This window comes from Theobroma cacao, chromosome 2 (assembly GCF_053813885.1).
Source record: "Theobroma cacao isolate CCN51 chromosome 2, ASM5381388v1, whole genome shotgun sequence".
NCBI lineage: Eukaryota > Viridiplantae > Streptophyta > Magnoliopsida > Malvales > Malvaceae > Theobroma > Theobroma cacao.
In genome coordinates, this window is record NC_142640.1 from 46,110,705 (window position 1) to 46,254,498 (window position 143,794).

Genomic DNA, 143,794 nt, shown 5'->3' on the forward strand with positions numbered 1-143,794 from the left:
GATAATTTAAAGATAATATTCATATTTTTGACCAATCTAAATTTAATTATTGGTCATCTAATTTATCTCTAATAATTATGCCAATTTAGAGATAAAAATCAAATTTGATTATTTAATTTATCTCTAAATAAATTAAGATAATTTAAAGATAATACTTAACTTCGGTCAATCAAAATTCAATGACTCAAATTTCGAGCAATCAAAAGACTTTCAATGAGTTGTAGACACTAAAAAAATAAATAAAATAAATAAAATATATAAAATATATATATATAAAAAAAAAGAGGAGTACTGGCAGGGCTTGAACACCCCTGCCAGTACCCGTACTACCACCACTACAGTACTAGATGCGAAAAACTCGCATCTGGCAAGGTAGTGGAGCGTGCTCCCTCTAGAGGCCAAGAATCGGGTATAAAAGGGAGGGGGCACTGTAGTAATGAGGCCACAACCAGCAATGAAAAAACCAACAACCTATAAAAATTCATAAGCTTCCTAGCAGTTGAGAAACCACAACCAAAAAATTCCTAAGTTCTTTAGCAGCCAGAAGAACCCACAGAAAAATCAAAAAAAAATATATACCAAACAATACCCAAAAATACAAAAAAAATGTGTGTAGTGAGAATGGGTTGTGCCGCCGGTGTTGGGTTATTTGCCACTAGTGGGTAATTAGGGGTTTTGAGATCCATAGGATAGGAAGGTTTTTAAGGGTAACTATCGGTGGAAGGAAGGCTGAAAGCTGGGTCTTAGGTAACTGCTGGCGCAAGGGAAAGAAAGGTTACCGGTTAAGGGAGAGAGTGAGGATTTGGGGTTTTTGGGACCTGATTCATTGCCGCGGTGACAATAAGAAGGGAAACAGAGCTCGATCCTGGCAACAAAGAAAGAGTAAATCTAGGCGCCGGCCGGTGAAGGGTTTTTGAGAGAGAGAAGCTGACGCCGATGGTGGGGTTCTTTTTAGAGTTAGGTTTGTGCTACCGGTGGGCCAATTAGGAGCCAGCAAAATGCATGGAAGATAGGAGAGAGAGTGGCCGACGGCTTGGGTAGAGAGAAGAGAGAGAGTATGGGTTTTAGAGAGAGAAATAAGAAGGAAGAAATGAAGAAAGAAGGGAGAGATGAGAGTTTAAATACCTAGGGTTAGAAGCGTTAAACGACGTCATTTTGGGCACATCAAGGGCTGCTGATCAAGGCACCGAAACGGTGCAATTTGGAAGAGATCTGTTGGCTCTAGAATATCATATTGGACTGAAGCAGGCTGGGTAGTTGGGACAGTTTGGCCCCCAAAGGTATATTCCTTATCATTTTCTTTTGTTGTGATTTGGGTTAGTCCATCTGGTTGATCCTTAGGATTATTGATTAATAATTATGTAGGATTAGGATCATATTATGTTAGTATAATATTTTTTTAAAAAAAATTTATATATTATTTTTAGGATTAAAAAGATGATAAAAATAGAGGATTATAAATATATATAAATATTAATAAAAAATATAAGCAAGGAAAATTAAATGTAAGATAATATTTATTAAAAGAATTTTAGCTAAGGTAAGTGAAGTATATATATATAAATATAAAAAAAAATGAATTGCAAATTGGGATGTGTTTCTAGAGAAATGTAGATGGAGATAAATAATGAATATAAAAATGAATGAAACAAATAAATGATAGACTAAACAACATATATAGATTAAATTAAAAAATTAAAAAATATTAGATTAATTATTAAAATAATTACAATAAAATAGTTATGAGAATCAATCTTAGAAAATTTAACTCTTAAAAAAATACCATGATATTACTTACAAATATAATATACCAATGATGGGATGGTTGGTCAGGACGCGAGAAGTCGTAATCCCGAGCTAATTTTTTCTAGGTTCGGAATTCGAATTAAGGCTCCACCAGTACGATGGGAGGACCTCGATTTCGAAATCTCGAAATTTTTTACAAAAATAAAAATTAACAACACAAAATCATCGAAAAATAATAAATAAACAAATAATAGATAAAAAATAATAAATAAAATAAAACAATAATGATAATAATTCAGATATGTAAAAAGGTAATATCCATGACATTAAATAAATAGAAAAAATAAAAAATAAATAATAATAATAATAATAATAAATATAAAATACAAAAATGATAAGAAAGAGTAAAATTTAAAATTTTTATTCACTAAAACAACATGGAATCCTAAACAACTTATCTAATTATAAAAAAAATATAAAAATATAAGAGAAATTTAGAATAAAAAATGTAAAGTATGAAAAAATAATAATTAGAAATATAAAAAGAAAATATGATAATAAAGAATAAAATAAAATAAAAATAATAATTAAACAATAAAAATAACAATAAAATAGATAATTGCATTAGCCTAGCATATATATGTTGCATCATGCTTATCATTGCATATAAATATTTTTGTTTTCGAGTTTAAGCCTCGATAATGGGATCTTCCGAGGATCTTGCGAAGGTGGGTATTCCTCGAAAAGTTTCTTAAGTGAAAAAATATCCTCGGGTCCCACTAGTATGATGGGAGGGCTCGAGAAATATCTTTAATAAAAGGCTTTGACTCGAATTAGGTTCATATGCAAGAAAATATTATTTTAAAAGAAAATGTATGATGATTTCGATGATGGGAATTATTCGTTGAATTTACGAAGGCGAGTTTGTCGGATAATTTCCTAGGTGAGAGAACACTCCGGATCCCAACAGTATGATGGGCGGATTTGGGAAAATGTCAACGATAAGAAGTTATTCGTCCGACATTTTTATCTCACGCCATGCATCTCATCTTTCCTCACATTTGCATACCATTTTAGGTTAAATATGAGATAAAATAAGAGAACAACGACTAAGGAAATGTAGTGAATTTAAAAATCAAAGCCTAATAGGATAATCTAAAATATGGTACCGTTCATGGAACGGGCATCCTGGGGATGCTAATCCTTCCCTGGGCGTAATCGTACTTCCGAACTTAGATCTAGAAAAACGTATACCAGTTTAAGGTTCTTTTTGGTGGGCTTAAAATTAATTTAAGGCTTCATCGATTAGAATCGAGTCAATAGGTGGCCAATCGCACCTAGTAAAAAAAGATTGGTGGCGACTCCTAACTCTTAGTTTTTAGTGAGTTTTCACATCACGTCTGGCGGTCGGGTTCCCGGACCTGCACGTTACGACATGAGTCATCATAATTTATCTCTAAATATATTAAAATAATTTAGAGATAATTCAAAAAAACTACATTCTCATCAAAGTCTCCCATCTAGCATTATAAATAAAGGGCTCATCCAAGCCATTTTCATTCATTTGGAAGCATTCGAAGATTGGGAGGCATTCGAAGATTAAGAGCATTCAAGAGATCAAGATGAGTAGAAGATTTTTGAAGTGAAGATCAAGCGGCAATGAAGTTCGTGATCAAGATCAAGCAGTAGCGAAGATCGTGATTAAGCGGCAGCGAAGTTTGTGATCAAGATATCAAGCGAAGTTGTACAAAATAATTTATACACATAAATTTCTAGTCGAAATTTCTTGACTTGAAAATTATGAGACAAATATAAATATTTGACGATGTGAGTTATAATCTCTGAAAAATTCTCTAATTAATTTCTTCACTTCGTCTTTAAGAGTCACGAACTCAGACTTAGTCTTGATCACGAACTTCGCTTCAAGGATCTTAACGACTTAATCTTGATCACGAACACTTGATATCTTGCTCACAAACTTCGTTTGATCTTCACTTCAAGGGTCTTAACGACTTAATCTTGATCACAAACACTTAATATCTTCACTTCAAGAATCTTCACGACTTAATCTTGATCATGAACTTCGCTTGATATCTTGATCATGAACTTCACTGTCGCTTGACCTTGATAACGAACTTCGTTGCCACTTGATCTTAATCACAAACTTCGTTGTCGCTTGATCACGAACTTCGTTTTTGCTTGAACACGAACTTTGCTGCTGCTTGATCTTGATCACAAACTTTGTTGCCACTTGATTTTCACTTTAGAAATCTTCTACTCTTCTCGATCTTTGAAATGCTCTCTATCTTCCAATGTCTCCCAATCTCAGAATGCTTCCAAATTAATGAAAATGGCTTGGAGGAGGCCCTTATTTATAATGCTAGATGAGAAGCTTTGATTAGAATGTAATCTCTTTAAATTATCTCTAAATTATTTTAATATATTTAGAGATAAATTATGATGGCTCATTGAAAATTTTTTGATTGGTCAGACTTTAAATCCTTCAATTTTGATTGGCCGAAGTTAGGTATTATCTTTAAATTATCTTAATTTATTTAGAGATAAATTAAATAATCAAATTTGATTTTTATCTTTAAATTAGCATAATTATTAAAGATAAATTAGATGACTAATAATTAAATTTTGATTGGTCAAAAATATAAATATTATCTCTAAATTATCTTGATTTATTTAGAGACAAATTATATGACCAATAATTAAATTTTGATTTGTCCAATTTAAATATTATCTTCAATTATCTCAAGGGATAAATATATGACACATGTGAATTGGTTCAACTACGTGTCTTTGAAATAATCTAACCAATAAATTAATTATATGGTTATGACATCATCAAGTTTACGTGGTGGCACATTATTGGCTCATAATTTTTCTCATTCTACATTAACATAAAACTGAATTGCAGACAAAGACATATAACGCAAATTTTCTTATAGTTTCTCTTACTTTCTCACTAGCCAAACAAACTTTAACTCCAAACCTCTCTAAGTTATTTTGTCTCCATCCTTCTTTCTCCCTTTCAAACAACCATTTTAGTGTAGGTAAGAGAAACCTTCCTTAAAGATAAGCCATAGCATACCTTCCTTCTCTTGTCATACTCAAAATTGGATGAGTTGAAATTTCAAACTCCAAATACGATGGCTACATTGTCCTGACCGTTGATTTCATGCTTAACGTATTCTTTGTAAAAGCACCTCCAACTCCTACCAACCCTTATCCCCATCCCCACCCCGTTTCCCTTATCCCTTATAATTCTCTCATTAGTTGAGAACGTTTGTGTTAGGAATGGTGATGAGTTAAAAGGATATGATAGAAAAAGAGCGATGACCTAATCGGAAAGGGGAGGTGAAGAGAGAAGGATAAAAAGAAAGAAAGTCCAAAATTACACTTTAAATATCATAAAATTTCAAAAATAGGTATCAACTATAGAGAAAATTGTGTAGCTTAGAATCATTATAGTTTAGATTAAAACATCATTGGTAAGAATGTTTCTAAGAATTAAATGAAAATTTCACAAAATTAAATATAATGTTTGGATAATTCTTCATTTATTACTCAAATTATAACCAAATATTTGATTTAGTATTTAAAAAATATATAATGTTGTAAAAAGTTTCTATTCAAAAAGTTTTAATAAATTTTTTTATTACGTTTAATTAAATTCATGTACTTTTATTTTGGATTAAATAGATTCTTATGACTAATAATTGACTAAATGTTATTAGTTAAAACACTACTTGTCATTTTAATACCTATGTGGTGTTTATGTGAATGGTAAAAATAACACATGATCATGTTATCATATAACATCAACATATCACGTCACCATACATTATGACATTCCAGTATTCACAACAACATTATAGTAACGTTTAGTATGAAGGAAGTAGGAGTATATTCCTGCAATGTACTCAATTAAAATTACATTACAGTAGTTTGTTATTACAATGCAATCACATTAATTGTAGTCGAAAATCAATACAATCAGATTGTATTGTACTATATAATGTTATTAAAGTTTTTTAACCCTTCAACTTTTAATAAAATTACTCACAATTTTTTTAAAACTCTACTCATTATCACTCTGGCTTACTTTACTCCTTGCTGCTTCTTCTTCATCAAGCTAAGGTCCTTGTTTCTTCTCCGTCTAGTTGAGAAGTCCAAAATTGTGGGTTGAAATCTCCCATTCTTCTCTTCCTTTCTCTTTTTTATATTCTTTCTTGCATGCTTCAAATTATTTTTTTTAATTTAAGTTTCTTTTATATTTATCATTGTTATTTTACTAGTGTAACAATTTGACCTTTGATTGACAAGAGGCATTGGGTTTTTTTCTAAATGGAGAATAATAACCAAGAAAGGGTAGAACAAACCTGTTGGCTTGATTTTGTTCTGAATTGATTTTGCTTGAATAATTTTTTGTATGTTTTACGGGATGGCTGCTTTGTTTGTAAAGGAGTAGGTTTTCTTCTTTATTTTGGACAGGGGTTGCCATTGTAAAGTGAAGATGGGATTTGTTTGGATGCAAGCTGTTTTTGTGTTGCCTGCTTTTGTACACGGGAATGAAGTTTCAAAGGAAAACCTCATTGCTGTACAAGTTTATATTAATGATATTAATGCCTATTCCTATAAAGCTTAAAAATTTTAAAAATTAAGCTAAATAGAGTAAAAAATAAAAAGTTAATTTGTTTTTATTTTTATATATATATTTTGAGAGATATCTTTTTGTTACTTTTAATAGTAATTTTTTTTAGATTACGATTGTCAATAACATTTATATTATTTTTAAAAGAAAAAAGTTAAATTAAAATATATAATAAAAAATAAAAATAATATATATAATATTAAAAATATATTTAAAGGATGATATTATATAAAAATTAATAATAAAAATATAAATATATTAAACTTTCATTTTAATATATAAAAATAATTTTGAAAATTGATATTACATTTTCAATAAAATATTTATAAACCAAACGTTGTAATGTCATTTTTTTTTTACATTTTAATTATTATTTTACTTATATGTCAAACACTATGATGTCATATTTTTTTACAATTACATTGCATTATAAGATACCAAATGTCACTTATATAATATAAAATAACAAGTAACATTTTGAATAACGATAATCAATAAACTATCAATCATAATTACTTATTCGACTTAAAATTAAAATATAAAATCTTGATGAAATATAATAAAAAAATAAAAATTTATTTGAATTATCATAAATAATTCAAAATTTTTTTAGATATTATATTTTTATAAAAAAGAACTGGCAATGAAATGCTTGACCTTTCACATAATTTATTAGATTGCACATTTTGTTAAACTTTGTTAATCAAAAACTATGTATTCTAGACCTCCAATGACAACAAACCAATTGTCCTATAAATGCCAAGTCATTCGACACGTGTCTAAAAAATTTCATGTCAATTTAACGCTGCAAATAGTATCACATTTTTGTTAAACAACATTTTAAGTAAAAAAAGGTTTACCAATTATTGTGAGAGACTGATGATTTATTGATCAAATTCGTAACGGGCTAAAGCACTTGAAAACTCAAAAGTTGAAGAACCGCTCTTCCAGAAGTGGCTTAATTTGCCCGCCACTGCCAAAAACCCTTGAATAAACCCTATTGTTTACACTCACGCTTTTACGCTCCCTTTCTTCTTCCTGGGCTTTGCTTCCATTTCACTAACCGCTCTGCTCTCTCTTTCCCTCTCTGGTTTCAATTCAAAATACCTCTTCACCAGAACTCAAAATCAAATCTACGCTTTCATTCAATTTCACGCCCCTAAACAAAAACCCTGGGGCTCTTCTTTTCGAATTAAATCCCATTCTCTCTCCCCCACTTTCTGATTCTAGGGTTTGTCGATGTCGTGGGAGGAGGAGATTGTGATGCGCGATGTCACCAATGCGGGGCTCGTCGTCAGCGACCGCATTGGCCGTGAAGTGGCGGCGCAGTTGGACCTCGAGGAAGCTCTAGAAGCCTCTAGATACGCTAGCCATCCCTACTCTACTCACCCCAGAGAGGTACTCTTTTAGCCAATTCCGTAAAAAAAGAAGCCTTTACAATTTTTTTTTTTGCTTATTCAATTAGACATTGATGAAGAATTGGGATCTTTTAGTTTCATTTACTTGGTTGGAAGATTTGTTTTTCTGTCCAATATGAAATTGAAATTCTTTTTTGTTTTTTTCTTTCCTTTTATGTTGAAATTTGTAAAGGTTCAAATGTTGGTTAGTCTTATTTCTTCTATGTAGGTACTAAGCATTCATTGGGACTCTAGAATGTTTCTTTCTCATTTGATAATTTGGCTTTGTAAAATAAGAATGCTATCTTTAAGTTTCATTAGTAGATGTTGTTTTGCCAATACCATGTTCGGCATTCAGGTAGCAGCTTAGATGCTTATTGCTAATTTACATTTCAGTTCATTTCTAGTGAATGTCCCTTCTCTATCTCTTTTATTAGTTATAATCCAACATTTTGGATGGCACAGTTGGCCGGTCTAAATAGGTTGCATGGTTTAAGATGAGTTACCCTCCTTATAAATGAATCATGGTGTCATATTCCACTGCAGTGGCCTCCTTTGATTGAAGTGGTGGATACTTGGGAGCTGCCTCCTGTACTCATTGAAAGATATAATGCAGCTGGTGGAGAAGGAACTGCATTATGTGGAATATTTCCAGAGATACGCAGGGCATGGGCATCTGTGGATAATTCTTTGTTTCTTTGGCGTTTTGACAAATGGTGAGATTTTTGTTCTTTGCTTTAATGTAGTGATTTTGTAATTTATTAGACCACCCATTTCATTTTTGTGAGTTTTAGTTGGCTGCTTGTTGAATATCTAAAAAATCTTAAACTATTTTGGTGTAATAGGTATGAATCTTTGAGTAAGAGAAATAACTTGGTTGAAGGCAGCATTAAAGTTTACATAATTTAGAAATTGGAAATAATTTTGGTAATTATTGAGCATCTAAAGTATCAAGAGGTTTGCTATAAAAAAAAAAAAAACAAAAAGAAAAGAAAAGAAGGTGGCAAATTTGTCAAAATATGAGAAATCGGACAATTGACTTACCCGGCCAGTCTTTCATTTGCGTTGATGGTCGTGAATTTTATTTTAAAAAAATTCTGCTTTTTTGATTCAGGATTATAGGGTTTAATACTATAATTCAAATGTAGCATTTGTGAATTAGAATTAGGATTCGCAATTCAATCTAAAAAAGCACCCACAAAGAATTCAATCTGAAAATAGGTTGGGATAATAACGAGGATGTCTGGTTGTGGGCAGTAGGGTAATTAGGAGCTAGAATTTTGAGGACAGCAATTAAATAGTATTTCTGAGGATCGTGGGTTAAAATTGAAACGAAGGTGAATTAGAGATTTAGAATTGTTCTTTGAGGGGTTTGAAGAACAGAACAATGGCTGTCTGTTCATGTTATTACTATTGGAAAAAGAGAATTCAATTCAACAAGTAGGCTAAGGGATCACAATAAGGATTTGCATTTGTGCATAAGGTTACCTGTTCAATCACACCTAGGAAAGAAGAAATGCATATCCTTAGAAATAGCTTAAATCTTCTTACCATTTTAAGTAGGAGTCCAAACTTTAGGGTGTATTGAATTTGGAAGATTCTGGACTCAACCTAATCAAGCTTGGTTCACAAGGAATTTTAGAGTTGGACTGGAATTCTTGAAGAACCAATCCAAAGCTTTGGGTTCTTGGGTCTGAATTTCTGAAGAATTGACAGACCTAAAATTGGTTTTGAGCAAGTTAACTCAATGAACATTCTGAGAGCATTTACTTGTTTTTAACCTTTTATTTTTTCTCATTTCCTCTATCTTAAGCAAATGGTACCAATCAAAAGCAAACCCAAATCTCATTGAACAAAACAACAAATAAAAAAAAAACAAAAAGAAATGACCCAGGAACTGGGTTCTGTTTTAGATTCAGATCTTTTCTGTAAGAGCCAAGAAAATTTTCTTTCATAATTTCACACAGTTCACTTGCTATAGATCTGCACCTGTGGCTTTTTTGGACCCAACAATTGTTGGCTTTGGGCACAATTAATAGCAAAATGTCATTGGTGCTTATTCAATTTGAAAGATAAAGCACCTAAGAAGTTATTTAGAGAGTTGCTTTTACCCATATTTTTGTTCTTCATTGTTCATGTTTTTTTCACATTCAAATACATGCGTTATGCATTGTATCTATTTTTAGTAGCTGCCTTGCCATGTAGATGGGGTGTTAATTAGAGTCCATGCCCTGTCTGGAAAGCCTGATATATTTAAATGTTTTAGTCCACAACTCTCATGAGTGTCTCCTTGGCAACTGTTGGTTCTTGCATTATTTTATCGAGCTAAGAAACTGGTTTCCCTGTTCTCTTTTCCTAGGTGGCACATGTTTGTGTGATGCTGGGAACAGGATAGGTGAACAATGGTTTGATTTCACCCCTCATTGACCTGTTCATAATGTTCTAATGTAACTGTGCAAGAAGATATGTATGTATGCCAAGATTATTGAAAGCCACAATGTAGCCAAAAATTTTAGTTAAGCTTTATTATAAAAGAGGTTGATATGCTACCAAGATAAGAGGACGTCTATCACAAACAGGGAAATAACCTCTACCAAATGTAATGTTTTCTCGTAGAATCTTGCTTTGTTAAAATGTCTCCAATTTAAATTAGAAGGTAAACTACGTGTCGTTTAAGTCAAATCATACCCCTTTTTGGATGAAATATTGAGGCCCTTGCTAGGTGTCTCAGTTTGATATATTTGGCGTTTGGTATACCTTGTGCTCTTTTTTTGTTTAATGGATTAGCTACATCACGATGGATAGCCTCCACTTTTTCTGAAGCCCCCTAAATCCCAGGAGCCATTTTTTGTTTGAAATTTAGGACCTGCATACTTCACCCCTCAAGTGATGCTTCTTGAGCAACCAGACTAAAGGCACTGTTTGCACTTCACGATTTTTAGTAAAAAGTGCTTGTCTTCTTATATCTTGTCTAGACTTTTATATGATATTTATTTGTTTACCCTTCTTGACATCTTTTCTTTTGATTAGGGATGGCCAATGTCCTGAATACAATGCAGAGGAACAAGCAATATGTGCTGTTGGACTCGCTAAATCTAGACCTGGCATTTTTGTTGAAGCTATACAGTATCTTTTAATATTAGCAACTCCTGTTGAGGTAACAATTTGGCTTTTTATATGCCTCTGGAAGATGTTATATTCTGAATATCCAATTTAGGTTTTCAGACTTAGTATTGGTAGAGTATCATATCAAGTTATTACCAGCCAAGAGACATCCTTGTAACTGCTGGCAGTCTGTTTTGCCCTAGCCACTGAAAGGAAAAAGAGTGAGTTAGTAGTTTAAAACATCAAGATCTTACACATGTACTAATTACAATTAATTTTTTTGGCTGGATATTATATGCATCTTGTTTAAGAAGGATTTTAAGCTTCAACCTCATTCTTGGATTAGCTATTGCTAAAGCTTCTCATTCCTTTTACTTTTTTTTTTTTTTGGGCGGGGGGGGGGGGGGGGGGGTGGTTATTTTGGTGCATGAAGATTAGTTTGGTTTGATAGATATTTGGACATTTGCTTGATTCTACGAGGTGTGGTTGTGAATGTGAGTTTCTGGTTGTGTGGCATTGAACTTGTATGATTGGCTCTTTTCCAACCTTAACTCACTCAATTGACTGATAATGCCTGAATCACTATTTTAATGGAAAGGTGCATATCTACAAGATAGTCTGAAAACAATATAGTGATGTCTCTTGCCAGTATTAAATTTGGAAATAATAAAATGAATATTATGAATGTTTTATAATTTGTATAGAACATGTATTATGAATCATAGTCATGATGAAAGCCAATTAAAAGAAAAAATATAAAACTACAAAATAATGAATTAATCATCATTACAGAGATTTTTATATTTAGTAAGGAAACTACTATCTTATATGATATTTTAGTTCATAAATCCTGATATCCATTAGACCTTTTTGTTCTGATTTTTGGTTGGGAAGTGTAGAAAAATAAATAACAAATGTATGTGGTGTTTGTACTTATAATTCTGCTCCTATAAGTTCTATTACAGTTAGTTCAGTTGATTAAAATGATAAATTTTGATGCCTCAAATGAAGAATGCCCTGTAACCACGCACTGAGGCTAATACTTGTGAAACATGGTTAAATTCATTATCTTTTACGCTGAATTAACATACAACATGTGAAGCTAGAACAGATATTGTCAGTAATTGTAAAGGTTAGTTAATTTTTTTTTTCTTTGGGTGGGTGGGTTGGGAAGGTGGGTGTTGAAGCTGTTAATTTTTTTCTGAACATTCTTGTGGACATGGATTTTTCCCTTTTTCAGTTTTTATAAATTTCATTGCACTTTTAACATCATTATTGATTTTTTTTTTAAAGTTTCTAACTTTCTATTGAGTTGCATTTTTCTTCCTAATTTATCCTTGTCTGTAGGTAAATGAAATGATATCTTTCTTACCAGCTTTTGCTTGTTATCAGTTGATTCTTGTAGGAGTGTGCTGTTCTGGAGGGGGTGATGGTACAGATCCTTATGCAGAAGTTTCACTGCAGCCTTTGCCAGAGTATACAGTACCTTCTGATGGAGTTACTATGACATGTATAAATTGTACTGATAAGGGTCGTATTTTCATGGCTGGCCGAGATGGCCACATCTATGAACTGCATTATACGACTGGTTCAGGATGGCATAAACGTTGTCGTAAAGTTTGCCTCACTGCAGGTGTAGGCAGTGTGATTTCGAGGTGCATTCTGTTATTCAATCCTTCTGGTTTGTCTGGCAATTTCACTTTTTTATCTCACGTATATGTTAGGAAGTTGTATTTTTACATGATTTATCCCCTTCTGAATTTAAAAGTTCTATACAATCTCACTCATGAGGACCTTGAATTTTTATGGTTTTTCTTTCATTAACTTGTGTGTAATGATTTTAGTTTTTAGTTTGGTAAGTTTTCAACAATTGCTTATAAAATGGAGATCTTTGTTGGTTTTCAGGTGGGTCATACCAAATGTGTTCAAGTTTGGAGTTGTAGATTCCATTGTTGAAATGGTTGTTGATAATGAAAGACAGATTTTATATGCAAGAACTGAAGAGATGAAAATTCAAGTTTTTGTTATGGGGCCAAATGGAGATGGTCCATTGAAGAAAGTGGCTGAAGAAAGGAATCTGTTAAATCAGAAAGATGGACATTATGGAGGTAGACAAACAGCGGCACCAAGAGCCTCAAATCGATCAGCAAAACCATCCATCGTTTCAATTTCCCCATTATCCACACTAGAATCGAAGTGGCTGCACCTTGTTGCTATTTTATCAGATGGTAGGAGGATGTACCTTTCCACCTCCTCATCTAGTGGAAGTAATGGTACTGTTGGAGGTTTGGGTGGATTTAACAATCATCACCACAGGCCAAGCTGTTTAAAAGTTGTAACAACTAGGCCTTCGCCTCCTTTAGGGGTTAGCGGTGGACTTACCTTTGGGGCAATGTCTTTGGCTGGTAGGACCCAGACTGAGGATCTCTCACTGAAGGTAGAAACATCATACTATTCTGCTGGAACTCTTGTCCTTTCTGATGCGTCACCACCAACCATGTCTTCTCTTCTCATTGTGAGCAGGGAGTCAAGCTCACAGTCATCTCAGTCAGGTGGCTTGGGAGCAAGTGCTAGGAGTTCCCGTGCATTACGAGAATCTGTTTCTTCCTTGCCCGTTGAAGGACGGATGCTCTTTGTAGCTGATGTTCTTCCTTTACCAGATGCAGCTGCCACTGTGTTATCACTGTATTCTGAGCTTGAATTTTGCGGATTTGAAAGCTCAGCAGAGTCCTGTGAAAAGGCATCAGGAAAGCTGTGGGCTAGAGGTGACCTTTCAACTCAGCATATACTGCCAAGGAGGAGAATAGTTGTTTTCAGCACCATGGGCATGATGGAAGTGGTTTTCAATCGGCCTGTTGATATTTTGAGAAGATTGTTGGAGTCGAACTCTCCAAGATCAATATTGGAGGACTTATTTAATCGTTTTGGTGCTGGTGAAGCAGCTGCAATGTGTTTGATGCTAGCTGCAAGGATAGTTCATTGTGAAAACCCTATAAGCAATGTTGTTGCAGAGAAGGCAGCTGAAGCTTTTGAGGACCCAAGAATTGTTGGAGTGCCACAACTCGAGGGCAGTAGTGGATTATCAAACACTAGAACAGCAGCTGGGGGTTTTAGCATGGGGCAGGTTGTTCAGGAGGCTGAACCTGTTTTCTCTGGTGCACATGAAGGGCTCTGCCTTTGCTCTTCAAGGTTGCTATTTCCTGTTTGGGAGCTCCCTGTTATGGTTGCAAAAGGTGGTCAAGATGCTGCATCAGAAAATGGGGTGATTGCATGCAGACTTTCTGTTGGAGCTATGCAAGTCCTTGAGAACAAGATTCGTGCATTGGAGAAGTTCTTAAGGTCTAGAAGGAACCAAAGAAGGGGGCTCTATGGATGTGTAGCTGGTTTAGGTGACTTGACTGGTTCTATTTTGTATGGAACTGGTTCAGAATTAGGTGCGGGTGATAGGAGCATGGTAAGAAATTTATTTGGTGCTTACTCCCGGAGTGTGGAGTCTAATGGAGGTGGAGCATCGAATAAAAGACAGAGACTGCCATATAGTCCAGCTGAGTTGGCTGCAATGGAGGTGGGGTGGATTTTCTTGATGCATTCATTTATCATGTACTTGTCCTGATTTCTATTTCTTATAAGAGTGTTGTGCTACAGGTGAGGGCAATGGAATGTATCAGACAGTTGCTTCTTAGGTCTGCTGAAGCTCTGTTTTTACTACAGCTTGTTTCTCAGCATCATGTAACACGCTTGGTTCAGGGGTTTGATGCTAATCTCCGCCAGGCATTGCTTCAATTGACTTTTCACCAACTTGTTTGTTCTGAGGAGGGTGACCGCCTTGCTACAAGACTTATTTCTGCTCTGATGGAGGTAATTGAGTCTTATATATGGTATCATAGGAGAAGTTCCAGTTAATGAGCTCTAATCTCAAGTCTCAAGATCTTCTCTTCTCCTCCTAAATATATGTTAGAGTTGCTGAATTATTTCATTGATAAATGTTGTGCATTGCTCCAGTATTATACTGGCCCTGATGGCAGGGGAACAGTTGATGATATTAGTGGGAAATTACGTGAGGGATGTCCAAGCTATTTCAAGGAGTCTGACTATAAGTTCTTCTTGGCGGTGGAATGTCTTGAAAGAGCTGCTGTAACTCCTGATCCTGATGTAAAGGAAAATCTTGCCAGGGAGGCCTTCAATTTCCTAAGTAAAGTTCCAGAATCTGCTGATTTAAGAACCGTTTGCAAACGGTTCGAAGACTTGAGGTGAGTTTATCATTCAACTAAGAGGCTAGAATAGGCTCTTTTAATGAGATAATACTTAAATTAGATTGTTGCTCTTTAACTTGAGATTTCATCACAGATTTTACGAGGCTGTGGTTCGCTTATCTCTACAAAAGGCTCAGGCACTTGACCCTGCAGGTGATGCCTTCAATGAGCAAATTGATCCAGCAATCAGAGAATATGCAATTGCACAGCGTGAACAGTGCTATGAGATAATTACTAGTGCTTTACGTTCTCTAAAAGATGGGGGCTCACAGAGGGAATTTGGGTCTCCTGCTAGGCCTGTTGCTGTGCGATCTACCCTTGATCAGGCTTCACGGAGAAAATACATATGTCAGATTGTTCAGCTTGGTGTTCAATCACCTGACAGATTATTTCATGAGTATTTGTATAGAGCTATGATTGACTTAGGTCTTGAAAATGAGTTGTTGGAGTATGGAGGTCCAGACTTGGTGCCTTTTCTGCAGACTGCTGGTCGTGAACCTGTGCAAGAGGTATTGTTTTTTATTTCCTGTGATCTTTTGGGTCTTGTTTCAAGCAGTAAAGTTGGGTCATCCTGTATTCTCAAAGTTTTGACTATCTTAACTTGTTATGACCACTCTGTTTTGTTTCTTCAGAGCTTAGACAATGTATTTCTGTAATAATTTTTGCGTTTAGTTTTGTCCTCATTTTTTTATTATCTGCCTTGTAGGTTCAAGCTCTCTCTGCATTGACATCTGCAACCCCTTCAATGGGTCAACCAGGAGCACCTATTCATTCTGATCAAGCCAAATATTTTGATCTTTTGGCTCGATATTATGTCTTAAAGCGGCAGCATGTACTTGCAGCGCATGTGTTATTGAGGTTGGCTGAAAGACGCTCAACTGATGGGAGCAATGCTCCTACTCTGGAACAGAGGTTGACAGCTTCTTTCATTTTATAATTTTTATCCATGAACTCTGTGCCTTTATAGATAGACGTGCTCTGGGTTGTCAATCAGTAAATTCTTCTCTATAAGCATATATGCTAATCTAATTTCTCGTTGGCATGTTGAAATCTCAAATCAGTGTTCTTTGCTTTTTAATCTATTTTACATTTAATAACAAGATTAAGAGGAAGAGCTGCTGTCCTTCGGCTTTCTGGAGTTCATCACACTGGCATGAAAAGCATACAACATGCTAGTTGTGGTTTTGGACAGTAGTTCTAAAATTTGGTGCTGAATGAATCTTAAGTTGTTTCTATTAGCTGGTTTCTGTATACTTCTACTCTATCAATGATGTAACCCACTCAAGGTTGGGTTTTGCTAATAAGAAAAAAAAAAGGAATAAAAAGATCTCTTCCCTTTCACAATTATTTGTCTAATTATTATTTTGATTCTGTCAATGCCAGGCGTCAATACCTAAGCAATGCTGTTCTCCAGGCCAAGAGTGCAAGTAATAATGATGGTCTGGTAGGTTCTAGCCGGGGTGCTTTTGACAGTGGATTGCTAGATTTACTTGAAGGGAAACTTACTGTTCTCCAGTTTCAAATAAAAATAAAAGAGGAACTGGAGGCAATTGCTTCCAGGTTAGAAGCTACACCTGTTACATCCGAATCTGTTCAAAATGGATCTGTCCCTGATAGCAGGTATAATGGGGATGCCCATTTAGCAAATGCTGCAAGGGAGAAGGCCAAGGAGTTATCATTAGATTTGAAGAGCATTACTCAGTTGTATAATGAATATGCAGTTCCTTTTGAGCTTTGGGAGGTATAGATTCTGGTTTTTCATTCTCTTTCCCTCTGTTTTTATGTTCTTAGTCGAAATTTTGTATATAAGGGAAAGGTAAAAAAATTAATTACACATGTATTTATTCGTATGTACGCACAACAGAAAATCTGCTTGGATGTTTGAAAGCTGGGAAAAATACTTTGGATGTCCACAGCAGAGCATTGGGTAGCAAAATGAGGGGGAGGGAGAAATTATATCTTATGTAAATTTGTTTCACTTGTATTAGCAGATAGCTGAAACTTTCTTAAACTAACAATTGCATTTCCAAATTTTTTTAGCATTATTTTAGGAATCATTTTACATTATGGCTTTTTTAGGGTAATAAGTTTTTTTTCTCAGATAAAGCTTCCAGGAACTGAGTTGAACTTCCCAATGTCTTAGCATCATTTCCTTTTATCTAGTTACACGATAACAATTTATTTGTATGTTTTTTATTGCTATTCTTCTTGTTGTTAATGAGATTCTTTGCTTTTTCATTTCTGCTTTTAGATATGTCTGGAAATGTTGTACTTTGCAAACTATTCTGGTGATGCTGATAGTAGCATTATACGAGAAACCTGGGCTAGACTAATTGATCAAGCTCTTTTGAGGGGTGGAGTTGCTGAAGCTTGCGCTGTTCTGAAGAGGGTTGGTTCTAGAGTATATCCTGGAGATGGAACTGTTTTACCTCTGGACACTCTATGCCTTCATCTAGAGAAGGCTGCATTGGTATATCTTTATCTTTAGCTAGTTTCATTTAAATAATTATGTAAACTTATTTGATTCTCTTGTTCAAAAAAAAAAAAAAAAAAGAGAAAAAGAACTTATTTGATTCTCCTTACAGTAGCTTCCTTGAATGCCAATTTGGTTCCTGTTTTATTGATTACTCTTTTTTCCCTTGCATCTTCTTCCATTTGGTAGGAGAGGGTGGAATCTGGACTTGAAACTGTTGGAGATGAAGATGTGGCAAGGGCTCTTCTTGCTGCTTGCAAGGGTGCAGCTGAACCTGTATTGAACACTTATGATCAATTATTATCAAATGGGGCTATTTTGCCATCACCAAACCTCAGATTACGCCTTCTTCGATCAGTGCTAGTGATACTTCGTGAGTGGGCAATGTCTGTCTATGCACAGAGAATGGGCACAAGTTCTACTGGTGCTTCTTTAATTTTAGGTGGAACATTCTCACTGGAGCAGACAACAGTTTTAAATCAAGGGATTAGAGACAAGATCACGAGTGCAGCAAATAGGTGAGTTTCTTCATTTTCTGCTTATTCAACATGAGCTATAAAGCATTAAATGTAATCTTTTAGTGTTGGATTGTCTCAAATTACTTTCTATTAAATCATAAATTAAATAGTTAAGCTAGCTTCTTAATGTTTTCACCAATTCTGCCTAAATTGATGGCCCAGGTTTCATGCCTTAATATGAAATAAAATTGGTTTCCCATCTTCTACTATAACTCATCTACCCTGGACATTCATTTCCTTCCTCATGAGAATATTAGATAATTGGAGCAGTCAAATAGCCCCTCGTATTTTCATCTTTTCTCAATTTTCATGGTGCCAATTCTGCCAGGAATGTTCTGGTCTCAGGCTTTAGTCATTAATAATCTTCTACTATTGCATTTAATACAAAAATTATCACCATAGTGATTTAAATCAAATTAGAAGAAAAAGTCTGGCGATAGAGACATAAATGGCTCTTGAATATACATAAAGGTCAATGTGGCCTTTGAATTGAAAATTTGTTAAAGGTTTCTCTGTTGATCTTTAAATAAAAGATCGAATGTGATAGGGATTACATGAGTATTCAGATTTAGGTTCACTTAAATATAATTGGGGATAGAAATCCCTACCGTGTAAGCAATATTTTCATGTAACTTCCTATTGCCAAGAAAAGGCAGTATGGTATTTATGTTATTATTATTTTTGTAAATGTGTGGCTGGTCATTTTCATTACTATGTTTAGATATATGTTTTATTAGAATGGTGGTCAACATCAGCATTTGTTTGTGTTGGATGTTGCCCTATATTCATTTGAGAGAATCTTAATTACCTAGCTTTCATGAAAACTGGTAATGTCTTTTCTGCTTAGTCAATATGCTACTGGCACTGTTGATACTGAGAGAAAGTAGGGAATAAAGGAAATTGAAATTGCATGGTAGGGAAATGATTCGAGTTTCCGTATCTGGTCTTTTGTTATAATATGGATGTCTACTGCTTTTTCATCTCTTCTACTGTTGAATTGGTGTGTTGTGGCTGCAAAGGATTTACCATCTTCAGTTTAGAGATTGAAATGTTCTCTTTGATTTTGATTTGGGGTTGCAGGTTCATGACCGAGGTGCGGAGGTTGGCCCTCCCACAGAGTCGGACTGAGGCTGTTTATAGAGGATTTCGGGAACTTGAGGAGTCTTTGATAAGTCCATTTTCTTTTGATCGATTTTGATTTGATAATTTGTTCAAAACATGTTGTTGTATGATAAGCATATAAACAAAATATATTTTGACTCAAATTTGCTAAAGAAGATGGAAAGTGAATTGTGTTTCAGTATGCGACCAAAATAATTGACACCCCATTCCTTGTTTCTCTATCATTCCACTCCCATCTCCTTTCCTTTGTCTCTTTCCATCAAATGCAAGTTAAGGGCCCAAGACTAGTGTAATTGCTGTGGTAAGAAGTTTGGATATTTTCCGAGGATACTACAAGTTGAGGAGGAAAAGCCATATCGAAGCAGGATTGCTTTGCCACCGCAACTGCTTTAAGTGCAGTGATGATGCTCTGTTTCTAGAGTGTGTTTGGTGTTATGTTGGTAGGAATGAATCGAACAAGAATCCAAAGGATAATAAGATGGAAAAATTGATTCAAGGAGAAACTCGACTTCCAGCAAATTTGTTATAAGTTGAGAGAGCTATTCTATTCCCGTGTCTTCTGAGTAGAGAACTAACTTCAACATACATTTTCCTCTTCATTTCTTCCACGCCATGTACCTCCAAATGCAGGCAGAGTTATGAATCTCTGTTTGCCTAGAAAGCAAAGAGAAGAAGAAAACTTGTTTAGCTAAACTAGAAAATATGTAATACAGAAACAAATATGCACAAGTATGAAGGAATTTCAAGAAAACATTAAAACCAATGCGGCTCACGTTTCATTTCGTTTTCAATTAACAATTCACCGAGTCAATAAATTTTGATAAAATTATCCAACTTTTTCAAAAATTTGATAACAAAAAATAGAAAATTCCACCATAATCTACTAATTAAGTACCATTGATGTGACTTTATTCATACCCAAAAATGAAAACGATTGTCTAAAAAAAAAGAAAAGTGAAAATAAGTTAGAATATCACCTATTTTCTTAAACAAATTCATCGTTTTTAAGAAAAATGATATCTTACATGTGAGCAAGTGAACAACTCCAAATTCTCAGCTAACAAAGGATTAAAGTTTTCCTCGACCCCATGAACAATCACACTACCGTCATTGTAGATATTCCAATGGGTGAGTGATTCTAACGTTGTTAATGGTAGGGATTTCATTGTGGTAGTTTGCCATAAGAGTGCCCCAGTGGGGATAAAAGGATGGCAGACTTAAGCAGTCTGAGAAATCTCCACTATCGATTTTCACAGCTGCAATTTGATATCGATAATGTATTCGATTCCATTCCTTGAATGAGATAGCCTCATTTGGCGGAACAAATATGGTGATTTTGCTACCGTTGTATAAAGTAATCGTGTTGTTATTCTTTTTATAAGTACCATCTTCTTGGGTTTCAAAATCTGAATCTGCATAAGGTACTAGTGAAGGAAGATTTCTGGCAAGAATCAATGCCATGAGTTTGAAACCTGTAAGCCATAGAGCTTTTGTGATTTTAGCAACTCGTATAACTACTTTATGACTATCTGGTCTTGGTTTGAAATTGGAGTAAAGCTGGTCCCAGCTCAAACCATCGCTCTCAGTCGAGACATACTGCGAGGGGTTAGTTTCATTAGGTGAAGTTTGACGACGACGATGAATAAGAAGGAAGATAATGGCAAAGAGGAAACACTGGAAGATGATAGAATAAAGGAAACGCTTGGAAGCCATGACACAATACTATATATACAGGGGCTAATGTAAGTTTCAAGTCTCAAAAGAAGGTAAATTCTTATTTAAGTGGACTTCTTACTTAGATAAATTATAGTTTTTTTCTGTTGCTTGTATTTTCTTCTTAATTAATCAAAAGGTGTAATCATTCCCAATAAAAATTGGATTATTAATTCTCATGAATTTGACATAAATATCTAAAACACAAATGTCAATTATATATTATTTTTTTATAAAAAAAATTTTATGATTCAAATTTAAGAACTTTATCCAAATCCTGTCTCGATCTAATTATCATTCTAACTAAATTCAAACCGATGGAAATTGTAGTTTAAGTTGTTAGTTTATTGATGTCCCTTTTTTCTCTTAATTAATTACATTATTTGTTTTTAACATATATTTTGTGAAATTGAAATTAATCATCTATTAGAATTTTTAAGTATTTGACTCAATGTTGGATGTATATATGCCTCTCTTTATTTAAAAGTGTCATATTTAAATCCCTCTATTTCATAATTAAAAAAATAAAAATTATTCATAAAAATTTAATATATTACGTAAAAAATGTAAAAGTTGAATTACAATCTAATGCTAGATCCCTTTACTTCTGATGTGATAACAACAAACTATTTTTATCTTCAATTTATATTACGACCTGTTGGATGAGCATAGGTTTATCACTTGATTAATTAAGTAGCATTGGAAGACTTTCAGAAGTCACAATTGAAAAACTGGTGAACTCCATGAACAATTATGTGACCATCATCGTAAATGTTCTTCCAGTGTGTTATGTTAACATTGTTGATGGATCCATAACCATTAACAAGGACATTGCAATACGAATGGCATGTGAGCAACTCGGAGCCTAGTTGGAGGGCTCCCGAATCGAAAGCTTCTTTATCAACCTTGGCAGTCACAAACTGGTACTCCAACACCTTCCAATGTTCATCATCGGAGAAAGATTCGTCCGCCGGAGCAAATATGGTGATTGTGTTGTTGTTGTATACGATCACACTGGGTCTGGCATGACAAAGGCGACAGCCAAAAGGATACCTATCACCGAATGGAACCAACGGTGCGGAGATGGTTTTGGAGAGTGAGAGACATGATTCTGAAGCCAGCATCCCACACAGCTTCGATAATCCCATCAACTTCTACAATGGCTCTGGTATCTGATGGCTTGAACGTCAAGATGTGCTCTTTTCTTGGTCGAAATGGAAGTTGACATGATTAAAATGTAGGCAGAGTATGAACAAGGACAATAGCAACAAGCAAGGCTCGGGTGTATTTGGATGCCATGATCAGGATTCAGATATAGGATTAATAGTAGAACAAATCCCACCTCAGCTGGAGGCTAATAGTGGGAATTAATGCATTAGGATTATTGTTGGATTTAATTAATGAGGGAAGGTGTATAATTTGATACCAACTCAGTAACTAGGAAGGATGCAGCTGGCTTCAAATTAAATTATTAAATTTTTAGAGATAATGCATGGAGTCTTTTAAGGACTGTGACCTTATAAATATGTATGATCAGAATATTTTGTTAGTTAACTCAATGATAGGAAATAATTTTTCTATGCAGTTAATATATAAAAGTCAGATTATAATGCTAATTTTGATTAACAGGTAATATGAAATCAATTTTCATTATAAATTAGATTTGAATGATTTATTGATAAATGAATAGTTCATAGAACATCAATATTTGAATAATTTTATTTTAAAACTTTATTTATTAAATAATGAATTTATATTTATCAGACATCAAATGATTCCACCTCACCGAAAAATAAATTTAAGCATTTAAAAGATTTAAAAATAAATATTTTATTTATAAAAGTGAATAAAATTTTTTTTTCTCTCTCTAACTCCCTCTCACCCAATCTCCTTTTCTTCTACCCTGTTTTTCTTCCATTAACAGCAAAAAAAAAAAAAAAAAATTCCAAAACACAATTCTTAATTTTGATTCTTGAAAATAATATTTATTTCACTCTTTTATCTTAATTTACCCACTTGTTTTATAATATTTATGGCTGAGCTAGTTTTAAATTCAACTAGAATATGACCTGTGCGTGACATATAAGCCTCTTTGCACCTCTCTTGCCCTCTTGACATTTTTTGGTCTCTTATAAAATATAGAAAAAGTAGAACTATCAGAGAAGCTGTGAATATCTCTCTATCTCTCTTTCTTCAAAACTGAGCTTCTGTTGTTGTTATTGTTGTGTTTTACAAAAATTTTACCCGAAAGAGAAAAACTAATGACATGCTTGATTTACTGAAAAGAATAAAATAGGAATAGAATAGTCATTCCAAGAAAATAGAATAGAAGAAAAATAGTTATTATGTAGATTGGTTCATGAGAATGAAATAGGATAGAAATTACTATTATTATTTATTTTATTATTTGGTTAATAGGAATAATTTCAGCTCTAAGTTCAGCTCTATTTGTTTTTACTCTTATTTTTTTTATGTTAAAAAAATCCAAGAAAGAACAAAGTCTAACTCTTTTGCGGGTAATTTCAAAATCTACTATTGTACTCTGATAGAATTGTTAAGAAACAATTTTTATTTTTATAATTTTACTCTCACGTTTAGACAATTTAAGATTTTTTTAAAAAACTTCTAAAACTTTTGAAATCCGCTCCTTGAAGCCTTACACGCCCCTTTGGGGCTTCCTTTTAATAATGTCGTAGATAATAACAATTGATAACTAACTTTCATGGACTCCCACCCATGCAAAGAGACCTGGCAGGCAATCTTTATTTATATTTGCAAATTAAGGAGGAATATCCTTCACCCACTCCGATTGGTTTTCGGGTTAGCCTGCTTTCCCCATGGGGTTGACCTCATTTACATGTCAAATTTCTGGCCACCAAAGAAAGTGTATGCCTAGGTTTTAGCCAACCAAAGTATATTTTTCTTTATACAGAAATACTGGAATTCATTGTACAACTTACTATCTACAATCTACAAATTTGCCTCTACAAAATATGCTTACAACCTAAAATATAAGTCATATATATGTCGACCCACAAGCATATCTATATATCAATATCTCTTTCCATCACCCATATATTTCTGTCTCCTTTAAAATAATGGGCCTTATCACTTTTGGGGGAGTGCTCATGGAGTAGTTTTCAGTTGAAACAAGCAAAGTTTGGACTTCCACTAAAGAATCAGTTCTCCAACTAAGCCAAGTTTGCATTTCTAATCCTCAAGGTATGGCACTTTTACACCTACATAACTCTTCATTTGTCTTCTAAACATGAAACAAACTGTAAATAAGTGTATATTCATACAAAGCAATTCCCATGTGCAGTGCGGAAATAGGGAAATTCACTGGCAAAAATTCAATGTCAACATTCCTCAGCCGAAAAAAAAAGTACACTGTGTATGATTCACAAGTGAGGTTGATGCAGAAACAAATATACAAATAAGCATTGATATTCAATTCTACCGATAATGAAGCAAGTACGACTGATAAACATTTGAAGCACGAAAATTATTTCCATATTCTTGAAGAGTGTGTCGAAGAACTCACACAGGGCTGAGAGGAATCAAGTCAACTCCAAAAGGCCAGTTAAATGAAAAATGTAGCTAAAAATATAAAGGACTATCGCTCTTCATGATCTGGTTTCTTCTGTACATATGCAGATAGTGTTGACAACTGAATCCAGCATTTGAGGCCCGCTCTGCTTTCTTTCATACCTGTTCATTTCCCTTCAAAATATTGTACTTGCAGAGAGGGCATGTGGCATTCATCTTAAGCCATTTCACAATGCAAGCTGAATGAAAATGATGGTTGCAAGGAAGAGCATGGAGGTCCGCACCATCTTCATATGAACTTAGGCATATACAGCATTCCTACAGAAAAGGAGAATAATGGCAAAGCAATTAGGCAAAAAAGTTGCATTCTTCTTAATATAGTAGGCAGTAAAATGCCAATAAACTGTGTCATATAGAGACCATCACTAGTCTTCATTTTTTTTTTCTCTTTGACAAAAGGAAAAAGAGATGAAGAATGTTGACTGCACTCTTTTATAAAGAGATCATCACTCATCCTTTTGGCTTCCCAGGAGAGGTGGGAACAAGGCCAGAATTAAGAACGCAGATAAAAGGGAAGGCTATATTCCTTAGCAAACAATGATGCATCTCCAGGCATCTGAGATGGGCATAACACACACACAAACATGGGCTGCATGCTAAAATTTGTCATCTATCAGTGGCTGCATATTATGCAACTCTTGCTAAAGCAGTAGGAAACACTGCCTGGAGTTATTGCAAATCAAAAATCTGATTTACACATCCAAGACAGCACAAAAAGTAGTTGCAGAATGTCTAAACAAACCAGGCTTGCTAATTTTGATATTTGCAGGTTTCAATTTGGTTTTCACCCCAATGTTTTCAAGCAAAAAATGGAGAAGTTCTTAATTTAATTGCATTAATAATGATAAGAGAAGTACAACCTGAAAACAGAAATTAATGGCATATTACCAAAAAGCTTTGCTTTACTAATTGTAAACTCAAACTCAAACCAGATATCAGACAAGTCCTCAACATCCAGCTCCTCAGATTGTTTATGTCCACTTGTTCCCAAAGCTCTTAATTATATCAGAGAAATTTATCTAAAGTTAGCCGCTTCATCTATTTCAAGATGACCACACAATTTGTGCCATTCTGGTCTCATCTAAACCAGAAAAATGTCACTTTTTGGGGTGATTCACTGATACCTAAAGCAAATAAAGCCATTAATAATATCTGAAATCTTATTGTGATGAAAGATTTAAAAATCACCCAATGATTATATGTATCGGCAATTCCAGGCTTCTGATTATGCATAGCCAATTACCAGATCACCAAACATTTATTCTCTGAAAATATACTTGCCTTAAACTCTCATAACTGTTTCTAAGTGTTCTCTATGCCTCCTCTACCTCCCTTCATAATCCCTTTTCTTTACCCTCAACAAACTTCAAACAAAGACTGCTTAATCTTCTTCTGTAACAAGAACATGAAAAACCTTAACACAATTTCTTTTCAACTATTTGTTGACACGCTATGCAGCTAGTCATATCTAACAAGAAAAGCTTTTAAGTGATCTCCACACTCCAGACATAAGGAATACATCTTTAATTATCCCTTTTATTAAGCTTTGTTAAACAACATAGAGAAATTATTTAGTCCAAACATGTTACAAATACCAAATCATTTCTTTGGAACCTTTAGCAAAAATAAATAACTATATACTTTCTTTGAAGCAAAAGAATGGGAAAAAAAAAGTTGCAACATTCTAAAGATTAAATGCTCCTTATACTGAAACTTTAAACACTCAATTCCAATTTCCTATATATGCTTATAAATTGTTGGAACATAGGAAACAAACAGAAAATACAGCATTCCGCCAAACCCTCCCCCACCCCCCCCCCCCCCCCTCCCCCAACAAAACAAAAGCATGCGAGATAGAAGGGAGTGGGGCAACAATAATGTGATGGATTAGCATCATTGTGAAAAACCATTTTAAACTCAATGATAAAGTTGTAACTTACTGCATCCTCAGGTAAGAGTATGCGCTCATTTGCCAAGTATCCACTGCTTGTTTCTACTGGGACCATTTTCCCAGCCCCCACACTAGCCTTCCCACCATTGTTTATAATCTGAAACCTATATTTTGGAAGGATACTAAGATCTGCTTCTGATGCACCTTCCTAATGAATAGCACAAGAAATGAAATTGTAAGCTATTACCAATTTGTTTGAGATTTTCATTCAGTATAACCAATAAGTTTTCTTTCACACCTGTCCTGCAACAGCATAAAGAATTGCAATGATGCATGGCAAGCAGCAGCAGAGAGCAATCCCAATCAAACATGCCAAAACAACACAAAAGATTGCAAAGAACACATCAAATGCCAGAAAAACCACAGCCAACCTGCAGATATCACAAATAAGAGATCCTGAAGCCTTTGCATACACCATAGTATAACACATGCCACAAACAATAGAAGACAAGAAGGGTCTAGACATACTTTTAGGAAACTATTTTTGAAAATATGATATAATTAACAGGTAAAAACCCTCTGCTTCTTTTTCTTTCATTTTTTCCTGCTTAACCTAATACATTAACTTTAATAATGGCACAAGTTGAAAAACAGGGAAAGATATTCTAAATGTGGCAGCTAGATTGTGATCACATTTCAAGGAGACAGAATATCATAGATGAATCATTTTATTATGAGGTTGGCCAAAAAAAAGTCATTTAGTATGAGGTGATAACTGCTTTGCAATTCTTCAATAACTTGGCAACTGAAGGTAGAAACTCTTGTAGACATTTCTTGTCTCCATGAGGATGGAAGTCCAAATATTTTATAAACAAATATGTTACACCTAAACTGGCAAATAAGTTGCTTGTTAAATAACAGGTTGGTTAGAGGCATACCAGTATAAACGTGGAGCATTTTGCAGAAGGTAATCACCACCGGAAACTACCCAATAGAAGCCAACTATCCACCAGAGAAATGATGCCATAGTATTCACTGATTCACAACGTTTAGTTACACTGCCCATTCATCACCAAAACTGTATGAGAATAATAATTTAATCATCCTAAAATCACAGCTTTTGAAACAGCAAAGAATTTGCAACTTCAGATGGAAAATACAAGTAAAAAATCCACTCAAATGAAAGCATGCATAGTTTAGAGCTTGATCAATTGGTAAGTGGTAATCAAAATAAATAACTATCTGGCCAATAGATAAGTTGGTATGACGAGTTTAGAGACATCAACTTAGTTCATAAAATTACAAAACAAAAAAACAGAGAGGGAAAATAATAAAAATACATAGAAAAAGGAACATTTTAGTGATTTACATTCCTACAATTCAGGACTTGGGTCTCACATCTTTTTACACTAACTTAGTTATTTATTCAAATTAAATTTCTTTTTAACTTATTTATCCTCTCTCCTGAATAATTGTATGTTTGGTTATTTCCACACTTCTTCTCTTTTATGTCTTCAAATAACATGTTATATTTAAAACTATAAACTTTTTTATTCTCTCATTATGAAAATTTATTAAAAGATAAAAGAGATATTTATTTTTTCACCCATGTCGTGGGTGTGCATAGAACTAGTATAGCTGACACAAATCTGCTCCAGAAAGAATCTCCCATATTGTACACTGTTCTAAAATGCAAGAAATGCTTATGAAGCTCAAACATTTCCAACAATACCATCTTCGAGGCTTCATCTGAATATCTCCCATCCACATAGCAGATGCAGTAAAAGATACACATGCTATGCTTGTGAACTTCAATCATTATATACCCAAGCTACCCCTGTCGAATTCTTGTCTGACCTCTTAGACCACTTATCTCCAGCACAGAACCAGTACACCATCTATATCCATGCTTCAGGGTCAAACATTACTTGAGGTATGTTCAAATGGAATTTCTCCATAATTTAACCAATTAGACTCTAAACATGGTAATTATCAGCATTAAGAAAATACAAATTAAGAGCTTTCCAAAAGCAGTTTTGTTGGATATAAAGACAGATATTCAGTTTCTCTTTTTCAGAGAAGAATAAATTTCGACAGCAAATTTGAAAGCCAAACAGAAAGCATTCTCTAGATGGATGGACGGGAAATCAGAAAGCGATGCTTTACAATAACATTGCAGAATCAGGATAGGAGGAAACAAATATCCATCTTCTCTTTTTCATAGGAGAATATATTTCTTCCACAAATTCAAAGTTCAATAAGAAAGTAAGTTTGTGACATGACTATAACTCAAGAGACATTTTGCAGAACAGTCAGGTCAAAGGTTGCATTGAAGCAAGGACCTGCACTAAATGAGACACAAAGCCAAAAAGAAAAAGCACCCACCCGGCTGAAGTAAGACATTAATTGCTGAAGAATTTAATGAAGAAATATTAAAAAAACAAACTTATATTTATAAAACCTAATAAAAACTTTAAAATATATAATTTTGTTAATAAAACTAAAAAAAGGTGATCCATTGCATTGCCTAATGTATTTCACAAATCAACTTAAGTAAAAGGCATGCCCAATCTAAGTTTCCTTCACTTAAATCTCCAACAAGATGCTACAAACTAACAACATTAGCCTTTTCTTAATTTTGTAAAAGAAATATAATCATCCTTTTTTTTAAAAAAAAAAAAAAGGGGCACTTAACTCAAGTGTGGCTCTTGCTTTCAAGGCGCTTGCCTACACATGTTCCTCACTATGACCACATTGTTTTAGTTAGTGAGATGGCCACTTGATGCTTAAAAGGAAAAGAATGGGGCAGGTAATCCATTGTCTTGCTAATAAAGTATTTTTGCAAAGGCTGCTTTCGTCAGGGCAGCTTTATCTAAATACGTTTTTGACACACCATCCTGGCCAGAGAAAAGGTTACCTCAAATTAACCATCTTTTGAGATTGAAGACAAAAGGGCACTCTTTCACGCCATCTTATTCATTATGATGATTGGTGATCACTTCCAGTAACTTAGCAGTTCACCACATTTGGTTAAAATGAAGAGCTCTATCTTGAGCAGAGGGAGTTATACATATTAGGTCATTGACTTCCATCAATGTTGTAAATACTTACCACAAACCATCAATAAGTGCCATAACTGGCATATGATAACACCAAAACAAAACCTTCCAATTCCTTGGGAATACACCAGAGACTCAATCCTTCAAAAACCCAGACAGCCAAAATCACATTCAAACCCTTATGTAATTCCATTTCAAAAACCAATAAAATCCCAAATTGAACTAAAACCCTCATCCAGTTCAGCACAAAAACAAGCAATACTTCCGTCCAAATTCTTATTTAAAAAACATAAAACCTCATGCTACTATACAAATTCAGTTCCAAAAGAGGAAAAAAGAAGGCTAAAGCCACATCCAAATTCATCTTAAAAAATAATAATTAATCACTCAAAAATCTCAAATTGAACAAACAAAAAAAAAGAAAAACAAAAAGCCACATCAAATTTCAAGTCAACCCATACGAAAAAAACTGACCTTGATTGATTTGAACCGAAAGCACTCCTTTCAATTCCATCTTGTTCATCTTCACTATCATTAGCATCCCCAGAAGTAGCATCTCCTCTCTCCTCATCCCTAGCAGATGTTCTTCTAACGTTCCTTCTCCTATACTCCAACCACACCAAAACTACATGCACCAAGCACTGCAAAGCATACCCACAGATCCACAGTCTAATAGGAGTATTAGTCCTCTCATCCACCGTACAGATCAACATCGCCACTGACACCGCCACGAACGCCGTATTCCACAGCATGTCCAGCGCCACCACCGGCTTCGAGTACCCCCAGTCCGCCCGTCGCTCCTCTAACTCACGTGCCGCGGTCTCCCTCACCAGCATGGAAGCGCCACGCCGCCCCGTGGCCCGCCCCAACAGAAGCGCCAGCGTGGCAGGGCGAGCAGCCGAGGCATCGGGCTGGCGGGGGCGGAGGAGCGGCGCGTGGGAATCAGACGCCACCGTAGTAGTCTCGGACAAAGATGTGGAAGACATGTGGGAATTTGATTCCGGGTTTAAATTTCTAATTTTCTGTGGGGTTTAGATTTTAGAATGAGCAAATGGGCATAATTGAACTTTTATTAGCCCCCAAAACCAAAAGTCTATTCCTTTGTTTAAAAAAGAAAGAAAGAAAGGAGACGAAAGGGAGGTGAGAGAAAGGTTGTTGAAGGGAAAGTCATAGCAATTATAGAAAGGAAAGTGAAACAAGGGAATGTTTGGATCCAATTGTTGTTGTTGGTTTGGTTTAAGAGCAGAGCTGACTGTTAGATGGCAAAGGGCTTCTGTTTCTGTTGTGTTAGAAACAAAAGGATATACCTGTTGTTTTTGCTCCCCCTTCACTTATTTTTGCCCTTTCGCGCTTTCTTTTTCCTTTTGCCCTTTTACCGGGTCGGCACCCCATCGCAACGGCGCGACCTATCTATGCCGTTCCCCATCTGCCACGTCTTGTTGTCTTTTTTCCTTTGTTCCTTTTTTTTTAAATTTGACAAAAAAAATATTGAAGCTAATTATTTTCATTCGATTCATTAATTAATGGTAAAGATCATTCGATTTGATTTTCTAAAATACTCTCAATCTATTTCTATGATATAATATTTTTAAATTTTTAAATAAATTACTAATTATTTATGATATTCTATCAAACTTTTATATTTTATTTTAAATGAAATAAATCTTGATTGATCAATTATTATTAATCAAAACATCACTTATTATTTTATATTCATATGATATTGATATAAAAAATAAAAAATATTACATGAGTATTTTAATCATACCATATCAATACATCATATTATTATCCATTATAACACGTCAGTATGTTGTGTTAGTATCATATGACTTAAAATTATAAGTGACATTATGAAAAAAGATCATTAATCATAAAATTTTCTTTTATTTTGTATTCATCAAAAAATAAATTTTGAAAATTTCATTTTTATTAAGATGATTATATTTACATAACATTTTTTTAATATATTAAAATTTATCATATTTAATAATATAAAAATTTGTTACTACTAAAAAACTAAACCAACTAATTAAAGCTATTGGAAGAATTAAGAGTATGAAACACCCATACCTACAGTTAGCTTCTTTGCATTTAATTGGCTTCCACTTGATACTTGAGGAAATTTACTTTTGGCTATTTCTTCTTTTAAAAGTCTTCCTTTATTTTATGACTAAATCTTATGATAACTCTTTAATAATGTCAATCATCAGTTCATCACTGCCCTCACTTCATCTTTTGCTAAGTAATTCACGTTTTCTTGAACCTCATCTTACTCTTATTGCTCTTAATCATTCAAATTTATTATTAATAAACTTATTATTATCTCCACCATTTAATACTGTCCTTTTCAAATTAATATTTCTGGATCTATGAATAATTACACCATAATGTTAAAATGCATGAAAAAATGGTTAAATGCTCATTTTAAAATTTAATAATCTTCAAATTGTTTATTTTAGAATTTAATTTATTAATTTTTTGAATTATATTTTGAGGAAATTAGTTCTTAAAATTTGAAACAAATTATTTTAACCCTTACAAATTTAAAAAATAACTCGATAGTTTATTCTCTTAACATTATAAGGAAATTGTCCTCGCACGTGAAAGCTGACATGTAAATTAATTATTTCTTAAAAATATGTTTATTTATGTGTTTTATTATTATTATATTTAATTTTTCCAAACACAATAATCGATCTTTTAACAAAGATAATAAATAATTAGGTATTGACGCGTCCAGAGCATGGCATTCATAAGACATGACATGTGGTGTTTGACTTTCATTCACTCGAAGAATAACACACGTGTCCTTGGCCCATCGCTTTTCCAGTGGCTGGATTGGAGGTGAACTTTTCATTACGTTTTTTTTTTTTAAAAAAAAAGAAGGTTGTGAAACTCTTCATTAAAAATATTGAGTTAAAATTTAAAATTAATAAAGCTTAATATAAAGATCAAGAATATATAAAACTTAATTAATTCATACATAAAATTCAATGAAAGAATATTGAAGAATAAAAACTTAGTTATAAATTTTAATAAAAATGATTGTTTAAATAAAATATAAAAACTTACTCAAATAGTACACCTGATTTACATTGGAAAAAGAAAATGAAGCTGCAACGTCAAGTTAACATACAAGAATAAATGATTGGAAAACGAAGGTTTCCTGTGTTTTGGTTTTTCCTCACCAAGATTCAAGAGCCTTCATTTGTCTGTAATCTGTACAAGTTTTCAGTTTCTCCTCACCTTTTGTAGTACTCACACCACTTGAACAAGAAATTCATCATAAAGAGAAATGAAAATAAAAAGGAAAAACCAAAATAATAAATGCACCCAAAATATGTTAACAAAGATTAATGATGACGTAACAGGAAAAACCAATTTTGAGCTATAAAAAGACAACAAGCTCATCTCTCAAAAGCCTAAAAAAAACACAAGCGGCGGTTGACCCAATCAAAATATAAGCATACCCCCATGTGGTATTTCCATCTGGAAATTTCCTCCAACAGTTTACCCGTATCGGACAACTAATTTACCTATGCTTTCTGGTATGTTTGAGCAGCGTATATAGGAAGAATGTTGCTAGCGGAAATTGAAGCAGACAAGTCCAAGCAACGAAGCAAAGACTCATCAAGAATTTTAGTCAGCCCTGAAACTGAACACTTCCTAACCTTTTTCTTCTACTAACAGAAACCATCCTCAATTAACTTCAGTCAAAACTTCCCCATCCCTTGGACATCCCTAATCTCATACTTGAAGGCAAAGCATCAACACTATGCAAAACAAAGTGTTAGACCTCTAACATTGTTTTGAACTAGTCATACTAATAGGTAAACCTTTGACCATTCAACTAGAGAAATTCTGAAGAGGTACAACATATGCTGCTCATATGATTCCAGATAGTCGGCGTACAAAATCAGCATGTAGTGAATGGCCACCCTGTATCATGTTCAAAATTGCAAAGTCAATTGAATGGTTTAAAGCTACTGACAAAAAGGAAAATTTTAGCGCTGATGATATCAAAACCATCACGTCCAAGGTACATCATATTATACTAACTACCAGCAAAGTAATGAGGCTAACACACTAGCACCAGTGTAAACTCGGGATGATTATAAACTATCACTTTAAAACAGAAATGTTGTACCATGAATAAATGAAGATTCCACTGACTACCAAACATTTTGAGTAGGATTTATTTTTGGTCAAAAACTTACAAGATATTAGATGGAAAGAAATATGCACAAGGTCTTAGAAATCAATCACAAGCAACAAAGCAAAAGAGTATCAGAAAGTATGCAATTCGCTGAATCTATCTCTACATAAATCTACAGTTAGTTCAGACTTCAAGCTACATGTTTCCAGTTGTGAAAAGAGAATGCCAAAATCAATTCATGACTACTATCTCATTGCCCCGCTAGCAGTCTACAGCTATACAGAAGAAAACATATCCCAATCTCTGTTCAGCTGCTTGTTATGAAAAATAGAGGAAAATTTTCAAGGATAAAAGCACCATCCACACTGCCTCAGCTCATCAGATGTCAAAGGAGAGAAGAGAGGTCCGCAGGTAGCATGCATACCTGGAGGCCAAAATTATTGCTGCCAATATTTCACAGAAAAATTACCACCGCCAGTCTTCCTCCCTAAACCCAAACTAAGTGCTTCACATGTATACTAGATCATGGTCAATCTTCATTCAACTAGAATGGAAGGAAGACAAAAAGCCTACTATGATCAACCATGGAAGTAATTTTCATGATCCACCAAATCAACACTCGATTGCCACAGTGACACAGATTCTTTGATGTACTAATCAAGTGATGTAAAAGATTAGGAAGTAAAGGAACACACTTCACCAATGTGATAATGCATGGTGGAAACTTGAAATGAGAGGGGGTGCAGGTGGAGAGGGTGGCAACATGAACCTTGCTTTTGCATGTAAACAGAGAGATGAGGGCCAATAGAGGATGTAGACTTATACAACTGGAATGGACTAACTAGGATAATGGTATAATGAAATCAAGCATTATTGGAATTATGACTTGGGAGTTCTGAAGTTCAGGAACACATACCTCCACCATGTCTTTTGTTTCTTTAATAAACACATACACCGTTGTTGGAATGGAAAGAGAATCAAAATGTCAGGTCAGTTTTCATTATTTTCTTAGTATAATTAAAAGGAAGAGACTTTAAAACAGTTCTGGGTCTCATTTCCACTTTCCTGTGAAGCTAAAAATTCAGCTCATAGAGCACGAAACAGAAATACAGAATGAATTATATACAACACCATGATCATGAGAGGTCAATGCTGTCCTTGCTGTATAACTAGGTACAATGAACCTAAAGAGCAAACGAATGGAAAAGAATCAAAATCGTTGCTAAGAACTTATAGCCTACACTGACTCATTAGTAAAAACTAGACCATATGTTAAATTCCAAATGATATAAACAAAAAAAATGAAATTGGCCAAAGAATTTTCTGCTCAAGGAAACACACAACAATAAATTTGGTGCACCAGATCCCAACATCAAAACCATGGCATAAAACTCAAGTCCATATCCACAGATCTCAGATTTAACTTGCACATGGCATTAATCATCTTTAACCACTTTTTACATGAAAAAAAATTATCAGTAATAAACAGATCACATATGCCAAGATGATAAAATAAAGTGAGAAGAAACACATACCTTGAAAGCCACTATGTGTGCCACGGGAAATCCTTGACTACCAGGCGATGCAAAAAGGGAAAGGTCACCTATAAGATCCAAGACCTTATGGCGACAAGGTTCATCATGGAAACGAAGAGGTGGGTTCAACCATCCTTTACTGGCACTGCAGAAGAAAAAGAGTTCTAAGTATTTCATGCACGCAGAAAGAAAATCAACTAATTCTTGGTTTCTAATATTCCACAGCATGCAAGTCATGTCAAGAAGACAAGAATGTTTTTGATGTTTGAACAATTTTACATGATTTTTTTATGTTCAAATATGAACCTCATAAGTTATCTAACACAGCTCAATGTTTGTCAAGCAACCATTTGTTACTCATCTAAAACAGAATCAAGGTTTGCTTCAGCATGGATCAATGATTCATGAACAGAAAACAAAAACCCAATACCATCTGTGTTGCTTGTCCTACATCAGATTGTACTCAACCTAGAACCAGGTAACAGCAATGTTGTGTTCCATCTTGTTTATTTATGTATTAATAACATAACTACTTAGTAACTCACGAAACTATTTGCTCAACTTCACCAATGTTTCACAATTACAAGTTGTAACTTTTACAAAACAGAAAGCTCAATATAAAAGTTTCCCAACTTGCAGAATTATTTGTTTTAATATAGATTGTACTATGAGGTTCAGCAGAAAAAGTTACAACATAACCCACATTTATCATAGATTGCTCAGGAAGCAAAGATGCTTGCTATAAATGGAGTATAAAATTAGTTTTGCCATGTGGGGTTGTGTGTGCGCGTAAATGACACCACATACAGGGATCACATGATCAGCTAATCTGACTTAAACTTAGCATTAGCATCTTACCTACACACGATTGCATTGTCTAGTGAGCCCCCTTTAATGAGTCCTGCATTGCACATTTGCTCCACCTGAAAGGATTTCACATAGATTTACCTTTAGCAACATAGAACAACAATGAACTACTTAAATTTTTTGTGACAAGACATGCGAGAGAAAGAAATATAGCTAGCTGAGAAATAAACTTCCCTGACGTGATACAGCAAAGTGTAACCAAATAGAAATATAGATAATTTTCTTTCAGTTCGGTCAGAAAAGCAGCACGACATTGATGTGACACTCCCTCCATCCCCCCAAAAAATTTGTCCCCTTTGCATGCTTTTAGTTATCCAAAAATTGATGTCAGTTTCTCTGTTTCTCAAAGTCAAAACCCACTATCTAGCTTTCCCATGATCTCCTAAACCAGTACTACAACAATCTTTTTTAATTTTTCCACATATCTCCAACTTCAATGCATATACTCTCAGGACAATTTTGGATAAAAATTCTCATTTCAGAGAGCTAATGCTGCTACCCAGATTAATTTTTATAAGACATAGCAGCAAGTTATTGATGTTATAATTTACCCTCTGCTCTTTGAAATATGCATAATATTTATAAAGTCACGGTTGATAACATTCTTTATATGTATAAGCTCTTCCTCTCTTTTCTCCTTTTCTTTTCCCAAGAAAAACAGTAATCCAAGGTGCTGACAAAAGGATATTAAACTAGACAGGAATAAGGTGTGAATCAAGTCCTCCTAGGCAAAATCAAGTTGAGCAGAGCAACATAGCAATCTTAGTTCATTACTTAAAAATGTTTTCACACAGAATGTACTGGCACTAATATTAATCTTGGAGATATAAAAGTTCATAAAGGCTCTGATTCTCATGGGCTAATGAAAAGTAGCATGTGGAGATAGGAAAATGCATGGGAAACAAGCATCAAGTGCAGCAATATAACATCATTCTGCTATTCGCTTTAGCTTATCTGATGGGGGACATAGTTGTTCAAGAAGATAAAACAAAGAGAGAGATGGTAATGACTTCTGACATGTTGCCACAGTAACATTCCAGAAGAATTGCATATTTTTTTTACTTTTTCAGCACGATGTCTTCATGGTGTTTCAATTGAAAAGAATCTGAAAAGAAAAATTCATGGTTGAAGATGCCACCGATTCTATGGACAACTGAAAAGGATAAAATAATACTTCATACATAGAAAAGTCCAATTGAAGTTTATATATTGCTATATTTTTCTAATGAATCTACTTAGCAACAACAAAGAGATTGTCAATTTTTATCCCTGGATGTGTGAAAGAAATTTGTCATTGATAAAAGAAAATTTCACTAAGTAGCTTCAAATCACTCCTTAACATACATCAGCTACGATGTACATGAACTAGCACCTTTCAAATTTAGTGCAAGAAGAGACTAAATTTATTTTTCTATTGTAATGGCAAGGTTGATAAGCATTCATGTCTCCAAAGATTATATAACCATAACAAAAAAGCAGGAAATGAAAAAAAGGATCCAGATTGGAAAAAGTTGAATTAACCTCCTCATAGATACAAAAAGTTCTTGAAGAAGCTATATGCTTTTTGTAAAAGTCACCAAAAGCAGTTGAAGAAAACCATTGGCATCCAATTGCAGGCACCTGCAAACATTTTTAAAAAGGTATTGAGCATAATCCAATAACATATGATAAGTAAATCGTATTTTTCCACATAAATCAAAAGCATTCCAGATAAATTGTGTGTCAGAATCAATGACCAACAATCTTCTTAATCTTTGGTTGTAAACATCAAGCTGCCAAACTCTAAAAATAAGCAATAGACAACTAAAATGGAGATGTAAACACAAACAGAGTGTCAAGGTAAAACAATTGAATTGAGCTAACCTATCTAGGGCAGTAAATGAAACAGTGTGCTCGTTGAACAGCTCATTAACAAGCTCCATTAGGCCTCACTTGTGTTTATTTTTTAAGCTCGATGGATGACTTTTGAATGAGATTTATAGGCTCATTTACTTTAAGCTCAATCAATAAACAAGCCAAGTTCGAAAAAAGGCAGGTGCGACTGGCTAAGACTGGTGAACAAACTCAGTGTAAAAATGTCTAAAGCATGCTTTTAAGTTTTTATTATGCTTTAAAAACTTAGATCCACAGTACTATATTATTATGCATACTATATTTCACATTCTTGTACATGTTAACCATAAGATATTCAAATATTTGATACTATAAGGCATGTAACTTTGAAAGAGATCCGTAAGCCATTCAAATGAGAGGAAATAGAGGGGTCAAATTATGTGCAAAGCTCCTTCCACTATCAAGGATATTACTCTCCTGAATACTACAATCCCACATCATGGGGAAAGCTGAGGGAAGGTCATGTGCCTATAAATGGCCCCCCACCCTTCTTCTTTGTTCTGAGGGGGGGTGCCAGCACTTTGAAAATCCCCATTAACAGTGTTTGGTTTGTTCAGTGATGAATATTAGTATATCTTTTCACCATCTAGTTGGACTCTAGTCCCACATCTGAGCCAAGATATATATGCTTGAAAGCAATACTAATTTCTTTTAACAGTAGCAAGCAATTACTAGTACAGTTATTTAAATTGTCTTCACATTTGTGCTTGATTCATTCTAAGGACATTTAAGATAGCAACTTATTGAACTTGAAATACTCCCTATGATAGAAATTTTATATCAATCCAATACCACAGAAGATCTACTCATTTCAATAAACAGAAGGAGCAAGCACAAAAGTAGTGATGCACATATCTTAGACAGTAAGGAGAAAATAAAGTGGGAAAAGGACAAAATAAAGATCACTACATGGGACAGAATAAAAGATGGTACAGTTTCAGTTTTCCACAAAAGAGAGAAACAAGATAAAAACAAGAAAATTCCCATTTTGAATTCAAAGTGAAGAACAATCAAAACTGAGAACAGCAGATCTTACCTTTGGAAAGTCAATTCCATAACTTATGCGAACCTTTGGAGAAGGGAATGCAACCATAAAAGAATCATTCCTTGAAACATGCAATGGTTCATTCAAATATGGTGCCAGTTTCTCAGCATTGTTGCCACACCGATCCAAGGCCTCCTTTCTGCCAACTTTATCTATTGCCTCTACCCATGCACTTGCTGACCCATCAAAAATAGGAACCTGTGTTAATGTTAGTTGACATTCCCATGTCACCTCCTATATAATTGTATTAGAAAAGACTCATGAGTATCATTATAGTGTTTGTACATTTTACCACCACATTATATGTTCCACTAAACAGTTCTCTATACAAATTCATTCAACATGTTCCTAAGGCCGGGATGCATAATTGCAGAAAAGACTTAGTATTTACAATATGGCCTTCATAGATTCTGTTTAGTTGTTGCTTCAGGCTATTTGCTAGTCGAGAACTTTTACAAAGAAAAAGAACCATTAACTAAAATGCAAAATCGATTTTGATATATTTGTTCCGTATAAAAGTAAAATCATGCATTTTATTATCTAAAAAACTGGCAATTTTTTCAATATAAGCAAAGTGGACTTTTTATTTTTTAAAAAGAAAAAGGAAAGAACTAATTAAAGTAACAATCAAATGAGAAATGAATCATATAAGCTTCAAATTTATTGCACACGTTTAAGCATATTAAGTCAAGTTAGATAACCAAACAAAACTTATGGTACCAACCTCGACCTCAGGATCCTCAGAACCGAAACTTTGAATCTGAATTCTACAATTATCAATGCCTCTAGCTTCCAAGGCCGAAAGCAAATGCTCGACGGTCCGAATCTTGTATCCGTCTTTGCAAAGTGTGGTGCACAGCGGCGATTCTTGGGCAAAATCAATGCATGCAGGAATTAATTTCGATTGAAACTTAAAGTACCTTCCTTCGCCGGCGAATCCCGGCCATATCTTTACCATCGAAACCTTCCCCGAGTGAAGTGTTTTTCCCATCAGCTCTATGCATCCCGCCAGGGTTTGTTGAAGCGTACCGGTCTGTGATCAGAGTAGAATTTACAAAAAGAAAGATTATATGAGGGTTGTTTCGAGAGAGAGAGAGAGAATACCGATTTCCATGAGATGAGATTGGAGGACTTGAGGGAGTTAAAGGCGGCGGAGAGACTGTTACTTCCCATTCCCGCGGCGGAAAAGGTTCGAGGTTTCTTACAACTAACAAAGCAGACCATTTTTTGGGTTTTGTTTACGTCGCAGTTTGAGCAAGCAAACGTCGTGTTTGTTTTCTAATTAGAATGCTTGTAAGAAATTAAAAATAATTTTAAAAAATGATGTTTTAAAAATGTTCTAAATTATTAGAAAAATTTTAATAAATTTTTATTTTAAACTAAATATATCTTTTTAATTAATTATTAATTAATTGTCATACTAATTAAAATATTATTTATAATTTTATATCAAAATATCACTATTTATTTTCTATTCACATGATAATAGTATGTTACATGATCATATTATCATACCACATCAAAATATTATATCATCGTCTCTATAACATATCTACATGTCAAATAAGCTCACATGATATAAAATAAAAAATAATATTTTGAATAAAAAACATCAAATAATCGGTTAGTTATAAAATTTTATTTATTTTAAAATAAAAGTTTAAATATTTGATTAAATATAATAAAATAATTAAAATTATTTGAATTTTTTTAATTGTTCAGAAATTTTTTTAAGTATTAGGTCGAAAAAAAATAATTCTTATAATTTCTTAAAAAAAACCTACAATTAACCTATTATTATCCAAGCCACAGGTTAAATTTCAAATTATTTATTCATATTATTAAATCTGTAACAGAATAAATTAATTCTATGAGATATGGAAATAATGGTAAATCCCAAATAAATTTAATCAGAGGATTTTTTTTTTTCTTTCATTTTGCTCTCATTTATGAAATGGTTGGATTTTATTTTAATTTCTATCTGGTACATTAATTGGATTTTATGTTTATGCAAAAAATAGCAAAATACCACCATTTTTCTTCTTATTTTCTTGCTAGCAAACAATAAAAAAAAATAGCTTTTCCTTTTTACACATATCTTTCCTCTCCTATCAAATTACCTATAACTATCAACCTTAACAAAACAAAATAAAAATGTTCAGCCATGGCATAAATGAAGAGAATGTAAGTAATAGAATTAGAAAAATACAAATCCCACAGAACCAACCATCTGAGAAGCAAAGTGGGATTTGAATACAGAAAAGGCAGCAAGTGTTAAGAGTAAGGAAAATCATTGAAGAGTAATTAAAGAAATAGTTTTTTGTATTTCTAAACAACATTGCACTGAGAATTTTCTAAATGAAGCAAGATCTTATATGGAGTGCTGAGGACATTCATAGCACAATGCCAGAAGACTCAAATAATATACAGGTAAGCTAGTTAATGTCAAAGAGGAGCAGAAAATATTGCTTATCGCTTCTGTGCTTTCCTACGTCTAGACTGTGCCTTCTGCCATTTCTTTTTGGGAACCAGCTTGCTTTTTGGTTTCAACTTTAATTCAGGTGAGAACTTATAGTTCGGATCCCTCATGTGTGCTTGAATATCCTTAAAAAACTGCATATCCAATTTCTTAGGTCCCCCTTGTCGAAGCTCCTCATACTCCGGTCCAGAAACAATATTTTCAAAAGCTCCAATTAAAATGTCTATATCACTCATGACTTCCCAAACATTAGTATAACGTCCATCTGGCCCTTTCTTCAGTTTCTTCAAGGCGTTTTCGACTGCAAGTTTCCTTGCTTTTTTTCCTGGGGATAACTCCTCAGGTTCCTTTTCAGATTTCAAAAGTTCCGAGATGGTCCGGTATTTAGGTTTTTCCTCAAACTCAAAAAGTTTATCTATATACTTATCACTAGTTTCATTAGGGTAAGCTTCTGTAGGAATATCATCATCATCATCACATTCACTACCAGTCCACAAAGTCTTTTCCTCATCGCTTCCCGACCATACGCTTCTCAACTCATCGCTGTCATCAGCATCAATTAGCTCTGAATGCTCCTTTGCCTGCTGTCTCACTTTCCGTATCTCTCTCTCCAGACGACTTGGACCATTTTTAGAATCAGTTTCATCATTTTCAGGATCACTTTCATCTTCACTACCAGTCCATAAGGTCTCATCTTCATCCATTTCTTTCTGCCAGGCCTTCCTGAAATCTTTATCACCTGGCGTCTTGCTCCCAAAGAGATCATAATGTTTACGCCCTCCACGAGCATATGATCGCAACACTAGCAAACATTCAACAATACATGCCAAGGTTAAGATACTACATCAGTTAAACCAATGCCCCAAACATGAATTGCAATGTGATTAAACTAATTAATCCACTCTGAAGCTTTATACTTGCTAGTTTACCAAGACCAAATACTAGCATATTCCTAACCCACAAGTGAGGATTGCCAATGCCGAATGTAGCATTAAGGGTCATGATTCTTCAAAAGAAATATCCCAAAAAAAAAAAGGAAAAAAAAGTGAAAAACATGTAATTCGAAACTACCATATTTCAATCTCACAAGAAAAACCCACTATGAACAATACTCAATTAGCTTCTTTTTGTCAGTACTTTCCACAAATACATTGACCACATTGCACCTGCCTCGAGTCACAAGCTAAACAAGTAACTAATGGCTTCTTCGCAGACATTCAAGAGATAAAATTCATCAAATCGGTATCAGAAAAGGACAGTTTACGCGTATATAAAAATATTACTAGTTTAAGTTGATAAGAGAGAAATCTGAAAATGAGAACTGGAATCTTACCTTGAAATTTTGGGTAAAACCCACCGATTATATGACTTGTTGGACCGCTTAGCAATGAATTAAAAGCAGATTCTGACCTGCAAACAGAAACGGTTTTTTTCTTCTTCTTTTTTATCATATTTTCAAGAGAAAATTAAATATGGAAAGAGTTAGAAGTTTTGACCTTGAAAATGATGGTGGCAGCGAACAAAGCTTTGGATTTGTGAAGGAAAAGAGGCGGGAACAGAGCCTACGGGCCATCGTTTGCGCAGAGGCGGCAAAGCTAAACCAAAATATAAAACAAAACAAGCTAATGAACCGGGGTTTTTTTAATCAATAAAGCATGGGCGGCCAATCCCTTATTATTATTATTATTATTATTATTGGCTAATTTTTCCATCTAAAAATTAAATTGAATAATAATTACATGTATTTTTCACTTATAGATTCTAACACCTTTTCTTATATAAGGAACTTTAAGATTTTATTTTAGTGGCTCAATGGCCCAAAAATTAAATTAAAAATTAGAAATAATTAATATATAATATTACTATTGATTGCCCGATTGATGCAATTTAAAGATTGAGATAAAAAATCGACCTAAAATACTATATAAATCGAGCAATAACTAATAATCAAAAAATCAAACCGTATAAATAGAATATAAATTGATTTAATTAGTTCGAGTTAAAAAAGCAAGACAGATCATTTAAGATGGAATACAAGGGCTCTTTAGACTAAAAATGGAAAAACATGTTTAGTCAAATAACCTTCCATGATCAAAATTTTGAACTCCATAAAACTCTGTTCACACCCTTATACATACTACATCCCTTAGGTATACAAGTTAGAACTGAAAAGGAATTTCCAAGCTGAAAGATTGGACTCCTTAAGTACTGGCAACTATATGTGCACCTGTAGACGACCTTCAAGTGGTAAAGTATAATTATTCATGATTGAAATGATTTTCCATGCAAGCATTTCATCTGCCACTGACCAAGAGCAACAACAGAACACTACTTCAGAATCATTCTGAACACTATCAGATATTCTATGAGGGCAATTGTCCTTCAAACAAATGGACAAACAGAATGATTCTACTTGAAGCTGCTCCCCCAAATCTTGGATGTTCCCATCAGAGAGTTCATTGGATAGCTTTGTTGACAATAGACTGATCAAAGTGCATTTGTCAAGACCACAGAGCAAATCATCAGCAGATGGGAGGTCCTCGCTTCTGGTCTTCTCTAACCTTTCAGTACGCATTGGGAAACAATAAGCAAACTGAACCTCATGCTTGTTTTCTCCCAACATGTGCAGAAGCTCATCCTGGTGTATAACCTTTGCCTTTTTGCCTTTTTCCACTACTAAGATACCTTCAGCAACTCTTTCATCACTTACCTGTAGTCCTGGAATGGCCTTTGAGTCATTTGAACCCGAATAAGATTTATCCACAGAACTACTTTTTGAGAACTTGAAGTTTGGATTCAAGCAACTTTTGATGAATGCATCTAAAGCATCTGCTTTCACATAGTGGGTTGTAGGAATGGTCACTGTGTCATTGTTTGCAGGACAATAACACTGGATTCCAAGTTCTGACTGAATTCTTTCTTTAAGAGTAGCCATTTTAGGCTTCTCACCATGTACAAGTATAGCATGCTTAGGTGAGAGAAATTTGACAAGATCCATAATTCCTTTGGCATCTGTATGAGGACTGAAAGATAGCTGATGAATCTGCAATACAAATATATGTTCAAGGAAATTATAAAGCAGAATTTATTTGATTCAAATGCATAGTAGTTTGTCATTTAATATAAGCCAAACTTTAATGTCAGTTAAACCAATATGTTATCCGCCAATAAACAATCAGATACAACCATCATAAACTTGATGCAAAGGACATCATTAAACTTTGTACCCCCAAAATTAAATTATTAAAATTACTAATCAGTGCCACCACTTGGTCTTATTGAATAAGAGAAAACTAAGTAGTCATCAAACCATTTGTAAATTTACGAACTCAAAGACTAGTCATTTTTGAATTACTGTTAATCAATTTGTAATATTGCCATACAACATGACATTCAAGAAAATAGAAAGTTCCCTTAAAACCAGAGTTTGTCAGAACGGTTTTGTATGATAATAAGGCATCAAATTAGTAGCTGGTTCCTTGACAGAGGCCAAAATAACTTTTATACTAGTATTTTATCTGTATACTTATTATTCACTTAATTTAGTTCATAAGAAAAGTTCCACAAAAGTTTTAAGCTCAGCTGCCTAGGAAAAGACTCCTTTTGCTATTTGTTCATTTACTGCTCTTATTTATTGGTGAATATATACTACAACAGTTGCAAAAGGAAAAAATGGAAGGCATCGCAAAAGAAAAGTTCAAATACATACAAATGATATCTTTTTAATTAATGGAGGGGCTGAATCATATAATGCTAAGTCAATTATATTTCAAAAACAGAAGCATTTTCAGAATCAGAAGTTGAATGCAAATCCCTAAAATCAAATAAGCTGGAAAAAGAAAAGAAGAAACAAAGAGTAAGAAAGAAAATGGAATAATTTTAAGTTTTTGGAGATGAATATCAACCTGGCACCGCACATCAACTTGGGTGTCCTTGTCCAAATCAATTTTGGTGGGTTTACCTGACATTAACTTATGTCCTATTGTTCCAGCCACACAATACCTACAAAAGTAGAAAAATGAGAGTAATTAAAATTCAAGCAATAACATAATTTTAATGTGCATAACGCTTCAGGTTAAACGGAGCAGTATAAGCACTCAAAATGGGGGTAGACCAATATGAACTACCAAAAAGGCAAGTATTCTTGAATTATTATTCCTGTTAAAGGAATTACAGTGGTCAAGTATGATATTCACACTATTTATGCTTGACAAGAAGGATGAAAGGAATTCTTATTCGAGTAACATGTAATAACATACAGATGAGTGCAATCAAAATTATAAAAAAGCCACAATCGCCACAATCCTAGGCTTTTAATCTGCAGTAAATCATGCGTGTCCACAAGTACTATGAATTCCAGCAAAACAATGAATGAAACATAATGCAATTAACAAAGTCATTGGTTGTTTTTTATTTTAAAAATTTTGCAAGATTACTAGGTACAGTGCCATGCATCAAAAAGTAGCTAAAAAACCAGCGATTCTAAGAGAGTTGCTGTGACATATACAAAAGATAATTTTTTCTTAAGCTTCAACTCATAGATGTATGAGTAATGGCAGCGACTAAAGATATACATGCTTGATAAATGTAACAAGATTCATACCCAGGCAATGTGATGAGATTTATTTCAGAAGGCGCCCATTGCATGAAAACCTCAAGTGAAAACCCACCACTAATCATGCCAGGTGTTGCAAAGAGAACACAAGGCCCAGGAGCATTTATCAAAGAACGGTCAAAATTTTGAACTGCAACATATAAGCACAGATGACCAGCATAAAATTATTATAGAAGAGATATTTTTCCCCTAAATGTTAACCCTCATATATTCATGTAATTTGCTATGCTGCCTCATTCTTCAGTGAGAAAAAATAAACTTAAGACAATTACAAGATGAAAAATGTGTTACCAAAGAATCAGCTTAAGCAACTTTTGCTTTCCTTGATTTCATGCTATTCTTCAATACCAACTAAGAGACATTTAACATCCCCAACTTCTCTGATTTTGCCTCTTCAATTCCAGAAGTTTAAAAGGAAAACAAACTAATCACTTTAATTAAGATTTTTGTTATCCCAAAAACTAACATCATCAATGACCTCTTTCTTTTGTTTTCTCCTACTTGACAATGAAATGAGAGAAGCAAAGAATCGGTTTCAAAAAAATTCAATTTACTTTGCATACAATAGTTACGACAGAAACTAAACAAAATAGGATGAAATGTCTTCAATAATATTCCAAATATTACAGATCAATTACTAATGCAGGATAAAAAGAAGCTACTTGAAGGATTAAACTATAAAAGATTATTTTCCATTACTTTGTTATATTTTATGATCTTTGTAATTACATTCGTACATACATATATACATATGATATTTTTTGATTATTTAAGCACTAGGACTTTAAAAGGTACATTAGGCATTTTGTCTTTGTTTTTATATTAGGGTTTAGGCTGTAACCTAAGTACTTTATTCAATTTTTGATAGATTTTGGATTATGATTTGTTGAAATTTTGGGATATTGAGTCGTGAGATTTCACTTGCTCTTGGTTCCCTCTGGTTTTTCTACCTGTTTCTTTCATTTCTCTTTCTCCCCTAATTTCCTCTATATCTGCCTACGGTACTTCTATTTCTTCACTTTTTCCTCAGATCCATGTTTCGTCCCTAAATGCCCCCCTGTTCAATCAATTAGACAAAAACTGCCATAAAAAAATAATAATAATAATAATAAAAAAGAACTTAGAAAGGGCTAAAAATGGAAATAAATTACTGCTGGCACTCATTAATCATTATTTCTGCAAGCTTAGTACCATTTTTAAAATCAAATGCATTATGTGTGGCATATGTCTCCTTAATCTTCTGGCTGGTCCAGTTAATAAGCATTTTATAATACATATTGGCTTGAATGGTCAAACCTGAAACAAGATAAATCCAACTCATCAGCAGAAGTCAATATCTACCAATTAACTTAAAATAATGCTAGAAATGAACACATTGAGAACTTCAGTGAAATCAGCACATTTCCACCATTGAGAATACAGGACCAAAATTCTGCAAAAACATGTTAAAGATGTCTGTAGTTGAAAAATGATTCCTACATGCAAGCATTCCAGACATTTTTAAGCAAACAAAATAAGTTGACATAATATTCCCTGCCATGCACTAACACACACCCAGTCACCCTATCCCGTCTGTTTAACCGGCAATGATCATAACAGCCTGAACTATGCACACACAATCAACAAGCTTAGAAAATTCCTCTGTAGTCAAACTTTTACCCTCCAAAAACTTCTTAAAACAAACCATTAGACAGGGTGACTATTCAATGTTCAAAGTGTGATCTGTGCAATTGTTTGATGAGGAGAGAAATAAAACATAAGGAAATTACATGAACAACTTGAAGTGAGAACAAAATTTAAGAGATGTAATCTTCTAAAGTCAACTGAAAAGGTAATTTATAAACTGTCAGTAGATTAAAAGAGTTGAAACAAGAACACAGAGAGACCACCGTTTGAGCAAAAAGAAAAGAAAGTAGAAAATATGCTTTTTATGATATTGGGTTTCCTTCTTAACTAGAAGAGAAATCAATAACAAGGTATCTCTAAGCAATTAATAAAGGTCAGTTTAAACAAGGAAAAGGAAGTTGCACTGTGGAGATACCCATCATATGTTTATAAAATTGGCTGACGACAGATACCAGCCGAGGAAAAAATAATATGCAAATAAGTCTTAAATTTGTCATTTGATTTTGATGTCTTGCCATCCTCAAGTAACCTCATCTAGGGTTAGTCAGGTTCTTCACAAAAGAAAAGAAGGAAATAAGATGGATATCACCAAATTCAGCCCTTGAAAGGACAAGAATGGAGAAACTTATTTCTCAGATGTAATGAAGAAAAATGCAGAGAGCAAAATGGCAAAATAGCTTGTTCACAAAAATATTTGCCAATATGTTTACAAATACTTGTAAGCGTTTGTGTTCAATCTAACACAATTTTACTAGTTCCTATAGTTTATAAAATTTGAAAAGAGAGAAGATGTTTATCAACTGAACCAACGCTTGCCAGTAGCTGACTTTCATTATACCTTGGGAGAAAAGATTTCCACAATCCAAAGATACAACATGAGATATGTAGATAGCAACAAGTAATCAATCTTCAAAATTCACAAATCACCATAATATAGACAGAACAAATTTAAGATTCTGATGCCATATAATATGCCAATTAAAAAAAAAAGAACAAAAGGCCCCTTATATGAAAGTTAAACACAAAAGATGAATCACACCTGATGAGAAGTAAATAGGAACTTTTAGATTCATGCGCTCCCAATAATCTTCCAATAATATACAGAGTTCCTATGTGATGATCATTAATGGAACTAGAAATTATTCCTCAAATCAAGTTGTATAGTAGCAGAACACTCAAAATGAAGGCATCCATGACTAGTCAACAGCATTATCATTAAAGAAGGAAAAAAAAAAAAAACAATAGCTGTCAGCAACTTGAATCTTGAAATACTAAATTTAGATCATGAAACTAAAGTAACAAAAAGTCAAAGAACGAAAAATGTAGAAAATTAAAATATTTCTGTAGAGATGTACATATATATGGTACAACAGATAAAAATGTATACCAACCTCCTCCTTTCTCCTAAAAAAAAATGCAAAAAAGAACAGAAACCAGAATGTAACTAAGATGAAAAAGACTTAATCTGGAAGGGATAACCCATTTGTCTAAATTTTATCCATAAAACCATAAAAACATAGTAAAGAAATCAGACAAGAGATAAAGGGGAACAGGAAAAAGTTTTTAAACAGGAGAGATTTAGGACATTAAAAACTGGAAGTCAATTACTTTAGTTCAACATGTTCAGCATGTAAATTACCCACCAAAACCGTTTCCTATCATAATTTATGGTACTTTTCTTTTTAAATTATATGAAAAAAAAAAAAGATCAATGAATCAAGTGAAATCATAAAGGGGAGGCTACCATCCTGTATAGCAGATGCAAGCCACATATCACCATACATCACAACAAATGCACACAAGAAGCTTGCAGATTGGTTGATGGCTCGACTTCATAATAAATCAGCAGAAGAGTTAACAGAAAACCAATTCAATGCAGTAAATTCTTTGAATTGGTTTCCCTCATGCTTAGTGGTCATTTGATAATTATGGGAATTTTGTGCTGCTACTGGTTGGAGAATTTGGTGTTGCACTACAATTGATTATATTACCCAAAGTAGGAAAAGTGTAGAAGAACAGAAAATCAGAAATGATGACCATACGATAAAATTCTACAATGAGATGCATATTTCATGCTGTTTTGCAGCTTAAAATATAAGAAAAATAAAAATGAATCGTTAAATGGCAAAAAACAAAAACAAACTTTAATTGAACTCAGTAGCAAGGAGGAGAATATAAGGAAACATCTTAGTATTGTATTATGATTGAAAGCCATAAAATTGGCAGCCTAAAATTCACATAAAAGTTTGTTGAACAAATTTTAGAACCTCATCGCCTACCTCTTTCTGTCCTGCATTTAGCATATCTAAGGTACCCTCAATAATCTATACTAGTAGTTTGAACCTTTGTACTAATTAAATCATTTTATTTGTCAAACAGGTCATAGCTACTCAAAATTAAAAATATATATTACTATATAATTAATACCTGAGCTCTTCCTAGAGCAAAAGTAGGAATAAGCACCTTTCCTCCAGCAGCAACACAGTTATGAACCTGCAGTGAAAGTTGGAAGAAGTACTAAACTAAGGCCAATAAACAAAACAAACAAACAAAATATCCATAGAAAACATGTGCAGGTCAATTGATAAAATCAGACTTCAACATTTATCTTTCTGTAGTCCATCACAACCAAAGTCTCTAGAATAATTTTAATCATGTACTTCAGAGACCAACTAAATAAATCATCTAACCTCCAGTTTACAAGATCTTCGCTTAAGTTCCTTTTTCAAGTGAAGTAGTAATATATCCAAGAGTATTTACTTACCTATTTGCATCCTCTGCTCTTAAGCAACTAACACCATTGTATTCACAACTCCACAACTTTCTACTCCCCTTCTGCCACCCCCACTTCCCCCAGAAAGGAACAATGTAAAGGAAATAAGGAAATATCAAAAAAACACAGAAGATGATGCAAGATAACACATAGAAGCCAACTGCATGTGGAATAGATACTACAATTATAGTGGTTTCAAAAAGCAAGTGAATAGCCATAAAGTCCTAGAGCAAAATTAAATTTCACTCTTTATTAATCATCAAGCTCTGCTCCTATCAACTTCCAAGTGTATTGAAGGAGGCCTAATGGACCCAAGGACTAATCAAATTGTAAATTTTGGATGCACTTCCCATTCTCGCTAAGATCATGACTTATAATGACATTACATGATTCATATATATAACAAAAACGGAAAACATTTTGACCACCTTAAATATTGGTATCATGAAAGAGTACTCATGAAAGTTTTGAACACTCAGGATAGTAATGAAAATAACCAAAAAAAATTAAATTTAGCATCTAACTGACCAGATCATGCATATAACCAAAGTGATTAGATATCTAGTTGATTTCTAATCCATTAACTCTAGTATTGGGTAAAATTATGCAACCAAAATTATATAAGAAAAACTAATTAAGTAATGAGGGAGATGAAGAAATTACAACGATAAGAGTTGGGCATTAGAATATTAAGTAATGAGGGAGACGAAGAAATTACAATGATAAGAGTTAGGCATTAGAAATATTGAAGCCACCTAGCAAATAAAAGAAATCACTCAACCTTACAATAAGAAACTGCTTATAGAGAGACACATGATCAAATGAATAGCATAACTCCTCCAGCCAAAATTATTAGTAGTCTCAATGCTTGGCTAAGTCTTTCTATTATGTTTCAAACATCAAACAGTGAAATCACATGGAAGAATGGCAGCTTCCTGCAACTTTTCTTAATGATATCCCTCTTTAAAGTAGTTAACATGGTGCAGAAAAAAAAAATTTTAACCAGAGTCAGTTAAATAGAAACACGGGAACACAAAAAGAAGAGAAAAAATGCCTGAAATTTTGAGAGTGGTGTAAACATACAGCTTTAAGGAACTCCCTCTCTCGGCCATATCTTGAATCTCGTATGGTTGTCGCATAAGTAGACCTGTTATAGGAATATTAGCAGGAAACTTATCAAAATTTTGCACAAACTAACCTTTTTTAATGATCTGGCATGCAATTATATGTATACAAGGTAAAGGTTTCATAACACTATGAGTAAGCAACAGTAAGTCAAATTTAAGAGGGAGAAAACAGCACAAACAGTGACTGAAGAAATGAAAAATAAGAGAAGAAATCAGAGGTTCAAAACACCATAATTCCAATGAGAGCTGAAACAAGCCTTAACGTGACAAATCGGAAGATCCTCTCCCCTCAGAAAACCAAAATAACAAAACATGGCACAGAAAGTCAGCTAGAAAATGAAAGAAACCCTCAAAAGAAAGAACTTATTAGAGCAATATCCATCAAAATTGAAGAAAATGAAAAGATAAGATGTTCTCAAGAATTCGGAGGAATGTTCTTCTCTTCATTGCTGCCTCTCATGGTCTTGACACCTGCCTAGCCACAGTGCAGGCGCCTGCCTCACACAACCATGAAACCTGCCTGGTCATGGTGCGAGCACATGCCTCACATAGCCAATGCACCTACTTGCACATCCCTTCTTTAGAAAGGTTTCCCACAAAGATGGACACAGAGAGAGAGAGGGGCAGGATTTCAATAATTCTCATTTGCCTCGGCAGGACAAGGGTTTTCTGTGATTTTTGCATGAGCTTAACACATTAGGGTAGGGAATGACTTTATGTCTAAAGTGTCCTGCATAGAGAGGACCTAAAAGGAAAAGAAGTGTCCAGCCTTTGCAACCATCCATGGCCAACCTTAATGGTTACAACTGGCACAAGGTTGCCTGTCTTCCAGAAGCAAACAAGCAAGATTGTACCTAGGATGAAAATAGTTGATTACTGATTTATGAGTTTTATAGGGCCTGTTCTGATTCTCAAATTTATGGAGGACTTCAGATTAATCATTTGATAGCTTTCACAATGGTAACTAAAAAGAAAAAAATGCTTGAGAAAAAAAATTTAACCCACCACAATCAAGTAAAACAAATCTTGCAAGCAATATTTAAAGATATAAATTTGCCAGTAAATAGTCAGAAATTCAGGAGATCCTAATATTATTAGTATATATATTTGCACACACTACACACAAGCTATTCAATGAAAGGAATGACTACATATGTGCATATATGTATAATTTTCATACTCTGTTATAAGAAGGTCCAACTGAAGTCGATCAATCTGAGCTGCCCCAAGATGTCTATCTGGTGTCATATTATAATCTCCTGTGTACACCATAGCAGCATCTCCCACCTTTGCATAAAACATTGCTGCCCCAAGAACCTTAGAACCACCAAAGAGAATGAACCACTCAGATAGAAATTACTGCCAACATTCTCAGTAAAGAATGATGGAAAACTTAAAAAAGGAAGACTTAACAATGAAATCATGTTTGAGATCTTCTCACATTGCAGGTTATATAGAATTTCACATGTCCTGAGCTCCCATCTCACATGGTAAAGGTTCCAGAAAGGGATAAATATATCTTATAATTCTTGTAAGATGCATCTAAAATGGGAATCCAGTAATAAAGGAGATACCAAATGCCCTTCTTCACCATAACTTCTCATTTATAATCTTTGGTTTCAATAATATGTAAAGTTTGGTCAGTAGTGCATGATGCTCTGCAAGTATACATGGTGGGATTGAACCATTCAAATGCCAATACCCCCCTCCGCCCCCCCCCCTCCCCCCTCCTCGCCCCAAGTCAGAGCCAGAATTTACTACTTGATGTTAGATGGCTCCTCTAAAACTAAATGTTCCTAAAGATTTGCAATGATTTACTCATATGAGTCCCCATACAACCAACCATATAATTACTTCAAGCAACCAAGACAGAAATCCCATCAATTTTCATGATCCCAAAGTTCTCTTCCACACAACCATGCCACCTCAAAACAACAACCTACAGCCATGCAATTCATATTTCAGACATCATTGTTCAGTCTAATAGGCTACAATGCAGCTAAAGGATTAAAGTTTTTAACTCCACTAGTGCTCCAACCTTATTCAATCAATTCCTCTACAGCCTCAGAACTGACCAAAGAGCTAGGTAGCTCTGTCAAAAGCAGATGAAGTTTAACAAATGTCAATAGCCAATCTGCAATGATAATGTGCACCTCATATACCAAAGGATCAAATGTACATCAGTACATGTGCTACTAATATAAGATAAGACTGAGTTAGAACTAAATTCAAAATGGTTACATGTCCTGCATAGTAGGCACGGATTTGAAGATCTTTATCAACCTGCACAGTCTGCTTCAAATCCACTGGTATAACTGCAATAAGGAGCCAAATCAGACTAACAAAATGTTAGACAGGATACCCCAAGCAAGGAATAAAAAATAGGAAATCGGTCTTGCATAAAAATATATTTGTGAATATGTAAGAAAACTAGATCACATATTAAGTAAGGAAATCCATTCAATTCTATTCCACTTGTTAGACCATAGAAGGTTCAAGATGTAAATTTTGAAGAGTGAAACTAAAACTTTACTTCAAATCAAAGAATCTAGCGGATAAAGAGGTTCAAGTTAACCAGCACTGCAATTTTACCACCTAGATAAAGCATGTAAATACAATGAGCTAACAAGTACTAGAGATCACTGGTGAAATGCTACTCAAGGAGAATTCGTAAGTTCGAAAATAAACTGATTGCATGCTTGAGTGCATTTCTGAATAGTTAACTCCATCGTAGCTTGATACAAGGTACAGGAGCAGTATGGAATATCATCTAGATATACTCCTCAGCAAAATGATTGCTGGGAAGATTGGAGAACTTAAAATTTTGATGGGGGTTCCACATCCAATTAGATCATAACAAATATTTAGCCAGAACCATATTCTAAATAGCAGAGTGAAGCAAAGGATTCTTTTTCTGCAGATGACATGACTGCTAGGACAGTCTCTGAATTGCTACCCGATGTACCACAAGGACAAGCAAACCCAGCATATGCACATAAAAATAATCAATTTTTTTAAGTACTGAAATGTCTTTATAATACAGTAAAACATATGGAGATTTGAGTACCTTTTTTCATGCATTCCGTAATATGATCAGAAGTAAATTGTCCGTCCTCACCCCTTCGATCCATATTCTTTCTATAATCCTCTAACATCAAAGGAGCCAATGCTTTTGTCGGATACTGCCAATACAAGAAACATCACCAAAATATAAAATCAAAATAACAATAATAATAATATTAACCCAATAGGGTCATTTTATCAAATACATAAAGGAAGAGAAATTACAGTCATGTAAATAGGGCCCCTATAACCGCAAACTTCAGTGAAGTAAGGAAGCGCTCCAATATGATCCAAATGACTGCAAAAACAGTTCATAAAAAAAAACACAACCAATCAATAAAAATTATCAACAGAAAGAAACTAACATAAAAGTGTTAATGAGTAATGAATGAATGAAAACATACAAGTGAGTAATGATGACACAAGTGAGAGCATTATCGAAATCTCCAGTCTTTGAAATGAGAGAGAAATCTGGATATCGACGAGAATCGGTGTACCCCATGTGCATCCCACAGTCGAACATAATTCTCTTGCCGTTTATCGACACCACCACGCAGCTTTTCCCAACCTCTTGGCCTGCCCCTGAAAATCGAACACGTTCATTTGTTGGTGAAAACTTTCAAAGGAAGTCCATGAATGAAAAAAAGGTGGATGGGTTTTGGTAGTTACCAAGGACGAGGCAGTCGATGGCCATGACTGATTGGGAGTTAATTTTTCGAGCTTGAAGACACTTACGAACCACTCGGTTGGCGCGCCTTCGCTTGATTCTTTCCACTGGGTTGAAATTGGACTGGACCGCTAAAAGGAGTTTTACACGCTATTTTCATTTACTTTTTAGTACTTTTAGATTATTATATATTAAATAATGAATTATTATATAATTTATTAATTTTTGTTATTGCTTATTTCATCTCAAATGTGTTACACATCTTGCATCAATAAAAAATAATGAATCTTGAATGTATAAATATAAATTTTTTACTATTTATTAAACATGTTTTTTGAATTGAAAATATAAATTTAGATTTAAATTAGATCACACATTTAATATCAGAGTAAATTCAAAGTTTCACTTATATGGGATCCCATGGATATTTGATTTCAAAACAAACTCAAATGTCTACAAAATCAAAACAGACTCAAATATTTACAGAGTCAATGCAACGAAGATGTTGCATAATTGGATGAGTTAAAATATCACAGATTCCATATTAGTAAGAACAAACTCAAATCTTCACTAATGTGACATTTGATATCAGAGCATACTCGAATGAGTAAAGAGCCGGTGCAACGAGAGTGTTTGTATAATTACGTGAGCTAAAATATTACGAATCTCACATTAATAAGCAATGTAGTGCATCTCGGATTATATAATATAACCTTCCAATAACATTGATATAATATTTCAGTAACTTAAATTAATAAAATTTGCTAAAAAGGATTGAGCAAATTAAAACAATCAGCCTTTTTAAGAGATATATATGTATCTATATATAATTTCATTTCTCTGGAAGTGCCAAGACATGATATTGGGCAGTACAAACTCATCTAATATTAGGAACATAATGAATGATATTACCCCACCCCCTCACCCCCACTCAAAAATTAAAAGTAAAAAAATGGCAGTGTACAATGAATTTTGTTGTGCCTAGCCAATATAGATATTGTGATGGACCTCTTCTGAAATCAAAAAATCCAGCAAGACCCACTTGAAAGCTCATGGAAGCCACATCAACAGCATGTGCTCACCGGATGGAAGTATGTCTGTTGGCAATTCTCACCTATCAGATATAAGCTGGCAAACATTTAATGCAATTCTGAGTTTAGAACACATCTACCAATATGTAAGAAGCAAGATAATTAGTAAGATGGCTGAAAATCAACAGATGTACAATCCATAAATAAATAAATTAACTTAAATTTTTTTTAAAAATTCTATTACCAATCAATTTTTCCATCATATATGATGGTTCGCAAAGCCATGCTTCTTATGTTCCTTCTCCAGTTGGTTCCAGCGCTGAAACATCAGGACAAAATGGTGGAATGTCCTTCTGTAAGCTAAGATCCACTGCAAAACCCCAAAACTAGAACATCAGGTGACTCCGAAGGTTTCCTATTCACTGAAAAATATCAGACCAATCACTCTTCTTTGCTCCTCAGTGTCCTGTAAAACAGCAAGGCTTCATTTATCCTTTCAGTTGCAATCCCAAATGAATTCTATTTAGTTAAGTGCATGTGTTATAAATATCAACTTGGCAGAATCCCCAAAACTGGGGTATTGAGTCTTACTATGAAGGCACCTCAAAATTAATTGTCTAATAAGCAATCCCAATAGAAGGATTTTTTTTTTCCTTTCTAATTTCAAATAATGGGTAGACAAGCTCAAATTAAAGTCATAATTGAAGGCTTTATGTGCTATCAAAATTTATTTTCTTCACCGTCTTTGCATGCTGCAGTTGAAAAACCTCTCTTTCTCATTTCTTCAAGCAACTCAGAAACGGCAGCTTCATTATTCTGCTGCAGATACCCTCTAATCATAATATCATAAACTGCAGCATCAGGAGTAATTTTTCTTTTTAACATATCCTGAAATATTTGCTTTGCTTCAATCATCAAACCCTTATTTGCTAAGCCAAAAATGAGGGAGCTATAAGTTAATAGATCAGGTTGAAAACCCTCTTGAACCATTCTATTCTTTAGTCTAAAGGCCTCTATCAAATTTCCTTGCTCACAAAGCCCGGCAATCCAAGAAGTATATACATATTTGTCTGGAGTGAACCCTGCCTCCAACATCTCCCTAAAAACCCTATTAACCTCAGTAAAATCCCCTTTCTTAGCCAACCCATCAATGAGAACAGTATAAGATATTTCATTAGCCTTTTCTCTGCAAAAATAACTTTCAGCTTCATGCAGACAGCCACGTTTGCACAAGCCATCCATTAAGCTTGAAAGGACTACAACATCAGGGTCAAAACCACGGGCCAATAATTCACCATACACATCCAATGCCGCTTTTACATTCCCAGCCTTGAAATGAGCATCCATCATTGTGGTTAACAGCAACTTATCAGGAAGCAATCCGCTCTTGACCATATTTTCCATAAATTTTGATGCTTTGTCAAACCTACCACAATTAGAAAGGCCAGATATGATTACACCATACAATGCCATATCAAACTTGATCCCTTGAACACACATCTTAGCCAAATATTTCAAGGCATCACTTACATTCCTCTTTTTGAAATGCCCGTCAATGATCGAAGTATAAACAACAGAATTTGGCTTAACTTTATCTTTCAACATTCTCAAAAACAAGCACTCAGCCCTTTCCAACATTCCCTTCTTGCAAAGACCATCAATGAGTGCAGTATAAGTAACCACATTCAGCGCAAGCTTAGTCTGTTTCATTTCCCAATACAATTCAAAGGCGAGCTCAAAATCACCAACCTTACAACACCCATCAATCAAACAAGTAAACACAATGGAATTCAACGATACACCATCTTTCTTCATATCCCTAAACACCTTAAACCCCATTTTCAAATCCCCTAATTTACAAAACATATCGATCCACGTACTATATGTAATTACGTTCGGCAAACAGCATTTCCACATATAACCCATATAAACAAAAACCTCTTTGTTCCTCCTCATCTTACAAAACCCATTAAACAACGCATTGAAAGTAACCAAATCAGGCTTACATTTACCTGCCCTAATATCATCGAAAACCAAACAAGCCTTAACAACATCACCGCATTTAAAATACCCATCAATCAAAGAATTATAAGTTGCAATATCTGGCTCACACCCATAAAAAGGCATCGAATTTACAAGCTTTTGAGCATAATCAGAACGTCCTAACTTACATAAAAAGGAGATGCTTGAATTGAAAGAAGAAGGGTGAGGGGTGTACCCTTTGGAGAGGAAGAAAGAGAGTAGCTTGAGAGAGAGTGTGCCGCAGTTAGAAGCTGTGAGCCTGTGGAGAAGCTTGTTGAAGAAAAAAGGGTCAGGGTACTTTGAAGTTTTCTTCAACTGAGAGCAGAATTGGAGGAGAGTGCCAAAGTTGGAATCTGGAACTGAGAGCCCGTTGTAAGAAATAGGGTCCGGGTGATTTTTTGAGGCTTTCTTCTTCTTCTTCCTCAGGTGAGAGAAGAATTTGAAGGTGTTTTTTATCATTCATGGGATGTTGCTGAATTAGGGATGTTCGTTTGTTTGGAAGGCTTGGCTTGGGTTTTTTTTATTTTTTATTTTTTCTTTCGTTTTTGAGTTTGCCTAAACCCTGGAAAGAGAAAGCATGTAAAATCTTAAACCCTAGAGTGGACGAAGAGGGGGGAGAGTCGAACGACGCCGTTTAGCAATGAACATTGTACTATATATTGAATTTGAGTTGTTTCGAAGTTACACTGCACGTTTTCTTTTCATAAAAAAAAAAAAAAAAAAAACTCTTACCATTTTATTTTTTCTCTATTTGATTTTACTTTTTATTTTAAATTAAAAACTACTCAACAAAATATCAAGGTCATATACTTTAAAAATATAATAGAAAACATTTAAAATCAAAATTCCTTACATTTTTGTATCGAGTGAAAATGAAAAATTCAATCTAAAATAAAATTAAAAGATTCTTTTAATGAACCGACAAAATCATATGAGAAGTATTTATTTTTTATTTTTTACTATATAAACAATATGTATTAATAAAATAACAACCAAGCCAATCAAAAAAAAAATGTTTCTTGATATTAATCTATACTAATTAAAATGCATTTTAATTGATGTCGGAAAAATCACAACTTGGAAATAATATGTGAGCCTTGGCTAACCTATTTTTAAGTCAAAGTTGTTACTTGATCATTTTCACTCGCTTTGTGGGACCCTCATTCTCAGCAATTCCTTATTTGCAATATGTTCAATCAAGATGGGCCCTCCCTCCTACATAGCTTTTGCCACCTAAACTTTCACATCACCATATCTTTAGGCTTTGAAACTGGAAAAAGATAAATCAACCTAAAACTAAAAACATACTTATTTGGTTATAAGCTAAGCTAAGCTTCTTGCAGTTTTGGAACACCTCCTTTTCTACTCCACGTTTCTTAATTCGGTTAACGCCCAAAGGTGTTGCGGCACTTCTAAAAATGGTTAAGCCAGCCAGCCACCCACATAGGTTTGGAAGTTGCGGGCACTACTCGGCTCAAACCCCCCCGACGTTGGGCAGCAGAGAAGGTGAAGTGTCGAGGTCAAAGGTCGAGCCCCCAGGGTCCAAATGGCTCCATAGTTTGTAAGATGTCACCCAAGACAAAAGACCATAGCAAAATGAACTTCCCTCGAGCAACTCAAAGGTTTATATAGAATAGTCCTTTGTCAACACCTTTTATTTTGGTTCTACATCTATTATACTTGTTCCACCACATAATAATGAAAGGCTAGCTTTTCCTCTCTCACCTTTCTTTTTTTTTTGAAAAGTAATTACATTGATTTTGTTATTTCAGTATTTTTGTACGGTAGTGATGCAGCAAAGCATATGCAAGATATAAAATCCCTTGCAGTTGCTTGTTCTGCGTATAAGGTAAAAAGGAAAGCAAAAAATAATTGAAGTTATAAATGAGATCAAACTACAAATCCAGAAACACGAGAACGAGCTCCTTGACACGCCCTTAATAGAAAAACTTGAATAACCAAATTGGAAAAAGTGAAACCCAACTTCAACTCTTAAACTAATCTATGCAGTAGTCATTTTGGATTGATTTTATTAACCAAATGAGTAATTTTATTTATACATTAAATTTCGAGACAGATAAATTACTCTAATCTAATATTAAGTTAATCACAAAGAAAATTAAAATTCAAAATCATTTATGTTGAGACAAGTATTCAATTTCTTTTTCTTGACCTATATCTAATGTGTCTTCATCATCAATTATATGCACTTGAACCTAATGATTGTTTAAGTTAGTTGAGCTTGTTTTTAAAGGTGAGTAATTAGGCAGTTCAATTAGTTCGGTCGGGGGGGGGGGGGGGGATCAAATATTTTTAAAAAATAAATCAAAATCAACCAAACATAAAAGATGATCAAATCAATTAAACATCGAATTAATTTAGTCAGTTTTATTTTGGATCAAAAGGATCAAAATTTTTCAATTTTTTTATAAATTACAATATTAAAATTTATAAACTTTATCCAAATTTATAAAATATAAAATAAAAATTAGTAATAAAATATATTTTTTAAAATTTAAAAATAATATAGATAATATTAATTAAATTTTTTGATCGATGTGATTAAAAAATTTTAAAACTAAAAACCAATCAAATAAATCGATTAGATCAAATTTTTTTAACTAATAGATTCAATGGACCAATTAAAACAAACCGTTTTATCTAAATCGTATTTTATTTGACTTGATCATGTTTCGGGTTCAATTTTACTCAATCTTACTTGTTTTTGTGTCAATAATGTTCATGATGAGCTTAGATCGCTTATTCAGCAATTGCCACCATTTTCGTCTGTTCCAGACCTCTCCAAAGCCCATACTTTTGGGCCAATGCAATACCTTATTATATTATTATATAAATATTAAAAATATAAAAACCGGATGGTGCTAGCCTTTAACTAGGTCAAAAATGCACTTGCTGTTTCAGTGTCCTTTGATCATCAACCTATCAAAATCAAAGCTTTGTAAGCTGGGGAATTCTCTACCTAACATAAAAAAAAAAAAAAAAGGAAGTCCTCCTAGATGGCTAAATTTCTCTAATTTTTTATTCCCCAATGATGGGATTTCCTCCTCTTTTCTCTTTTTTATTTAATTTTTTTAAAAACGGCCGACAAATTTAAAAGCTAAAAATTGAGCCATTAGAAGGAATTGTTGTATTTTTGAATTTTTGAGAGGTATTTTTATTTTATTTTCTTCAATCATAAGATATTCCAAGGTTACTAGGAATGGCCTTTCAATCTTTCATTGTCCACAATTGGTAACATCATTGAGAAAAAGATAGGAAGAGGTGTTTGTCTTTCTTTTTCTTTTTTTTTTTAATTAAATTATAATTATAATTATAATTATAATAATATTACGATTATGTTTATCCTATGAGAAAGACCTGATTATGATTCGAAGTTATCTTTATTGGGCCTTTAATCCAGCTTATGAAATGACCCCAACAACCGACATTGTGACTGAGTGTTCCTTTTGTTTTCTTTCTTTTCTTTTTTCCTCTTTTGCAAATAATAGAACAACAAAAAAAACTTCAAATCCAATGGTTACAACATCATATTTAAATGAATTTGTTTTTTATTATATTTAATTAAATATTTATATTTTTATTTTAAGTAAAATAAGTTTTTATAATTAATCATTAATTATTAACTATCATGTCATTTTATTTTCTAACTGAACGTCACATGGGTATTAAAAATGATAAGTGATATTTTGACCAATGACAGTTATTCAACGATCAATCATAAAGATTTATTTGATTTAAAATAAAATATAAAAAATTAATTAAACATAATAAAATAATAAATACTTATTTAAATTTGTTTAAATAATTCAAAAACTTTTCAAAACATCATTCCTAGATTTATTATTTATTTCACAAACAAACTCTTTGTACTAACTTACACATAACAATAAATATCTATACTTATAATCTATAATTGATAATCTACCACAAATAAATAAAGGGCAATGATGTTGCAAAAATATTATTTAAAAAATAAACTATATAAACTTTAAGAACTTTGTAGTCTAAATCAATTATTTAATTTCAAAAAAAAATAATAGCACAAATCAAGTTCCATTTCCTTGTTTTATTGTTTACCTTTTATCATTTTTTCTTTTACATTAACCTTTTTTTTTTAAGTTTCCTTGAACTAATATTAATAGATTCTAAGTACCTGTTTGGCTTCAATTTTTTTTTATCTTATCTCTCTAATAAAAACAAAAGTCATGTCAAATATAGATTTTGAAAAACTTTAAAAAAAACTAATTTTCAAAAAAAAAACTTCAAGAAAAGCTCCAGATCTAAACACACCTTTTTTTCAAGAGAATTTTTTTTATTTAAAAAATATCCTTATCTATTAAAAATAATTCCAACATTATCCGTTTTTATTTTTATATAATTTATTATTAATTATAAATTTTATATTATAAAAAAATTTATATTTCTAAAAAATTATTTTAAATAAATAAAAAAATTAAGTTAACTTTTTTCGTTGTAAACAAAGAATTTATTATTAATTGAAAATTTTTTATTAAATATGTTTTATGGTAATTTTAACCAAAATTATAATTTGTATAAATTATTTTACCAAATAGCTTATTTATAAAAAACTTATAAAAATAAATTTACCAAACAAATTTAGCTTAATTTTAAAAATTATTATTTTTCATAAGAGTTTCACATTAATTTTTAAGTTAAAAAAAATCAAACCAAACAAGTTCTAAGTAAATGTCATAAATTTATAACATTTTTTTCTAATTTTTTCTGGGCAATAAAGAGTTTGTTAAGGATGGCGAAAAATTAGCATCTGAAAACCAAAACCAAAAACCTTAAGTTGGGCTTGAAAGGGAAAAAGGTAGAGAAACCAGATAAGAAGGCCCCATATGAACCCCCAAAGGCCGTACATTGAGCTGGTGTGGTGTCAGCATCAGAATGCTGTTTGAATCCCAAGCAGCAAATGTATATGTCTCTATGTGTTTGTAACGAGTATGGAAGGTTGATTTGATTGCAAACACCAAAAGAGAGCACAGCTCAGGTTGTTGGGTTTGTCCAATAAGACCTTTCACAATCTTAAAAAGAATACTAAAGTACTCCCTAATTCCATTATTTGTCAAAAAAGATAAAAATAAATATGTAAAACTTTTATTATTTATTATTTTCATATTTACAGAGTCGAAAATTACTGAATAATAAATTTGAGAATTTTGACTGTTTTTGTGTGAAACTCGTTCATATAATTAACAATTTCAAGAAACTGTTGGATTATCAAATAAAATAACATATTATACACTCCATGACATTTCCCTGTTATATCTTGAAATTAATCCACTATACATGAAAGCAGATGTGGGACTTGAAAAGTATGAATTCTCACCCTCTACCTTTGTAGCCTCTATGGCTCTATCTGTCCACTTCCAGGTTGATTCTTGAAGGGATAGCAAAGTTTTCCAAAAGGCCAAGGCTGCAGCCTTTGCTTCCTCTTTTTCTGTTTTCTTTAATATATTCTCTCCTTTTCCCCCCCTAAAAAGTGCACAAAATTTGAGAGGATTTGAGCATGGTGACAGCTGGGGGGGAGGGAACCTAACCTCTGGCTAGGTGCAAATTCTATCACCAGTCAAGGACATTGATTTGCTTGCATATATTGCCCCTTTGCATATGTAAAGGAAAAGTCGGGTAGTACTATACTACATGCTATATATGATATGTACATGTACACACTTAACAGTAACAGATAGGCAATCATATTCTTCATGGGGTCACTATCTATTAATGCTTTGGTTTTTAGTCCCTCCTAAATTATGGGAATCTTACATGCATAATTAATGAAGCTTTAAGTGGGCAAACAAACCCATTGCAGGTATTTCAGTCCTAGAAAATGCTATTGCCTAGAGGGTTGGCAATTCTTATCAATTGTATAAAATGGGTTGAAGCTTGGATATTATACAATGCCAACTAGTGCATTGACAAAGTGTTTGATCTTTTATATCAAGGATTTAAAAATGGAATGTGGATTTACTAGTATAGTGATTAAGGGAAAGAAAATGATTATGTTGTCACATGGACCCCAAGTATCAGATTTAGAAACCATGTATGTTAAAGTATAATATGTCCATCTATACTAATAATGGAAGTAATTAATTTGGCGTCACGAGTTATGAAGCATAGATACGATTAGGAGTCTAAGATAGACAAAAGTTTCATAACACGGGAGTTACTTACCTTAAATCTTAAGTAGTAAGAGTAAAACGGAATTTGGATTAAAGATTTTAGATTATAAAAATAAATAATTGAGATTTTATCTGTCATATATGTTAATTTCGGTATTAATCCCATTATTTCCATCAATGAAGATAAAAATTGACTTATAGAAGAAAGATGTGAAGTTGAATTAACTGTTTTACATATTTAGTGTGATTAAGCCCAGTAAATGGCACCAACAGATAATAGAAATTGCAGAAGAAATCTAAAGATTTGTACTTAAAAAGGGGCCCCATGGAAACAAATGGAGGTTTAAGCCCATCAAAATCATAATTCGTTGAGCTGAACCCATGTAAGTTTCAAACTTCATTAAAAGCATTAGTTCATGATTGTTATATTAAGCCGTATTTAATTTATGTAGGTGACAGAGAAACTGAGGACGTGCCATTTATTAACAGTAGTTCTGTAAACGCTTTTAGTATTAAAGAAAGGTTTCTGGTTTGGCAAATTAGTACAGTTAAATTTTTATAAATTAATTTTGTATTATGAAAATTTATTAATTAATTGATATATTATTTAATTGATAAATTAATAATTTATTAAATTACATATCAATTAATAAAAATTAATTTATTAAAGTTTTTTTTTCCAAAATATTGAACTTAATATACATGTATTGTGTATAATTTTTTCTTACAATACGAGATCATTACACTAAAGTTTTTTAATACATTAAGAAAAGTTAGAGATGAGATTCAAGGAGATATCAATTTTAAGAGAAAACAAATAAAATTGGAGTCATATTTTATAAAAGTTTTATAATTAAGTTATGTATATATAAAATTTTGATATATAAGAAAATTATTAATTTATTTATAAAATGAGACTTATATTTTTTTTAAATGTATTATATTATAAAATTAATAAATTATTAATTTATCATATTGATCTCAAGTCAGAATCGATCAAAAGTATTATTTAATCGAGATTATTAATTTATAAAGGTTATATTGTAAATGGTTTATGTCCGATTAAAAGATAAGTTGTATATATATAAAAATCAATATAATATTTTTAAAAAGTCTCTAAATTATTTAAAAATTTTAAATAATTTTTTATTTTTTATTACGTTCAATCGAGTATTTATATTTTTTGTTTGGACCAATTAGTTCATTATAACTAATAGTTGACTAACGATGTTACTTGTTATTTTGTCATGTCATGTCATCGTAGATGGTAATATAACATGATGATATGATCACGTGATATTTTTACCTTTCATGTCAAAGTAAAATATTGAGTGACTGTTCTGAGTATTGATAATTAATTAATCATTAATAATAAAATTTTATTTGACTCAAAATAAAATTATAAGAGTTTATCTGAACTTAATAAAAAAACACTTATTTAAAATTTTTTGAATAATTCAAAAAAATTTTAAATATTATATCTATAAAATACAAACTAAAATGTTTTTTTTTTTTTAATTAAGGGTGGAGGTGGGTAAAGTAATAACCAAAAACTTGAAATAGCTCCAAGTGTTTATGAATGCAAAGGATTTCTTGGGAAATTGCTAGAGGGTTTTTTCCTGGGCAAGTTCTCAAGTCTTTCCTATATCTCAACCATTGAAGATGACTACAAAGGGCAGCAAACAGATCTCCATTTGTCTTCAAAAAATTCCAATTACATTTGGTATTAGGCAGAAATGCACATGGATTTGGTTCACAACTCACAAGCTCTGTTGTATTAATCAGATCTGATATGAAATTCTATTAAATTCTTCATCAATGACAAACAACATCTTCCCTCATATTTTTATATTTGCATTTCATTTTCTGCCAAACATTTAGAGCCAAATTCCCATACTACATTTCTATTTCAACAAACACAACCACAATCAACATAATTCGATATAAGTTTAAAATGATTACATTCGAACCACACAATTTTAGAGGTATATATAAACACAAATATTTTTCATTATTTGTAGATATATGAACATGTATATATATATATTTTTTATAATTGAGGGAGGGAGTATTCGAACTTTACTCTTTAAGCAGTGAATCACGCACTAACCAATGAACCAAATGTTCGGGTGCACGAACATGTATATTGTTAAAACCAACTTTATCGTATTAAAATTTCAGAATAAACCACAAAGGATATAAACATAATTAAATAACTAGCATATATAAAAACCAATATATGAATAATCATCCTTCCTATCCTCCGATCTCATCTAGTGATCTCTCCATACCCTCTATAGCGATCTCAACTATAATTGGATAATTATATTTTGGAGTATTGAGGGGAGACAAGTTAGGTGATTTTGGATACTGCAGTTGGCTTCGAATGGAACGTTTTATTCATTTTTGGGTAATTACAATGGATACTTGTACTTTACTTTCATTGGAACAACCTTTGTTCTACTTTATAAGTTGCTAGCTTTGGATTGCGATAACTTCATTACAAGCAACCCAAGCAATTTGATTTAAAACAAACTATAATATATATTATTGTTTTTTCAAGAATCTCAAATGAAAAATTATCGGTGTAATGTTTTAAAAAATTTTCTTAATTATATATAAAAATTTAAAATAAATTTTTATTTTTCTATTACATTCAATTGAATAATTATATTTTCATTAATAATTAATTAACTCTATCATTAATCAAAATACTATTTGTCATTTTTATACTTACTCAGTGCTAAGGTGGAAGGTGAAAACATCATAACACTATGTCATCATACTATATTATCATTTATTATGATGTTTTATAATAACTTATTTGAATAAAATAGAAGAATAAAAATTTATTTAAATTTTTTAAATAATTCAAAGACTCTTTTAAGTTTTATATTAAATTATTTTTAATATAAACAAATTAAAATCTAACTTTTTGAATATAAACATAGATAAAGAAATGAAGAGAGAGAGAAAGAGAGTTTTTGATGCCTATTTTTTATGCAAAATATTTTAATTATATTATAATTAGATATCAAATATATCTTAAAGGTAGAAAGGTACATTTTAATTTCACAAGGAGAAGAAAAAAGCAATGCAGAAAAAATATTAAAATGTGCATTTTAATTAAAATGTAGAAAGTAGTATGGCTAATAACTCGTGTGAGATTACACCACCAATATAGTACTATTTTCTTGAAAATATTTGATATTCCATTGATGAAAATTGACTTCCTTTTTACTGGTAGAAATCATGTCAAGACAAGAAAAGAAAGAAATCTACTAAAATTCTCCATTTGACATCTTTGTTTCGTTATCAAAAGTTGATGACTTTTTTTTTTTTTTTTAAATTAGGAGAGGGATATTCAAATTTTACTTTTTAAACAAGAGATAATGCATCAATCAATGAGCTAAATAGTCGAATGCAGTTAATGACTTGATTTCAACTTATTCTATTTTTGCACGGTTGTATAGATAAAGATATTCAACCAATTTATTTATACATCTATATAGTCTGTCAAATATAATCAAGTTTGATAGTTAGATTTAATTGTCTTTTGGTATAAGCATATGTGTGTGGATGCATTTATTTTAATTTTTAAATTATTTTAAAAAATTTTAATAAAATTTTTTATATTTTATTTCAAATCAAATAAATTTTTATTATTAACGATTGACTAATTATCATTAATTAAAATAATATTTCTAATTTTTGTATCCACATAACGTTGATATGATATTGACATAAATGGTGAAAATGCTATATGATTATGTAATCGTGCTACATCAACATGTCATGTCGCATGCAACGTTAGTATCACATGATATGAATTAATAAGTGATACTTTAATTAATAACAAATATTCAACTATTTATTATAGCGATTTATTTGATTCAAAATAAAAATATAAATACTTAATTAAATATAATAAAAAATAAAAATTTTATTTAATTTTTTAAATAGTGTAAATATTTTTATAAATATTATATTGATTATTTTTAACATTTTAAGCAACGAAGGGTGAGAGAGAGAGAGAGTAACATATGGATGGATGCAAAAGACATGCGCTAGATAGATTGAGTATTATGAAACGATCTTCAAACCATTTTAAATGCCATAATAATAAGTTACTGAGATAATAATCTTGTGGATTAATATAATGAAATTGTCACATGGCAAGCAAAGACATGATAAATATGCAAATAATAGTGACCAGATTGCTTAAGTTTGCGATTGGTAAACGGAAAAGATAATACTCTTAACCAAATACTACTGTGTATTTAAGAGGTTTTTTTTTAATTATTTTTTTGGGTTATATCACAAGAAAAGTTTATTACTCAAAAGTGAATCTAATAGGAGCTTACTCAAGGAGGAAAAGTTTACATAAGGAAAAGAAAAAAGCAACGTAGAAAAAAATTTAAAATTTTATATTTGATTTTCTTCTTTTCTTTTATTTTTTTTAATTTTTATAAATCAAGATTAGAAATTTTATTATGAATTTAGGTACGAGAAAAAACAGTTGTATTTGGAAATTTGTTTTTATGTGAACCATACTTTGCCTTGTGGGTAACGACATGGCAAAGTAGCCAAGTCATGTAATGTTACAAAAATAACAAAAATTATTTAAAGGAAAATTTTAGTGAATAAAAAAAAATAAAAATCACAAAACTCGGAACATCGTCATGGGAAAAGAAAAGAAAAGAAAAGAAAAGAAAAAGTCTGCTAAAACGCTTAGCAGTGCGCATTAGGCACCCTTACCCGTTTTAGCAACCTCAATGCGCATTGCACCCCACGCTTATCTTTAATAAAAAACCTAGTAAAAGAAAGAAAAAGAAAAAGAAAAAGAAACTAGATGTAGAAGTTTTACTGTCCGATAATGCCCAGTCGCAGTTCTCAAGCTGTTTTGTCTGCTTAACAGCAAACGCTTTCACTTCTTTAACACACTAATCTGTAATATCTCCACCACCATTAAATTAATCCATGATTAATTAATTTAATTTAATTTAATTGATCTCCATCACTAATCACTCTCCCTCTCTTTGTCTCTCTTCAGTCTGCCACTGTAGCCAGATTTAAATCCACAATCTAGAGAGAGAAAAATAAAAAAGCAACATTATTTTTCTCTCTCTCTGTCTCTGCTCAAACTCTCTCCTTACTCTCTCTCTCTCTCTCTCTCTTTCTTTTCTATATCTAAAAATCTGTTTAACAGCTGTATTTCAACTGATTTTGAAACCCTAGCATTTGGATCCACTTCAAGTTTTAGATGTGAAACAAACTTCTCTCTTTGAAAAGAGGTTTTTTTTTTTTTTTTGGAATTGGTTGCATTTTGTGTTTGAAGTGGTGAGAGGAAGTGTTTGGATCGGAGATGGCGGATATTGCCGGCGAAGCGGCGGAGATAGGAAGCATTGGGAGGAGTGAGTCGCCGGTGAGGATGACGTCGACCACCGCGGGGGTACCTCCGCCGTTGACGGTGTCGGCGTCGTTTAAGGAGAGTGGAGGGAAAGGTTCGTCCAGGAGGAGAGCTGTTAGACCTAGCTTTGATGCGGATAATGAGTTCATTACTTTGCTTCACGGGTCGGATCCGGTGAAAGTGGAGCTTAATCGGCTGGAGAATGAAGTTAGAGGTGACGAATGTGGCTCGATCTAGTTGTTTTTCACCTTGATTCGGCCCAATTTAGCTGCTTTTCGGTTAACAGTTAACTGTTTGTAGTTTCTTTTAATTTAATATTTTGGTTTTCGTTTCTGTTTTTGGATTGGGTCACAGATAAAGATAGAGAATTGGGAGAAGCACAAGCGGAAATTAAGGCATTAAGGATGTCTGAAAGGCTAAGAGAAAAGGCTGTCGAAGAGGTTGATTAAAATATTTTATTTTATTTTTTGAAAAAATTATTGAGTTTTAATTTTGTTAATAAATTAACTTTAATTGATTGGTGAAAAAACGCTATAGTAATGGTTCTAGTTAAAATAGTAATTTATTTTGAAAATTCTTTAAATTTGTTAATTTTTGTGGATTTATGACTGATCTTAGTGGAAGTGTCCACTGTTTTTTTCCCCATTAGTCAATGTTTTTTTTTTTTGGGAAAATTACGATTTGTTTGAAGTTTACTGTACATAATACTGGTAAAAGAAATAAGAAATGATGGAAGATGGGGCTCTTTGTATTTTAGTGTATATTGTTAAATTACTGAAGCAAGATAGATCCTGTAAATTTTATATATAAATTTCCGTGTATGCCTATGTCTTCATTGCTGATAGCAAATCTATGTTCCTTCTGATGGTTGGGAAGTTGGTTTCCTGGTTTTTGGGGATATAATTTGGTGAAATACGTTATACATAACTGTGCTGTCAAAGTCATGTTGGGTGGAATTTTCATCATTGTTATTTGTTGCTTGGTTATTTTAGAAAGTCAGTGATGGGCTTTCTCATCTAACAGCATGAATCCTTTTTTGATGCTTTATCCAACTTCATTTTTAGGTTGTCTTGTAATTCCTGTATGTTTTTGATTTTATAACTATAGATTATGAAAAATTAATTTCATTGTTATCTTTCAGTTGCTTTGGTCTTGTCTGTTAATGTTGTTGGCTTGTCATTGTTAAAGCTGTCACAAGATCAAGATTTCATGTCTACCTGTAATCTAGAACTTATGTCATAGTTTTCCTATTAGATTAAATGTTCTTCTTCCATCTATATTTTCTCTTCCTATGTATAATTATCTGATGGGGTTTAGGGTGGTATTTGGTATCATGATTGAATGGATTGTTTTGATGTTTAGGGATTTAGATGGTTAATTATCCTTATGTTTCATGACTTACTGTTTCCGCATATTGTGAATGATCCCTATTTTTGTTCAGAAAAAACTCATGATCTTTATGAAATTTACAGCTCTTCTACACGCTGGCCAATGCTCTTGCATCAAAGACTGTAAAGCTAAACTTTTTTGTAGTAATTGAAGAAAAATATAAGCTTATGACCATTTGCAGTATTGGACACAATTGAAGTGTTGTTTTATGTTGGTCATCTGACGTGGCATCCTTATAACATTTTTTGTGATTAAAATGGATACTGACTTTGTTTTTTGTTTTTCTTTTGTACCATAGCTCACTGATGAGTTGTCAAAAATGGAGGAGAAGCTCAAATTGACAGAATCTCTTCTTGAAAGCAAGGTATTGCTGTAAAATTTTCTTCAAGCCTTGTTTTTTATTTTCTGCCGTTGTGTTGTTATATTTAGTTAATAAACATGTTTTGCAGAACCTTGAAATCAAGAAAATAAATGATGAGAAGAAGGCATCCATGGCTGCTCAGTTTGCAGCTGAGGCCACTCTGCGAAGGGTTCATGCTGCTCAAAAGGATGATGATATGCCTCCAATTGAAGCAATTCTTGCACCTTTGGAGGCTGAGTTGAAGCTTGCTCGGCAAGAGGTATTTCTTGTGTCTATTGAACTATTGCTTCTGTCTCACATAGAGAATTACAGAATGTTTTATAAACTTATATGTGATTGATTATTCTCTTACTGATTAGTTCCTTTGGTCCTTTGCAGATTGCAAAGCTTCAAGATGATAACAAAGCGCTTGATCGTCTCACTAAATCAAAAGAAGCAGCTTTACTTGAAGCTGAAAGGACTGTACAGGTTGCATTGGCCAAAGCCTCCATGGTGGATGATCTCCAAAATAAAAACCAGGAGTTGATGAAGCAGATAGAAATTTGCCAGGTATTCCAATCATTCTTGGTGTTTTCTTTTGTCAGGTGTATCAGGAGTTGGAGCATATACTTTGTTCTTAGTCTATATAATGAAGAAAGTCACATGTCTATAACTTGCCCCTGGTAGGAAGAAAATAAAATTTTGGACAAAATGCATCGCCAAAAGGTTGCAGAGGTTGAAAAGCTTACACAAACAGTAAGGGAGCTGGAAGAGGCTGTTCTTGCTGGTGGTGCTGCCGCAAATGCAGTTAGGGATTACCAGCGGAAAGTTCAGGAGATGAATGTAATGCGCCCAGCATTTAAGTTTCCAAGTTTGGCAGATTTTTTTTTGGTGCACATAGTCTCAAAGCTGTTGTCAAAATGAATGATTGTTTCTGTGTTCCTTAGGAGGAAAGAAAAACGCTTGACCGAGAGCTGGCACGTGCAAAAGTAACTGCTAATAGAGTGGCCACGGTTGTCGCAAATGAGTGGAAAGATGCTAATGACAAAGTGATGCCTGTAAAACAATGGCTCGAAGAGCGGAGATTCTTGCAGGTTATTGTGGATGGTTTTTCCCATTGAAAAACACAATAGGCACTTAAATTTATTACTTTTTATTCACTGTGGAGTTCATTTCTTACAGGGAGAAATGCAGCAACTTCGTGACAAGCTTGCTATAACTGAGCGGGCTGCAAAATCTGAAGCACAGTTGAAAGTAATAATCTAATTGTGACAATTACCATTCTGTTCTTTATGTTGATACTATTGGTTTGGGAATTAGAGCTTTTGTTTTGATTTGGCAGGAGAAATATCATTTGCGGCTTAAAGTTCTGGAAGAGAGCGTGAGAGGATCTTCTAATAGTGTTAGCCGCAGTACATCAGATGGAAGAAGCATGAGCAATGGGCCTTCTAGGCGTCAGTCTCTGGGTGGAGCTGATAATTTCTCAAAACTTACATCCAATGGGTTTTTATCCAAGAGATCGCCAAGCTCTCAATTAAGATCCTCTATGTCATCTAGTACAGTGTTGAAGCATGCTAAAGGAACATCCAAGTCATTTGATGGAGGCACAAGATCATTCGACAGGGCGAAAGTGCTTTTAAATGGAACAGGTTCAAATATTTCGTTCAACCAGCCTTCTGAGGGAACCAAGGAGGGTGAGGCACCAGATAATGAAAAACCAAATGATTTCCAGCCAGTAGATACAGAGGATAATGTCCCGGGAGTATTGTATGATTTACTGCAGAAAGAGGTCATAGCTTTGAGGAAAGCTGGTCATGAGAAAGATCAAAGCCTTAAGGATAAGGATGATGCGATTGAGGTTGATACTTGTGTTCTTTCAATGTAATAGCATTTTGATTTATCTGTCCGGATAAATGCTCTAGTTATCCTTGTATTTTTCAGATGCTTGCTAAGAAGGTAGAAACATTGACAAAGGCAATGGAAGTTGAGGCTAAAAAGATGAGAAGAGAAGTGGCTGCAATGGAGAAAGAGGTTGCTGCCATGCGTGTGGAGAAAGAACATGAGAATAGGGCCAAGCGGTATGGTAACTCCAAAGGATCTGCTGCTCAGCTGCTTACTGGAAGGTGCTTTTATTATTTTAATATTCCTTATTTTCCTACATTGCTGTAGGCTAAAATTAGTCTCACTATTAATTTATTGCATTTGTTCTTTATAAATTGTGGGGTTAGCAGCCATGGTGTCATCTGTCTGTTCTCCCTTCATATATTTGCATTTTCCTTTCCCTTTGAATTTTTAAAGTTCATTCTTATTTGATGTTTTTATCTTAGTTCGTGCTAAGTTTGAATTTACATGTGATAAACTCACTTAGGTTTCTAATGGACAAAACACTATCCCATATATGAAGCCTCTGTCTTTATTCATAATAGTGGCCTTGTAAGCTTGTTGGCCTGTAGCTATTCTGTTGCTTGCTTAGGGCTGAAGTGAAGTGGTAGCGTAGACTGTCGTCTTGCTGATTAAATTAATCCATTTTTTTCTTTTTAAAAAAAGTATGGAGCATCTCTACATGCTTTATCAAGCTTTTTCTAAATATTTTCATACCTCAGAAATTAAAATTTACCTCAAGCTAGCCTCATCTTAGTTCTTTGACTTCTCTGCAATATTTATTCCATGCCCAAGTCTGGAATTCACTCACATGAGAATCATTTGATGAACTTGGCTTTTTCTCTATTATTTTGTCGACTTCTTTAAACCTAAAGGCAAAGATGGCAAAGAAGACGAAAGTCAATTAGACTAAGTCAACAGATGCAAAGAAACTTGGGTTTTTCCGTATTTGTGTGAAAGGAAGCTGCAGGGTGCTAGGGAAGTATCTGAGTAGATTTAAGATTGATTATCTTGCAAAACCCTCAACATCCTAATGGTTCACAGGTTTTGTTGACATTCAGCAAAATTTAGTAATTTAGGCATTTGCTTTGGCACTGGACAACCATGTGTTCATGGTGGGCCTCTTTCATTAGGCAATTTATAGGTTTGTAATATTGCATATTTAATAACTCTTAAAGAAACACTTAATACGTGTAGTAAAAATAATTACTGAGATTCACTCATAAATGCTTGTTAAATTCTATATAGAATATTCCCAAAATAGAAGGAAGGATCACAGAATTCTATGAAATTAACACGAAGTCCTACTACATGATAATTTTTCGGAAATCTCCATGATATATATATATGGCAAGTAAATGCAAATAATTTCTGAGCTACAAGATTATACTGTTGTAGTAGAACATATGGCAAGTAAATGGAAACACACGTAATCATTCTAAAGAAAAACTTCCTAGTCAGAAGTATAATTTGATTTAGTTGTTGGTTTGTCTGTCTCCTCTGTCTTCACTGCACTTTGATGTATGAAAATGTGCATTGCAAGAGATTATAGACATAGTACTGGGGATTGTTTCTTACTCTTTTGGATAAGGTACTTGAAGACCACCCATGAACTTTTCAATCTGTGACATGTATCTGTTGGGGTTCATTTTAATTTGGTACTTAAAAAGTTGTATTGATCAGCTCAAATGGATCCACTTGTTAATTCTTGTTGATTTTCTGCCTAATTGATTTTGGACGGCTTGCTTGTCCCAGAGTCAAGGCCTGTAATAGATAAATGTCACCATGCCAGTTTAGTTTTCATTGACTACATAGGTAGAAGGTATTATATTCTGAATATTGATGTAATGATATATTGATTTAGCTGACAGGTTGTCAAATTTATGCAGAAATGTCTCTCGAAGTGGGTTAACACGCAGCACTCAATGACAACAAATATTAATTGCAGCGGGAGAAAGGAGTAAATTTGCATAGGTCTCTTGGGTCCTTTGTTTTATTTTTTATTTTTTGTTACCTCTCCTTTGGCGATTGATTATAAGATTATAACTTGCATGCCGATGAACCTATGTTCACTGAAAATTGGCGAAGAGAAGAAATCTGGGAAAAGAGTAAATCAGAGGAAGAAATCGGTATGCTTCTGACATAGAGTGGTATTCCTCTGCTTAGAGATCAGCGAAAAAAAGAAAGATAAAGGAACTATTGACTGTGGGCTAACCTTTTGTCAGGTTTTCTTGAGTGGCCAGTGGTTGTGTGGTTGTATAGGTAGCTTATTGGCTTTTTCCGTCGTCTACTCATCCCCTCCCCTCCTTTTTAATTCTTGCAGTTCATATTTTGTAATCTGCAGCTAGTGTGATTTGTCTTCCAAGTTTGTTAATATTTCTTGTAATCAGATCCTTCTGTGGTTGTGTTATTCATTAATAGTTACTTGCTTATAAATCTGGAACCATGTGTATGTTTTTCTTTACATACTGACTCACCCTGTTCTATAGATTTTGACATTGTCAAGAGTCCCACAGCAAGTTTAATGAGGGGAATTTTATGTTTCCCTACCAGGCATTGCCTAACAGGTTAAACTCATCTTCACCCAAGCTTCTAGAAGAAAAAGGTCTGACATTTGGCTTTCCTCTGTGATAGAACGTTAACTACAAGCCTGTTTTTTTGTTTAAACGTAGGAGAAAGTGAACGTACTAGCTAGGATTGATTCTTTAGAATGGAAGGGAGGCAAAGCTTAAAAGGTACTATTCAAAATATGAAATATGATTGGTGGGGCCGATGCTCAGCTTTTGTTAATTTAGTATTAATACTTTATATTAAGTTGTTCTTGAATGAGTTAATTATGTATAAAAGATGATTAATGTTTTAATTTATATATGTAAATATTATCATTCTCAATTTATAAGGAGAAATAATGACTTGGAATGAGGCATCTACACTCTCATCTAAGCTCTGCTTTAATGCTATGGAATGAGGGAGCAAACCATTTTCATTTATGAGATTTAAATCTATTAAGAAGATTGCATTTGGTCTAGCTATGGATATGCCTTTCAGTTTTATTATTACTTTGTATTCTACATTCATGCCACATTAAATTTTGATTCCCCCACGATGGATTATAGCGATGATTAGCTATTTCCAAGTTTTAAGTGATAATTGAATGATCACAGAATCCTTTAAAATAAAAGTTATAGATAAATCTTCCCATTTCAATTCAATATATCTTTAGAAAGAGTATAAATAAAAGAGGAGAATTTTCTTTTTCTTTTCTATTTAAAGTTAAATAATAAAAAATGATTATATATATATATATATATATATATATATATATATATATATATTATAGGACAAATAAGAAATCAAAATCAAGGAAGTTGAGAGGTCAGCATAACGAAACTAAAAAACTTAGATTGTACACTAACGTGGCTGAAGTAATAAATAATATTATAATTTAAAAATGCTAAAAGAGAAAAAAGTTACAATTATTTAATTTAAAACATAAAAAAAGTAAGAACAACTGAACGTACAATTTTAAAATAAAAAATTAAACATAAATATAAATTAAAAATGTATTTAAATTATTTTTTTAAAAAAGAAAGATTCATTTATCATTATTAATTTATATTTTATTACTAGTTGATGAATTTTTTAATTAATTTATCATTCGCTTTAATAATATTAAAATATAAATTAAAAAAATAAATTTTTTACATTTCAAAAATAAAAAAAATCAATTTTTTACATTTTAAAAATAAAAAATAAATTTTTTACATTTCAAAAATAAAAAAAATCAATTTTTTAACTTAAAAAATTGTACATATAAGTACTCCATGCAAAACATCACTTTTGTCAACCGTTTTTCCGTTTATTTTCTCTCTCTCTCTCTCTCTCTCTCTCTCCCTGTGCAACAAACTTCCATTTCCAATAATTTTCTGATCCGAAATCCGAACTGCCGATTTCCGATCCGGCATTGTCTTGTCCGATCCGAAATCCTGCATTTGGTTAAAAGATGGCGACAATGGAGAGCTTGATTGGGCTAATAAACAAAATCCAAAGAGCCTGCACCGTCCTTGGAGATCATGGCGGCGAAGGATTGTCGCTCTGGGAAGCTCTCCCTTCTGTTGCTGTTGTTGGTGGCCAGGTCAATTTCACATTCAATCCATTTCTTTACTAGTTTTAATCTTTCACATTGTTTTTATTTACACTTTTTTTTTTTCCTTTTGGTGGAAATTAGAGCTCCGGGAAATCTTCGGTTCTGGAGAGCGTTGTAGGGAGGGACTTCTTACCTCGTGGATCCGGTAAAATTTCATTTGTTATACTGGAATGTTAATAACAGAATGAATAATAGCAGAATAGAACACTTAAGTGTTAGATCTTGCTCCTTAAAAGATTAATAAAAGAAAAACAAATAAGAAACAAATTATTATTAAATGTTATTTATCTAGCTAATAAATCATTTGAGAACTGTCATGGATCACGACTAAAGTGGATGTGATCCGTCGCGATCTCTATTCTAATTAAGTTATCACCATCATGTAATTATGATTAAGAATGACATTCACACCTACATATCTGCGCGCGTGTATGTATATATATATATAAAGAACATGTTCCTTTCAAATTCTAGTTTTGTTTTTCTTCTTTCTTTTTATGTTTTTCTTGCACTATAAGGTATTGTTACACGGAGGCCATTGGTGTTGCAACTTCATAAGACAGAATCAGGGGGTGAATATGCAGAGTTTCTTCATGCACCAAAGAAGAGATTCACTGATTTTGGTATGCCCATTATGATGTGCGGTCATTTAAATTTTTGACTTTGTTATCTACTAGTTTCTCAAAATTTTTTATTTCTTTTCTGGCATCTATGTTGTTGTTTTTGGTAATTCATACACGAAAATATCCTTTTTTTGGGAATAGGATAGGTTATAGGTACTAGCTGAGACTGGATAGCTTGATAAATACAAGTTTTATGAAGAGTTCGTATTGCTCCATCTGAAATAATACGACTTCTTTGATACAATAGTGCTTAAGATTTGTTTTATGTTGAGGCAGAGTTCTTGCCTGTGATTTGTAGGATATAGGTTGAGGATGAGGTTTATGTTCTTCTGGACTTATCTACAGATGTAGTGATATATGTCAAATATTATATTATGGTATATAGATAGCTAGCTTCTTTTTCCATCCCTTTTTAAAGTCAGAGAAGTGCTTGCCTACGTAAGTACACACACATTGTTTTATCTGGCTTTTTGATAAAAAGAAAAAAAATATCATTGCTTTTCAATGTTTGATGTATAATTTATAAAAAAAATTTTCCAGTAAAGCTGGAGAAACAATTCTATGCCGTTAAGTAAGAAGCTCCGCAGTTGTAACTATGAAGGAGTGACATTAATTTGGAATCTTCTATAAACTTTACTAGTTTAAGCCATCATGATTTGGCTCCTTTAGATTAGATTGTTGCAAACCATAAGTGTTGGCTTGGTAAAATTAACTTATGAGATACACAAAGCACCTTACTCATGGTAGCTACCGTTCACTACAACCCATAAATGGATGCCTCACTTTCTACTTTATTTTGGGTATTAAGTCAGAGATTGATTGTCATCCCAATACTGATGCACTTATTAAACATGTTCAACAACATACAAGTACCTATCTAATGGTAAATTCAGCTTGCATTGGAATAAATTTGAACGATTTCCTTGTTGGGTGAAATTGTTTTCTTTCATCTCCCTATCTGACATTGTCCTTTCCAGTTCCTTATGTTTTCTTCTCCATATAATCATTGTTTACTTTGCAATATGACTGCTGCTCCATTTTTTGTTATTTTCTTTTCACTAATCACTAATCATTTACTTTTTATGTTCTTATGTATTGAAATTCAGATGACTATATTACTAACAAATAATGAAAATGCTATTTTTGCAGCTGCTGTCCGTAAGGAGATTGCAGATGAAACAGATCGAATAACTGGGAAGACAAAGCAAATCTCTAATATTCCCATTCACTTGAGCATATATTCTCCACATGGTCTGCACTTACACCACCCTCTTGATTATACACTAAATGCAAGTTATTCATTGAACAACAATAGTAAAAGATACAAGAACAAATGATCATGAAAGATTTTATTTGGATATTATTTGTCCTTTTCAGATACTCCTCAGACGCTTTTGCTAATATTAAGCTTGTGAACACTCTTTTGATATGTATCTTCTCACCATAATAATATAGTGACACATGTCAGCTTCTGTATTTATATGACCAATGTTAACAATCAAGGATTAGTAATTGTCTCATTGGTGTTTCATCACCTGCAGTTCCTGGTATTTCTAGCTTGCTATAGAGTTGATTCTAGTAGATCATTACACTAAATTATGCTCTTGATATAGTACTGTTACATTACCAACACAGAAAATTTAGTCATGGCAAAACAAAACATGGGGAAATATTTCTTTTCTCAATTGTACATGAGATGGAGCACATTTGCGGAATTATGATTTTACTCTCCCCATCCTGTTTGTATAATGACAGCTCTCTCTCTCTTCTAAATATTGCACAGACAAATTTTTTATTTGAGGAAAGTCAAAATAATGGAAAACTAACCACATTTTGAAAGAGCTCACATATCATGCTCAAATACTGAACCTTACTTGTTTGAAAAGAAATTGAAGAATATTTTTTTGTTCCTTTGGAACGCCAAGTTTTCAAGGATTAAATGCCAAATACCATTTGACTTTTTACCCCCTTGATATAGATATGGTGTACAGAATAGAAATGCGTGTCTGAATCATGACTTTACATTCATAAATATCACTCTCTTTAGCAATTGTAGCTTAATTATATACTCTGTTGGACCTCATCATGGGAAGCATTACCTGTTAACAGCATAAAAGTGCATTGCTTTAGATTTCGTGTAGACATGCTTCCAGCAGGAATTTCTTCAAGGGATATTGGGTAATGGGGTCTGTGGGGATACTCTCTCAGCCTAAAACTCATATGTGGCTCTACTGCATGTATGATGTGACAGTGTCTATCGGTGCATTATGCTTGGTTTTTAATGGAGTGTTGTTGTTACTTTAATACCTAATTCTTGTTTCCTCAATTTTGCTTGTGGTAAAGTAGTCATTTCCTTTTCACATTCAATACATCTATTTGGTTAAGCTTTTAGGGTGTTTATTGATTCAATTTTGTATGACTAACATGTTTGGTTTTATTTGGCAGTTGTCAACTTAACACTTATAGATCTTCCTGGGTTGACAAAGGTTGCTGTAGGTAATAACAATTGTTTTTTCTCAAACAACCTAAAGCAATTTAAATTTTATCTGCCTTTTAAGCACACAACACAGAATCCTTAATCGTGAATGGTGTAACTATGGCTTTTGCAGAAGGACAGCCAGATAGTATAGTTGAAGATATTGAAAATATGGTTCGTTCTTATGTTGAAAAGGTAAGATTACTTGACTTTCTGAACTCTTAATGGGTGATAAATGCTGTTTAATACTAAATGTATATGACTCAGACATAAGGTATTCTTGCAATGAACAAGTAAAATAGAACGTAAATTTAGGAAACAATTAGTCACTGTGGCCCATTTTGAGAGGAAAAGATGATTGAGTCCACCCTACAATGAAAAAATGGATGGTAATTGAATTACTTCTCTCCAGTAATACTGGATAGATTGAAAGAACTGAATATGTGTTAATCAGGAACTAATGCACAATGATACAATAGATGATTATTAGACTGGACTAGGCTTCTGCATTTCATATACAATGTTTAATTATAAATTCTCGTTAATTTAATGGTTCAGCATTATATGTATGTCTTCCACAGTGCAATCATGAAAGTCTTTAAAAATAAACATTCTCATGCCACTATCTAATCCAATATCAGTCAATCTTCTGTTCATGCATCATAAATAGCCACTTTGCTAAATAAATCATCCTTATAGAAAATATGGTTGTTTCTATGTCTGATATTCTTGGATTACAATGTTTTCGCTCCACAAATTTTCCTTATTTAAGTCTATCTGTGGATAATAGGAGCCATTTACTTACTAAGCTTGAGTCTTTACAATCACAAGTTTGCCTCAATCCTTAAAATAGTAATTCAATTTGTTTTAAAAGTTTAATTTTTGTGAAGTGCCTTCAAATTTTCTTGACTTGGTGCCAACCAAGGCTAGTTCTTCAAAATTGAGGTTAAGATGATAGCATGCTTGCTAATCATCCTACATAAAACAAATTGACAACAGGTAGATGGTTCATTAATGTAGGATAATGCCACTTAACACTTCCCACATGTATAGGACCGATTCTAACAATTGAAACAGATGGGCCTATCACATGGACAACAAATTTGGTCAATAAACAAAAAAAAAAAAAAAAGGCTTGGGCTCTGATACCATATTAAGCTCCAAAGCTAAAACTAATCAGCAACAGGTTGGGAGGCACAACCTGAATATAAAGGCTACAAGAAACCTTGAACCTAATGAATGTGGTACAACTAACACTTTCCCTCACATTTGGGCTTGATACTAACAGCTAAAATAAGTGGGCTAACCATTGGGCAAAAAGTTGCTGGAAAACTAACAATAAAGAACAAATAACATAACAAGCTAGGCAACAAGCAACCTTGTGCTTTGACAGCATGCTAAGCATCCAACCTGAGACCCATTGTTAAGAGGTGAAAAGGCTCAACCTGAACATAAAGCCATTAAACCAGACACTTATGATGGAGAATAACACCAGTTGGCAAAAATTCTTAGGAGCATTTCGAGTCAAAGTGCTATCTTACGGTTATTGTGGTTTCTCCTATTTTAAGACTTTGTTTAAATATTTTTGGAACCTTATCTTTGCAGGCATCTCTAGATTAAAAAAGGAAGAGGCCCCTTGAGTTAAAAGTTTGAAAACAAATTAACCTTATTGATTACTCAATATTTTAAGAAAATGTTTTTAAGTGTATATTTTGATTCAGAATAATGCTTTAGAAGGATACAACATCTCAAGTTTCATTAGCTAGCATTGTTTCATGAAAATATTGCCCCAACCAAAAGTTTGCTTTGCTCAAACCCTTAGATATCCAACTTTTTCCCCAAGAAAACACTTAGGTAGCACCATTGAATATAAAGAAGGTTTTGGAACTTGTAAAAGGTAGTGAAAAAGAGGAGCTTCAGAATGAACATAAAATCTTAGATTGGTTACATGTGGTTATGGAGCATTGTATAGGTTTGACTCATTAATTGCAATTTGCTAGTCATAGTGAATAATCTTTTCACGCTAGTAATCCTTGAATCCTGAGTGTTGAGAAATTTTATTGCCATTGTCAAGGTCATATGTTTTGAAAGCTCATAATGAGACGATGGGAACAAATTTGCTTCATTTCATTTCTGGGATGCTTTCAGAGGGGTAGGCATTTCTTGGTCAGTTTCCTTATGGCTAGTGAGGGATTTAATGCAAGACCCAGAAGTTAGAGATGCAGAATGATTAATGCGTAATGGTTATCTTTCCTAACCAGGGTTTTTGAAGGGGATGATTCATGCAAAATTTATTCTTTAGTGTCTTTTTCATAATGTGGTTATTGCAGTGAGTTAAGCCTATGCATTCATACCTGGTGGTTCACAACTTTTACCATGTCATGAGAAAATAGTACATCAGGTGGAGCAGATCTATTTGATGCAACATGGGGTTTTCTTTGTTTATTAGAAGAATGGATTTAGAGTTGTGTGGTGAATTTGATTGATTCAAGTTTTCATCTTGTAGCTTCTTTTTTAGCTTCTGTTGGTGGAACTGCCGCGCCATAAAAAAGGAAATAACATTTTTTAGTTGATTGTCTTTGATTTGGTTTTTCATTTCTTTTCTTCCTTGTTTGGTGGAAGACGGTGTAGTGAGACCCTAATATGTGATTTATAGTTTCAACTTGAGGCCTTGCCCCTGCCTTCCCTTCCCTTCCTTCCTTCTGAAGTGGGGACATTGTCCCCTCCAACAGATTAACCAGCGCTAATTGTTGTTTGATGAGGCCAGATATCTCTTTAAACCATTCATTTAATTGTGTCTATACAAATTGCAGAAATTGAGCTCTCAATTGTGCCATTGATATGCTCACATCTGGTGCTGCCTTACTTTCCTTGGATCACAAGGTGTACTTGCAATGATGATCTCAAGGTCACCCTACCATTTAGGCCAAAACTGTCATAGAAAACTGGTTTCCAGTTATGTATTATTTACCTAAGAAAGATCAGATTAGAATAAACGAAAAAGTTGCAATTTCACTTCAAGTTGAGTGTACAATTATATTTTCAAATTGTGGTCTTGTTACAGGTGATGTGTTAATTATTTAGTTAAGGTACTAGTCAAATCAATGTATGAAGTCCTTGAAGTATATATAATTGGTTTCTCCTATGCACTTGGTGGAAGAATGATGATAATTGGAATTGAATTTCCTAATTCTTTACTGGTATGAGTACAGAATCTGTCCATTCCGACAAATATCTTTGATTTTTCATCAATCTCATCTCTATTCCCCTTAAGTTTTCTGCTACATCTCTAAAGTGTCATGAGCTTCATCTAAGGCTTTTAAGAGGAAGTGTGGGGAATGGGAAATCAAGGTTCTAGTTTAGCTGCAGGCCTGGATTCATTTTTCACTTTCCATCTAGTTTACTTCTTTGTTAGCTACTTACTAGGTTAAAAACTTCATTGCCTGTGAATCAGTTTTGAATTTAATCTATATACCATAGCTGTTTTTCATCTAAATTTCTTTTGGCCCTAATATCTTGTACCATTGTTATGTTTCTTACTCAGTTTGCCCTTGAAATTCTCAAATTTTGTAGCCTAACTGCATCATATTGGCAATTTCTCCTGCAAATCAAGATATTGCCACTTCAGATGCCATAAAACTTGCAAGAGAAGTAGATCCAACAGGTATTTTAAAAATGAGCTTTATGCTTGTAGACTTTTGTCTTCTAAAATGTTGCTACGCAATAAAAATTTTGTCTGATGAGCAAGGAGATTAACATTTTTATATTATTTGGTGTATTCAGGTGAAAGAACTTTTGGTGTGCTAACGAAACTTGATCTGATGGATAAGGGAACAAATGCTGCGGATGTATGGATTCAATCATATTTGGTTCATCAGTTGCTTGTTCATAGAATGCTTGCATAATATAAGCTGAAAATGTTATATGTAGATATCAGTTTTAGGCAAAATTATCCTGACATGAAATTTTGCATGCCAATGCCACATAGGTGCATTGTGTCACATCTGCTTATTGCCTATCATGTTCTTTTTGAAGTGATTTCTTTAAGGGTTTTTTTTTTTCTTTTCGTATGTGGTATATATTTGTTTCTTGTGCGGCATTGGTGCATTAGATTGTAAGATGTCACATCAGTTACAAAGATTTCGATATAGATCTTAAATCCTTAACAAATAAACATTATACTTACCCCATATACATCTTTCAGGTTCTCGAAGGAAGGGCGTATAGGCTACAACATCCTTGGGTTGGAATTGTGAATCGTTCCCAAGCTGACATCAACAAGAATGTTGATATGATTGTTGCTCGTCGAAAAGAGCGTGAATATTTCGAAACAAGCCCTGATTATGGACACTTGGCGAGTAAAATGGGATCAGAGTATCTTGCAAAACTATTGTCTAAGGTCTTTTTCATCTTTTTTTGTTGGTTGCTTTAGTTAATTTTAATATAAATAACCCACACAAGCTTGGGACATGTCCCTGTACGAGTCCTCATCTATTTTTTTTTTTTTCTGTTTCAGCATTTAGAGCTTGTTATCAGGCAGCGTATACCCAGCATCATTGCTTTGATAAATAAGACCATTGATGAGCTTAATGCAGAGTTGGACCGCATTGGCAGGCCTATTGCAGCGGATGGAGGGGTAACAATTTAGACTTTTCAGATACCGGTTTGCTTAGTTGTGAATGGGATACTTCCACAGTCTAGTCCATTATAATTATATTAAATGTATGTACAGGCCCAGTTGTACATGATTTTAGAACTTTGTCGTGCATTTGATCGTATCTTCAAGGAGCACCTGGATGGAGGGTAAAGTGCATTATCTTTTTCAGCTTTTCTAGTATCTCGGCAATGAAACTTCTATACTGGTTCTATTTGGATTTATTTATTTTGCCAGCTTATGCACTCATATTCATACTTAAAATTTCTACTTACTAATTACACTCACTTAAGTTTCGAGACCTAATTCCTCCATAGTACATTCACATAATGAGAAGTGTCTTGTGATTGCAAGACTTGCAAGTAAAGGAAATATATTATTCAATTTTATAAAGCTTCAGTGACTATTTGGCTATGCTTGTCTTAAGAATTAGAAAGTCTTTCCAATATGGTTGTTGACCCAAGCACCAGTCTGTGTTGTCCGGTTGGCTTTTATATGGAAATCTGCTAGACACAGTCAAATTAAATTAGTATACTTTCTAGAAACTACTATAAGAGTTAGACATTATTTGCCTATTGTTCTAAAGTATGTTTGCTATGAATGTGGTTAACTATGCCATTGCTGTAGTATAATTTTAGTTTTCTCCCCTAAAATTCTATTTAGTTAAACACTAAGTTGCTCCTTCAGGCGACCTGGTGGTGATCGTATATATGGAGTTTTTGACAACCAGTTGCCAGCTGCTTTGAAGAAGCTCCCCTTTGATCGTCACCTTTCATTAAAAAATGTCCAAAAAGTTGTCACAGAGGCTGATGGCTATCAGCCACATTTGATTGCTCCAGAACAAGGATACAGAAGGCTCATTGATGGCTCTATCAGCTATTTCAAAGGGCCAGCTGAAGCCTCTGTGGATGCTGTAATGTTCTTACTTGTGCAGTAGCTTGGTTAACTTTCAATTTTGTGGTTATGATAAGGGCAACTAGTTATTCCTTTTACTGGAAATACACACACCCACATACGCAGGTTGATATGTGTTTAATGTGCTCAATTATAGAAGTTATTTTCAGTCCTTTTTCTTTTCGGTCCTTTTAAGGATAAACCTGCGGAGGGGGGTATTTGGACTTACTACATATTTGAGAGAGAGATGTGGCTGCAAATCAAGATGTGCCTTGGCAACTAAATTTTTTTGTTTTCTTCTTGATTTCTTAAAAAATGCATAATATGGTAAAATTTGACTTTGTGAATGTTCTTTATCTCTTTACTGTTGTTTTCTCATTTATATGTGGGTGGTATTATTCCTTTTTTATTTTTTTTTTTGGGGGGAAGGGGGGTGGTTATCTATGATATCTTTTGTTCTTATATTAAAATATCATCTTGCCTTTAACTATTGTATGGTTTATGATTCACCAGACATAGGAATGCAAAAATTATAGACCAATCTTTCGCTCAATAACAATGATAGTAGCACCACCAGTAGTTGATTCTTTGTCATAGTTGGTTTCAGGTTAAGCTCATACTTATAACAAGGAGCAGCATTTTTATTGCATAATCAAATGAAGAGGCAATCAGGAAGAATTGAACTTAAATGGGAGTTTGTTATGTCATAATATCAAGTCTTCTTGGGAAAAGGGAGTAGCATTAACTAGCTTAAGTGTGGGATAAAAGTTTTACAATCGTTTCCTTCTCACATCAAGATCATTTGTTTATTTACTGTATTTGTTGTGTAATCCGTTGGGTCTTTCTGTCATTACATATAATTCTCGTATAAGTAGTCAAATGATTCCTTCAGAGGGGTACATGGCTAGCATTTGGGACTGATTTGTCCATCAGACTCTCCAAAAATTCAGTTATAGGTGTTTCTACATATATGCAAGGTGCAAGAGACACTTCAATGATATATCTAGTTACTGAGAGATATTGCAAGGATATATCTTGCTATTCTTGTTTTCCTTCTAATGAATAGATTGGCAGAGGAAACTACAACTTGAATATATTATTACGATTAAAAATAGAAAAAGAAAAGCTATATCTGTCAGAAAATTTCCTAAAAAAGAAAAACAGACCTCTTAGACTGAGAAGGCATTTGCTTTAGCATCCTTTCCATGAAGTTGGATTATAGTAAAAGTTTCTTAAACGTTTGAGGTTTTTGATTCGTAGGCATTTGTTATCTGGTCTTTTCTATTTGAAAAATGGTATAGCATCGAGAAAGGAGTGATCAAACTTGATGTGTACTTCTTTGGCTATCGCATATAGACTATATGGTGTGGGTTTGTCATGTAGACCACCAGGAAGATTTACAAGAACTCTTAAATACAGAGAGAGAAAGAGAGGTGATGATTCTGGTGTAGGCTATTTGTGGAAGATTTGTGTCTCCTTCTCATAAGTCTAGTTCTCACACAAGGTCATTTGGGCGTGTCTTTCAATTAATAGCTTGTTACTTTTTAATTGCAATTTCTGTTTATTTTATCTTATGCCTGATAAGGTTGCAGAAAAATGAAATTTCTGTCTTGCTTTGGTTCTGACTATTGAATGTTGTATGCTTTGATCTTCAGGTGCACTTTGTATTGAAAGAACTTGTGAGGAAGTCAATTGCTGAAACAGAGGTAAGTAGTTATTAGCTGAAGACAACTGTGGTCATGAGATACTTAACACTAACGTAAGAGAAATTTTTGAACAAAAGAAAAAGTTGAGAAATTACTCATGTTCCTTGTATGTTGATTATGTACCAATTTTCTGCAGTATTTCAAGTTTTGGTATGTAATTAACTTGTGCTGCCATTGTGAAAGTGTTGAACTTGTCCCACTAGCATCTATCTTTTTTTTCCCTCTTTTTAATTGTCACATATCTTGAAGTCAGTGTAAGCAGTTGAGTTTAAAAGATCTTGTATCTCTTTGAATTCATATGATAACAACTTGGGATATACGTTTCATGCATTGTTGTAGTCAGTTTATCTGAGGCATACTAAATGAATATTTTACATTGATGAATCATCACATGTGTGTCTATAGGGCATTTGACTAGGTAGAGATACATATATTGCCAAGCATCATAGTGGATGAGCTGAGTGTCTGGCCCTGTGCACCTAATTTGTCTCTCTATTGCCAGCAACACCAAAGCAAACCCAATATTTAACCAGAAATTTCTTATGCTTTAAAGTGTTAATAAGACCAGCCTAGATAGTATTATGTTGAAATTCAGTCACTTTTTTGAAGTCAATGAGAATGTTGATGAACTTGAGCTGTGCGAAACCTGCAAGTATTTATGGAACTTTCAGAACTTTCAGCATTGCTCTATAAAGATGAGCAGTTGATTTGTGTTATGAACTCACATAAGTAATTTTCTAATTAGGACATATTTCTCTTGAGTCCAGCCAAAAGTATCTAGAGAACTAACAGAACAAGTAAAATAAATTTAGTCAACTTCACAGTGACAATCACTGCTTTTCAATCAAATGGAAGGAGGATCTGTAGTTTTACTTTTATTAAGAGGAGAAGTTCATAATTTTTTAATTTCAATTATCTAATCATCTGTTTGTATGAAGCTTTTTGTTCTGTTGTGTTTGAAGTAGCAAGTATGTCCACAATGATAATTGCTGGATGGCAACTGCTAGTTGATAATGGAAATTTCATGTGCTATCTGGAATAACCATAGTGTCGTTTCATTCTTTTCATACTATATGAAATATTGTAAAGTGGTCACTTTCATAACTTCTTTGATAACAAGGCTCATTGTATTCTTAGCACTTCCATTTTCCATTCAATGCAGTACTACTAATCATGCATGCAGAACAGTTTAGCTGCACCTGTTGGATGTGCAGCATCTTCAGTGTTGCTTCCTAGAGTTCATGAGAAAAAAGAGTAGTAATGTGAATTTATGTCTTTGAGAAGAAAAAATATGGGTCCTATGAATCTTTTCCCTGGTTTTTCTCCTTAAGTGAACAAATTCTTATAAAAAAGGAAAAAGAAAAAGTGTACTTTAGTATGGGTGGGTTGAGGAGGCTGTGAAATGGGTTTTGTTTTTCGATGCTGCTTTTGTGGGTTCCTAGAAGTTGACCTTAATATTCACAACATATTCTTATGAGATGATTCTAACAACTAATAGAATATACTGTAAATAATATGCAACTTCAACGCAACTGCAGGAATTGAAGCGATTCCCAACACTTCAAAATGACATTGCAACTGCTGCAAATGAAGCTTTGGAAAGATTTCGTGAAGAAAGTCGTAAAACAGTGATACGGCTAGTGGAGATGGAGTCCAGCTACTTGACAGTTGATTTTTTCCGGAAGCTTCATACAGAACCAGAGAAGAAACCAGAGAAGAATGCAAACCCATCTGGCCCAAATAATGACCGTTTTAATGATAATTATCTCAGAAGGATTGGTATATAAAGTTTTATCTGTTGATTATGTTACTACTCTTGTGGTTTTGTTTAGCCCAAACTGACATATATGGTGTTCAAAGATTCACATTTTAGCTCTCCAAATTAATCTGGTTTATATCAATTCTTAAATTCAAGTTACTCTTGAAATCATGGAAATTGCTTACTCAGCCGTGTGCATGTCTAACTTTAACTTTGAAACATTTTCATTACTTTTTTGTGGTGCTAGTTTCCCTTTCTGAGATATAGGATGTTCCAACATTATGGTTAGAGGAATATATTGCTTAACAAATACTAACATATATCCTGTTACTTGGTTCAGGATCAAATGTCAAAGCTTATATAAGCATGGTTTGTGATACACTGAAGAATACTATTCCTAAAGCCGTGGTATATTGCCAAGTCAGAGAAGCCAAGAGGTCACTCCTGAGCAACTTTTATGCCCAAGTAGGGAGGAGAGAGGTAAATTGTTTACAATATTACTTTTTAGTGATGCACTTTTTCTCTTCTATGCACCAATGCTTAAGGAAAAAAGAAAAAGCTTAAAAGAGGAAATTCATTTCGCAAGTTATTTGATTAAGAAATAAGATGTAGAGTTGATTGCTAGTTATAAGGAAAAACAAAAGTGAGAACACAATAAATCCCTTGTCAAACACTGGTAATACTTGTATGATTTATTTGAGAAACTACCTTAGTTCTCTATCTTCTAACACATGCTCTATATTAATTATGAATAATAACTTTTAAATTCATATAATCCTATATAACCTATACAAAATATAAAGCCAGCTACTAGGTTGAACTGCAAAAATATCAATACCCTATATATAAATTGTTTCAATTTGAGGTGGATTAGAGTTGGGGATGAGTGAGTATTCATCTCTTTCTCACATTTTTCTCTCCCCATCATCCGAATTCTCCCTTTTCTCCATTCTTTGGGTTTTTGCAATTATTAAGACAATGGAAAGCGCATGTGCAAGCATATTCTATATCCCAAAATCTGATACTTTCTTTGTCCCATAGTGATTGTCCTCATTTCTATTTTTAGATGTCCCACAACTTTTTCCACCATCAAAAGGCAATGGCTTATTATTCCTAAATTTTCATCAACACCATTTACTTTAATAACTTTCTTAACTCAGGAAAAAGAAAACAAAAATGTTGCTCCATTTATATAAAGGTAGAACTGGCCACAACAATTAATATGATTATGCTCTTCATCTCAGTTTTCCAAAGAGGACAAATTTTGGGACAAAGGAGTAGTAGAAAATAATGCATGTAGCTGAGTTGGTGGCCACGTAGTTAGTATCTTTTAATTGACTTCTGAAACTATGAATATAACTGCATATGATGGTGAAAAACAATAAAACACATAAAATCTAAAATCCCAGTTTTAGAAGTTGGTCTTACTCGCAGTTCTTAAAATCCTTTTCACACCCAACTTCCCCCTCCCCTAGCCTCGACAAAATGTATTGGAAAGGAAAAGTAGTTGAGAATAGACTAATTACACTCTAATGATGGATATGCTTATGTTCCATTTTGTATATCAATAATGAAAGGCACAACTATATGCATCTTGTTAGTAGCTAGAAACAATTAAATACCACTTCTCTTTTTATTAACTTTTTAGCATCAATAGTGAACGTTACAGATAATTTCTTTACTCTTATTGATAAGATAGGATTCTTTTGTTGCCCTTGATGAATATTCAATACCTCTAGCTCTTTCAGTGTTCTAAAATATCTTCCTTTTCAACATATACCGTGCATCCAATAAAGGAAAGTTATGAGGTGTAAAATGCCACAGACATTAATCAACCTGCATTTTTCTTAGATATAGCATTGGTAAGAAAGATAAAAGAGAACAAAAAATGTCACTGCTATTGAGACTTGACTAAGAATTAAATATTGAGTTTGTGTTATTCCTGCTTCGTGAGCCTTGCTATGACTTTTCTGATTATGACAAACTTGGGGAGCTTAGGGGACTGTCCCCAAGGACCCCGCCAATGGTTAGAACTTGAGATATCTAGTTAGAGGTCTCAAGTTTGAATCTTAGGAAAGGATAGAGTGGGGTTTTTATGGTTGGAGATAGGTATTATCTCCCTTTGTGTAGCTCAAGCACAATGAACTTATGGTTGGAGATAGGTATTATCTCCCTTTGTGTAGCTCAAGCACAATGAACTTTCACCTGTGCCCAAAAGATAAAGTAGAAAAAACTAGGGGAATAGAAAGAGATAAACAACATTCTCATTCTTCTTTTGTAAATTGCCTTGGGTGATAAAAGGCATTTTTGTTTGCTATTGCAATGAAGTTCTTTTCCCTTTTTTTTTTTTCTTAATTTTGAGTTTTTGTGATGTGGCATAGCAAACAAACTCATCTTTTAAGAAGTATCAAGTTTGAGATTTTTTTTTTTATAATTAGAGGAAGGGGGATCACGCACCAACCAATGAGCTACGTGCTTGGGTGCAAGTATCAAGTTTGAGATTGATTGTTGATCTCAAGCAATCTCTCTCTCTCTCTCTCTTTTATGTAAAATTATTTTCATCTTTTGTAATTTCTATTACAGTCCATATTTTTTTTTTAGAAAACTGCACTTCTTGTTTAGAATAACTTGATTTCTAGAACAAACTCATGAGGTCATAAATTGGGTAGAATGAGATTGAACCTCAAGCCATTCTACATGCAATTGCTGCTTGAGTTTCTGTCTAATCATCACGTTGGTGAACTTGAAAAGAACAAGATGGAGGCAGATGTAGCTATTTGTGTTCATACGTTTTTGGTATTAAATAGTTCTTGTGCTTATGCAGAAGGAACGACTTAGTGCAATGTTGGATGAGGACCCCCAACTGATGGAAAGAAGAACACAGATTGCCAAAAGGCTCGAACTTTACAAATCGGCTAGAGACGAGATCGATGCAGTGGCGTGGAAATGATAAGAGATATGACATCTTCTTTTCTCTCCTTTTTTTTACCCCACACGTACATTTCAGAGATCTATTCATTCACAGATGAACAGCACATTCTTATTTACCCTGATTGATAGTGAAGGTTTATATATATATAGATGATTGAGTGCCGAGGTCTATTTAGGAGTTAGGATGCTATGAAATGCATTTCCTGAGTCATATGCTTCAGCAATGTCTTCGGCAAGCAAGTGGCTACAATATTAGAAAGGTCCTTCTGTATTATTTCAAATTTCTCAGATAAGTGATCTTCATTCTTCAAGTACATTTCAACTTTTGAAGTATTATTATTTTTAATTAAATCCTTTATTTTGGATGAAAATCATTAAAATAGACTTTTAATGGCATGTAATATTAGTTTTGCATGTGAATGTGTGTGTGAAACTTTTAATGAAAAAAATAATCTTTTCATATAATTTTTTTAAATTACTATTTTTTATTAATTTTAATTAAAATCATTAATTTATAATAGGATTTATCTTTTTGAATTATAAAAGAGTTATAATAATATTTTTTTATAAGAGATAGTAATTCATACAAGATAAATTTTATGTCAAACTTTTTTTATATCAACCAAGTAAAAACTAAAAATTGAATATGAAATTTGAAAATGTGATTAGTTTTGCATGCAAATAAGTAATATAAATATAAATATAAATATAATGATTGATGAGGATCAGCTTTGTACAAGTAGCTTCAATTGAAAATATGAATTTTTGAAGAGTTAATAAAATTAGTTAATTTGTTGTATAAATTATGGGAGTGAATGCATATATCATGTTACAGTTAATTAAGATTAAATAGGCTTGTATATTTTTTAATTTTAGAGGATAGAAGTAAAATTTAAATTACCTATTAAACTATTTCATAAGTCAATTTGCATTTATACTACTTATAGTCAGATAAAAAACATAAAATCTATCATATTCAAATCTGATTCACGATTTGACTGGTAAAAATTATTTTTCAATAAATCAAGTTAAAAATAGAAAATATATTATCAAAAACTAAAAAGTGAAAATAATGTTTGTGAGCTTAGAATTTTTTTTGTAATTTTTTTCAATAATAATGAATATTTTTAATATTTGCATCATAAAATTTCGTTTATATATATAATTACTCAAAATATTTACGTAATTTATAATTCTATTTATACCAACTTGATATTGACTCAATGATCCAACGATTGAACTATGAACGCTTGAACGGTTCATTATCCAATCCGGTTCTGATAACTTTTGCATTCTAGACGGAATAATCAAAGTAAGCCAACCCGAACAGAAGATGGCTAGGATCAGGATACATTTATACTTAAAATCTGAGAAGCAAAGTCATGGTAGTATAAGTAGCAAGCATTACGAGTAGCAAAGACCTGTCCTTACACAATTTGGGGTACTCTCCTTTTCTTGCGAAATGGGAGTTTTCAACTTTACCTACAGGTTAAACTCGATACATTCGAGAACTAAATATTAACAAAGATTACCACATATAAAACATTTGGAATGATAATAAATTTTCTCGATAAAAGTAAAAGAGTGTTGATGGTCCGATTTTTTATAAATTTTTTTTAATTTGATAAATAAATACCTTTCGAAAATACATTAAAAAAAGTCGAATGATCATAAATTACACAGTAATAAAATCAAAGACAAGATTTTATCTTTTTTAACAAATGTCACATAAATAACTTTTTGATAAATAAATGTAAAAAGATGTTCATACCATTTGTGTCGAGCTTTATGCGGTAATACAAGTCATTCACAATCCAAAGCAAAATTGCATCCCTTGCACTTGTATGCTTGTTTTATCATTGGGCCACAAGCATTGCACTGCCCTTCATATTCGAAATAAAAAGAGAAGAGGATGCTCATGTCCTTGACATGTGAGAGTCTCAGGAGTTACACATCGAAGGCATATATGTCTCTTACAATCATCATGATAATAGGCAAAGCCTTTGCACACATATACTCACAGTAGAAACATCTGAAAACGTAGTCTGAAATAAGGAGAACGGGCTGTTGGCATGTATGAAGCCAAGCATGTTGCTTCCTAGGTAATTCAGCACATATTTTGTGAAGAAAAAAGTTACATTGGGAACAACAGCAAAATGAGTCCAAGATGGATAATGGGCACCCGTCATAATATTTATCTTCCTCTGTAATCTTGTCACTTAAAACTAAGTTATGTCATTGACTAAAATGTTTGATCTTTGTGGCTTCTCCATCATTTCTCTCGATAATATTGGTACTATATAGATTTTATACATAGATCAGACAACAAAGACGAATCATCATCACCAAGCTTTTCATCTTTGTTTTCTGGCTCTATTTCATGGTACCAATTTTTTCTCTTTGTAACACAGTTCACATGCACAATAAAATGACAATCTGAGCTATAGTAATTCCCATGCTTTGTATTCACTTCATCCCAACTTTTAGATTCATCTCTTTGAAGGAAATAGGTATGGAAAATGGGATGTTCATGCCACATGATTTTGATAATGCGGTACAATGAAATGCATTTCTTATGGGCTAGAAGGTTGCATTTTGTGTTGGTGTATTTTTAAAATTAAAGATTACGTCACATGATGAAAAACTATCTTACCTCAAAAGTTATATCACATAAAGTGATATAGTATGACTATTGAATTGTAAGTAGTTTTCATGTGAATAGTTATGTTTCTTGGTACAATGACATCCAAAGTTTATGAGATAAATTAAAAAAACACCATAACTCAAATGTTTAAATATGAAAAGTTATTATTTCAAATTATAACTTAAAGATTATGTTTTATGGAATGAATAGTTATCTTTTCATAAGATAATTATTGAAACAATACATTTTATCCAAAGGTTGTATCTTGCAAAATATAAAAATATTTTTTAAACAAAATAGTACCTTAATAAAAGGGTTGTATCCTTGAAGAAGAGACACTTGCAAACCTATATAAAGGGCTTGTTGTCAACTATTTTGACACATCAAATAAAAAACAAAACAAGAGCAAAAAAATCAAGAGTAAAAAAAGTGTTGTATTTTATTAATATAAATACTTAAGTTCCTATTAATTACAAAAAGGTCCAAATTCTTTATAATTGATTTGTTGCAAAAAGTGAGCTCTAAGGCTGAACAACTTTGTAAACCCTCGAGTGTATCTAACAGTCTACTCTCATAAAGTACAAGATGATGTTAGACATTGGCTTCATTGTATTCCTAAGACTATTCGCATTATTCTTCTTTGTATACCGAGTGGTAAGGGTGAAATAAGTTTTAAAGATAGCGTTTATTGAAAGGCTCGCCTTGAAGTCAATTTTGCCCGTTCCTTAAATTCCATCTAAACTCCATTTGCACCAACATTTTGAACATGTATATGGCACACAGTTCCTCTCAATGCCACATGCATCACAAGTAAATGAGACCTGTCTCCAAAATAGGGTGAATGGGTTATGGGTGTTGTCGATGACCTTTATCTTCAATAATAGACGGTGGTGACAGACATGCAGCGTGAATGGTAATATTTTTTTTTTTGAAAGGCAAATGGCAATATTGCAAGGTGCAACAACAATAAGAAATTCCTCTTTGATTGGTTTCTTGGCGTCTCATGCAAGAGAAGAAGATGCTTAGGGTGGCATGGATGTTCATGCCGGAAATCGTGTGATCCCATCTCTTCTTTCTCTATGTCCTATGCTTTTTTTTTAGGGCTTTACCCCAAAAGGAGCCCTTCCATAAATTCTCAAAGGCCAGGGCTGAACCCAGGCCTAAGAGGGGGTTTGGAAATAGTTTTCAACCAACAATAGATGCACCTCGGTTAGAACCTCACTAGCTGTGTCATTGCCCCAAGCGCAAAATTATGTCCTATGCTTGTCGATGCAGGGGAACTATGGAATATGAGCCCATTTATGGGGAAACTAGGAGCTTGATTTGAGATTTTGTCTCAATGGGAGAAGAGTAAACTCAAAGAGAAGAGCCTGATTTTGAGATTGAGATTTGCATGTGACAAGAATCAAGGTCGACGAGAATTTGATTTTAGCAATAATTGAACTTTTGAGTTCACACCCTTTCATACATTATCCCAATACCTTTGCATTCATTTCGCCTGTCAATACTTTATATTATTATACTGATTTGATTATAATATATGTATTTCATATTCATAATAAAGGCCAACGCCTATCCATGGCTACCAAAAACCAAGCTCGAAAAACACTTAGGTATTTGATTAATTGATTGGTACATGATCTTTACTTAAAAAAGTAGTATTCAAATCCTCATCTCCCGGTTAAAAAAAAAAACAAAAATACATATATGGATCATAATTGTTCAATTGTCTAAGTTAAAATTAAATTAAATATTTATTTTGTTATTTAAATATATTTAGATATATAATAATGTAATTATATATATGTTAATAATGTATATTTTATAAATAAATTCAACAAGTTACTCGATAAAATATGAAGGCTCGTAGAGATTTAAGTCATAATACACTTACTTTAATTAATTTGAAAAACATCTTCATATCTTTACAAAATTTGGTTGAAAATACACTTGCCTTTGAAAAAGTAATAGTATTAATTACCAAGTTAATTTTAAATAAAAAGATAAATATACCATTTCCTTATTTATTTTTTCATTACATAACTTATTTCTTTTCTTTTTTTTTTCTTTTGTGCAAGAGATTTTATTTTTAATTACAACATTGTGAAACTTAATTAGTTATAAATACGTTTGATAGATTCAATTAGTTTTAAAATCATATGAAATTGCAATCAAATTAAATTTTAATTAAGTTAAATTATAATTCAATTAGGAAAAATAATTGTCACCCATGTGATTTTCTAAAAAATAAAGTTTACATCATTAGTTTGCAAAACACACTATCTTTCTTCAAAATGTAAGAATCATTAGTCAAGCTAATATTTATTCAAAGTTTACTTTAGATACTAAAAACATCCTAATTTTGTTTATATTTTTATTTTTTTAACTTTTTTTTACGGTCGAAACTTAAATATAAACTTAAATCTAACCTCGTGCGGTCTTAAACTCTGAAAATAAAGCTTAAGAATGTTTATAAATCACAGATCCCAATTCTCAATCTAAGAGATATACCTAACAGGTGGTAGAAAACTCATGTTTTTATATCCAAAACCCTCTTCATCTCTTACTGATGTGAGATACATGACATTTTACCTTACTCAATTGTGCAATGTTCTCGTTGCACTGTCTTTTTACCTATAGAGAAAAGAGACTCTTACACTATTCTGAGTTTATCTTAACTCTTGTATTTCTCATAAGGGCTCACATCAGTGAAGATCCAAAATTTGAGTTTATATCGACCTTTTATTTCTCATGAGGATCCAGACCAAATCTATATCAACCCTTATATCTCTCATAAGGACCCACGTAACATCAGTAAAAATCCGAGGCTGCTCCAATACTACTTGTCATATAATGTCTCTTTATCATATAAGAGAGGGACTCTTACACTAGTCTAGATTTATGTCGACCCTTTATCTCTCATGGGGATCCATATCAATGAAGATCTAAGTTTGCTCTGATATTACTTGTTACGAGTCGAAAGTTAAGTCCAATTCCGTGCTGCCATTTGTTTTGAAAATAAAACTTAAGTAAGTTTATAAATTACGGGTGCACGTTTTTAACTCAAAAGAAATATCTGATAGGTGGTAAAAAGTTTATGTTTATATACTCAAGACCTACTTTATTTTTTATTGATGCGAGATCCACGACACTTTCCCTTCCTTATTCATTTCCTTTATTTTGATTTTAATTCATTTCTTTATCGTTAAACTTTTATTATTATTATTTTAACTATAAATAATTTAATACATTCATCTCAAAAGTCAAATCTACTATGAAATTGGATCAAAGATAACTGTAATATATTTAATATGTAATAGACTTATGATAAAAATTAATTAAAATTTAATTTGATAGTAATTAAAAATGATTTTAAAACTAATTAAATCTCATAATTTTATAGCTAACAAAAGTCTTGTGAATAAGAAAAAATAAAAATAAACGGAGGGTATGTTTACACTTTTATTTAAAATTATTTTTATTTTATTTGTGATATTTTTAAATTTTATGTCAAATTTTTGAATGATTTAATTAATAAGTAGTTAGCAAAAATTAATTAATATTGACATGACTGACAGGGTTAAGGGACCATAAAATTGCGGGGAAGGAAGGGGATCAGATCATGGATTCCGATCCCCGCCACATCCTCACGCTAAATAAATATCTTCCTCGCACATTGATGACGTGGCAGCTCTGTGGTGTTTGATTAGGTTCAGATATTTTCTCTCTCGGATTTCTCTTCGACACGTGTTTGCCACTACATCAACGTGGACGCACACTCTTATCTTTTGCCACTAAAAATTCCGTTTAATTACCAAATTGCAACTCTCCTTTAGGATTGTAAATCAACGCTTTTGCTTTCCTGGATGAAAAATTCCTTCGATAATCATCCTCCCCTACCAGAAAATAATAAAAAATATTTTTAAATTTTAACTCCCCGTTTGATTTAATATACTAACTTTCTTATTTTTTTTTTGTAAAAAATAATAAAAACCCAAAAATAAGAAAATATAAAGAAAACCTCTCTATAAGTTTCGGTAGAGTTTTAAATTCTATAAGTAAAAGATTAATTAATTAATTATTATATTGACATATAACAATTTATTTAATTTTGTTTGTAGATTTTAAAAACTCTATTTCCAATATTTAAAATAATAATCTTAAAGAAAAATAATTTGGAATAAGGGTTAGGTTAAATGGTCTAAAATCCAAAAAAAATGAAGATATATAATGAAAGTATGCATAAATTATACAAATATTAAAGATAAAAGATTTTTTTATATCTTATTTAGAGTATTCAAATGACTATACTTTATCAACAGCCCACTGATGGGCTGCTTTGGATTCCAAAAGTGAAGTAGTATTTTGAAGTTTGCTCGTATTTAATTGATTGGGCAGCCGGCAAAGCTGGTGTAACACATTCAGGAACTTAATTCTTACTTCTAATTATCATGTGGCCTATTTTTTTTTTTTTAAAGGGTGGAAAGCAACTAAATGTGCTGTGAAAGCGACTGTGTGCCTTGACACTGGAAATATTTATTTTAAAATATGAAAAATATTTAATATATTGATAACGTATAATTTTTATTCACACTCTACACAGTTATATCACCAATCCTAACACTTAATTAATAAGGTAAATATTGATATTAAAACTTAATGTTATTGGACCATATCAATATTTATTTCTTTTAAAATAATATTTCATTAATCAGATGTTAAAATTTGGTGACCTAACAGTGTATAGAAGTTATACACGATTAATGCATCAAATATTATTATTTTAAAATATTAAATTAATGTTAATTATTAATTTACAATGTTGTGAATGATTTTAAAATCTATTTTTTTGTTTTATGTTATATTGAGAATATAATTACTATATGATAAAAATAAAATATACATATTTTTTAAATAAGTATAAATAAAATAGGATAAAAATTATGATTTATTATTATTAATAATTGAACATTTTGAGTGATAATTTTATTTCATAATTTCATTGTTACACGTGAATGTTAATTTAAGTTAAAATATATAAGAAAATATAACTATTTTAAAAATGAAAAAAATATATTAATAACATTTACATGTATGTTTATAGTATAAATTATGTAATTTATAAATAATAATTTTTTAATTTTAATTTTAATTTTATTATAAAATTATATGATTATATGCTGACTAATATATATTAAAATGTGTAAAAAATGTTTAAATAAAAAAAAATTTGACTCACCTTAAGCCGGCCGAAATAGTAGTTAATTATTACAATTCACAAAAGATTGAATTGAAGAGTATGGGAGGTAAATTTGCAAATATGGTAGGTAAAGAAGGGCATTTCGGATAGAGAAATGCAACGCATAAATATCTTCAACAAAACATAACTTGAAGGGAAGCCCACACTTTCACACTCCTATAGAAACAGAAAAAACCAAAAAATAAGAAAGAAAAGAAAAAAGAAGCAAATGTCTAATGCAGAAGAAGTGATGCAAAGCAGTGGAAAACGGCAGAGATTTTCTAAAGTTGAAGAAGAAAAACGACGAGAAATGGAAGAAGAGGAAGATGAAGATGAAAACGACGACGGCGAAGATGAGGAAGAGAGCGAGCTTCCTTTAAAGCCAGGCCTGCTGTTTTTCCCTACAACTCCGACTTCTTTCGTTGTTTCCGATGCGCTTGAGCCCGATTTCCCCATTATTTATGTCAACAAAGTCTTCGAGGTTTTCACCGGTTATCGAGCCGACGAAGTCCTTGGTCGGAACTGGTAACAATTTTTAGTTCTTCTTTTTCTTTTTTAATTTTCAATGTTTGATGCCGACATAGAAGGAAAAGGAAAAAAAAACCTGAATTTCAAGTAAATATATATTTTTTAGGTTTAAAGAGAGAATCTACAGATCTGTTTGTGGAGTAAATAGAAAGATAAAATTGATAATTTGTGGTAGTAATTTGTTACTCAATTTTCAATGATCAATTTTGATCAAAATAAGTACCTGTTATAAATGCTTTTTTTTTTTTAAAAAAGTAACTGTTTATTTGATAGAGTAATGCTACTCAGAAATGGAATGAAGGTAGCAAATTTACAGACATTTATTTCTTGTGAGTAGTCAAATATAATCCTATAATAGGAGCTTGAGACTCACAAAACAAACTTTTTTTAGCTTTTGGTAGAAAATTTGGACTTTACTTGATTATTTCATTTAATTAGCAGTAGAAGGTTAAGAATAATAAAGTATAAATAGAAGAACAGAACAGGTTAGGAATTATATTCTTGAGAAAAGTAAATTAGTAAGGTACATACTAAACCTATCGTTTGCAGCCTATGGAGGTTAAATATGTAAACGTAGGCTCCAATTTGGAGTTATAAACATGAATTATAGCCGTGGCTGGAATATGATGAAGTTACATGGGGCGCCCTAACTCCTGAAGTGCAATAAAACTTAGATAAATTAAAGCAAAAGCAATCTTATTTGAATTTTAATGAACATAAAAGTCATTCTTAATAATAACTATATAAGCCTGTATAATGGTATTAAATACACGTCTTTCTCTGTTTCACTAGATTAGAAATGCTTTGATACCATGCCAAAGATTTTAGGAGTCAATGTTACAGACAATTATTTTGGGATTGAGGAGGTATAAACTATTGTTACTTGTGACAGGGACAAACAGACAGTAAGAAGAGTATGCACCAAATTGTGTTCGTCCAATTTAAAGCCGCTTTAGCACTCTAGTTTTTGAACATAGTGAAAGGTATTCTATAAACCATTTTCGGAAAATAAACAATCATGTATGACTTTGACATAAATGGTTGAAGATTTGTGATCTAGGGAATCATCTACACTCTACAGCAACTAGTGCCAGTTTCTCAAAAGTAGGACGGTTCCAATCAAAGTTATATTATAAAAGAAAGAAAATAAATGCAACATACTTCTCCTAAGAGAAAATTTTTCCATCCTATTCATAAGTAATATCAATTTCAGAGATAGATCAATATGAAATGAATTAAGAAGAAGAGAAAATGGAGTGTGCTTTGATTGTCCTAGTAAATTGCCAATAATTAGAAAAGGAGTGGTTGAGGGAGAAGCAGTGAAGTATCTACCTAATTGTGTTTGGACCTCTCTCTTTTGAAAAGATGGCTTTTTAGTGTATCATATTAGTCATCTTTCCAACTTGAAAATAGCAAATACTCTTCTAGGCCCTAAGCATACCCTAAATGTATGTGAATAGCGGTCGTGCCCTTTGAATATTTGGCAAAATGTTTGTCAAGAGCAAAGTAATAACTCGAAAGTGATGCCAAATCTTTTTGCTTTAACATGAACATACTGAAATTTTAAGCCTGCTGCATAATTAGCATTTCCCACTTGGCTGGATTAAAAACGAATTGAGGTTTTTATGGTCAGTGAGACATTCAGCTTCTAATTATGTTGATCTACACTTTGTTAAACAAATTTTCCTTATTCAAACATTCCTGCTCAGAAGGAGAAACATGGAATTGAAAGTTTTTTATTCTTCTTTTCTGGATTTGGCTGGTCTGCTACATGCATAAAAAATTGGTCTAGAGGTTAATTTCTTTCCATGTTACAGGCATGTTCTTGGCTGGTATCCACAATTTTGTAATAGAAGTTTGCTTCATGGACTTTGAGATTATCTTTATGTTTTTCTGCTTTTAAGGTTTCATATGTAAATAATTCACTAAAGCCATTCACCTTTATTTATGCTTCCTTAGTTGTGATATTGTTTTCAGTTTTTGATAATCTCATGTTTGGAAGGATCTAGATTGACCCTTTATGGGATTTTTGTTTTATTTTTGGTTTTAGTCGGTTCTTACAGTATAGAGACCCGCGTGCTCAAAGACGGCACCCTTTGGTAGATCCTTTTGTTGTGTCTGAGATCCGAAGATGTCTTGAGGAAGGTATTGTATTCCAAGGTGAGCTTCTGAATTTCAGGAAGGATGGTACTCCGTTAGTGAACAGACTGAAACTTGCACCTATTCATGATGATGATCGAACAGTCACACACATTATTGGTATTCAAGTGTTTTCTGAAGCAAAAATAGATCTGAACCATGTATCATATCCGGTTTTCAAAGAGGCTTGTAATCAGCAGTTGGATCAGTCAGCTAAATACTCTCATTTGAGCGAAAATCCACCATTCAGCCAGCATCAAGAAATATGTGGGATACTCCAACTCTCTGATGAAGTCTTGGCTCATAACATTTTATCACGTTTGACGCCAAGGGATGTTGCATCTATCGGGTCTGTCTGCAGAAGGGTACGCCAACTAACAAAGAATGAGCATGTGAGGAAGATGGTATGCCAAAATGCCTGGGGAAGAGAAGTCACTGGTACATTAGAAATGATGACTAAGAAGTTGGGGTGGGGACGTCTTGCCAGAGAACTGACCACTCTTGAGGCAGTTTGTTGGAGGAAATTGACTGTTGGAGGATCGGTGGAGCCTTCACGTTGCAACTTTAGTGCATGTGCAGCAGGGAACCGTCTTGTGCTTTTTGGAGGTGAGGGAGTCAACATGCAACCAATGGATGACACATTTGTTCTCAATCTTGACGCTGCAAATCCAGAGTGGCAGCGGGTGAGTGTGGAATCATCCCCACCAGGGCGCTGGGGCCACACTCTCTCGTGCCTGAATGGTTCATGGTTGGTGGTATTTGGGGGATGCGGAAGGCAAGGATTGCTCAATGATGTTTTTGTTCTTGACTTGGATGCCAAACAGCCTACATGGAAAGAAGTTTCTGGTGGAACTCCTCCGCTCCCTAGATCATGGCATAGCTCTTGCACAATAGATGGCTCTAAGTTGGTTGTGTCTGGTGGGTGCACAGACGCTGGGGTGCTTCTCAGTGATACATTTCTTTTGGATCTCACGACTGACAAGCCAAAGTGGAAAGAGATACCAACATCATGGGCACCTCCATCTAGGTTGGGCCAATCACTTTCGGTTTATGGTCGTACTAAAATTCTTATGTTTGGGGGGCTTGCAAAGAGTGGGAACTTGCGATTGCGATCAGGTGAAGCCTACACCATTGATTTGGAGGATGAAGAACCACATTGGAGGCAACTGGACTTTAGTGCCTTCACCAGCCTTGGCAGCCAAAGTGCTGTGGTACCTCCTCCTAGACTTGATCATGTTGCTGTAAGCATGCCTTGTGGGAGGATAATTATATTTGGTGGTTCCATTGCTGGGTTGCACTCTCCTTCTCAGCTTTTCCTTCTGGATCCTTCAGAGGAGAAACCATCATGGAGGACTCTCAATGTTCCTGGGCAACCACCAAAATTTGCCTGGGGTCATAGTACCTGTGTGGTTGGAGGGACTAGGGTCCTGGTATTGGGTGGACACACTGGTGAGGAGTGGATACTCAACGAGTTGCATGAGTTGTGCTTAGCAAGCAGGCAGGACTCAGACTCATGATTCAAAACGGACTCATCAGCATTACGAAGACAACCGTGGAAGAAATTTTTTCTTTACAAGCACTCACTGAGGTCATTTCTTCCGCATTGTTTACTCAGACTCCTATTTTTGACATGTTTGGCCTGGTGCATTGTGTTTTTGTTCAGATTGTGTCACTGTATAAATGTCCCTTCTTAGTGTCTGTTCTGGTTGTACAATGTAAACATAATAGTGAGTGTATATTCAGTGTTTGTGATCCGACTAAATAAGTGTTGTGACTCTTTTTGTAGGTTAGATATCTTATATATCAAAATGCCAATAGCTTGGGTATGAGAGTGGTGCATGTATTTCCTCTAATTTACTTTCATTTTTGGCCTATTTTCAAGGAATTAATTTTTGACCTGGTTTTGGCTGACAAATAAAATGGTTCTTGAACTAGGAATGAATGAATATGGTGTATTTATAATTCAGAACACCTTGGTGGATCACTTGGTTTCTTACGATCTCAAAAGCTGTGAGGTGACAAAGCTCTGGTGGAATCTTTCCAGGAAGTGAATTGAAGCAAAGGCTAAGAATTTTTCCATGGCGGAGATCATTTCCCCTAATCAAGCAGGTATAGGAATTTCCAGCACAGGCATTCTCATACAGATCAAGAGTTGGTCTGCCAAGTTGCCACCTTTCAAGTTGAACATTCTCCAGCATCAATTCTGGTGCCGACAGTAATATTATGAAGCCCTTCCAGCAAAGGCACCTTACTTTTAGTATGCCTACATGAGCTGTTATGTCAGAAATCTCCCCAGCTTTAGATTTCCAAGTTCCCCCTACCTTTCATTATTCTGGTCGGAAGATAACGAGGGACAAATGGTTGAGCCAGTTAGGGGGTGCAGTACTGCAAAGACTTTGCAGATGTGGCTTTGTTTTGTAATCGAGGAATAGATACCCCATTTGGAAGGAACTCACCTTTAGCTAAACTATGAATATGTTGCACATATAACTCGAAAACGATAGGTCCCCAAATTCTTGATGGAGACAAGATTTGATCTGTTATAGGTCCTTGTCTTTATGAGACATTTCCCCACCTAGGTAGCTGCTTGTTCATGTCACCCGACCCCAGCTAATCTCCCTGCGACGTCTTTTCTAGTCACTGCCGAGCTCTACATAAACAGCGTCAGGCTTTCGTCCGGGTCCAGCGCAGGGAAAGCTCTACTACAACAACACCATATGCACAAGAGGCCGCTCCACGTTTCCCACCGAACTGGCCATCGACCCGGTCCAGTCCTTATACTAGACCGGTAAGTAAATGATCCAGTCAAACTTGATTAAACCCCTGGTTAAATTGGTTTGACTTAATTTGGTTAACATTTAAAGATTTATATTAAATTAAAGTCACTTAATAGTCATCAAGTCGATCATTGGGTATTAGTAAAAACAAAAAACACCCCCCCCACCTCGCCCCCCCTTCGCTTGAGGTTTAGTTGTAAACGCTACATTTCAATGCTCAAATCCCACAAACCCAACACCAATTTTAGAGAATAAATTTGCTTAGGTTGAAATCACCAAAGCAGTGAAAGAATGCATACTGTTGGACAGCTTGACTCAATATGTTCAATTTGGTAAAAACAGTTCCAGGGATCCATTAATATGTCAACAAGATTCAATATGATCAGTAAGCAGCATATTGAGCCAATAACCGTTACTTCAGGAAAATCAAGTTGCACAAGTTTGAAGTGCTTTCTCTCTGACAACCTTAAGAACTTCAACCAGCTTCTCATGTGAAGCAATTGTCTCTTTTACCAGAGCTAAATCATTTAGCTTAGTCACCCAAGAGTATAGCAGTGGAGTCTTCTCTGAGTCTAGAATCTTAATGCCAAGAACTTTTTCCATGGCACTGCGGAAGCTAAACACTGAACAAATAAAAAAGTCAAGGTATCCCACATTGTAAATGTCCTTCACTCCCTCTTCAAGCACCTTAATTATCTCTAACATCTTGTTGATGTCTTTCTCCTGTGCTTCTCCGCCAGATTTCAGAACTGTGACCATAGTCTCCACTGTCTTGAAAGGGAAAAGTATATAGCCATAGAACTTTCAAGTAGCAAAATATATATGTTTGGATATAAAAGCAAGTACATCCAAAGAATTTAAAGCTATAATAGATGATTTTACTTTTATAGGAAACAAATGGAATTAAACTTTAACCATGTGTTTATATTTTATCAAATGAGTATGATTTTTGGTTTTAGTATTTACAACCACTTGTAGAAAGGAAAAGGTTATCAATAAAAGAAGAAAAATATAGAACTGGATCTGGATTCTTTTATAAACTGACTAAAGAAAGGGGAAGTTAACAGATAGATATTAGCTCTTAAATATAGAGCAAAATATGCAGCAGATTGCATGCAGCTTTCTCAGAACCCATATGTTGAGATTATTGGCATTAGTTACCGCCTTAATTTCCTTATTCCAATTTCTTGCTTCTTTAAATAGGGCCTTATTCTCTTTGAGAAATGCTATTACTTCCCTTAGATCTAGCAAGACTGCTATATAGCTGATCAGTATAAGCTATCCTCAAATCCACTAGGAAAAATTACTGACATAACCTTGCTACTAGTACTGGTGGATTATTATGGAATATGAATATGGCAAAGAAATGTAATCAATAAATAGGCAGGAATCAATTTATAATCTACTAGTATTTATATATATGTACTCTCACCTGCTGCTGGTGAATAAAGCTAGCCCAGAAGCGAACTTGGGCTCTTTTGTAGGGATCAGCCGGTAAAATTTGAGGGCGGCCATTTTTCCAAGTTTCATCAATATATTCATAGATGATAAGCGACTCTACAATGGGATTTCCATTGTGAACCAGTACAGGAAGCCTCTTATAAGCAGGATTGTATTTGAACACCAATGGGCTTTTGTTAAACATATCTTCTTCCACATACTCGTGTGATATGCCTTTAAGCTTGAGTGCCAACTCCACCCTTTTTGTGTAAGGACTTGCCCACATCCCCAGCAGCACCACTTTGTTTTCCTGCTCCATCTCTCTTTCTCTCTGCCAGTCCTCCTTCGAGATTTTTACTAGGATATTGAGTCCATGCCAGTGAAACGCTCTACTTATTGAGACCAGGAAACCTCTTAACCCTTATGTCGAGCTTTCTGTTAAATAAAGAAAAACCCAATTTGGCAAATTGCTGAATAGAATAATGGCTATAATTAGACAGTGCCATGTGAACTAGATCTATGTTTCTTCACCTGAACTGACAATCAGGCATAAAGGATAAATTCATTCATCAAAGACAAGATCCTTCTACTTATATCATATATTCTCTCGATATGGATGCTAGAAATCTCTCATTGTATGAACATCATGTATCTGCTGTACTATGAGCTTTCACATTTTGCTCTCTTCAAGCAAAATCTATATCAAGCGGGAGCACTGCAACATTATCCAACTTAATTAGTTTTAAATCATTGTTAGACAATATGATTTCAGTTCAAAAAAGTGCAGCTCATATTACCCTGCATGTTCAACTGTTTTATGATTCAAGACTCAAAAGGCGCCTTGCCATTGTTTTCTCAGATCTGGCAACAGTGATTGTGGGCAACTTATTGAGCAAGTTGGCCCTGGAAAATGTCAAATTAGCCACAATTATATAGCTGGTGAATATATCAGTTGCTCAAATTTCATTTGTGGGAAATTATAGTTACACTCTGATTCGGATATCCCTGTTTCCCAACCACTATATCTAATAGGTCTTAAGCATATATATATATTTAGTGTAGCCTTTATAAGTGCTCAAATCCCTCAAATTTAACAAAGTTGTAGAGAACAAATTGCTAATGTTGAAACAACCAAAGAAAAGAAAACTCATGATTGAGGAGCATGACTTCTGTTTTTTATGGTTGAACCAGAAAGACCTTCAAAATTGCTATCAAAAATAGTGAGACAACGTCTCCAAAATGCTGAACAAGATCAAGATCCTTCAACTTTTTGCGAAGCCCCTCTTAAAGGATTCCCATTTAAGGCCTTTCTCAACGTACTCTATCTTGGAAGGATCAAAATTAGGCCCTTTGATTCTCTCTTTGGACTTTACATCTGCATGCTCTAGCTGGAATTACACTCCTTGATGGATCTGGTGAACTCCCCATTAGCTCAAACACGAGGAGAACCCCTGATATATGGTAAACTTTTGGGTAAAGCAATGGAAAAAACTTGAAATTTAACAGTAAAGAGAGATGGACTTCTTCTACTTTTCAGCCCCTAGGGCACGAACAAGAAGTTCTCCTTCTAGTAGACTGACTGTACAACTCAATCATTGCAATCTCTTCCATGAAGCCAAGTTCTTCTTCACCACTTTCATCATCATATGCTCTTCTCCTTTGCAAAGCTCTTTGACTGCAGAACACTTTAAGATAAACTAGTTCACAGTAAAAACTGGTGAACAGATAAAATTTGTACAGAAAAAACAGGTGCAAAGCACTTTGATTGCTGATCTATTGTGCAGTAGCCACAAGAAAGAAACGAAAAATAATAGACCGCATATAACTAAGATCATTATAGTAAAGACTCTAAGATTTTTACAGCACTTGATTACATATCGGCCCTGTAATTACTCTTGTTACATTTGGAAAAATATGAAAGATTTTGTGCTGTATACAAAGGTAAGAACTCCCTAAGTTCTCAAGCAATAAGAACAAAACAAAATTCTTGGTGTTCTGCACTCCCTCGTCTCCTTCTTTCACTAAATTTTCATAGATTAGAGCATGCCTTATACTGATATCCATATAGAATCTAACTAAAATTCGAATGATATTAGTCGGTCATCAGAGAAATAAAAAGAAATTCAAACAAACCACAATTAAACATTAACTAAAATCACTAAACAATTTAATTAGAAGCAACTATTCTTGAAATGCAATTTACAAGTTATTGAAAACCTAGAAGGGTTTTGTCTTCGACTAATTAGAAACAAAAAGAGAAAGCTCTAATTAACTCCTCAAGTCGGCAACTCAAACCGACAAATAGGGCAGTAATGGCTTTGCTTCAACCACTTTTGAATGCAATTCTCATGAAAAGTATGAAAACAAGGCATCTCAGAAGCATCTGATCCAACCCCAAGTTCCTCCAAACATATCACGCAATCTTCTCCACCTTCGGCTCTAACTCTCTTCAGCATCTTCTTAACCGATGACTCCTTCGCCGAAAGCATGCCATAGTTACCCGTTTCAAACTCCGATGCCGATTCCGCCAAAGCTCTTGTGATCGAATCCGTCTCGTTGAAATTCACATGTTCCACAAAATTTCCCCATAGGTTTGCATGTAATGGCAAGACTATACGTCCCATGCTGGACGTATAGTTTGAGAGTCCAAGTCCACATCGGATAAGTTTACGAAGGACAACGTTAAACACAAGAGAGGAAGAGCTGAGTCCTAGTCTTGCTAGCATGGAACCAAGAATTTCAGTAACCCGGTAGTGGTCTTTCACAATGTGGAGGTCGAAACGACGGGTTTCGTGGGAGAAGATTAAAGGTCCGGTGTCGCTAGTGAAGCGGTTGATTGAGCAATAATGGCGGATGAGATTGAGTTCAAGGGTGATGGTCACTTCTAGTTGAACGAAAAGGGGAGCTGGGTAATGGGGTTCTGGTACAATATTCGCAGGTTGGAAAACGTGGACGTGTAAACCTTGGTACTCGTGACGGGAAGCCATTAGAGAAGTTTTGAAAAGAAACAATCTGATAGGAAACTACAGCAAGAGTTGAATTTATAATGGGGCCATGGCGGGAACTCTGGAATCCTATTAGGAGTTGTAAAGTATTTCCAATTTTTCTTAATAAATATTAGTAATTTCTACGTATAATTTATTATCGTTACTGCTCATTTAAAGATTGAATTATTCAAGAAAATTAAATTACATGCAGCAAAACACAAATCATGCAACCTTCTCAAGTATATTTCCTATTTTGCAGGCTGGGGATATAGGGATTTCATGCTGTGGCCTTGCATGTTGACTCCTGGTTTTTATGCTTGTGTATTTTCCTTGGATTTTTAATAAAATCCTCACTTTCATTGAGAGAAATTTTTTTGCTTTTATAAAATATCAGTGAAGATTCAAAATTAACCTACCTCAACAAATAATGTGAGTTTGAAAGATTTAAAACTACTATTATTATCAATACCAAATTAACTTAACCCGATTTTGATAAAAAACAAAAATAAATTAAATAATGTAATCGAGACCTTATTATTAGGTTAAAATCTCAGATTTTTTTTTATTACAACAGGATTTTTTGTCATTTGATATTTGTAAGTTCAGAATTTTTGTTATTGGGCAAACTGTTACTACTCGTAGTCATTTCTAAAAGTAATATCATAGTAAATATAGTTATCCAACATCACTAGTGATAGCTAATAGATATGGTCTGACCACATCTTTAACTGAATTTTTGCTAATACGTATGAGGAAGTCCAAAAAAAGAAAAAGGGAAAATTGAAATTTTGAATCTTATTTTTAAAGGAGAACCATCCCTAAATCAAATCTTAATAATTACTTAAAGAACAATTATCACCAATTCAAATACTATTCTACAATGAGATGGGTTAACTTTGCTTAAGTACTCTTTTGCAATATTTCTCTAGTATTGTAAAATTTTGGTTAATCTTTTTCTGTAGAGAATAGAGTTTTCCTCATTAGAACTGGATCTGGATGCTCTTACAAATTGACTAAAGAAGGGGGAAGTTAAAAAGAAGTGTAGCTATTGGATCTTAAATATAGAGCAAAATATGCAGCCGACTGCATACAGCTTCCTCAGAACCTTGATGCTGTGATAATCGGCATTGGTCGCCACCTTAATTCCCTTGTTCCAATTTCTTGCTTCGTTAACTATGAACTTAATTATTCTGTTCGAGACATGTTATTACTTCCCTTAGATCCAGCAAGACTGCTATACAGCTGATCAGTATAAGCTATCCTGAAATCCACTAGGAAAAATTACTTACATAACCTTACCACTTTTACTGGTGAACTATTATGAAATATGAAATGTAATCAAGAAATAGGCAGGAATCTATTAGGAAAGGGTCACTAGCCAGCACTGTTATTAAAGAGGGGGATCACTTGGAGAAGGTCACTGTGTATGCGTGGTCATCATTTTTGTGTGTGAAGCTGTCTTGTTGATGCTGGAACTTAATTAATTTGATATAAGTACGAGGACTTACGTTAATTTGGGGGTCCTTAGAGTTATGGCTGGAATTGGGAGACTATGTTCTGAACTGGGGCAGATTCTTGAGCCTGTTTCTGCTATTTAGTTTGGCTAGATGTGCTTCTGTTACTGCTTTTCACAGGGAACTATCAGGAACTGAGGGAAGAATGATGAGTAAGTGGCCGCAGGGTAATGTGTTTGGTGATAAGTGCTGCACTGAGCATTCGGAGGTGGTTCTGGTTGACGGATTTGGCTAAATAGGGTGGTGAACTTGACAAAAGGAGGGATGGAAAACAGCAGAGCAATTGTGGCTGAAGCTCTTTGCCGACCTGCTTCAGGTTGGGGGATGCAGTGAAAAGATCTTAGTGAGCGGACTATGGCAGAAAAGGAAGGCCTGTGTGCTGTGTTTTGAGGGCACGTTGTTAGACACAGTTTGGAGGGGCTGCGATTGGACTGCTGCTGTCCCTCGGGGATCTGGAAAAGTCTTTCAGCAGGCGAGGGATGCCGATGCAAATGATTAGGTCTCTGTATAGTTAGGTAAAATTTGGTTGCAATGGGATGATCCTAGATTAATTTTTGAGTTTCTGTTGCAAACCACTGAGACGAGTATTATCGTACGGGTTTTGTGGTTCAACTTAATGGCAACCAGGCGTTGAGTAGCTCTGGTTACATTTGGAAATGTATGATAGATTTTGTACTGTATATAAAGGTCAGGACACTCCAAGTTCTCATCAAGCAATAAGTGCAATACCCAAACTTTTTATGAATTTTCATAGATTAGACCACGTCTTATATTGATATTCGTGAAGAACATAACTAATATTTCGACGATTTTACTAATTTATCAGAGAAATAAAAAGAAATCCAAACAGACCACAATTAAACATAATAGCTAAAATAACTAAACAATAAACACATAAAAAGAATGAAAAAAAAAGAGAGAAATAAACCATCCAAATTAAGAATTGCATAAGAGAAATTATAAACAAAAATATCAGTAAAACTAAAAACAATGGGAAACAGAACAACTAAAAAGATAAACTAAAGTCAAAGAAACAACAAAAAGTAGTGAATTAATCTTAATTACAATTTAATTAGTAGCAAATATTCCTGAAAAGCAAAGTTATTGAAAACCTAGAAGGGTTTTATCTTGAACTAATTTGAAACAAAAAGAAAAAGCTCTAATTAATTCTTCTAAGTCGGCAACTCGAACCGACAAATAGGACAGTGATGGCTTTTCTTCAACCACTTTTTAATGCAATTCTCATGAAAAGTGTGAAAACAAGGCATCTCAGAAGCATCTGATCCAACCTCAAGTTCCTCCAAACATATCACGCAATCTTCTCCACCTCTGACTCCAACTCTCTTCAGCATCTCCTTAACCGATGAGTCCTTCGCCGGAAGCATGCCATAGTTACTCGTTTCAAACTCCGATTCTGATTCCGAATCCGATAATGACCAAACTCCTAGGATATTATCCGGCTCAGCGTAATGAAAATGTAGCATAATAGCTCCCCGTAGGTATGCATGTAATGGCAAGACTATACGGCCCATGCTGGACGTACAGTTTGAGAGTCTAAGTCCATGTTGGATAAGTGTACCAAGGACGTCGTTAAACAAACGGGAGTAAGGCGGGATTGCTAGTCTTGTTAGCATGGAACCGAGGATTTCAGTAATCCGGCGTTGGTCTTTCACAAGGTGGAGGTCGAAGCGAACGGTTTCTTCCGAGAAAAAAGGTTCGTCGTCAGTGTCCATGTAGTACTCGTCGATTAAGCAATAATGTTGGATGCGTTCGAGTTTAAGGGTGATGGTTACTTCAAGTTGAACGAAAAGGGGAGCTGGGTAATGGGGTTCTGGTACAACGTTCGGGGGTTGGAAAACTTCCATGTGTAAGTTTTGGCACTCGTAATGGTAAGTCATTAGAGAAATTTTGACAAGAAACAATCTAATGGGAAGTTTCAGTAGGAGCTCAATTTATAATGGCGGCCACTATGGAATCCTATCAGGAGTAGTAGTAAAGTATTTCTATTTTTTTTAATAAATATTAGTAATCGTTACTTGTAATTCAAGTAAAGAATACTTTTGTTACTACACATTAAAGATTGAATTGTTCAAGAAAATATAGCATGCAGCAAAACCCAAGCCTTATTTCCTCTTTTGCAGGCTGTGGACAGGGATTTCATGCTGTGGCCTCACATGTTGGCTCCTGGTTTTTATGCTTGTGTATGTTCTTTGGATGGGGTAATACTGCTGGTATTCACTCCGGTGGCTTTGTGCTCTTATCAGGTGGTGCATTGGATTATTCGTGTATGCCGTTTTGTGTATTGTACCCGGCGTTTGGTCTGTCTAAACAGGTCCGCTTTGGGTCTGCTCTTTCACTTTTCCTAGTCTTCTGTGGTTTAATTAGGCTTGTGCCCTGTTTGGATGTTTAATAAATCCTCAATTTGGTAGAGAAGAAAAAAATCCTATTTGTATAGGACATTTATACTTACATGCGTAAAACTTTTTTGAATTTCTTTTACATTACAGAAAAAAAATTTTATTTTTCCTTCTAGAAAGTATCAGTGAAGATTTAGAATTGTGTAGTTAATCATATTTATCTTTCCAATTACTCGAATAAGAATATGCTTTTAAGAAGAAATTATTTTAGTGGAATGCATGTTGTAGATATTTCGTTATATCATAATTAGACAAGTTAGATATGTATAATTTTTCAATAAGTCAAAAGATGAAAACCAAAAAAAAAAGAAAAAGAGTATAATACGTAAAAAAGCTCTTGAACCATTTAGAAATATTCAAATAAGTTTTATTTTTTTATTACATTCAATTAAATCTTTAGATTTTTACTTTGAACCAAATAAACTTTTATGACCAATGTTCATTGTCAGTCAAAATATTACTTATTATTTCATATCATGTGGTACTAATGTGACATGCTAATATGTCATAATAGCTTATGACATGACATGTTGATATGATATGACATAGTCATGTAACAATTTTCATCCTCACGTCAAAGCAATATTAGCATAAAATAACAAGTGATATTTAGATTAATGATAATTAGTTAACCATTAGTCATAAAAACTTATTTGATTTAAAATAAAAATATATTGACTTGATTGAACACAATAAAAAATAAAAACTAATAATTTAGAGACTTTTTCAAGTATTATATAAAAATTTGAATTTAAATAACTTTGTTTCGTGAACAATCAATTAAAATTCTTAAATTAAAAAGAATACGTATATTAAAATTTATATCTTAAGGGTTTAAACGAAAATTATAAATGATTATGTATATATTAGTACAAATAAAAACAAATTATTTAGTGAGAGTTTTTTCTTATTATCTAACTAACAAATTTTACTAAAATAAAAATCAACAAATAAAGATTGAATTGTTCAATAGAATATATATGCATGTAAATACATGCATAAAACCTTTTTGAATTTCCTTTAAGCTACAGAAAAAGTCTTTTCTTTTTCCTTTTAGAAAGTATAAGTGAAGATTCAAAATTGTTTAATTAATGATATTTATTTTTCCAGTAACTCCTCAAATAACAACTAGGTTTTTAGGTAAAATTAATTTGATTGAGTGCATTTTGTAGATATTTCATAATATCGTAATAGAACAAGTTAAGAACATATAATTTTTCAATATCGGGAAAGATAATAATTACTGAAAAAAAAGAAAAGAAATATTTAAATTCAAATAATGTTTGATTCTTGGAGATTTAAAATCAGTTAGTATAAATCATTAAATTTTATGTATAATTAATTATATTTGAGGTAGGATTCATCACAATTAAAATTCAAAACAGAAAGGCCTACCTAATTCGTATTTTTTAACCTACCTAATTTGTTATTTAGGATTTGATAACAAAAATAATATCCTGTTTAAATTTAATGCTTTAAAATCTTCCTCTTAATTTATGACTCTTCAATAAGTAAGATTCTTAATATTTCCTAGACAAAAGAGAGGATCTAACCTATCTTTATACTTAAATAAATCTTAGTTCCATCCATCATAGAGGATTTTCTATACAAGCATACATTATTAAGTCTACATATACTATTGGAATCAAGTCCATTTTGTTAAATTACATTGTGAATGACAATATTATCTTATTATCAATACCAAATAAATTTAACTCGATTTGGATAAAAAGTAAAAATAAATTAAATAATATAAGTCATACTTTAATTATGATGAAAATTTAAAAGTAATATCATAGTAAATATAATTATCCAACATCACTAGTGATAGCCACCTACAAAAAAAAAAAAAATCACTAGTGAGAGCGGGGTGTGACTACATAATTAATTGAATTTGTGCTAATACATATGAGGAAGTCTAAACAAATGCTGTGATAATTGGCATTAGTCACCACCTTAATTTCCTTATTCCAATTTCTTGCTTCTTTAACTGTGAACTTAATTATTCTCTTTGAGAAATGCTGTTACTTCCCTTTGATCCAGCAAGACTGCTATATAGCTGATCAGAATAAGCTATGACTTGCCCATATTCCCAGCAGCATCAGTTTGTTTTCCTCTTCCATCTCGCTTTCTCGCTGCCGATCCTCCTTCGAGATTTTTACTTTGATATTGAGTCCATGCCAGTGAAAAGCTCTACTTATTGAGTCCTAGAAACTTGGCAAATTACACTTCTCTAACTTGGCTATGGTTGAGATTTTATTTTGTTTGAGCAACTTAGTCAAAATTTGTTAATCCCTTCATTAAACATCATGTATCTGCTGCACTAAGGGCTTTCACATTTTGCTATCTTCAAGCAGAATCTATATCAAGCAGGAGCACTGCAACGTTATCCAACTTAATTAGTTTTATGTGTTTCTTGCTATACAATGTGATTTCACTTCAAAAATGTGCAGCCCATATTGCCCTGCATGTGCAAGTGTTTTATGAGGGAAGACTCAAAAGGCACCTTGCCTTTCTTTTTCTCAGATCTGGCAACAGTGATTGTGGGCAATTTATTGAGATAAGCTGGCCCTGGAAAATGTTAAATTAGCCACTACCATATAGCTGGTGCATATATTAGTTGCTCAAATGTCATTTGTAGTGAATTATAGTTACACTCTGATTCTGATATTCCTGTTTCTAAACTATTATGTCTAATAGATCTTAAGCGCGCGTGCACATACACATATATATAGTAACCTTTATAAATGCTCAACCCCTTCAAATTTAACAAAGTTGTGGAGAACAAATTGCTTACGTTGGAACAACTAAAGTGAGGAAAACACATAATGAGGAGGATGACTCCTACTGTCTTATGCGGTTGAAACTGAGTTTACATTTGCCAGGAAGACCTTCAAAATTGCTGTCAAAAATAGTGAGACAACGTCTCCAAAATGCTGAACAAGATCAAGATCCCTCAATTTTCTGCCAAGCAGGGGCTAGGCGGATCTTGAAGGATTCCCATTTAAGGCCTTTTCTCAATGTACTCTATGTTGGAAGGATCAAAACCTTTGATTCTGTCTATGGACCTTACAATTGTATCACCTTCAAACATATCAGGCGTGAGGCTAATGCACTGGCAGACGGATTGTCCAAGGCTGGAGTTATTAGGGACATCAATCACGACTCATGCTTTAATCTTATGGATGCCTAGGGTCGTTGCTGTAACGGTCATGTGAAGGGATAGTAGTCTTCTTGTAAATTTGACACTTCCGACTCTGTTATTGGCACATCAGACACCTCTGATGCTCTGCCAGCCTTCATCTGAGGACCATTTTGCCCATCGCAAGCCTCAAGGGGCTTTGCTTTTTGTAGTCTCATTGCGAGACCTTATGAATAAAATCACTGCTTTTCAAAAAATAAAAATAAAAAATAAACTGCGTGCTCTTGCTGGAATTACACTCCTTGATGGATCTGGTGAAGTCCCCATTAGCTCAAACATGAGCAGAACCCCTGATATATGGTAAACTTTTGGGCAAAACAATGAGAAAAACTTGAAATTTAATTGTAAAGGGATAACATAATAATGAAAAAGGATAGAAACTGTCCTTGAAGATAAGGACTTCTACTTCTTATCATCCGCAAGGCATGAACAAGAAGTGCTTCTCCCTCCAGCAGACTGATTGTACAAACTTAACCACTGCAGTCTCTTCCATGTAGCCATGTTCTCCACCATCATCTTCATCATCATATCTCACTGCTCCTTTCACCACAACAAGTTTGCAAAGCCTCCTTGATTGCTGATCACTTTAAGATTTGTAAAGTAAAAACCGGTCAACATATAAGATTTGTACGGAAACTGGTGCAAAACACTTTTATTGCTGATCATTTGTACAGTAGCCACAAGAAAGAAACGAAAAAGAATAGACCTTAGATAACTAAGATCATTACAGTAGACTTTAAGATTGTTACAGCCCCTGAGGAACGCAAACATTCGGCTATCAATAGGATCAAGCAATATCCCCTATAACCAGAGGGCCTGCTCCCAAGCATAACAAAAAGAACTTGAGAAACAGGTCATGATCATCCCACTGCAACCAAACCAGCTCTTTCCTATAAAAACCAACCACTCACAGCAGCAACAATCTCAATCGTTTTCAGTTCCCATGCCCAGAAATCATCTGAATTAACAGCTCAGACACAGCCAGCACTTCAGTTCCTTAGCCTTCTAGGAAAACCTCATGCCTCTAACACTAACATGAAAGACAGTCCATTCCATGACAAGGCCAATTCAAGGGGCCAACATGAACCTTGTTTCCTAGATCAGCACAGGCCGAACCACAGCGTGTATCCTAGCATTTGCAGAATAATAAGACAGTACCAGGGCACCTCTTTTAAGGTAGAGAGAAAATCCCTTTTACACAGGCAAGACTTTAACCAGAAAACCAACCAGCCGCCCATTCTCCCATTTGCAGCAGGTGCATACATCATCTATTAGGCCTTAAATATCCATGTACAGAACAATACTCAACCCCCCCGAGGACTATGCGACAGCAAGGTGCTGTAATACTCTTGTTACCCTTGGAAAAACTTCCCAAATTTGATAGATTTTGCACTGTATATGAAGGTGATAACTCTCTAAGTTCTCAAGCAATAAGAACAACACAAAATTCTTAGTGTTCTGCACTCCCTGATCTTCTTATCTCATTCTTTCACTGAATTTCCATAGATTAGACCATATCGTATACTGATATTCGTGAAGAATCTAACTGAAATTTGGATGATTTTGGTAATTCACGGGAGAAAAAAAAATGCAAACAGACCACAATTAAACATATTAAGTAAAATAACTAAATAATAAACACATAAAAACAATGAAAAAGAATGAGAAATAAAAAATCCATATCAAAAATTGCATCAGAAAAATTATAAACAAAAATTTCAGTAAAACTGAAAAAGACGAGAAACAGAACACAGCTAAAAAAACAAACTAAAATCAATGAAACAACAAAAAGTAATGAATTAATCTTACAATTTATTTACTAACATAAGTTCTTTAAAAGCAATTTACAAGTTATCCAAAAACTTGAAGAGTTTTATCTTCAACTAATTAGAGGCAAAAAGAGAAAGCTTTAATTAACTCTTCAAGTCGGTAACTCGAACCGGCAAATAGGACAGTTATTGCTCTGCTTCAGCCACTTTTCAATGCAGTCCTCATGGAAAGTATGGAAACAGGGCGTCTCAGAAGCAACTGATCCAACCTCAAATTCCTCCGAACATATCTTGCAATCTTTGATCTTTTACAGTACTCTCTCCACCTTCGACTCTAACCCTCTTCAGAATTTTCTTAATCGATGACTCCTTCGCTGGAAGCGTGCCACAATTACTCGTTTCAAACTCCAATGCCGATTCCGCCAAAGCTGTTGTGATCGGATCACCCTGGTCGTGGTTTACATGTTCCACAAGTGTTCCCCATAACTTTGCATGTAGTGGCAAGACTATACGTCCCATGCTGGACGTACAGTTTGATAGTCTAAGTCCATGTTTGATAAGTTTACCAATGGCAACGTTAAACACAAGAGAGTAAGGGTTGATTCCTAGTCTTGTTAGCATGGAACCAAGAATTTCAGTAACCCGCTGCCGGTCTTTCACAACGTGGAGGTCGAAACGAAGGCTTTCTTGGGCTAAGAAAGGTTCAGTGTCAGGGCGATCTGTGAAGTAGTCGATTGAGCAATAATGCTGGATGCGAATGAGTTCAAGGATGATGGTTACTTCAAGTTGAACAAAAAGGGGAGTTGGGACATGGGGTTCTGGTACAATATTCGGGGGTTGGAAAACCTGAACGTAGAAGCCTTCGCAGTGGCAAAAGGAAGCCATTAGAGAAATTCTGAGAAGATAGGATATCCCAGTTAAGAGTCGAATTTATAATGGGGCAATGATGGTAAGCTCTGGGATTCTATTTCTAATAGGGGTAGTAAATTATTCCCTATTTTTATAGGACATCATTATTTTCATGCATAAAACCTTTTTAAATTTCTTTTAATCTACAGAAAAAAGTATTTTCTTTTTCTTTTTAAAAAGTATCAGCAAATATTCAAAATTGTTTAATCAATGATATTTATTTTTCGAATAACTCCTCAAATAACAATAACTTTTTAGGTAAAATTAATTTGGTAGAGTGCATTTCGTAGATGTTTAATAATATCATAATCGGGGCAAGTTAAAATTATATAAAATTTTTCAATAACCTGAAAGACAAGAACTACTAAAAAAAAGAAAGAACAGAGATATTTAAATCCAAATAACTTTGTTTCGTGAACTATCAATTAAAGTTTTTAAATAAAAGAGGAATAGATTTATATATTAATGGTTTAATAGAAAAGCTAGTGCATGTAACAGAAAACATGAAAGAATAGGTAAAATAAGAAAAGTTATATATTTTTCAGTTCATCTCAGATTATATTCTTTAATCATGTTTCATTGATGAGATACAAGACAAATTAAGCTGGAAAAAGATTGTGGGCAGTTTTTTTTTTTTTTGGTAATCTGGATGTGTTGTCTTACAATGCGGTTGGTGCTGGAAAATGTTAAATTAGCCACAATTATATAGATGGTGCATATATCAGTTGCTCAATGTCATTTGTAGGAAATTTTTAGTTACTCTCTGATTATGATATCCCTGTTTCCAAACTACTATATCTAGTAGATCTTAAGCATATATATTGTAGCCTTCATATATGCTCAAGCCCCTCAAATGTAACCAAGTTATAGAGAACAAATTGCTTAGGTTGAAGCAAAGTGAAGAAAATGAAGAGCATGACTCCCTGTTTCATGCGGATGAAACTGATTTTACATGAGGCAGAAACGCCTTAGAAATTGCTGTCAAAATGGTGAGACAACGTCTCCAAAATGCTGAACAGGATCAAGATCCCTCAATTTTCTGCTAAGTAGGGGCTAGGCGGGTCTTAAAGGATTCCCATTCAAGGCCTTTCTCAATGTACTCCATGCTGGAAGGATCAAAAGGACCTTTGATTCTGTCTATGGACTTTATCACTGCTCTGGCTGGAATTACACTCCTTGATGGATCTGGTGAAGTCCAATAGCTCAAACAAGAGGAGAACCCCTGAATTATGGTAAACTTTTGAGTAAAACAATGAGAAAAGCTTTGAAATTTGAAAATAAAGAGATAACATATATAACAAAAGAAAAGGATATAAACTGACCTTGAAGATAAGGACCTCTACTTCTTGTTCATCCACGAGGGCATGAACAAGAAAAGCTTCCCCTCTAACAGACTGACTGTACAACTCAAGTATTGCAATCTCTTCATTGTAGCCATGTTCTTCTTCACCACTTTCATCATCGTCTTCGTCGTCATATCTCGCTGCTCTTCTTCTTGCACCACAACAAGTTTGCAAAGCTCTTTGATTGCTGATGACTTTAAAAGCTTTAATGGTGGAGACAGTGGCCACATGATCAGTTTTTGAAGAGTTTTGTGCCTTAGGGAGGATGGGTAGCATCGAAGGTGAGGATAGCATAGACAATTTTCCTATGTGCTTCAGCATGGATGATAGACCCAGATATGTCGAACCAGAGTCCTTCAGCTTTGGATATAGTTTATAGATAAGGTGCCACTTTTGTCACTCAACTTTTGGGATTTTTTTTTCCTTTTTGTTTTGTTTTCTTCTACCAAGTTTTTGGACTTTTCTTTCTCCTTTAGTTCTTCTGTCCTATTTAGATTCGGAGAGAGAGAAGACTCCAATTCAAACTTAGTATTTAAATTAGGGACACATAGGATTACCAACGATTTGCAACTAGTAAAGCAAAAAAACAAAATGAATCTCCCTTTCACCATAATTATTTTCCAAGTATATCAATTGGTTATTTACTGATCACACGGGAAGGAGTCAGTTCAAAATAAGCCATTGCAGGACCTGAGAAACAGCTGGAGCAAATGAAAGAGCTGGAAGCTTGTTGCTACTTTTTTCTGAAAAGCATCAAGGAACGATTCGTAACCGGAAAAATAGTACAAAAAACTGCCACATGTGGTAGTGATGAGGATAGCACATTGCAGGAGATAAGGCCCCTGCCATGGCTTCCCCTGCTCATAAAGAAAAAGAGTGACATTCTGTTGCCAATAAGATCAAGCAATAGCCCCAAGAACCAGAGTGCCTGCTCCTAACCATAACAAAGAGAATCTGAGAAACAGGCTGTGATCATCTCACTGCAACCAAACCAATTACAGATCCCATGCCCAGAAATCATCTGTATTAAAAGCTCAAGACACAGCCAGCACTTCAGTTTCTTAGCCTTTCTTCGAAAACCTCATGCCTCTAGCATTAACATGAAGGACAGACCATTCTATGACAATTGGCTTGAGTTGTAGAGACTTAAGTGGCTTGGTTTGGTTAGCAATATATGTTCGGAGGTGATTAATTTATTGATATTGTTCCATCATGTTAATAGTTCCAAGAATATCATCTTATGATTCCATTGGTAAAATTCTGCAAATGTAACTAATTTAACATTATTTTACAAGCATTGTTTAATAATTATCCTAGGCTTTATTGATCAGTTTAATTAATGTAAACAAAGTCACTGCTTCTTGTTTTACAAGATTCAACCTTCGAGTTGATTAAACCATGTCTTAAACTGATATTCAAAGCAACACATCAATAACGGTGGCGGTGCAGAACCGAGATAGGAAGGACAGAACCCCATCCAAAGCTTGATCTGCGTATGAAGACTCTAACCAAAAGAAAACATTCTGGTTGCACCTGGGATCAAAGCCGGTGCCTAGTATACATCCGCCATATGTTCTGAAACCACCCCGTGAACATCCCATTACAACCAGACCTTCATAAAAACCCTGTACAACATATAAACTCAAGACATCTACAGAAAAAACCTTAAGCCTGCACAAAAAGGAGTAAACAGCAGCATTCAGGAGGGTAAAGTCGAGCCAACAGACCCTCCAACAAGACACATTCAGCAATTGAAACCGCATAACACTGATTCCACTCAAACACATACTGTCCCTGCAGAAACCAGACTCACAGACCTGCATCAGCGGCATCACACAGCAACCTGAGAACCACTCTCCTATGTTACCCTTGCTTCCCCTAGACAGGTGGTTGATGCTAATCACCGCCATGCACGGACCCTTTGATCTTGATACTTTCTTCACCCTCTTGATCGCACTGATCTCCACCTTCGACTCGAGCATCTTCTAAACCGATGACTCCTTCGCCAGAACCACTCGTTTCAAACTTCGATTTCGATTCCGCCAAAGCTCTTGTGATCGAAACCTCCTCGTCTACATGTTCCACAAGTATTCCCCATAACTCTGCATGTAATGGCAAGACTATACGTCCCATGCTGGACGTACAGTTTGAGAGTCTAAGTCCATGTTCGATAAGTTCACCAAGGACATTGTCAAACACAAGAGAGCAAGGGTTGATTCCCAGTCTTGTTAGCATGGAACCAAGAATTTGAGTAACCCTGTGGTAGTCTTTCACAATGTGGAGGTCGAAACGAAGGGTTTCTTGGAAGAAGAAAGGTTTGGTGTTGGGGTAAGTGAAGCGGTCGATTGAGCAATAATGGCGGCTGAAATCGAGTTCAAGGGTGATGGTTACTTCAAGTTGAACGAAAAGGGGAGTTGGGTCATGGGGTTCTAGTGCAATATTCGGGGGTTGAAAAACGTAGTGGAATAAGTTACCGCACTTGTAAACGGAAGCCATTAGAGAAATTTTGAGAAGAAGCAATCTGATAGGACATGCGAGTCAAGAGTCAAATTTATAATGGGGCAATGGCGGCAACGCTAGAATTCTTTATGTTATAGGATTAGTAAATTATTTACATTTTTTTAATAAATATTAGTAATTTTTACATTTAAATTTTTTTTTACTACACATTTGATAATTGGGAACCATAAAAAAATAAAGAAATAATTCTAAGTTTAAGGGCATCTATCTAATTTATATAATGAAAAAAAAAACATATGAATAAAAAATTTCCAAAAATTTTGGCATTACGATCCACCTCTACATATTAGTAATTTTTGGTAATAAAAATAATTTATAAATATATATATATATTGGTACAAATAAAAACAAATTATTTAGAGAAAGTTTTTCTTGTTAACTAATACACTTTACTGATCACCAAAATCAACAAATAGAGATTGAATTGTTCGTGCAACCTTCTTGAAGCATATTTCCTATAGGACATAGATATTTACATGCATAAAACCTTTTTGAATTTCTTTTAAGATACAGAAAAAAGATTTTTTTATTTTTCAACAGATATCAGTGAAGATTTGAAGTTCGATAATTAATCGTATGTATCTTTCCAATAATTCCTCAAATACATAGCTTTCTAGTTAAAATTAATTTGACGGAATGCATGTAGTAAATATTTCATAATATCATAACGGGATTAGTTATATATATATATATATATATAACTTTTTAATAATTAAAAAGATTATAACCTCTAAAAGAAGAAAGCAATGAGATATTTGAAATCAAATAATTTTGTTTCATGGCAAAGATCGTCTTTTTATCTGTGTGAAATGACAATTTACATGCACCATAATACCCAAGATTTGTATGCTTTGACTTGATGGGTGTATCCACTTTCAAGTATAAGTAGAGTGATATTTGGGCAATGTGTTCGGGCAATATATATAATTTATTGATTTAAATTAGATCAGTATAGTAAAATTACACGAGAATAATATAATTTGATAATATAGTAACTGATATTGGACTAGGAAATGTAGAACTTCATATCAAAGATATTGAGCATTTTGCTTGGAATCATAACACTACAAATCAAAGATAATTAATTAAGCAGTGGATTTCAAGTAGATATCATGACATATCAAAGATATCAAATGTTATAATTGGAATAGATCCAGGATATGAAGTGTTATGCTTGAAAATGTAGTACTATAAATTAAGGATATAATTAAGAATAATCAAGGATATCATCTATTATACTTAAAATCGTAATACCACATATCAAGGATATCAAGCATTAGACTTAGAAGTGTAACACTACATAACAAGGATGTCAAGTATAATGATTTGAACTATATCATTATAGATCAAGAATATCAAGCATTATGCTTGGTACCATAACACCTTGTATCAAGGATATCATCTATTATACTTGAAATTGTAGCACTACAGATCAAGGATATTTAATAGAAAAATCTTGTAAATACTGATAATAATAGTAGGAAAGAATAATTTTAAATTAAAAAATTATAAATAATAATAGTAATAATAAATCAAAGATAATTATTTTAAAGTATTGATAATTTTTTAAAAAATTTTCTTGTTTCAATTTTATTAACAAATTTTCATATTATATTTGAATTTTTATTACTTTATTATTTTTTATTATTTTGAGATGAATATAATTAATGTTTGTTATTATTTTGTTTGCATGGTGTTTCACTCGAAATAGAACACTTCATGAACCGTGATATAATACGTCAACCATTTTGCTTAAATTAAGACATGTCTATCATATAATTGTCCTGCAGTATGCTAATGTGAGTTATCGCACATGCATATAACTATGTTTTTATGTTACTCAAGATCAAAATTAGTCAACATTTAAAGTAAAAGCAGTCTCCTTGAATTGTTTTCCCGCAGTTAGTAATTTTTTAACAAAATTTGGTATTCTCCTTTGCTAAAATCTAGACGAATCTTTCTTATTTGTGATCCACATGATTTTAAAATCTTTAAGAATTTTACTTAAGATAGGTTAAGAAAATAACCTTCTTATGTGTTTTTATTGACATGTTTCAAAAGCTTAAATTGTAGATACTTGTAAATACCGATTCATGTAACATTTGACGCAAGTAATAATTTTGTACTCCATTTATACCAATAGTCTATGGTAAAAAAAAAAGCTAGAAATTTTATATGTGCAGCTTTTCAAATGTTTTACCTGTTGTGCTCTCCTTGCCATTTTGGGACATTGTTTTGCATCCTGTAGTTAATGTATTCTAAAATTCTATACATTTATTCCCTCCTTACTAAGAAAAATATAGTTCATACTCTAAGCATAAACAAAAGCCATGTTATTGTCATTTCATAAACTCTACAGCCTTGAAAGAAAAAAAGCCTCAAAAATATAGATGGCAATTAAATTTCATAACTTCTTACCAATTATAGGCATACAAAAAGTTATCTTTAAAACAAAACAATTTATGAAAAATAAAAAACAACTAAAATAATTAACTAATAGCAAAACTCACATGGATAAACAGCCTTTTGATTCAAGTTTTCTTCATATGAAAAGAGAATAACAAATCAATGAGAAAACAAAAAAATAATAGTAAACAAAATGATTAAAATTACATCAAAAAAATAACAAATCTTCTCCAATTTAATCTAAGTAATGCATTGTTTGATACCAGTCAACCGTATAACTAGTCAACACTATCAGGCTGGATTTGGTTTTAAAACATTCATTCATTTATCAATGGTAAACATAACAAGCATGCAACGAATTTAATGATGGAGCACAATGGTAGAATTGAGCACAATTTTGACTTTGCCACTAAAACACCCTATGTTACTATTCTTTTCAATTCTAGATACACGTTAAATCAACCGTAATCACAATTCAATCCAAAACCTTTAAATATTATTCCAAGTACTTTTATTTTTTTTTAAAAAAAGCAAAACATGTTAAGCAGCACCACTAACAAAACGATAGTATTAGTGGGTGGAGTTGGCCCATGAAATAAAATAAATCACCCAACCTTTGCTTTGTAAAAATAAACATTTTAAATGGACAAATTGGTACAAAATTTGAAGGTTGAATTGAGTTTTGTCATCATTAAAATATAATAAAATTTATTTTTTTATATAAAAGATTTTTAAAACTAAAAGATTTTAACTTTAAACTTCTCTAAAAAAGAATAATAAAATTATTAAATTTTATTATTACTATAGATAATATACTTTCTTAGAAAGAAAATTGAAAAACAATCAATTTGCAAACTATATTAATAATGGAGGTCTAAATGTTATCCTAAACTTTTTTTTCTCAACTAAATATATGGACTGAAGTTGACACAATAATACAAATTCCAATGTCAATGTATAAGATAATAATAATTAAACTTAAAAGGCTGGATTAAATATAAAGTATAGAGGTATCTTTCTGAGAAAAAAAATTGACAACTAACAGCTAGGAAGGCTACATGAAACTGAATCACTGTATATAAACAATTCATAGCATAATTTAAGACAAATAATACAATCAATAATTTGATTTCATATTGCAATACATATTTTTACTGGCCTGACAGAATGTCTTTGAATTGGTATGGTAAGATCATATGGGAATGATATAATTTGGTAATAAGTATACAGAAGAACAAAAGTTTTTTATGTATTGATACATTTAGAGCTTACGTGTATTTACTCTAACATAATTAGAAAAGTGGATAACGTATTTGTTTTCATGTTGTTTCAAAAAATTGTACACTTAAATTCAAGGCTATGCAAGTATTGAGTGGGATGATATTTTAATATGAATATTACAAAAACTATTTTGACCTAGTAGGTGAGTAGTCAGTGGCTGCGTGTGCTCTATTACTCTATTCTAAAGTGTCGCCTTTACCAAGAAATTAGAAGTACCCTCAGCAAAAGTTAAAAAAAAAAGTTTGAGTGATTGGGATTGCCTATCAGTGTGCTTTTTTTGATGTAGTCCTGCATTGAAAATAAACATTAAATTTCTTTTTTTTTAATGTAAAAGCAAAGTATTTCTTGAGATTGAAAATTTATATACTTGTTTTTTGTTTTTTTTTTGTATTTATCTTTCATAAGCAGTTGAGGCTGTTGATTTGTTTGGGATTAGTTTTCTTGCAACTTGAGTGTTCACTGGTGATAGAGGTGCTTGTTGTTCGAAATCCTCAAAAGTTGCTTAGGTAGAATGTGATGTAGATGGAGTGCTGGCAGATGGAATGGTAATAGATAAAATGGCAGTAATTTCATTTTGTATCTCATTACAATCAAATAGTTTGAAATTTATGACTTGTTTTAATGGCTTTAAAGGTAGGACCTGGAAAAGTCATTTTGTCAATAGTGGTGACTGTTGCAAGTTTGCCAATTGTTGCTCCAATTAATTTTTTTGTTGTTTTACCAAGGGCAACAAACTCCATTTGTCCTACATTATCTTCAATAAATGTTTGTATGCAACATCTGAAAAATTATGAACGTATTAATTATTAAATTTTAATTAACAGAAGCACTCGAACATTTGACTCATTGATTGGTGCATGATCCCCCTGCCTAAAGAATAGGGTTCGAATCCCTTCTCCCTCAATTATAAAAAAAATATTTAATTAGCAGAAACAACATAGATAACAAAGACTACGATAAAAGCAATTATTTGAATGAAAATACCTTGAAAATTTGAGACCATAGTGAAAAGGTAGCAATATGTTTATATATTAAAAAATTTAAACATATGTATTTGCATGAAAGATAGCATAAAATGATAGAAGTATTCTCATATTGCTCTGAAACTTCCATAAATATATGAATAGCAACAATAAATAAAAACTCAAATTTTTTAAACTTGGAAACATAAGGAAAAAAAAAGTACTACCATCAACATGTTCATCATAAACATTAGTCAACTCATTGATTGTGTTAAGGACATTAATATAAGGACTACTTTGACAATGATTGCTTCAGCAAGCAGAAGCATTAAATGAAGCATGGAATTTTCTTTTCTCATGAATAGATTGGGTAGAAGGTGAAAACCATAGAAGTTATAGTAGTTTCAAAAAATATTGTTTCTAATTCTAATAGCATTGCTAGGCCTACTTGATCTCTTAGCCTTCAATATATGCACTTTTTTTTAATCTATTTTGTCTTGCTTGAATAAGCTTATCAATTATACAACAAAAACTGAATAAGTCAAAATGAACTTATAAATAAATAATAATATTGGAATAAAAATTAGAACCAATAATATTGTTATCATATTATAATATATCAGTTCTGAAGGTGACAATCAAAGCAACATTAAAACTAAACCTAAAATGATACTCATGAATGTATACAACAGTTGTAACATTATAAGTATAACTAAAACAATAATCATGAATGCATAATAATCCTAAATATGACAATCCAATTATACATATAAAAACAAACCATTAAAAGTATAATTGAAACAATAATCGTAAATGCATAGCAGTGGTAACATAAAAAATATAGTTTAAATAAAAATCATGAATACATAATAGTTCTAAAATAAAAATTTTTTTAGATATTTTATAGTGTAATGTGCTCAACAAAGCAAATTTTCTTTTAGCAGCGAGATTATCAACTGTAAAAATCAACAACTAAAAGGAAATATGTCAAATTTTATAAACATCATTTTACACAAAACAAAACCAAAATGTAAAATGTAACTATTTATAATATAATATATAAATATGAACTAAACTATAAGTATACATGAATCATAACTAATAATGAGTAAGTCAAATGTGAACACACAATAATCATTTTAGTGAAGCATTTGTTTCACAGTTTTCCAAGTCTAATGTTTATTTACCAAATTAACTGAGGACTATCTGTCAAACAACATACAACATTAATGGAATAAATAAAAATCAAAACAAATAACCAATGAAACCAGTCAATAAAAATCAGAAGCAGTATTCATTAAGAACAAATTTAACATGTAATAAGTATTAAAAAAGAAACAAACAATTATTAAAAGACCAACTATTTCAACAAATTTATTAATTAGTTTGAAAAATTATACAATAATGTTCAAGTGCATGTTAAACCAAACAATTTACAATAACAAACAAAAAATATGAAAAAACATAGATCTCAAATCATAAAAATACAACATCAACACAATATTTTTTTGTACCATGAGTATGAATAACTGAAATAAAATCAATTTTTCCCATACAACTTATATAAACCATGTAAATATTTATATCCAGTAAAAAATATAAAATATGTAAAAAAAAAAAACTTTAATAGATAACCCACAAAACCGAAAAAGGCTAGGGCCTAAAACAGATGTTAATTAACATTGACAAATATTATTACTACTTTCATTTTCTTCCCTTGTTTACTGGAACTTTGAATGTGATATGCACTTGGTTTGTTTTATTCAAAATTTGAGTGATACGGTTGATAATGTGAGACTGCAAGAGTTATTCCGCAAGTATGGGTATGTAATATCTTGCAAAGTTGCCACATTTGAGGATGGGAAGAGTAAAATGTGCGGCTTTATTCAATTTGAGTAAGAGGAAACTGTAAATGCTGCTATTAAAAAGCTTAATGGCTCCACTTTGGGTGATAAGTAGATGTAAGGATTATTTTCTTTTTTTCTATATGAAATTCTCTAGCATTTGGCTTCTATTTTGTAATTATTATATATCTTGTGGTACAGATATGTTAGGAAATGTATGAAAAAGAGTGGACGGGTAATGCTAAGTGTTGATGTCAAATACACAAATTTGTATATGAAGAATTTGAATACAAATATCACAGAAGAGCTTTTGCAAGATAAATTTTCTAAGAGCCTGTTTGGTCTGACTTTTTTCTAGCTTAAAAGCTATTATGAAGCTCTTATAAAAAATAATAGTTTTTAAAATTAAGCTAAAGTTATTTGGTAAATTTCTTTTTATAAGTTTTTTTTATAAGTTATAATTTTGGTTAAAATTATCATAAAAGATATTTTTTTTAGAGGGAAATATTATAATTATTTTTAACAGATGAGGATATTCTTGGAACAAAAATAAAAATTCTCTTGTATTTTTAAAAGAAGAGAAGAAAAAGCTCCTCACAAGAGCTTTTCCTGAAGCTCTTTTTTTAAAAATTTTATTCTTTAAAAAAAGTTACTTTTTTTTAAGAGCTTTTCAAAATTTATATTTGGCCTGACTTTTACTTTTAAAAGGTAAATAAGTTGAAAAAAAGTCAGACTAAACAAGCACTAAGTTTGAGAATATTGCTAGCTTGTTTGTAGCAAAGGATGAAATGGGGCCTTAAAAGTTTTTGACTTTGATAAATTTGAAAAACCATTAAATAACGAAAAAATCGTAAATAAATTAAAAAAAGCAACAAAGTAGTGATCCAAAAAAATGAAAGAAAGACAACAGTGACAAATCAGAAGAAAAAACATGAACAAAATAAAGAAAATACCAGCATCCATATTGTAGACACTTAAATTTTGACAAATAATAAATCAAAATTAAATATTAATTAAAAAGTAATTAACTAAATAATTAGAATATATATATAAAAAAAGAGTACTGGCAGAGCGCGACGCCCCTGCCAGTACCACCATTATAGTGCCAGATGCAAAAAACTTGCGTCTAGCAGAGTAGTGGAGCGTGCCCCCTCCAGAAGCCACAAACGAGTATAAAGGGAGGGGGCACTGCAGCAACCCGGGAGGGGGAAAGGCCAAAAAAGAGCGAAGAAACCACAATCGACAATCCTAAAAAAACCCTAGTAACCTGCAAAAATCCTAGTTCTCTAGCAGCCAGAAACAATCCACAAAAAATAAAAAAAATACCAAACAATACCCAAAAATACAAAAAAAAAATGTGTACAGTGAGAATGGGTTGCGCCGCCAGTTGGGGAGTAAACTAGAGAGAGAGATTTGGGTCTTTGGGTTGGCCTGATCGACTGTTAGAGAGAGTCTTTTGTCGTCTGTTTAGGGGAATTAGGATTTGGGTCTTGCTGTCGTCGATTTTTAGGGAGACATTTGGTACCTGGGTCACCACCGGTTAGTAAGGAAAGGGGTTTTTTTGAGTGAAAGGAAAGAGATAGAGATAGGGAAGGTCCGATCGGCGCATAGGGAGAGAGAGGAGGAAATACTGATCTGCGCATAGGGAGAGAGAGATGAGGAAATTTCGATCGACGAAGAGCTCGGCTCGAGCAAAGAGAGAGCTAGCTTCGGTGGTCGGTGGTAAAGAAAGTGGAGAACGGACTTGAATGGTGAAGAGATAGCCGACCGACAGCAGAGAAGGAGATCCGTTTGGTGGTGAGACAGTGATGGAATAGGGGGAGTTTTTGTTTGGGGTGAAAAGAAGGGAAGGAAGTAAAGAGAGAAGGTAAGTAGCTGGCCATTAAAGAGAGAAAATAAAAACAGGAAGTGAAAAGAAAAAAGAAAGAAGAAGCTTAAAGATCAACAGGCAAAACGGTGCCGTTTTGCTGGTAGAGTTTTGGTGCCACAAAAGGGTCGAACGGTGCTTTGGAACTGACGGTAGGTTGGGCTGACTGTTTGGGTCCATTTGACCCACAAAGGTAAACCCTTCTATTATTCTTCTCAAATTTGTTGAGTGATTTGGGCTGCTTTATTATGCTGGTTCTTAGGATCAATGTTCAAATAGGTAGGATTAGGATTTAGTCGTTTTAGCTTAATGTTCTAAACTACATAAATATTAAAATAAAATATTAATGGAAAAATATAATATATATATATATATATGTACACATAGTAATAAAAATGTTTAAAAATGAAAAGAATATTTGCACTTAAGTAAATGAAGCATATATGGAAAACAAAAGTAGATTACTAAATAAAATATACTTATAGTGACAGATTTAGAGAACAAATATAACAAGAATAAAAATAATAAAACAATAATAATACATAAATGAATGAAATAAATGGTAGGCTAAAGATTCATATATAGATTAAATTAAGAAATTGGAAATTATTAAATTAAGTATTAAAATAATAAAATAGGTATGAGAATCAATATTAGAAAGTTAACTCTTAAAAATAATAATAATAATATCATTATATTAACTACAAGTATAATATACCGATGATGGGATGATCGGTCAGGACACGAGAAGTCGCAATCTCGGGCCCATATTCCCTAGGTTCGGAATCCGAATCAAGGTTCCACCAGTACGATGGGAGGGCCTCGATTTCAAGATCCCCAAATTTTAAAAAATAAAGAATTTGACTATACAAAAATTACTCAATAAAAATAATAAATAAATAACAATAGATAAAAAATGATAAAAAAAATAATAATAATTCGAATATATAGTAAATAATTAATTTGTGAAAATGAAATATACATGACATTAAATAAATATACAAAATAAATAAAAAAATAAAAAATCCAAAACAATAGCTAATTTAAAATTAATCATTAAATATCTAATGGTATAAACTATAGATTAATAAAATGTTATGTAAAAGAAAAATAAAATTTTGTTCACTAAAATAACATGAAATTATAAACAATTTATCTAATTATAAAAGAAAAATATAAGAACTTAGAATAAAAAATGTAAAGTATGAAAAAATAATAATAAGAAATAAAATAAAAAATATAATAATAAAAAATAAAATAAAATAAAAATAATAATTAAATAATAATAAATGACAAAAAAATAGATAATTGCATTAACATAGCATATATATATATATATGTTGCATCATGTATATCATTGCATATAAATATTTTTGTTTTCGAGTTTAAGCCCCGATGATGGGATCTCCCGAGAATCTTGTGAAGGCGAGTATTTCTCAAAAAGTTCCTTAGGTGAAAAGATGTCCTCGGATCCCACCAGTATTGTAGACACTAAATCATAAACGAAAAATAAAAAAAATGATAAAAATTAAAATAAAGAAGAAATGAAAAAAGAGGGGAGTGAGGTACAACTGGCAGGGTGCGGAAAAATTCGCGTCTGGCAAGGTAGTGGAGCGTGCCCCCTCCAGAGCCCAAGAATCGGGTATAAAGGAGGGGACACTGAAGCATTCGGGGAAAAAAAAAAAAAAGATCTGCACACCAAAAAATTTTCCAGATTTCAAGAGGAAAGAGGGAGAAGCCACAAATAAAAAAAAAGGGGAAGAAAGAAAGAGGGCAGGGGGCTTTTTCTTAGTGCCGCCGATTTGGGTGAGTGAGGAAGGGGGAGATCTTGGGTTAGAGAGCAAAAGGAGATCTTGGGTGAGAAAGCAAAAAAAGAAACGGGTGGAGAGGAAGAGAAGTAGCTGGGCACTAGAGAGAGAAAGGGGAGGAAAAAGTGAAGAAATGATAAAAAATAATGGGGTTTCTTAAAGTGTATTATAGGTAGACCTCCCATTTCCCACCCCAAATGGCATATTTTGGAAGAATAAAATTTGCTGGCTTGATTGGAGTGGGCTGTAGATTTGGAGGAGCTTAGAAAGGTAAAATATTTATCATTTCTCTTAAATTTTTATGGCTTGAGTTGGTTCATTTTATTTATTTGTAGGACTATTGTTTAATCATTTAAGATTAATACTTCAATGTAATGTTCTAAAATCCTTAGGTTTTATTTTTGAGATTTAAGAAAGTAATACAAATAAAGGAATATATAAATATAAAAATTTTTACATAAGAAAAGGATTCAAATGTAAGAAAATATTTATTAGAGGTATTGAAACTTAGGAAAATAAAGCACATAGCAAAAAAATAATAAATTGCTAAATAAAATATGTTTATAGTGATAGATCTAGAGATCTAAATATAAAATATAAACATATAAATGAATGAAATAGATGATAGGCAAAAAAAAAATATATATATATATAAAGGTTAAGTTAAGTAAAAATTGGAGACTATTGAGACATTGGTGAGGTATTCTTGGGTAAAACCATGTAAGGAGCATATAAAATATGTTTATACATTAGATTATAAAAATATATTTAGTGAATGAGAATAAACAAGGAAGAAACATTTTATGTTAAATAAAAAAATATATAGTTGAGCTAGTCAAATAATTATAATAAGATAGGTATTAGAATTGACCTTGGAAAAATTGAATTTTAAGACACAATAATATTAAATAAGTTAAGTAAACAATGCCGATGATGGGATAATCGATCGGGATGCGAGAAGTCGCAATCCCGAGCTTATGTTCCCTAGGCTCGGAATCCGAATCAAGGCTCCACCAGTACGATGGGAGGGCCTCGATTTCAAGATTCCGAAATTCTTAATAAATAAAGAGTTTGATGATACAAAAAAATTACTCGATAAAAATAATAAATAAATAATAAATGATAAAAAAAAAGGAGATAAAATAATAACAATTTAAACATATAATAAATAATTAATTTGAAAATACAATATACATGACATTAAATAAATAAAAATAAATAAATATATAATAGTAAAAAAATAACTAAATCAGAATTAAACATTGAGTATTAAGTGGCATAAAGAAACGTGAAGATAAAGATAAAAAAATAATAAATAAGATCTTAGGCATTAGGTTTGAATAAAAGATTGCTTATGGAAAATATAATAAAAAAAATATAAAAATATATAAAATAAAAGTAGTATAATAAAAAATATATAATTTTTGTTCACTAAAATAACATAGAATCATAAGCAATTTGTCTAAGTATAAATGGAAAACATAAGAACTTAGAACAAAAAATGTAAAGTATAAAAAAAATAATAATAAGAAATAAGAATAGAAAATATGATAATAAAATATATAATAAAAATAATTAATAATAACAAAAAAACATAGATAATTGCATTAGCATGGCATGTATGTATTGCATCATACATATCATTGCATATAAATATTTCTATTTCCGAGTTTAAGCCCCGATGATGGGATCTTTCGGGGATCCTGCGAAGGCGGGTATTTCTCGAAAAGTTCCTTAGGTGAAAAGATGTCCTCGGGTCCCACCAGTATGATGGGAGGGCTCGAGAACCATCTTTAATAAAAGGCTTTTGCCCGAATTGGGTTCATTATGCACAAAAATATTATTTTAAAAAGAAAACGTACGATGACCCCGATGACGGGAATTATTCGTCGAATTTGCGAAGGCGAGTTTCTCGGATAATTCCTTAGGTGAGAGAATATCCCGAGTCCCACCAGTATGATGGGCGGATTCGGAAAATATCCTCGATAAAAGGTTATTTGTCCGGCATTTTTATCTCACGCCATGCATTTCATCTCGCCACCCATTTGCATTCCATTTTAGGTTAAATAGGAGATAAAATAAAAAATAATAATTAAGGAAATCTAGTGAAATTAAAAATTAAAGCCCAATAGGATAATCTAAAAATGGTACCGTTCATGGAATGGGCGTCCGAGGGGTGCTAATCCTTCCCCGGGCGTAACCGTACTCCCGAACCTAGATCCAGAAAATTGTAGACCGGTTTAAGGTTCTTTTCGGTGGGCTTAAAATTAATTTAAGTTTTCATCAATTAGAATCGAGTCAATAGGTGGCCAATCACACCTAGTAAAAAAAGATTGGTGGCGACTCCTAGTTTATTTTTTAGTGAGTTTTCACAGTTCATCGTATAGCGGTCGGGTTCCCAGACCCGCACGTTACGACAGCTGGCGACTCCACTGGGGACTAGAGAGTCGAGCCATTAAAAAATAATAGGTTATCCAAGGCTTTAAATAATCCACTGTTTCCTTAATATTAATAATTTGTACTGCATATTTTGTTTGGTACATTAGTTTATTTCGCATTTATTACTTTATTACTTCTAATACTTGTGGGGATTTAAGGTAGAGGGATGTGAGATTGTTACTTTGAACTCATGATTTCCTTCACACACACAGCACGTTCTACATTCATGCATAAACCCTCCACCCGGGTTATGTCATTTTTATGAGGGAGTTTAGTAGCTACGCTCTCGTGAGGTGATAACCTCCGCACGGGCTAGTGAAGACTCCCACTCAAATCGAACCTAGTCCGTTTGAAGCCTGTAATGGGTGAGGACCGGGGTGCCTTACTAGTCCGCGTGGACGACAGTGAGGAACGATTTGGGAACCTTAGCTCTATTTATAAACCCCGCTCAGCATATAGAATACCGAGAGCAGCTTGACCTTAGAAAGGGCCATACCCGTGAGAATATACCTTATAAGTAGGTACACATGAAGGAATTTCTTCCACTCCCTCTATTTTAAATTATGCCTCGAGATAATAAAGTATCGTGGAGTAGACAATAATACCCATGATATTGCTTGTTATTCTCTCATTATTTTTAACATTCCATTATTTCTTTTTACCATACTAACTTAAGTTTATTTTGCTTGTCATGCGCATGTTACATGTTCATTTACATACATCGTAATTGCATATAGGAGAAATATTGGCTACACCACATTCAACCTAAGAGATCCCAGTTATATCCATGGCATCATCATCAGCAGGCCCGCTCAACATATACAGAAATGACTATGAGATAGAGTTACAGATGAGGCAGATTCAACAAGAAAAAGGAGACCGTTTAACCCAAGGACATATCTCAATTTTACCCGAGAGAGTTCACTTGGACCTTCAGCAGAATGACTTTACAGAGATGGTAGGAATTTGGGAACAATGGAGACGTGCTCACTGAGACAATTTTCAGAACAAGTATGGACACATTGCATGGCTCCTATATGTACCGGTCGATGACCAGATGCTCCGAGCCATTGTCCAGTTTTGGGATCCCTCATATCGTTGCTTTGTCTTTAACAAGGTGGACATGACCCCTACCATAGAAGAGTATTCCTCTCTGCTCCGGATAGACCATATGCAGCCTGACAAGATCTATTGGAGGGCCCAGAAGACGGGACACCGGCGAAAGTTGGCCAAGTTGTTAGGAATAACTACGGTGGAAGTGGATCAGCATTTGAAGAAGAAAGGAGACACAGAATGCCTTCCGTGGAGTTTCTTGAACGGATGTATTAAAAAACACATGGAGGATGAACAAGGTCTCTTGGCTTTTGCGATGGCAATTTACGGCTTAGTGGTCTTCCCGAAGGTTCTAGGTCATGTGGAGGTATCAGTCATAGACTTCTTTGATCAGGTGACAAGGAGCATCAACCCGGCCCCATCCATCTTAGCTGAAACCTTCTGATCCTTGAATTTCTGTCGACGCAAAGGTGAGGGACGATTCATCGGATGTGCTCAACTCCTAACCATATGGATCAAAAGCCACTTCGAATGCAAAGAGAGCAAATTTCGAAAGCTTTATCTGTCTGCGAGTTGTCCTATCCTTGAGTTCTGCGAAAGTGAATGGCCCGACTACAAAAGGAAAGAAGAGTGGGTCGCAAGGCTCCAGAGTTTAATGAGCATTGAAGTGACTTGGAGAGCTCCATGGATGCCACGAATGCAAGTAATGTATAAATGTGGGGATAAGCCATGGGTACCACTGATGGGACCTTGGGGAGCCATCAGCTATGCCCCAATAATGGTACGGAGACAGTTCGGATCTGAACAGTTCGTGCCCATGACTCACCAGCTCGACCAGTTAGAGTTTACATATGGAGAGCCAGAGACGCTAAAGAGAATTGAGGAAATTGCTCAGGACTGGAAGAAAACTTGCCGAGTAGATCAGGGAAGGGTTACTGATGAAGTCACCACAGGATATCATACTTGGCATGACCAAAGGGTGGAAAATGTCATACATCCCCCGAAGAATCCATCCAAACATCCCGTAAACCCAGAACCTCAAGACGTCCTGTTGGAGAGTGAGTTAACGAGGAAAAGACTTGAAAATGAGATGATGAATATGAAGCGAAGACATGCGGATGAGCTAGAAGAAGTAAAGAAAGAGACTTCAAGAAAGGTACGGGTGGCTTTGAAAGAGCGGGATGAGTGGCAAAGCAAGTTTGAGGAAGTGAGCGTGGCAAATTCTTCTCTGTTGGCCAGAATACAAGAACTCCAAAGTGCCAACAATGCTTTGCAGCACGAGGTACGAAGACAAGGACAAACCATCCAAGAGTTGAAAAATGACTGCGACATGTTGGAAACTGCCATGGAGGGCTATAAGGCACAGTATGAAGCAATAAGGCAAGAATATTTCCAAATGAGGGAAAGAAACAATTCATGCACACAAAGCCTTCAAAGGAAAGAAGCTGAAATGCAATGGATACTGAGACAGATGAGAGAAGTGGCATTTAGAGCTCGAGTAATGGCAGACAAGACCGAAGAACTCAGGCGAGAGATCCTTCCCAAGGATGAATTGAGTGAGCGGTTGATCAATCACCTCAAGATGGTTAGGGACCAATATGAAAAAGTCGGTCTTTCTTTTTGATAGTTATGTATGGTTTTAGACAATGATGTAATTGGATATTTAAGTTTTATGGATGCGGATTTTCTTATGGTAAATGTTGGATGGCCAATATTTTTCCTATTCAAATACATTTCATTTGCATCATAATGCATGATTCAGATAAAAGTAATAAATAATAATGCACTCAACATAAAATTCTAACTTATTCCTTGAACTAATAGAACAAAATTCCAGAAAAACAAATTCTCCACAGATACAATACAAGAGCCCGTTCTAAGATCATGGGGGACGAGCATTCAGAGAGGATGGATAAGATTGAGAAGAAGCAAGAAGAAATCATGGGTCAGTTATCAAAAATTTTGGAGTTAATATCTACAGATAAAGGAAAGAAAGCGGCAGGAAGTTCTGGTACACCAGAAGACGTTCAACAGACAGAAACCAATACAGACCCCGTGTATCCACCAGGATTTACACCTCCACCTGCAAGGAATGCTTCTATTCCCATGCCATCCGTGGGTCAATATCCATATTTTGGGATGCCAATAGGACCACCACCGACTTATGCTCAACAAAGGCCAATTGGAGGGGCAAGTCCTTCAGATCCCATCTCTGTACCTGATATGGATGATCCAAAGGAACAAGAGAAGCTCAAATGTGGATCCGTTGAATCGAAAGATAATCCCGATACCCATCAAAAATTTGACCTTTTTGAGGAAAGACTGCGCATGGTAGAAGGAATGGGAATGTATTGTTCTATGGATGCAATTGAGCTTTGTCTGGTTCCAGATGTGGTTATACCCCCAAAGTTCAAAGTTCCAGACTTTGAGAAGTATGATGGAACCAAGTGCCCGGTCACACATATCACCATGTATTGTAGAAGGATGGTCGCATATGCTCATGATGACAAACTCTTGATACATTGCTTCCAAGATAGCCTTACTGGTGCTGCAGCAAAATGGTACGTCCAACTGGACCGCAATCGAATCCACACGTGGAAAGATCTTGCTCGGGCGTTTGTAGCTCAGTATAAGCACGTTACAGATATGGCTCCGGATCGCCTTTCCTTACAAAACATGGAGAAGAAAACCACTGAAAGCTTCAAAGAATACGCTCAAAGATGGAGGAATGTGGCCTCTCAAGTTCAGCCACCATTGACTGAGAAAGAAACCACTGTAATGTTTGTTAACACCTTGCGAGCCCCTTACTATGAACGATTGGTTGGTAGTGCCACAAAGAACTTTGCTGATATGGTGATTTCGGGAGAAATGATAGAAACTGCCATTAAGCAAGGGAAGATAGAAGGAGGTGATATGACAAACACAAGGAAAGGGGGAACTTTCAAGAGGAAAGAGGGAGAAGCCCAAGCCATCACTTCATGACAACACCAAGGAGGAACATACAACCCTTACCAGCCATACCTACCATACCCCTATTACCCAGCTGTGAACAACACTTCACAAAGCCCATACCCATACCCGCCTATGCCAAATGCCTTCCCTAACCCGTACCCATATAATCCCATCCAACGAACACCTTACTCACCTGCTTCCACACCTGTTACAGCTTCAACCACACAACAAACAACACCTTCAAACAACCATACTACCGGTGAATCAAGAGGATGGCGAAACAAGCAAGAGAAAGTGCAGTTTGACCCAATCCTAATCCCTTATGCTGAACTCTTCACTCAGTTAGTTGCAAACCATCTAGTAGCACCCTTATACATAGAGCCATTAAAACCTCCGTTCCCGAGATGGTATGACACTTCCGCCCACTGTGATTATCATTATGGAATCGATGGTCACTCGATCGAGAATTGCACGGCATTCAAGCATAAGGTGCAAGGGTTGATCAAGGCAGGAATCCTGAACTTTGAAAAAAAGCCAGAACAGAATGTTAACAACAATCCACTGCCAAATCATGCTGGGGCAGGGGTAAATGCAATCGAAAGGGAGGTGTATGTTAAAAGAAACATTCGGGAAGTGGAAACCTCCATGGAGAAGGTATTTGAAGCCTTGGTAAAAGCCGATATGCTCGAGGTGTGGCCTGAATGTCCTAATGTGAATGACTCACGAGATATCCAAAAACTATGTTGCTTGTATCACAAAGGATGTGTGGGGCATTCAATCCAGGATTGTAGTTCTTTCCGGAAAGAAGTGCAAAGAATGATGGACGAATCAAAGATCGAGTTTTATACGGAAGCTTCAGAGTCAGCAATAAACATGATATCCAAGGAGTCCACTCACCCAATGAAGATAAAACCTTTAACCATTTTCTACGAACCAAAAGGAGAGTTTGTGGAGGACAAAACCCATGCCAAGATGATCATCGAAGTCCCTAAACCCTTCCCCTACAAAGACGACAAAGCTGTCCCATGGAACTACAACTGCAGTGTACAAGTTTCAAAAACGAAGAAATGGATAGCTGAATCTCAAGATGATACTGCAAATATAACTGGTGTTGGAGGGATTACCCGCAGCGGACGTTGCTATTCACCGGAAGCATTCGAGAATCTCAAGAATGAGAAGGGAAAGGAAAAAGAGCAAAGTCTTAGAGAAGAAAAGGTACAACCTCCAGAATCGACAGATGGCTCAAAAAGATCGGTGACAGAAAAAGAAGCCGCTGAGTTCCTCAAGTTCATCAAACATAGTGAGTACAATGTAGTCGAGCAATTGAACCGGTTGCCCGCTCGTATTTCACTACTATCTTTGCTCCTCAGCTCAGAACCACATAGGAACTCTCTGATGAATATTCTGAACCAAGCATATGTGGATCATGATATCTCAGTAGAAAATTTGGACTACATTGTTGGGAACATTTCGGTGGGTAACATAATATCCTTCAGCGATGAAGAAATCCCTTCTGAAGGTAGAGGAAATTACAAAGCCTTGCACATCACTACCAAGTGTAAAGGTTGTACCGTCGCAAAGGTACTGCTTGACAACGGATCGTCCTTAAATGTGATGCCCATGAGGACCTTGGCCCGTTTACCCATCAACATGTCCTACATGCGAAAGAGTCAGATGATCGTAAGAGCTTTCGATGGAACAAGGAGAGAAGTAGTAGGGGACATTGAGATACCGGTAGAGATTGGCCCATGTACCTTTACCATTGAATTCCAGGTTATGGATATTGCTCCTTCATACAATTATTTGTTGGGAAGACCTTGGATACACATGGCTGGGGCCATACCTTCATCTCTTCATCAGAAGGTCAAGTTCATCGTGGAAGGGAAGATTGTCTGTGTTAACGGGGAAGAGGACTTACTCATAAGCAAGCCAGCAGATACGCCTTACGTGGAAGCGGCGGAAGAAGTGCCTGAATGTTCCTTTCGATCCTTCGAGTTCGTTAACACCACGTATGTGGGAGAAGGAACCACACCGCCTATTCCGAGGCTTTCCAAAACCACCAAGATGGTTGTCAGTCAGATATTAGGAAAAGGATACCGAGCAGGGGCAGGATTGGGAAAAAAACTACAAGGCATCAGAAGTCCCATACGTACTACCAAAAATGAAGAAAGGTTTGGTCTGGGGTACAAGCCAACCAAGAAGGAAAGAGAAGAAATGATAGCCGAAAGAAGAAAGGAAAGGTTGGCTCGCTTTAAGGGGCATGAGTTGGAAATCCGAGGAATGACATATCCTCATCTTTACAAGACATTCCGATCTGGAGGTTGCATCTTTCCTGAATCACTCACCATTGGGAACCGAGAATCAGTGTCAGCTTTAGGAGGGACCTTTTCTGATTTATCAATATGTGCAACGGAGGAAGGTGAAGAACAGCCAGGAAATGCGGATGAGATTCCTACTACATACCTTGGGCCACCGAATCTAAAGTTGAGCAACTGGACCACCATGAGTTTACCAGTCACTTGTGATTCAATTTCAAAGTAATGCAAACTAAACATCCATGCTTATGCCCAAAAGCATTGGAATTTTATGTATCGGGCTTTTTATCATTTATCATTTTAATAAATTGACATGCGTAGTGCATTTCTCATATCTCTTCTCATAATTAATCATTTTCATTAGTGTCGTTTCATCCCTTTATTTTAACTATTTACCTATACAATAGCTCTACATATTTCAATTCCCTTTACCTTCCAGGATTCCAAATAATGAATGCGAAGATGATAATGACAGTGGTTTTGAAGTTGATTTTGAAAAAGGTACAAGTGTCAGTGAACTTGACAATACAGAAAACGTGGAGGATTATGATTTAACTCCGGACTTGTTAAGACTAGTAGAACAGGAGGGGAGACAAATTGTCCCACATCAA

General features: G+C 33.6%; 11 protein-coding genes and 1 non-coding gene across 17 annotated transcripts; 4 read left to right on the forward strand and 8 right to left on the reverse strand.

Annotated features, from left to right (window-relative positions):
* The first annotated feature begins 7,306 nt into the window (after positions 1 to 7,306).
* NUP155 (nucleoporin 155) lies at positions 7,307 to 19,501 on the forward strand. Its single transcript, XM_007045203.3, has 13 exons — positions 7,307 to 7,807; positions 8,353 to 8,522; positions 10,837 to 10,963; positions 12,304 to 12,566; positions 12,817 to 14,476; positions 14,557 to 14,769; positions 14,914 to 15,161; positions 15,259 to 15,673; positions 15,871 to 16,076; positions 16,548 to 16,905; positions 17,416 to 17,634; positions 17,827 to 18,155; positions 19,236 to 19,501. The coding sequence occupies exons 1-13, from the start codon at positions 7,649 to 7,651 to the stop codon at positions 19,351 to 19,353; spliced, it is 4,485 nt and encodes a 1,494-aa protein (XP_007045265.2). The 5' UTR covers positions 7,307 to 7,648; the 3' UTR covers positions 19,354 to 19,501.
* A 4,806-nt stretch (positions 19,502 to 24,307) lies between these two features.
* Positions 24,308 to 30,893, reverse strand: LOC18609876 (E3 ubiquitin protein ligase RIE1-like). Its single transcript, XM_018115412.2, has 5 exons — positions 30,024 to 30,893; positions 27,429 to 27,548; positions 26,789 to 26,921; positions 26,540 to 26,698; positions 24,308 to 24,857 (listed from the first exon to the last, which is right to left on the reverse strand). The coding sequence occupies exons 1-5, from the start codon at positions 30,533 to 30,535 to the stop codon at positions 24,696 to 24,698; spliced, it is 1,086 nt and encodes a 361-aa protein (XP_017970901.1). The 5' UTR covers positions 30,536 to 30,893; the 3' UTR covers positions 24,308 to 24,695.
* A 1,961-nt stretch (positions 30,894 to 32,854) lies between these two features.
* LPXC1 (UDP-3-O-acyl N-acetylglycosamine deacetylase family protein) lies at positions 32,855 to 40,298 on the reverse strand. Its single transcript, XM_007045207.3, has 7 exons — positions 40,153 to 40,298; positions 39,773 to 40,081; positions 39,040 to 39,246; positions 37,632 to 37,730; positions 36,102 to 36,166; positions 35,244 to 35,388; positions 32,855 to 33,491 (listed from the first exon to the last, which is right to left on the reverse strand). The coding sequence occupies exons 1-7, from the start codon at positions 40,270 to 40,272 to the stop codon at positions 33,438 to 33,440; spliced, it is 999 nt and encodes a 332-aa protein (XP_007045269.2). The 5' UTR covers positions 40,273 to 40,298; the 3' UTR covers positions 32,855 to 33,437.
* Positions 40,299 to 41,218: 920 nt separating this feature from the next.
* Positions 41,219 to 43,155, reverse strand: LOC18609878 (glutamyl-tRNA (Gln) amidotransferase subunit C). The gene is made up of 3 exons (XM_007045208.3): positions 43,024 to 43,155; positions 42,861 to 42,937; positions 41,219 to 42,329 (listed from the first exon to the last, which is right to left on the reverse strand). Exons 1-3 carry the CDS (start codon positions 43,098 to 43,100, stop codon positions 41,518 to 41,520), a joined length of 966 nt encoding a protein of 321 aa, XP_007045270.2. The 5' UTR covers positions 43,101 to 43,155; the 3' UTR covers positions 41,219 to 41,517.
* A 422-nt stretch (positions 43,156 to 43,577) lies between these two features.
* On the reverse strand, positions 43,578 to 55,537 carry CPSF73-II (cleavage and polyadenylation specificity factor 73 kDa subunit-II). 2 transcript variants are annotated; one of them, XM_007045209.3, is made up of 13 exons: positions 55,401 to 55,537; positions 55,136 to 55,313; positions 54,957 to 55,029; positions 54,736 to 54,850; positions 53,910 to 53,983; positions 52,849 to 52,985; positions 51,625 to 51,688; positions 50,196 to 50,261; positions 48,808 to 48,877; positions 47,334 to 47,438; positions 46,131 to 46,272; positions 45,433 to 45,529; positions 43,578 to 44,570 (listed from the first exon to the last, which is right to left on the reverse strand). In XM_007045209.3, the coding sequence occupies exons 1-13, from the start codon at positions 55,423 to 55,425 to the stop codon at positions 43,743 to 43,745; spliced, it is 1,974 nt and encodes a 657-aa protein (XP_007045271.2). In that variant the 5' UTR covers positions 55,426 to 55,537; the 3' UTR covers positions 43,578 to 43,742. The 2 variants fall into 2 exon arrangements, with proteins under 2 accessions (XP_007045271.2, XP_017970900.1); XM_018115411.2 differs by lacking the exon at positions 47,334 to 47,438.
* Positions 55,538 to 56,196: 659 nt separating this feature from the next.
* On the reverse strand, positions 56,197 to 59,060 carry LOC18609880 (Tetratricopeptide repeat (TPR)-like superfamily protein). 4 transcript variants are annotated; one of them, XM_088803262.1, is made up of 3 exons: positions 57,170 to 58,635; positions 56,674 to 56,799; positions 56,197 to 56,526 (listed from the first exon to the last, which is right to left on the reverse strand). In XM_088803262.1, the coding sequence occupies exons 1-2, from the start codon at positions 58,554 to 58,556 to the stop codon at positions 56,720 to 56,722; spliced, it is 1,467 nt and encodes a 488-aa protein (XP_088659388.1). In that variant the 5' UTR covers positions 58,557 to 58,635; the 3' UTR covers positions 56,197 to 56,526; positions 56,674 to 56,719. The 4 variants fall into 4 exon arrangements, with proteins under 4 accessions (XP_088659388.1, XP_017970161.1, XP_088659389.1 ...); XM_018114672.2 differs by having other exon boundaries at positions 56,197 to 56,565; XM_088803263.1 differs by having other exon boundaries at positions 56,197 to 56,565; positions 56,674 to 56,895.
* A 10,642-nt stretch (positions 59,061 to 69,702) lies between these two features.
* LOC18609881 (microtubule-associated protein 70-2-like) lies at positions 69,703 to 76,074 on the forward strand. Its single transcript, XM_007045213.3, has 11 exons — positions 69,703 to 70,242; positions 70,383 to 70,468; positions 71,716 to 71,781; positions 71,867 to 72,037; positions 72,157 to 72,327; positions 72,445 to 72,600; positions 72,705 to 72,851; positions 72,940 to 73,011; positions 73,100 to 73,615; positions 73,699 to 73,880; positions 75,528 to 76,074. Exons 1-11 carry the CDS (start codon positions 69,984 to 69,986, stop codon positions 75,565 to 75,567), a joined length of 1,866 nt encoding a protein of 621 aa, XP_007045275.1. The 5' UTR covers positions 69,703 to 69,983; the 3' UTR covers positions 75,568 to 76,074.
* Positions 76,075 to 77,498: 1,424 nt separating this feature from the next.
* Positions 77,499 to 93,144, forward strand: DL1C (DYNAMIN-like 1C). Its single transcript, XM_018116327.2, has 16 exons — positions 77,499 to 77,773; positions 77,867 to 77,930; positions 78,304 to 78,408; positions 79,558 to 79,659; positions 80,854 to 80,904; positions 81,018 to 81,079; positions 84,458 to 84,548; positions 84,668 to 84,732; positions 85,089 to 85,283; positions 85,401 to 85,520; positions 85,617 to 85,687; positions 86,226 to 86,451; positions 88,088 to 88,138; positions 89,677 to 89,917; positions 90,238 to 90,377; positions 92,722 to 93,144. Exons 1-16 carry the CDS (start codon positions 77,642 to 77,644, stop codon positions 92,845 to 92,847), a joined length of 1,842 nt encoding a protein of 613 aa, XP_017971816.1. The 5' UTR covers positions 77,499 to 77,641; the 3' UTR covers positions 92,848 to 93,144.
* A 3,429-nt stretch (positions 93,145 to 96,573) lies between these two features.
* LOC148764331 (U4 spliceosomal RNA) lies at positions 96,574 to 96,724 on the reverse strand. The gene has a single exon (XR_016024971.1). It is a non-coding gene; the product is annotated as a U4 spliceosomal RNA (small nuclear RNA).
* A 4,147-nt stretch (positions 96,725 to 100,871) lies between these two features.
* On the forward strand, positions 100,872 to 105,204 carry FKF1 (flavin-binding, kelch repeat, f box 1). Its single transcript, XM_007045219.3, has 2 exons — positions 100,872 to 101,236; positions 103,290 to 105,204. Exons 1-2 carry the CDS (start codon positions 100,941 to 100,943, stop codon positions 104,893 to 104,895), a joined length of 1,902 nt encoding a protein of 633 aa, XP_007045281.2. The 5' UTR covers positions 100,872 to 100,940; the 3' UTR covers positions 104,896 to 105,204.
* Positions 105,205 to 106,453: 1,249 nt separating this feature from the next.
* LOC18609885 (glutathione S-transferase U9-like) lies at positions 106,454 to 107,945 on the reverse strand. Its single transcript, XM_018115233.2, has 2 exons — positions 107,588 to 107,945; positions 106,454 to 106,926 (listed from the first exon to the last, which is right to left on the reverse strand). The coding sequence occupies exons 1-2, from the start codon at positions 107,912 to 107,914 to the stop codon at positions 106,582 to 106,584; spliced, it is 672 nt and encodes a 223-aa protein (XP_017970722.1). The 5' UTR covers positions 107,915 to 107,945; the 3' UTR covers positions 106,454 to 106,581.
* Positions 107,946 to 121,131: 13,186 nt separating this feature from the next.
* LOC18609888 (uncharacterized) lies at positions 121,132 to 122,114 on the reverse strand. Of its 2 annotated transcripts, none has more exons than XM_088803859.1 (2): positions 121,716 to 122,114; positions 121,132 to 121,630 (listed from the first exon to the last, which is right to left on the reverse strand). In XM_088803859.1, the coding sequence occupies exons 1-2, from the start codon at positions 122,055 to 122,057 to the stop codon at positions 121,436 to 121,438; spliced, it is 537 nt and encodes a 178-aa protein (XP_088659985.1). In that variant the 5' UTR covers positions 122,058 to 122,114; the 3' UTR covers positions 121,132 to 121,435. The 2 variants fall into 2 exon arrangements, with proteins under 2 accessions (XP_088659985.1, XP_007045289.2); XM_007045227.3 differs by having other exon boundaries at positions 121,258 to 121,615; positions 121,716 to 122,113.
* Between the last annotated feature and the right edge of the window lie 21,680 nt (positions 122,115 to 143,794).

Excerpts from the sequence above, each read along its gene's own strand:
- LOC18609881 (XM_007045213.3), top strand. The coding sequence starts at position 69,984 with ATGGCGGATATTGCCGGCGAAGCGGCGGAGATAGGAAGCATTGGGAGG. Across the intron at positions 70,243-70,382 it reads GCTGGAGAATGAAGTTAGAG|ATAAAGATAGAGAATTGGGA; the intron begins GTGACGAATGTG and ends ATTGGGTCACAG. Across the intron at positions 73,616-73,698 it reads ATAAGGATGATGCGATTGAG|ATGCTTGCTAAGAAGGTAGA; the intron begins GTTGATACTTGT and ends TGTATTTTTCAG.
- NUP155 (XM_007045203.3), top strand. The coding sequence starts at position 7,649 with ATGTCGTGGGAGGAGGAGATTGTGATGCGCGATGTCACCAATGCGGGG. Across the intron at positions 10,964-12,303 it reads TATTAGCAACTCCTGTTGAG|TTGATTCTTGTAGGAGTGTG; the intron begins GTAACAATTTGG and ends GCTTGTTATCAG. Across the intron at positions 12,567-12,816 it reads GTAGGCAGTGTGATTTCGAG|GTGGGTCATACCAAATGTGT; the intron begins GTGCATTCTGTT and ends GTTGGTTTTCAG.
- LOC18609888 (XM_088803859.1), bottom strand. The coding sequence starts at position 122,057 with ATGCTGAAGCACATAGGAAAATTGTCTATGCTATCCTCACCTTCGATG. Across the intron at positions 121,631-121,715 it reads TAGAGGTCCTTATCTTCAAG|TTTACCATAATTCAGGGGTT; the intron begins GTCAGTTTATAT and ends TTTACTCAAAAG.
- DL1C (XM_018116327.2), top strand. The coding sequence starts at position 77,642 with ATGGCGACAATGGAGAGCTTGATTGGGCTAATAAACAAAATCCAAAGA. Across the intron at positions 79,660-80,853 it reads GAGCATATATTCTCCACATG|TTGTCAACTTAACACTTATA; the intron begins GTCTGCACTTAC and ends TTTATTTGGCAG. Across the intron at positions 85,521-85,616 it reads CTATTGCAGCGGATGGAGGG|GCCCAGTTGTACATGATTTT; the intron begins GTAACAATTTAG and ends ATGTATGTACAG.
- CPSF73-II (XM_007045209.3), bottom strand. The coding sequence starts at position 55,425 with ATGGCCATCGACTGCCTCGTCCTTG. Across the intron at positions 50,262-51,624 it reads AGAGGGAGTTCCTTAAAGCT|GTTCATAACTGTGTTGCTGC; the intron begins GTATGTTTACAC and ends CTTTCACTGCAG. Across the intron at positions 45,530-46,130 it reads AATCTCATCACATTGCCTGG|GTATTGTGTGGCTGGAACAA; the intron begins GTATGAATCTTG and ends CTACTTTTGTAG.
- LOC18609880 (XM_088803261.1), bottom strand. The coding sequence starts at position 58,910 with ATGATAAAAAACACCTTCAAATTCTTCTCTCACCTGAGGAAGAAGAAG.
- LOC18609885 (XM_018115233.2), bottom strand. The coding sequence starts at position 107,914 with ATGGAGCAGGAAAACAAAGTGGTGCTGCTGGGGATGTGGGCAAGTCCT. Across the intron at positions 106,927-107,587 it reads GCTTTATTCACCAGCAGCAG|ACAGTGGAGACTATGGTCAC; the intron begins GTGAGAGTACAT and ends TTCCCTTTCAAG.
- LOC18609878 (XM_007045208.3), bottom strand. The coding sequence starts at position 43,100 with ATGGCCCGTAGGCTCTGTTCCCGCCTCTTTTCCTTCACAAATCCAAAG. Across the intron at positions 42,938-43,023 it reads CTGCCACCATCATTTTCAAG|GTCAGAATCTGCTTTTAATT; the intron begins GTCAAAACTTCT and ends TTCTGTTTGCAG. Across the intron at positions 42,330-42,860 it reads GTTTTACCCAAAATTTCAAG|TGTTGCGATCATATGCTCGT; the intron begins GTAAGATTCCAG and ends AATGTTTGCTAG.
- FKF1 (XM_007045219.3), top strand. The coding sequence starts at position 100,941 with ATGTCTAATGCAGAAGAAGTGATGCAAAGCAGTGGAAAACGGCAGAGA. Across the intron at positions 101,237-103,289 it reads GAAGTCCTTGGTCGGAACTG|TCGGTTCTTACAGTATAGAG; the intron begins GTAACAATTTTT and ends TTTTGGTTTTAG.
- LOC18609876 (XM_018115412.2), bottom strand. The coding sequence starts at position 30,535 with ATGTCTTCCACATCTTTGTCCGAGACTACTACGGTGGCGTCTGATTCC. Across the intron at positions 27,549-30,023 it reads TTCGGTTCAAATCAATCAAG|TGTAACTAAACGTTGTGAAT; the intron begins GTCAGTTTTTTT and ends ATGAATGGGCAG. Across the intron at positions 24,858-26,539 it reads TACTCTTACCTGAGGATGCA|GAATGCTGTATATGCCTAAG; the intron begins GTAAGTTACAAC and ends CCTTTTCTGTAG.
- LPXC1 (XM_007045207.3), bottom strand. The coding sequence starts at position 40,272 with ATGGTCTGCTTTGTTAGTTGTAAGAAACCTCGAACCTTTTCCGCCGCG. Across the intron at positions 36,167-37,631 it reads CTTTTTGTATCTATGAGGAG|GTGGAGCAAATGTGCAATGC; the intron begins GTTAATTCAACT and ends AAATCCTTTCAG. Across the intron at positions 33,492-35,243 it reads CACACATAGTGGCTTTCAAG|GGTGGCCATTCACTACATGC; the intron begins GTATGTGTTTCT and ends AACATGATACAG.